We start from the raw sequence: 144,179 nt of genomic DNA on the forward strand, positions 1-144,179 counted from the left end.
GCCCGAACCCGCCACGGAGGGGCTGGCGGAAAAATGGGCCATCCAATGACCAAAAGAGTGTTGAACGTACAGCGTCTTCCCCATGGACGGTGCCAACTGTCGGTGTAGAAACTGACCAACTAGTAAATATTTGTAGTTTTGCTGTACGTTGTGATCGGAGGTGGCCTAGCACTCAATGACATAGGATTTATACTGGTTCAGGTAACGTGCCCTACGTCCAGTCGAGGTCGGTCGGCGACTTTATTCCTGAGTCTAGGTGCTCGAAGTCTGTAGTGGGGTTGCAATCGAGAAGGAGAAAGGAAGGGGTATACAAGATGTTCGGAAGGCTCCGACCGGAAGGGCTGCGGTCGGAACTCGGTGGTACTGTGGTTGTAAGGGGTTGGTGTCGATCTAGTGAGTCTGAGCTTGAAGAAGTTGATATCCTCTGGTTGGAGGGAGCGCATCCCCTTTTATAGATGAAGAGGATGGCTATTTACAGGTGAGAGGGAGAGAGTATAGATATTTCTAAGTCTTGCTGCCTATGGTGATGAAAACTGGATAATGGTTGAAGCCTCCCAATACTATCAATGTCGTTGTAGGATGTCAGATGTGCACGGGGGGTCAAGATATCTTCTTCAAGAAGGATGGACGTCGGTACCTACAAATACTTCTTGATGCCTAGTGGCATGTGAGGAGCTGCACTATGTTCACTCGGTATGGCAAATCCTGGAGCCCATGCTGCGATCGATGTCCAGAGACACGTGGGGGGCTTACCGTATGTGAGTTTCTAGCGGCCCCTACAATACTTTGTGTCAGGGTGCCGCAGAGCATTGTTTTGCGTAGGGTATGGTCCCTAGTACAGTGGTTTTGACTTGTGAGCCATGCCTTGCCTTTCTCCACACGTCTTCTGGTTCCTTCCGAACGGGGAGCCCCCGGTCGGATGGCTCCAGTTGGCCCTTAGTGCGCCGGTCAGAGAAGAGCGGTGGGCAGGCTTCCCGCGAGCCCCGATCGCGGGGTCGAAGTCGCGGGGTCAGAGCAGGAAGCAGCGTTTTGGGCCAAGCCTTCCGATTGGAGAGACTGCTTGGAGACGGCTGGTGCCTGAAGTGAGTGCTCCGGTCGGAGAGGTGGGCCGAAGAAGCTGACGAGCGGGCGCCTGTTCTTACGGGTAGACCTTCCGGTCGACGACTGGACTACCCTTCTGGCCTACTGTGTTTTAGTTTTTTGGGCCGTCCCATGGAATATATGTTATTTTCCTAGGCCGAGCCCGGGCGTGGAAGCCGGTCCTCGAGGGACCCCGGGTTTATGAACCCGACACAAGGTATCATTATATGTCACTCAATAATACCTCAGATCTCTACTTGGGGATTTATTTATTGCCCGTATGCTGAATACATCTTTGAGGAAGATTCCAGACATTAGGGGGAGATACTTACCACACATAGAATGCCAGGAATCAGAAAGAGAGTATCACTGTTGATATTTGATCCTCATATCCACGTACCAAAGAATCTGAACCAACAGTTTAGAAATATCTTATATTTGCAACACATTGCAAATAGTCTGCCAAATGCATTTACTTATCATAAAGTTGTCTCCAAATTCGATTCCCGTTGAATGTGCCAGAAAGAGTGGAGGTACCTGACAAAACCACCCAACGCCTAAATCTCAAAAATAAGGGGAGAAGTATGGCCACATGGGGATATAGCTTCCTGCAAGTATTCTCGGATTAGGAGGAGAGAATTCTCCAAGACAGTACATGCATATCAACATCAAGTTGATAGACACTATGGATATTTGCTATCCAAAGCCTATGGATGTTTAACATCCAAAACCCCAGCACAACTTGTGTACAAATTTAGGCGTTGTATCATTGAAATGCCCTAACTCTGTTATTATGGGAAATGACATAGAGTTCAAGGGGTACAAAATTTCCACATGCTTAATTGGTTCCATTGAATCAATCATACAAAAGACTATAAATTATCGACATACTCCTCAAAATTGCCATACACCTTTTCTGGATCCAGACCAAAAGTCCTAGGCAGAGTGTTCAAACACTCATACTGGCTCAATCAAAGGTGGCAATTAAGGAGAATTGCTTTCACTCATTAGTGAGAAGTCGTTACCTCTTAAATGACTTCTCCTCACATTGCTTTACCTATGAAAGCATTATGGATTTTTCAAATCCATAAGGTGATGAAACAGTGAGAGCTTATAGCACATGGTTTCATGCAAAGACCTAGCATAACATACCCATTGGTGTGTGTGGAAATTATGTTCCTATATCGATAACTAGCAGATCAAATTTGATTTGGATAGATTCGAATTTTAAGTCCTAAATGAACTTTGTATTCTGAATCAAACGCAAACCATAACATACATTTGTGTACAAATCAAGTCACTCTATGACTTGAGATAGTCAAGTTGATTGTGGTACAACTGACTAGGTGAGTTCCTTCCACTCCACAGAAGGATGGCTCCCATCTGGATGATTTCACCTGTGTGATCATAATAAAATCCCAATTGAATTTTATACATCTCATAGGACACATATAAAAATAGGTACTCATCATATAAGATGGAATTTGAGATGTTATATTTGGGTAAAACCAAATTACGCTTAAGTCTATAGCTTAAGCATGTACATCAGTCATCCAATATTCAATTGATATTGTCTACCAATATCCAAATAATATTGGATAATTGTACTTCCAACACTATTGGCATTCAATCCCTAAATATGGATCAATATACATTCAGACCCTGGGATGATAACCTTAGTGCCATCAAAGTGCTTATGTATCTTGCATATCACAACAGGCCTGATATTGCACCTGTAGATACTTGCTATAGCTTGAAATAGCGCAACTTCTATAACACCGAAATGTGGGAGTCAAAGAGGATATCCACAGATATCTATATGGCACAAAAGGATCTTGATTTATTGTTATATGAATTAAGATATGATCATAGTTGGGTATAGAGGTACTGGCTATCTAATCCCCATAATGCTCGACCATATACTGATGTTATAGTGGTAAAGTTCTCATGGGAGTCATCAAACTTGACTCTAGTGGCTACTTCCACTCCTCATTTTGAAGTATTACATTAACATGTATGACTTCATTGAATGGTCGTTTTTTATTTCATCGAATCACTAGCTATTATGTTCAAAGATAATGCAGCTTGTATTGTTTGGATGTAAACATGTTATATATGAGCAATATCACTATATTGCCTTATATAAAAATGTGTTACTCTCACGAAAGTGAGGAGATAAACACCTTGCAAACTAAATCAAGTGAGAACTTCACGAGATTTATTCACAAAGTCTCTGCCAATTTTCACATTTCACAATGTATTATTGAGATTGGTATGCGATGACTTTGAGAGTTGCAAGGTTCAGGGGGAGACTCCTCTTGAAACTATAACCTGTTCAAAACATCATATTATACTCTTTTCCTCTATGAGTTTTTCCTCACACAGGTTTTTCATAGAAGGTTTTTAATGAGGCAATATCAATACAAGTTTATATGGCATATCTCTTATTTTCCTCACCGGGGTTTTTATATGGAGGTATCTTAGACATGTACATGCCATATCTTTTGTTTTCCCCCACAGGGATTTTTGAGAAGGTATCAAAGACATATAATTACAATTATGATTCTCAGATCATATTTATTGTTCTCTAAATTTGGTTATGCGTTTTTTCTTTCGAGGTTTCCCATATAAGTTTACAATGAGACAATAATAACATATGCCATATCATTTTCTTCTTATTTTTTTCACTGGATTTTAAGGAGTTTTAATGGCATGTCCACACATATTTCTCCGTATTTTTCCCACAGGATTTTTGGAGAAATTATCCAATACATTGATCTAAGTGATGGATGACGCTATTGATCAAGGGGGAGTGTTATGAATCACTTTACTAGTGATCAACCGCTCTTTTAGAAGACACCCCTTCAGAAGTTGTCCCTTCACACACACAGATACATACATACATACATACATACATACATACATACATACACACACACATATATATGGAGAGTATATTTAGTAGCCAGCTACAAAATAAGTTATTCTGTAGCCACCTCCATTTACGATAATTTTATATACTAATTTACGATAATGTCAATACATATTTACTATAGTTGGGTTACTATAACAAATGGGATATTTACCATAATGTTATAGTAAACCACTTAGTAAGGAGTTACTATAATCTCGTAAATTAATATAGTATTTATCGTAACTTAAAGTGGCTACAGAATAAGTTATTTTGTAGCCAACTACCGGTAGTAGTTATATATATATAATCATGGATCAATGAATAGACCAGAGTTTTCACTCTCATTTATCTCGAGTCTCTTGCTTTACATCAAAGACACCACGCTAAACATCAATGAATGCTCTGCACATCGCTGGGCACCTCCGCGTCGTACTTGTACACCATGAATCTTGGTGGCTTCATTAGCACCACGCGTCGTGCTTGGTGCGTCGTGGGCGGCGTGGCCGGTGCCGCGTTGGATACGTCGCCCGCAGCGACGGGCCAGGAGTGACCCGTGAGTTATCGCTTGTTTGCAGCGATCCTCTGCTTGACGCTTCAATTCGGATGCACCGGCCTGTTGTTGGGTAAATTAAAATCAACAAGGCAACAGGGTATTTAGTGGTGGTTACCCTCATTCTCAGCACAGACATGAGACATGGCCCATTGTTCTCACATTTCTGTGGGAGATAAAGATTCATTCACAACGGACCACTCAACATGAACTGCGCGAGGAAGATTTCAGCCACAGCGGCTGCGCCGCAGCGCTGAAAAGTTCAAGCGGTTCTTCTTCTGAACGATACATACATGTTGCCACGTCTCTAATCAAACATCTGAAAACTGGCATGCTGCAGTACTGACTTTCTTTTGGATGTTGCAATATCTTGAATGGGTGTTTCTATCTTGTGATGATTTAGGGGGTGACAAACTGTCAAACTCGATTGACGGAGAGTTTACACGTCAATGGACGCCGCCCATATAAAAAATCAATAATACCAGCAGCTATTCATTTACTTGTACTATTATAGTGGAATGCCGGTTTGCCACAAGCAAATTCACATAAGAGTCGTTAGGTTAATAAGTAATCGTGGGCGGTCGGCGGCTGGGCCAGGACGGTGGTTTTATTTTAACGGTAGCGTCCGAACGTTCGGATGACCGATCGCGTCTAGACGTATGCGGCTGCAGTCGGTTTCCCCTCCGTTTCGTGCGTCCATGCGTGGGCCCACATCGCCGAAACTAGTCGTCCATGTGGGGACCGCTCGTGCCCCTTCTTGCTTTCCATACATAATCCATGTGCAGCACCCGATCTACTTTTGAAACATCCGGATGTAAAACTTGCAATAAATAAAAAAGGACAGATAAAATACTTGAAACATTCATCTAAAACACTTGCAAAAATAATTGAAAACCATTGCAAATATACACAAACATCTAGATAAAACACTTGCAACATATGTGTGAAACATATACAACATCCAGATAAACGCAATTGCAACGTACATCTGAAAAATTAGATGAAACATTGGAGATATACGCTTGCAACGTATGGGTACAACCGTTGCAACATATGTTTTTGCAACATCCGTGTGAAACAACCGAAACGTACCTCTAAAGCATTTGAAACATTTCAAATATACACTTGCAACATGCATCGTATCCTGGTGCGGCCTTCTCCGCCGTCAACATCGGGGAACCGTAGCTGTAGCAAGAGGCGAGGCCGCAGGGTTTCTGTGCCAAGGCCCAGCGCTTCTCCTTGAGCCAGCGGCATCGTCGGGCGGTCCGGGCAGCAGAGGAGGAGCAACGACACGAGCAGCAGGGCACGCGCGCGGAGCATCTGCCGGAACAGCGGTAGGAGGAGCGGAGCAGGCGCGCTCAGCGTTATCTAACAGGAACAGTGTAGGAGGAGCGGAGCGTGCAGCAGAGTGAATGGACAGGTGATGATAAATTAACTGGATATTAATATATAAACGTTGTGTCACATGGCCCTACACCCCGTGTCTGTTCGACACTCGAGTAAAGCTCGGACGAATGGATCAAAAATTACCGTTTATTTTACTGCCTGTGTTGTTTTACTGGTGTGTGTGGTCGCCCACTCGGACTTCGAATTTGAAAAGAGAGCGCCGAGTACCACGCAATTTGGAATTTTAAATACACGAGCTACGACTTTTTAAAATAGTACCCCGCGGGCCGCGGCCTAGCGGGAAACGGCTATAAAACGAAGGCCGAACTGCTCGGTCGTCTCGTCACAGACACCAACGATAGTAGGCTTAAGTTCAAACGCTGCATTGCCGCCCAGAAAAGAAAAACTTTCTAGTTTCTACGATCAGGCACCCGGCCCCTGTCTCCCCTGTGACTGTGAGCATCGCATGGATCGGCGCTATTCTGGGCTGACCAAGGTAGGCTTCAGTGTCCTAGCGTGCAACTCGGCGCTCGCCGTCTGCAAATCCTGGGGCGACGCAGGCGCCGTCGCGTTCGTGCTCGTCGCGGACGCGGCCCTCGTCCTCCTCTTCGTCTGCCTCCGTGAGTTCGAGCGTCGCCGCGGCAGGGCAGGGAGCGGCAGGGTCAAGGCCGCGGTGTGGGCGCTCACCGCGCTGCTGACGGCGATGTTCGCGTCCAGGGTGGCTCCGCTCATGCCGCCGCCGGTGGACGCCCTGGTCTGGGGCATGGCCGTGGCCACGGCCGTCGGCGGGCTGTGGGCCTTGTTCTTCAACTAGCTAGTACCTAAGTTGCAGTCGTGCATGATCTGTATTTGCCTGTCGTCGCTTTACAGAATCCTATTCCTTCCTTCGTCACCTCGGTTTCTTCTTCTTGAGCTGGATTCCACATCATTACGTTCGTAGCTCGACAAATAAAAGTCGAACGCCGTCTTGAATCTTGATAGTCGCTGTAGTTCAATGAGCGTCGGCTTGATGGAGAGAGCCGCGACGGAAGGGGCAAGGCGCCGACTGCCGAGGCAACACTGCACTGCTCTACGGAACTCAGATTTTTTTTTTTTATTCTGAGGCTCGCAAATGATGCGGTGGCCACCGTTTACAATAATTTCCCTCTTTCCTTTTGGTGGGAATTTGGTTATCAAGCAGCATCATAGGTACCGTCTGTACCGGATTGTTGAAATCTAGGACACCGATTTTAGGAACACATCCTACATTCCAATAGAATATGTGGATACTGAAGTTTTAGAATTCATGTCGGGCGTGGCTAGCGACCAGACGTCCGGACGAATGCGCGCGTCCTGGATGCCTGCGCAGTCCGCTTCCGTCCGCCTTCGCCCTGACCCCGTTCGTCTTCGTCACCCCCCACGCACGCACTTCGCCACGCCTTTGTCCGCTGGTCGCCCTTGACCCGCTCCTCTCCCTCCTTGCGAGCAGCACTCAGGAGCCGGGATGAGCAGCTGAGAACGAGCACGCCCCCAACGCGCTACGACCGCAACACCACCATCCACCGCCCCCAGCGGCACCGTCCACCGAAAACCACAACCCCTCCCCCTCCCGCGTGCGCGCGCACGCCACGCCCAACCCGCTCGAACCCGGCCCTAGATGAAATATTTGAATGCAACATACGTCTGAAAAGTGGATGAAACATTTAGAACACACACTTACAACATGGGTGTAAAACACACGAAACATCCAGATTTGCAACTCACAACATGAAACCATTTGTTGCAACATAAGACTGAAACAACTGAAATATTTGGAACATACTGTTGCAACATATGTGTGAAACATATGCAACATCCTGATAAAAAAGATTGCAACAGACGTCCGGAAACAGATGGAACATTTTCAATAAACGCTTGTAACATGCCTCTGAAAAACTTGCAACATATATAATGCGACATCTCCCGATCTACTTTTGCAACATCAAGATAAAATAATTACAGCATACATCTGAAACGCCTGAAACATTTGAATCATACATATGCAACATAGGGGAGGAAAGGCCGGGCCAGTCGATTCCGGCCATCGAGGTGGGAGCCGGCGGCGAGCCATAGTCCGCGAGCACCACCAGCACCGAACATGCTCGTGGGTGCCCTTGGCTCGGCCGGGTAAGACCTTAGGCGCCACAACACGTGTGCCCCAGTGGCCATGGCAGGGTCAGCGGCACGCCCAACAACGATGGGCAACGGACAAACGGCGAGGGAGCGAGCGACGCAGGGAGCGGGGGGCGCGCGGTACGGCCGGTGATGGGGGGAGGGCCACAGTGCGGCAGCCCGACAAGCACGCGCTGGGAAGACGGTGGACGGATGAGAAGCCACGCCGAGCGACGCAGGTGGCTACCACACAGGTGAGCGCGTAGGGAGCAAGGGTGTGCAGCGCGGCTGGCAACGGAGAAAGGAAATGGCGCGACAACCCAACGAGCACGTGCTGGAGAATGGGGTAGACGGATGAGTAGCCACGCTGCTTTGGGGCCAGGCAAATACGCAAGGAGGATTGAGGTATGGGCTCAGGAGAGACAGGTGGATAAACACAGAAGAATAGAGATTTGTTTCTGTTTAGGACCCACCCTAGCGAGCCGTGGTCGGACGCAAAGTTACAGACGGACGGCATACAGGAAGTATTGCAATCCGAACGATACCCCAGCAGGCATGTAATTTGATGCATTGCATTGATCAGTGAAGGTGGACCACATGTGCGTGGCTAAATACGTATCAGTAAACTATGTCGGTCGGCTTTGCCGGCATGGTCCGCACCGCCTCTAGTAGTCGTTGGACGGCGTGGTCGGTGCCGTGTCTGGTACGTGGCAATTTTTTATTTTTCAGCTTTTTAAAAAAAATATTTACAAATACATCTATGGTGGTTTGATTTTTATTTATGGACTCTGATCGCGGCGCCATAGCTTTTGGCGCGCAGCAAATACGTCTTGGCGCCATGGTCAATAGCGCCGAGGTCTTGGCGAGGCGTCGGACGTGGCGGTGACCTGGCGCTAACGTGGACAAGGTTTTGGCGCCGAGCTGTTACCCTATAGATCTTGACGTTTGAAATGAAACAAGTATAATTGTTTCGAGTAACATGCAACAATGCCATTGCGGTTCAGCTAGTTAGGACGCACGTAACTTAGCTTAAAGGTCTAGGTTCGAACCCAGCGCTAAATCTTTTTTTTTTGCTATACTTTTATAAGCAATAGAACAACTTTTATAAGCAATAGAACAAGAAAAATTATTTCGAGAAACATTCAATAATCCCATTGTGGTCCAGTTGGTTTGGACGCACGGGTCTCAGCCCATAGACCTGGGCTCGAACTCAAGCAGCAAATATTTTTTATTTTTTTTATTTTTATAAGCAATTACAACAAGAAATATTATTCCTTTATTATTAGCATCCTGAGTTTCACCGCACACTGTATATTATTGTTCCACCATACACTGTATATTTAATTTATTTTTTATTTGATTTTGAAAGGTTATGTACCTTGATCAAGTTGAGTTGAGCGATGTGTTTATATATATCTTGTTGCTTGGCCGTCCTTTTACTTACATGCATATAGCTTTTGTCATCATATATAAGTTGAAGGCTTGACAAGAGTAAATAAATAAAAGATATTATTTTACATCAAGTAAGTGTAATTTTCTTTGCATCTCTATTTCAGTGTTGAGCTCTTTAATTTGCATACCTCCCTATTTTACGTGAAATAGAATTAACAAGAAGAATGGGCTTAATGTATTAACTAAGAACTCCATATTATCATCATTTTGGACTGTTCAACTATGTTTAATGAGGAACGGAGGAGGATCTCCCCATCGTAAGAAAAACACTACTACCGAGGTATCTAAACTAATAAATAAATAAATACATCCATGATTATGATAATATAAGGAGGATTTGGATTTAGATAATATATAAATAAATACACCTTGAGATGTATCCTTCATCCAAAACAAATTACAAATTAGTGAATAGTGTTCTCTAATGTTAATAATAACAAAGTTTGGTGGAACCCAGGATGTTAGTAATAACTAAGTAAGCAAAAAAATAATTAATAAATGCAGCAAACAAAATTTACCGGCTAGATTTGAACCTAGGTCTCATGTTAGAGCAAGCATCCTAACCAACTAGCACTAGTAGAGAAACGACCTTTGATCCAGCTCGAAATTTGGCTTTAGTCCCGGTATTTTTCGCGCCCGAGACTAGAGAGACCTTTAGTCCCGATTTGTAGCTTCAACCGGGACTAAAGGTCCCTGCCCAATGGCTACTGCGGGAGGCTTTTGCTGCAGGAGACCTTTAGTCCCGGTTGGAGCTACCAACCGGGACTAAAGGTTAACTTTTACTCTCGATTGATCACTCCAACCGGGAGTAAAAGTCTACTCCCGGCTGGAGGCTCCGTTTGGGACTAGAATGGGATTTTTAGTCCCGGTTTCTGTCTCTAACTGGGACTAAAGGTCCCCTCCTATATAGCCATTCTTCCTCTCCGAGCCCGAGCCACTTCGAGCTCAGTGTTCTTGCTTCATCGCCGACCTCTCTTCTTTCTCATCGCCGGTAATCATAAGATTTCTTCAATTTCTCCATCGATTCTTCGGTTCTAAAGGTAACCAACTTTATACTCTCATGTTTCATCAGTAGCATATCTCATTTTATGGACTAGATATATGTAGTTTTTTATGGTGGATTTTTTTATTTGTAAGCCATTTAAGCTCAAAATCACTTTAAAGTTTGCATATTTGGATGAAGGAAGGTTAAAGTAGTTATTCAAAACTAGTATTCAGCTTTCATTTCTAGCATGCATAGCACACTTCATGGTTTAGAGATATAGAGAATTTTAGAGTTTTTTTAATTTTATTTGTTTATAAAATGAGAAATTTATATTATATTAAAAATGAGTATAGAGAGTAGATGTCAACTGCTTCCGGGTCCTCGGCCTCTCATTGGGTTCCAAAGCGACTGAGGCCGGACCTCCCTCTCATTGCATACGACAAGTGTGAGGAGAAGATTGTGATGGAGTATCGGGTGAGGAAGGAGTGTCCCAACAAGGGCCGTATCTTCTACAAGTGTCCGGATCACAATGTGAGTTATTTTGTCGCATTTGATGATTATGGTTAATTTATACTTATTTTCATGATGATTATGATTAAAGTTCTAATTTTTTGTTTTAATTTCAGTGGGATGGCACTGCATGTTCGGGCTGGTATTGGGAGGAAGAGTACGTTGAACACGTGCAAAACTCTCTTGCACAGGCGGCTACGACGGCTGATGACCTGCGGAAGAAGCCCATAGATATTGAACAAACGCATGATCTGTCTGTTTTAGTTGGGATTGGTCGCAAAATCCTTATGCTGCTGAAGTGCATTTTAGCTTTAGTTTTTTTAGTGGTAGTTGGGATTGTCTACATTATAGCGAGACTTTCATAAATTAATACCTTGTGTGGTGGCATGCATGTCGTATAATTAACTAATTATGTTCTAGATTTTAATATGGTATGTATGTCATATAATGCAGATGAGCCGGCATTGGATATACAATGCTGATCGCCGCTACCAAGAGTTCATTGAGGGCGTGCATTCTTTCTTACGTGTGGCCGAGGCAAACAAACGCGATGGTTTCATGTGCTGCCCATGTGCCATATGTAAGAATTTGAAGGAATATGCTAGCTCAAGGAGTCTTCATTCACACTTGTTGAAGTCGGGTTTTATGCCAAACTATATTTGTTGGACGAAGCATGGAGAAACCGGGGTTGTAATGGAAGAAGGTGAAGAAGAACAATAGGACGATGATGACATTATTGCTGAATATGGTGCCTTCAATGAGACTGCAATGGGGGAAGCTAAAGAAGAGGTAGTGGCAGAAGATGAGCTCGCTGATGATCTTGGTCAGGCCATTCGTGGTGCACAAAGAGAATGCGAAAGTGAAAAGGAGAAGATCAAGTTCGAGCGTATGCTAGAGGATCACAAGAAATTGCTATACCCAACTTGTGATGCGGGACAGAAAAAGTTAGGTACCACACTAGAATTGCTGCAATGGAAGGCAAAGAATGGTGTATCTGACAAGGGATTTGAGGAGTTACTGAAAATCCAAAAGAAGATGCTTCCGAAGGATAACGAATTGCCCGTCACTACGTACGAAGCAAAACAGGTAGTCTGCCCTTTGGGATAAGAAATCCAGAAGATACATGCATGTCCTAATGACTGCATCCTCTACCGTGGCGAGGAGTACAAGAAGTTAGATGCATACCCGGTATGTCATGCATCGCGGTATAAGATCAGGCGAGATGACCATGGTGATGTTGATGGCGAACGTCCCACAAAGAAAATCCCTGCCAAGATTATGTGGTATGCTCCTAAAATACCATGCTTAAAACATCTATTCAGAAACAAAGACCATGCAAAGTTATTGCGATGGCACAAAGAAGACCGCAAGGTAGACAATATGTTGAGACACCCTGCTGATGGGTCCCAATGGAGAGCAATCGATAGAGAATTCTTGGAGTTTGCAAATGACGCAAGAAACTTAAGGTTTGCTTTAAGTACGGATGGTATGAATCCTTTCGAGGAGCAGAGCAGTAGTCATAGCACTTGGCCTGTTACTCTATGTATCTACAACCTTCCTCCCTAGTTATGCATGAAGCGTAAGTTTATTATGATGCCAGTGCTCATCCAAGGCCCAAGACAACCTGACAACGACATCGATGTGTACCTGAGGCCACTAGTTGAAGAACTTCTACTTTTGTGGAATAGACCAGGTGTACGTGTGTGGGATGAGCACAAACAGGAGCACTTTGACCTACGAGCATTATTGTTCGTAACAATCAATGATTGGCCTGCTCTAAGTAATCTTTCAGGACAATCAAACAAGGGATATAATGCATGCACGCACTGTTTCATTGATATTAAAGGTATATTCTTGAAAAAATATTGAAAGGTCGTGTACCTTGGCCATCGTCGATTTCTTCCTGCGAATCACCCCCTAAGAAAGAAAGGCAAGCATTTTAAAGGTAAGGCAGACCACCAGACCAAGCCGGGCAACCGAACTGGTGAGGATGTACTCAATATGGTCAAGAATGTGAAAGTAGTATTTGGAAAGGCACATGGCAGCGAACCTGTTCCGAACGACGCCGACGCTCACGCACCCATGTGGAAGAAGAAGTCCATATTTTGGGAGCTACCCTATTGGCAAGTCCTAGAGGTCCGTAGCGCGATCGACATGATGCACCTGATGAAGAATCTTTGTGTGAACCTGCTAGGCTTCATGGGTGTGTATGGGAAGCCTAAGGACACACTTGAAGCACGACATGACCTACGATGTTTGAAAGAATGAGACAACCTACATCCAGAGAAGACAGATGATGAACGCTATTACTTAAGTCCTGCTAGCTACACTCTTAGCAAAGAAGAGAAGGAAAGCATGTTTGAATGCCTAGCAAGCATCAAGGTACCATCTGGATTCTCCTCGAATATAAAGGGTATAATAAATGTGCCAGAGAAGAAATTCCTAAACTTAAAGTCCCATGACTGCCACATGCTCATGACGCAATTGCTTCCAGTTGCATTAAGAGGAATTCTACCTCCAAATGTACGTCTAGCCACCGTGAAGCTATGTGCATTCCTCAATGCAATTTCTCAGAAGGCAATCGATCCAATGGATCTAGCTAAACTACAGAATGATGTGGTTCAATGCCTTGTCAGCTTTGAGTTGGTGTTCCCTCCTTCCTTCTTTAATATCATGACACACCTCCTAGTTCACCTGGTCAAGAAGATTAGCATTCTCGGTCCTGTGTTCCTGCACAACATGTTCTCCTTTGAGAGGTTCATGGGAGTCCTAAAGAAATATGTTCACAACCATGCTCGACCAGAAGGAAGCATCGCCAAGGGCTATGGAACAGAGGAGGTCATTGAGTTTTGTGTTGACTTTATTCCTGACCTTGACCCGATTGGTGTTCCTGAATCGCGACACGAGGAGAGACTAAGTGGAAAGGGGACACTAGGGAAGAAAACATATATTGGTACGTAGGACAATTATTTTAATAAAGCACACTACACAGTTCTGTAAAACTCCTCCTTGGTGGATCCGTGTATCGAGACACATAAAGAGTTGCTCCGATCCGAGTTTCCAGGGAAGTCTGAAGCTTGGATTACATGTCAGCACATGGAAACTTTCAGCGACTGGTTGCGAAAAGAATGTCAGGATGATGAGAGTATTGATGAGCAACTGTATTTGTTGGCTAGGCAGCCATCGTGGCATATCCTTACATACAAAGGGTACGAGATAAATGGGAATACATTTTACACAGTAGCCCAAGATAAAAGGAGCACCAACCAAAACAGTGGTGTCCGCATAGATGCCACCGACCCTAATGGAAATAAGCAAATATATTATGGCCGCATAGAGGAGATATGGGAACTAAACTATGCACCTACTTTTAAGGTACCTTTGTTCAAGTGCCAATGGGTAAAGGCGACTGGAGGCGAGGTAGCAGTCGACAACCAGTATGGAATGACAACCGTGGACCTCAACAATATTGGGTACAAAGACAAACCGTTCATCCTTGCCGAGGATGTGAATCAGGTGTTCTATGTCAAGGACATGTCTACAAAACCGAAGAGAGGGAAAAACAACAACGACCCAATCAATGAGCCAAAACGCCACATAGTTCTTTCAGGGAAAAGAAACATCGTCAGAATTGAAGACAAGTCAGACATATCAGAAGATTATGAAAAGGATGACCGAATTCCACTCTTCACAGTGAACAAAGACCCAAGCATCCAGCTAAATGATGAGGACACTCCATGGTTACGGCGTGATCATAACCAAGGGATATACATTAAGAAGAAGTTCACTACTGTGCCCGCTTGATATATATAATGTATTCATATTTCTGTCGTGTATTCATATTTTCTACCATTTAAATGAATTTTCTGCTTGACGATGGATTTCCTGTGGAGAATGTGTGATGAAAAAACAAATGATCAACGTCAATAAGATGTGAAAACTAATTTCCTGTCGAAAAGCAATAGTTTTAATGATTTTAATTAAGTAGTACATTTTTGCATGGTGAAAATTATGATTATTATTTACACTATGTTAAATATTTATACGGTAAAACAAAAGAGTTCAGGTTACAGATTTTTCTTATGTACAATAATGCAAAACCAGGTCCCGAAATTCTTTTTGTATTTTTTTTGCTAATATTTTATTTACTAGGCAATTAACAACTCTCTTCATATTTATATAAAAGAAATATATAAAAAAGGAGAAACTTCTACAAACCGGCGGAAAGCCAAACTGCAACCCACCTTTACTCCCGGGTGGACCAACCACCCAGGACTAAAGGTCAGACCTTTAGTCCCGGTTCTAACTATCACCCGGGACTAAAGAACCTTTAGTCCCGGTTCTAACCATCACCCGGGACTGCTAAAGATGGGCTACGTTTTCGCGGCCCGCCAAAATCCCCTTTACTTCTGGGCCGTGGCTACACCTAGGACTAAAGGTCAGACCTTTAGTCCCGGTTATAACCATCACCCGGGACTAAAGAACCTTTAGTCCCGGTTCTAACAATCACCCGGGACTACAGGTCCCCCTTTATAAACCACGCCCTTCTCCCTTAGTTCTCTTCCTCTCTGTCTCTACCGCCTTCTTCTCCAACCGGATCCAGTAGCCGAAGCCTTCTTCTCCGTCGCCTCATCTTCTCCAACCGGATCCAACAGCAGCGCCGCCCCCACCGACCCCACGCGCACATGCGCTTCTTCTCCGGCCGGCCAGCGCACGCCTCACGTCGTCCTCGTCCCCGGCCCACCTCGCCCCCAAGCAGTTCAAGGTTCTTCGAGGTGTTTGTCTCCTCCAATTCATCCCCTTCTTCATCCTCCTCTCCGTGCTATGTTTGAAAAATCATGCTTGCAACTGTATGGCACTAGATACGTTACAACCGCCGCCTGCGCCGATTGTCTGTTGGTGGATTCGCTTTCATTGGAGTTGACACGTCGTGGCGTGGTGTGGTCCACTGCCCACGCGCACCGCCACCGGGAGTCGGAGAAGGTAGGCGCCCGCCGGTGCAGGCTGCCTAGGGCGGCTGGCGTCAAGTCGTGCTATGGCCACGGGCCTCCGCTGCGTCCTTCGCTACACGCTACACGTGACTGCATTCTGTTGGGATTCTATACGCCGTCATCTAGGCTCCATCTTGTGTTTGTTGCATTTTTCATTTCGACTTCACCACTCAACAGTCGCTAGTAACCGGTGTCGGCTCAACAATAACGCGATCATTCCACACGGATGTTGTACCGTGTGCCTGACACAATTCCCATCACCGTTGGATCACAAGTCCAAAGAGAGCAGCAGGGTTTTGCACATTTGAGAGAGGATGACAGTCCAAGCTCTTCATCTCAGATGGTTTCTATAGCACTAAATATTCTATCATGTAAATAAAAAATCTATTAGAGCAACTCCAACAGCTTGGCTAAAATTAGTTGACAAATTCCATTATTTAGCCTTTTATAAAATAGAAAACTTCTAAAAAAAGAAGAGAGCTACAACAGCTTTGTTTGATTATATATGGCCATCGAAAATAAAGGAATAGCCAACTTCCTATTTTACAAAATTTGATAGCACATCTGTCGGATCTTGGACCCCACGACCAATGACACCGTCGCCGTGCTGCGGAGCTCCTCCAACTCGTCCGCCGTCTTCTGGCAGAGCTTCGACTACCCGATTAACCCGTTGATTTACCTTTTCTGCTATACACTGAACAAACATTAAATTCTAAACTAGCCCAAATCTATGGTGGTGACAATAACATGTAATATTAGTTGTAATGGTGGCAAGCATGATAGTCTTGATAGATTCAAGTACAATGCATGAAGCATAGTTATATATACATAATATTACATGTCACAGCGATGGTTACCTTGTTTGCTACATGGCAAGTCTCAGTGCCAATATAAAAGCATTACAGAGTGCTAGCCTGCTAGGTAGTAATATTATACGATTAGTAGGATGTGGAGTCTAGGCTCTGTGAGATGCAGTGTACAAATGGATCGGCAGCCATATTTACCATTGGCCTGTAATGAAACAGATTATTACTGTTTTTAGTAAAGTCTAAGTCTCTAACATGTTTTTTGGCTGCAGGAGCTGGACCTCGCGTTTGACACCTTGGATGTGAGCCACCGCCGCCACCATATATAATATGTTTATGATGGATTAATCATTCCAACCTTTGGTAATCGGATGGATGCGTGTGCCGAGCCCTCGTGCCGGCAATCTTGTAATGCAATTTTGCGCTGAGCCATCGAGCTCAGTGGAGCACGAGCGCGGCCTGGTGTCTCGTCGTTTCCTCCTTTTTGCGCGGTAGCTTATGACGACGTCGGCCCCCAGATCCGAGATGTTCGACGGCATCCATGACGTTGTAGTAGCAGGGCAAGTAGTTCTCATACTCGGGCAGGCATACCTCCGCCTCCTTGGCGCGGACTAGTTAGAAAATTGTAGAAAATCTGTACTAGTTGAACTTGCGGACCGTGTTCATCTCGGCTAGCATGTTCTCTACCGAGCGGTAACGGACGTCAAGGAGGAGCTTTGATTCTACGAGGGAGAGCGGCAACGGTCGTGGAAGACCGTGTTCCCTTCCTCGTAGAATTAGAGCTCTTCCATGGCCAAGTACGGTGCCGTCCGGTGGAGAAATGCCTGCCGAGATGATCACATAAGCAAGGTCAACTAGTACGGAAGCTTACGTGATCTTAGAAGATGTGTGAGGTCATGAGAGCGTGTGTTTTTTCTCAATTTTGTTGAGCAGGTCACTTAGAATTAATTTTTCCATGAAACGCCCGCGAGCTCGCCGATGTCGAGCAGGTCACTTAGAATTAATTTTTCCATGAAATGAAATACTTAGAAATCATGCCTTTTATTTTTTAGAATTAATTTTTCCATGAAATGAAAAACTTAGAAAATAGTTAGAAAATTATAGAAAATCCGTACTAGTTGATCACGTAGGCAGACCGTGTTCATCTCGGCTAGCATGTTCTCTGCCGAGCGGTAATGGACGTCAAGGAGGATCTTTGATTCTACGAGGGAAAGCGGCAACGGTCGTGGAAGACCGTGTTCCCTTCCTCGTAGAATCAGAGCTCTTCCGTGGCCAAGTACGGTGTCGTCCGGTGAAGAAATGCTCGCCGAGATGATCATGTAAGCAAGGTCAACTAGTACGGACGGTTATTTATTTAAATATGTTATTGAGCTAGAATTTGATGGATATTTGATAGATATAGTTTTTATTTTTTATAGATATATCAAGTGGTGTAAAAGCTAGATGGCTGCCCCGAGAGACAACATGGATGAAGAAATGATGGATATTATCAACACCGGCACTCAATTGGTCGATGGTGACCAGCAGGATGTAGATGACGTGAGTCAATACCTGGCTCTTGAAGATAACCAAGAAAATATTGTGCAAGAAAACACTGGCGAGGTATATATATTTATATATATATTTGAATATTATATATATATATATATTTGAATATCTATCATCTATTATGTGTACACATGATATTTATTTATTCTTTTTTATACGTAGCCCTCTGGATCGACGACCACAACGGCGAAAAACAAAAATATTTGAGGCCCGAAAAAGCCATTGGAGGGGCGCTACATAATATCGGAATTCAATATCGAGACAGGCGAACCACTTGGTCCACATGCAAGGAAATTCGTGCAACACTGTGGGTGCCTTGTAAGAGACAGACTTTTGATCTGTGCCCGTGAATGGAAGCAAAAGATCAATGAGCCTCATGTTAGTTTTGTCTCTGATCTTGATAAGAATTTAATTTGGGATGATATCCTTCAACATTTCACGTTGCAAGCGGATGATTATGATGCTATCAACGATGATGAATTGAAGGAACTAGTTCGAAAGTGGGCTATGAAGAAGATGGCCACACAATTTCAGACTTGGAAGAAATCCCTATACACGAAATACGTCAAGAAGAACCTAACGCCCAATTTCTATACTAGTGGCCCGCTCGCGAAGTTGAGGCCCTACTAGAATGATTTTGTACAGTACAAGACATCGGAAGAGGGTGAGGAACGGGTGAGAAGGAACCAAGAGAATGCCCGACAGAAGGTATACCACCATGGCATGGGATCAGGTGGCTACGCGGCTACCATTCCCAAGTGGGAAAAAATGGAAGCGGACATTCTTGCCAAGGGTATCACACCATAATCACTCAATTGGCCCAAACGCGCGAAGAATTGATTTTTCGCTCATGGGGGAAGACTGGACCAAGAGACCGGAAAACTGGTTCATGGCCCAAAACTCGAAAGAGCAACACAAAGATTTTCTTATGCTCTACAAGCTAAAGCTATTGGTGCGTTCAGGCCCAATAGAGAGAAGGATGAACTGACGTATGCCATCGGGACTGTTGAACATAGTGGCCGAACGAGAGGTTTAGGATGGAACATTTCTCGGGAGCATGGTTTCCCTAACGATAGAGATACCTACAGAAGCCGACAAAGAAGAAAGGATGAGGAAGCAGCGCGGATCAGCAGGTTGGAGGAATATGTTCATGAGTCACGGGAGGCATTGCTTCAAGCACAGGAGCGCGAAAAGACATGCAAGCTAGAATGCAGGACGAAATCATAAAGCAAGTGCAAATAGCAATGAGTGCCCAAAGGCAGGCATCAGATCCAGGAATCAACATTAATATTAGCCCCCCTGATTAGTTGAAAAGCAGCTGCACTTCCACAGAGTTGCCAAATCAAGATGACGCAATGCTACGTTTTCCCGTGGATGACATCACTGCACCGTTTATCTCATGTGAGCTACATATTCCAAAAGGGAATGCCACAATCATGGTGTCTCTCGGTGTTTTTTCTCCTCCAGATCCTACCAAGACACCAAGAATCCATGGGGCAATAATACCACCTGGATATGTTAGCGTCTCAGTGGATAGAGTTAACCAAGGTTTTAGTGATCTGGCTCTTGACATTTCAGGAGGTGATGGGGAGAAGACTCTAGGAGAAGCAGAGAAGACATTCATACTATGGCGCAAGCGCTACATCATTATTCCTGGGGTCTCTTGTCCACCGCCGCTTCCTCAACTGCCAGACAATAGGTGCGGACAAAAGTGAACAAAACAAATTTTCACTAATTTTCTATTGATATGCATGATTAATAATAACAATTTCTTATACCTAATTATTCTTTTTTGTACTCACACGACAGGGCCTCCGCCAACCTAAGTCTAATTATTCGATCTCTAGATCATCATAGTGCTCTGGGCAATGATTATGCAACGCCGCCACCGTCGCCACCTCCAAGGAGGTCTCCAACGCCTCCAATGAGGTCTCCAACGGCTGCCCCGCCTCCCTTCATGACCAAGAAGCAGCCAGCTCCTAAGAGGTCCGCCCTGCAAACGAAGCCGTTGGCCCACCAGCCGGCAAAGAAGAAAGCCTTCTCTAATCTAGTTATTCTCCAAAAACTGGCTTACGAGAAAAGTGAAAAGGAATTAAATGTTGCAGTATAAAAAGATGTGAGCAGTTTCTTCAAAAAAGTAAGAAAGCAACGAGAAGCGAGGGAGAACCCAGAGAAACCGTACTTCTACCTACCTCCAGATCTTCTAAGAAAGAAGGTGGACCAGAAAACGCGGGAATCTCAAAAGACCCTGCCAAAATCGGACTACGACCGCTCTCTCACCAAGTCATTTGAGGCGAAGCAGAAAAAGACTAGAGCAGGGAAAGGTGTTGCACAACTCGGACAACAATCGCAACAATCAGTCCCCCCTCTTGTCATTCGTAATGAATATGGTTCAAACTTAGACGTACTGGACGTCGATTTTGAGGACCTGGCTTGGTTTTACGAGGATACCGGTTTGGACCTTGCCCAAGTGCTCGCTGAAGGACCATCTGCTCCGAAAGTGGATCCTTGAAAGAAATTTGAACATGGAAAGAGTCTATACAACCCTAAGGCCTTAGGTGAACTGGGTACGCAAATGTACCTACTAAACAAGTGGTACATGGCGGCGTGTGAACGGAGAGAGACCTTTATTTCTGTCAGAGTTAGAAACCAACATTACTTCCGTGGCGATGATATTATATATGTCGAGTTTTCAGAATTACACCAACTATGCTACCTGGACTCTCTCGACAAAAGTCTCATTAGCTGCTATTGTCTGTAAGTGTGATTATTTTCTACTATTAAAATGTATATATAATGCTACATGTATATATATAAATTATATATCCTCACACTATATTTTTATATATGCAGATATGAGATGACAGAACTCAGAAAGAGAAAGGATAATGATGTTGGTTTCGTTGATCCAAATGTCGTATTCAAATACCCTAATCCCCCGCCTCAATGGAAAACTGAACTCGAGAAAAATCTCATGAGGTTCTTAGTGAACCAACAAAACAAGGACATACTCTTCCCCTACAACTTCAAGTGAGTGTTAAATAATTAATATCGATCATATGGACATTTGTTTAGTTATTTGCTTACTAGCTAAGCTATCTCCCATATATATATATATATGTTGACTCTAGTTAATGTCGATCATATTTGTGTATAAAAACATATGCAGCAATCACTGGATATTGATGGTCATCGATATGGCCAATAGTCGGTTGAACACCTTAGACTCATTAAGAAAAGAGCAAACAGAGTACCAAGACATGATAGATATTATCCAAGGGTAATTTGGTCTCTCTAGCAACTATATATACCCTGATCTCTTAGCTGCAACAATTATTAAATGCCAAATTAATTTTTTATTTTATTGGGCGCAGTGTTTGGAAAAGTTTCATTGAGGAACACCACATGAAACATTGCAAAGCGCCACTGGATGTAATCGCACACAAAGTAAGTACTAGCTATATATATATATATATAATTCAATTAACACCATGCATGCTTTCAATTCACCGAATCTTTTTTCTCGTAAAAGTGGGTTCTGAGGCAAGAACCGGGGAACAACAACTGCGGATACTATGTTTGCGAGTTCATCATGGCGTACTCAAAAAGAACTCCTGAAGAGAACCTCAAAGTACGTTATATAAATATATTCATATATTCATAATTCCTTTTATTGCTCATATATATAAGTAATCACGTGACCAACACATATATACATATATTAATACTTTTCCTTTAACTTTTATTGAAGACTCTATGGTTGAAGGAAAAAATCATACGACGTGACCAACTGAAAGCAATTCAAGAGACCATAGCAGGATTTCTTAATGACCAGGTCCTAAACCCCGTCGGCGAGTTCTACAACGACGTGAACGAAACATGGAAGCCAAACCAGATAGAGTGAATTTGTTATGCCAAGAATATGATAGAATATACAATGCAAGCTTTATTTGTAATATATATATATATATATATATATATATAATATGTATATAAAATAACATACAATATATATATATATATGCATGTAATATATACATTAGTTTCATACTTTAGTTTGTACAAAATGTTCGAACATTATAAACGTGTAGAATACGTATATTATTAGCAGCGTAGAATGCGTATTCGAAAACCTATTCAAAAACCAAAACGAATCATCAATTGAAAATAGAAACAAAAAAATGAAAAAAAAGAAAACATTTAGTTCCAGTTGGTAATACCAACCGGGACTAAAGGGTCGGCCCACGTGGCCAGGCCGGGAGGCTTCTTTAGTCCTGATTGGTAATACCAACCGGAAGTCCCGGGCGCGAAATTGGGACTAAAGAAGGGGCCCTTTAGTCCCGGATTTGTGGTCCCGGTTCCAAAACCGGGACTGAAGGGGGTTGAGAACCGGGAGTACAGCCTGTTTCTCTACTAGTGTAGACTACATCTGAGATATAGCATGTTTATCGAAATAAGTTTTCTTGTTCTATTGCTTATAAAAATATAGCAAAAAAAGATTCAGCGCTGGGGTTCGAACCCAGACTTTCGAGCTAAGTTGAGCGCGTCCTAACCAGTTGAACCGCACTGGTGTTGTTGCATGTTCCTCGGAACAATTGTACTTGTTTCATTTCAAACGCCAAGATCTACGGCGCCGAGTCCTTGTCCACGTCGGCGCCAGGTGACCGCCACATCCGAAGCCTCGCCAAGACCTCGGCACCATTGGCCATGGCGCCGAGACGTGTTTCCTCGGCGCCAAAAGCCATGGCGCCGAGGTCAGGATCCATAAACGAAAATCAAACCAATAGGAGTCTATTTGTGAATATTTTTCAAAAAAGGCTAAAAAATAAAAAATTCGGTGCGTCCGTGCGTGGCACAGGCCCACAGCACTACACACGTGGCGGCGGTGTCATCATCGTTATCCCCGTCGTGGCCCATACCGAGAAAAGAGATGAACTGGTGGTCCAGTGCAAGCCCAACATCGTTTTCAACGTGGGTCGTCATCCTTTGAGATGTTGTATAGATACGTGGCCCATAAGCTACCTTCTGGTGGCCAAGGCCCACTATGGGCGCACCACTCCATACGTGTGTACTACGAGTACCATTGCCATCCTTCGTCGTTGGGAAGGGGCGATGCAGGAGGGTCGGCGGCTAGTGGGACCCGAGACTAGTGGGGAGCCAGAGGAAATGAACTAATCGACTAGGAGCCACCCTCAACCCTAAAGATAGGCTCAATGGGGATTTTTTTTATTTTTAACACTTTTTGTAAACTAATTTTAAATCTAACCCTATTTTTTTTTCAAAATTAACACTTTTGGCCGTGTCTATTTTCCTGGCGCGGTGAAACACCTGTGTCGCTCCATGCATGATGGCGCGGCGAGGGGATGACGTGACGACGACCGGGGTGCTAACTGGTGACGTGGCAGGTATGCCACGCCACCATGCATGGCGCGGCACGGACGCGCCAAGGCCCATGGCACGGCAGGACCTTGACACAAACAAAAGCCGACTAGCCTCAATTGCAATTGAACAGGAGCTGAACAACTACATGTGCCGCGACGCATTAAAACGAATATGAAGCAAATAAATGAAGTCCGTGCGCAAGTTGACAAGTTGCCATATATTATTTTCATTGGTTCAACATAAGTTCGACATAACCAACTAAGTCTGTAAGTTTCGGACGACAATATTCGTTCGACATAAGTTCAACATAACTTACTAAGTCCCAGGAGTGTAAGGATCCCTCGGACGCCTCTGTCTCTTCAGATTTGTAGGCAACAAATTGGGAGTGTAGCCAACGTCGGTGTGGTCGCGTTGTCGGTGCGTACGGCTCGTACCCTGCAAGTATATGATATGCACGATTACTTATAATCTTTATGATCGTTAGTTCATGGAGCCTACGTATTGAAAAAAACTACCTTTGTTACTACCTGTGAGGCTCCTTGGGTACCAAGCGGGGCACCACCTAGTTGAGACATTCCGATCTCGTTCTGCTGCCAAGGGTCCCACTAGTGATGCTGTATGCGGAAGCCTGGGGGTCGTCGTCGTCATCATCGTTGTCCTCGTCGTCCTCGTTTGCAGGGTCCTTCCCAGCGCTATAATGTGGTGGTGTACGCACAGCGGAAGCAGCACCTATCACCGGCTGAGAAGAGTTGGCTGGTGTCCACAAAGAGCCAGAAGACGTGCCACCCGACCACGCCGGGTAATCGGGTTCCACCCAAGGAGTGTCCATGTCGCTCAACTTCTGAGCTAGCTTCCTACAGCTCCGCTTCACCTTCTGCATAAATAGATGTTAAAGTTAGTACATTTCCCAAACGCATATACACTAAAGAAACATTTTTGAAACGGACAAGTTTATGTTTACCTCCACAAAAGCCTCAAGAATGCCTGGCCCCTGCCCTCTAGACTCGTGAAGCCGAAACGCTGCTTCGTTGGACAGCCTTGACAATTGTGTCGCCTGGGTATAGAAACACGGTTGAACAGTTTTAGTACACATACTTAATACCAAATAGATAACAAATTGTACCATTCGAGTATCTTACCATGTATCTTTAAAGTGGGGCTCTCTGTAGTTGTGTGTCGTCCCTAGTGGCAACGTCATACACATCTTCGATCACATCTTCCTTGTCATCCTCGTCAATCGCCTTCTCAGTGTACGGGGGCTTGATATGTGTCCTCGTAGACCTGCGAAGCCACCGTAGGTACTCAATAAAGGTGTGCTGGTCGTGTGGGGACCCGCATCGACTGGCTGCTGGTCCCTGGTCTGCCACAACTGGATGTACGCGTTGTGTGTCACGCGTGGATCTTTGGTCTTGTACCTCTTCCTGCAGTCATACCTACAACAAAATGATTGTTAGTTGTACCATACACACCTCTAAATTGTAGCTTTGTTATTAATCGATAACGCACCCGTGTAATTCTTGGTTGGTGGAGTAAAGCGGTGGTGGGTAGCCTGTCATTCTTCCAAACTGCCGACAAACCCTAATGGGCAAGTGAATCTCGACCACATGGAAGAAAATAAGAGGGTCGTTGCAGCGATACTCGTCTGACTCATCTCCAGTGACAGGACTCATATAGTCCTAGAGCTCCGGATCATCCCAAGGACGCCAATGCACCTGAACATTTCGTAATTGAGTTAGGTTGTGATATAGTGTGCATCAAACAAGACACAAATATGATAGAAAAGAGAGCGTAACCTGGCGTTGTGTCCGGACGTCGAGACAGTCCGTGTACTCCCTGTACTTGCATCTCGCATTTCCTCTAACTAACCCTGCTAGCGTCCATATATACTGAGCTATAGGCAGTGTATCCTGCCCGTTCCAATACTGCATTGAACACGATAATGAATTAGCCATTAATAATTTCATCATATGTAACTGCCTCGAAGAATATAGTGAACCGAAGTACTTACAGGGAAACCAGTAACAAGGGGCCTCCCAACGGGCCATCGTTCCCAACATCAAACCTGGAGTAGGTAGGAGCAACCCCCAAGGTTCGCATACCCTGAGGTGCGACGGTAGGCAACGCATAGATGTCGATACGTCCATTTTAGGACTACGCTGCCCCAGCTGTACGCCGCTATGTTATCCCATGGCTAGCGTAGTATGTCAAGAAAGATCTAACTGATGGTGTTGCCCGAGGCGTCTGGGAATAGAAAAGCACCAATAAAGTGCCAGAGCCACACTCTAGCGAACCTGTCGATCTGAACCTCATTAGCCTGTGGGTCCAAGTAATCAAAGTGCTCTGTGATCCACGACGACGAAACACCAGAACTTTTTTTTTTCTGAAATTCACCAAAGAAAATGAGACCCGATGACTACAGGAAAGCAATGCAAGTATTAAATAGGCTTGAATTGCTCACTTATTTTTCTTGAAAACCTCGTCGTCCGGTGGAAGAAAGCCAGTGAACTGAGCTACCAACTTCGTCCAGTGATCGTTGTCAACTATACCTGTTACTGGAAGTCCCCCCAACTGAAGGTCAAAGATAGCCTTCACGTCCTGCATGGTCAAGGTCATCTCGTCGTAAGGTTGGTGGAACATGTGGGTCTTAGGCCTCCACCTGTTATAAGAATAGAACGACTGTTAGTTACCTCAAATTTATTATAAGAATGTTTACGTACAATGAAGGCACTCGCACATGTCTACAGCTGCAGTAAGTAGTGTTCGGTCATGGGGCGGAAGACCGTAGTCGACAACACGGACAAGCTCGAGGAAGCCGGCACATCGTATGTACGGCGCGTAACGCTCATCCCACTAGTGCGCCCTGGTGTGCGTGCGAGGCCTTAAAGGAGGCAAGGGCACCTCTACGTCGGTGTCAGTCAAGAAGTGCTCTCGGTGTGGGTCGTCGTACTCCACCTCAAGAAGGGGGTATAACTAGTGTTGCGTGGGAAGGGTCATCCTATTACAAATTGATAAACAAAGGGTTAGAGTATTCAAATTAACATTAACAATATTCAAATTAACATTAACAATATTCAAATTAACATTATGTGGCATTGCAAAATTTGAACTACTTGTTATGCAATACGAACACAATATGAAAGCACATGTATATATTCAAAGTAACATTAACAGACATATTAAACAACTTCACTAGGAAAATAAGCAACTTCTATGTATAGTTGTTCAGACATAAGACAACTCGAAGGTGCCATAACTGCATTTGCTATATAGCTTTCCTTTCTTTTTCATTGCACTGTTGATTTACAGTATATAATTTACACAATCTATAATTGGGGAGATGCCATAACTGCATTTGCTATATAGCTTTCCTTTCTTTCCTCTCATGATAGCATGTTTCTATCCACCAGAAGTGACGGCCTTTCCCCACTCGCTCCCCCACATTTAAGCATTTACGCCTAACTTGAAAAGACAAATTAAAGCCACGGCTTCACGCTAGCGAGTACGCTAAAAGCTTCTTTGCCAACTTTAGAATGAAAACGAATACGGATAATACGGGAAGCTATTCACGGCACCGCGCTAATGAGTATGCTAGAGGTTCCGTTGCTAACTGCTATACGAAAACGAATGAATGTATCTATGGGCGGGTGAACGTATCTATGGACAATTTAGGAAAACAAAACCATAGTTTCGTGCCGCTGAGTATGCTAAAAGCTTCTTTGCTAATTTTAAAATAAAAATAGATACAGATAATATAGAAAGATAACCATAGCCCCACGATAATAATATATATAATAGAAGCTTCTATGCCAACTCTAAAACGAAAGGTGATGAATATATTTTACAAAAGAAATTTAACGAAACATACACGTAGAATTTATTGCACACGAGACTGTTGATATCCCTAACAAATACCTATATGAATTTTACAAAAGCTAGCTGAATTTTACAAATACCTATGTGTGTGGCCAGAGGGCGCGACGGGCGGCCGGAGGGGGTGGCGCGCCGGCGTGGGGGCGCGGCGGGCGCAGCGGGCGGCCGACGGCCGTGGCGCGCCGACGTTCGTGGCGCGGCCGGCACCGTGGGCGCGTGCGGGCGCGGCGGGAGTGGCGCGCCGGCGGGCAGGCGGGCGTGCGGCCAAGGCTGGCAGCAGGCGCAACGGGCGGCCAGCGGGCAGGCGCAGCGGCGGGCAGGGAGACAGAGGGAGGGCGGTTCGCGAGCGATATTTATCTGGTACTGCCGCGCCGTGAGGGATGGCGCGGCACTGCCTCACCAAGATCGATGGCGTGGCAGAACCTGCCACGTCACCGGTCAGCGCCCCGGTCGACGCCACGTCATCCCTCTCGCCGCGCCACCATGCATGGCGCGGCACAGGTGTTTCGCCGCGCCAGGGAAATAGGCGCGACCAAAAGTGTTAGTTTTGGAAAAAAAATAAAACAGTGTTAGATTTAAAATTAGTTTATAAAAAGTGTTAAAAAATCTCAATGGGGGGAGAGAGAGAGGAGAGAGAGAATGCGGCGGGTAAGAAGAGAGATGTGTTTTTGGGCGGAGTGGAGAGATGATGAAGAAAAGAATAAAACAAACACAATGATAGGTGTAGTCTAGATCTATTGATGATCTACAAAATTATCTCCTTCAATAATCTGAAAAGGGTATTGGGACAACCATATTGCCAATCTGTTGTGGAGTTGTAACTGGATCTACTGGAGATGCTCTTATCAATTACTTCCTCTGTCTAAGAAAGAATGCAAGTACGGGTTGCGTGCGGACAAAAAAGTTTGACCAAATTTCTAGTGAATATTATTTATATTTATGAAAATACATTTCATAATTAATCTAATGATATTTATTTGATATTGATAAATATTAATGTCTTTTAATCAATAATTAGTTAAATTTAAGATAAAAAAACGTGATACTATGCTAGAATTGCATTCCTCTCGGATAGAGGGAGTATTCGGTTACCGAGCGGCGGAGCATATCCCAATACTAAGAGGGGCCTGGATTGCTCATTCCAACATGAAACCATCGTGACATATCATGGGGGCCATTAAACTTCTGTCAACCAAGTTGGTAGTTTGGCCTCCACTGTCCTCCGTCCCTGTGTGCACCCAAAGCCACCTGCACAAACTGCGTGTAATTGGTTGAGTATTGGTTCAACAAGTGTATCCCGTGCCCATCTGATTTCGATGGCCTTAGGTCAGATAGTGTTTTCAATCAGCTTTATTAGGCAACGGCCACCGACCAAACAGCCGATCGAAACTATTCTATGGTACTATCGGCACGATTCTCGGATGACTCTTAAAACATCAATTCATTGTTTTGCATTTCTTTGTCTTATTCACCACTGAAGCTACTATACTTGCATGTTGTGGGTGTACTGTTGTTTGTAAGCTGTAGCTGTCTTTTGGCATTGAACTGCAACAACCAAAATAACAAAGCCTTTTAGTCCAAAACAAGTTGTCACTACTGCAACCGCAAAGATGTATCAGGCTTTGAAGTTCTCTACAATTACTATTTCTATTAGATCTCCCAATATTTACATAGGTTACCCTAACATGCTTGGGATTAAAAGGCTTTGTTATCATCGTCGTTGCTAAGTTCCAATATTTTGTTGAATGTTTTCTGCCTTCCCTGCTAGCAGATAATACATGTGGATGTTTATTATTTTTATATGTTTTGAGCCTTCTGTTTTTGCTGCTAACCCTTATTCTCTATCCTGTCTATTCTGCAATAGGTGGCAGCAAACATCCTATGCCATTTACAGAACTGGAGAACTGGAATTGTGCAATCAGTTATTGGTGTTGGCTCAACTAGCCCGCTCAGCCCTTCATTCATTTTCTCCCTGGAACTTGCCAGAAGTACACAGGTTTGCTTTATAATTGTACATATTTTTCAATAAGAAAGCTTCAGATAGCTTATTAGTTTGCAACTGCTATGATCTTTTAACAAGAGTATAAACTATTTGCTGCCTCTGATGGAGTGAGGAATTTTTTGTGCATGGATTACGATATGTAATTTGCAAAGTAGCTATATACTCATGTTCGTGATTTATCTAAGAACATCATGGATGCATAAGAAAATGTAATGTTTCGCTTTTTATTGGCGTATTGTATGCGCTTTGAGTCTTAGTTTACACACAATAACGTATGAGCTTTACAAGTTGCTGCTTGATCTCATTTGTAATTTAAAGAACTCAATTATAATCACATCGAAACATGCAATGAACAATGAGGTGGATGGATATGCTTTCTTTTATTCTTTTGTGTGGGGTTCAAATGGTCAACTGTTCTTTTAGAAACTATTAGTTACTTATGGGCTAAACATCAGAAATTACAACACTGACATAAGTCAAGCAGTTGCCAATGGTGCTAGCTACAGAATTTCTTTATCTAAATAATGCTGGCTACCTCGAATTGAATTTTTCCCCTTAACGTGCAGCTAACCGCATCATTCTATCAGCACCTGGTTATTCAAAGAAGGGTATGGGCAGTTCTTTCATTTCATATTTGCAAATAGTCCTTGTCCTTTCTTACTAATTACAGTTGAGATTCAGGTTATATCTGCTGCTGTGTCATTTTTTGGGCGAGAATCCTACCTGACTTAAATCTAACTTCCATATGGTGCCATGAATATCTGGGGATGCGGCAAAGCCTGAATTTTGTGGCTGTTTAATTATTATATTGTTATTATTCAATTTGGACATAAATTATGAAGTAAAGCTCTTTTTTGCATTTTCAGATAGCCCATTTGACACTATATGAATTTTCTGGATTTCTTTAGGAAACCATGTTTTTTTGTTCATCTTCCAACAAGCTCTAATATATTTTGTAGGGGTCTAGTGTGCCGTTGGTTGTCAAATGGGCCGATACAGAAAAGGAAAGGCAGGCTCGGAAAGCACAAAAAGCTCAGTTACAGCTATCTAATATGCCCAATGCAAGTCCAATGCAGCAGTCTTCGGTATTTGGAGGTTTACAGATGGGATATATGCCTCAATACAATGGATTTGGCTATCAGGTGTCTTCTGCTGTTCTTTTAGCCTTCTTTACATTTTACAGCCATATCATAGAAAATGCTCAGTAGTTATACCAAGGGCAGCACTCTTCTAATGGTATTCTGCTTTCAAGGTTTTTTTCCTTCACAAATTCTCTCCACCAATCCTTGTTCAGAACATATGATTTATTAACTTCTGTTCTTCTCACTCATAACATATCATCTGCAGTATTTGAATTCCTTCCTGCTTGTTCTTTGGTAAACATATGTTGTAAACGGAAAAGATCTATTCCATTCAATTTTTCGAAACTCTTAGCTTTACTCCCTTGACATTATATTATATTGATTCTTAAATAATACATGTTATATGTGGAAACTCCAAACACCGAAATCTTTGCCGTAAGTGATGATCAGCATCAAATTTAATGTAGTGTGTTTTATTTCCTGTGCAGCCACCAGGAACATACGGGCTTATGCAGTACCCTCTATCTCTGCAGAATCAAGGCCCCTTCCAGAATATGGTTCAACCTCTTAATCAAGGGAACTCAATAAGAGGAGTCAATCCTGAACTGTCTCCCAGTTCAGTTCAAAAGTCATTTAATGCAATGCAGTTAGGCAGCCCTTATCCTGCTATCCCTGGTATGCAGTATCCTGGATCATATCCTGGTGGTCCCATGAACAATCGTCCTTTTGGCAATTCTCACAATTCAATTTCGATTAAAGTTCCAAATTCGAATGCCAATTCCGCCATTTCTTCTAGTCCCAGCAGCAATGCTGGTGGGCAGGTTGAAGGTTAGCCACATTCGATACTCTATTCTATGCAAAGGGAGAAAGACTATTCGCTAGAGAGTTCATGTGGTCATTAGCATGTACTTTTTGTCTCTCAAGTCTCAACGTTAAGTTCCCTAGCAAAAATGTACAGTGTAGAGTGTTCGGCTGGCTGGCTGGCCGATTGTCGGCTGGCCAGCCACCTCACAAAATCACTATTCAGCTCCTACCAGAACAGTATTTTTCTCTCACAACAATCAGCTGGAACAGTATTTTTCAGTCCTGCCGAACAGGTCCTGTAGCATGATGTGCACGACCCTTTGTTTCACAAAAATGTACATCAGTACCTAGGACAAAAATGATTGGTAGCCCTTATTATAATAGCTGTGCTATCAAAATCCATAAGGACCATAACCCATTATACAATCAATTAATCTGCCTATCTACCGATACCATATTGTGTTTTAAAACCTATATAACCTAATTATCTAATTATCATGTTACAGGTCCTCCTGGAGCCAATCTATTTATTTATCATATCCCACAAGACTATGGTGACCAAGATCTTTCCAGTGCCTTTCAGAGTTTTGGTAGAGTACTAAGTGCTAAGGTGTTTGTAGATAAAGCAACGGGCGTCAGCAAATGCTTTGGTAAAATCTCCCACCCTCTCTATCTTTCGGCGCACAGCCTGCTAACTTTGCTAACCGACGCATATAACCTGGATGCAGGTTTTGTGAGCTACGATTCTCCTGCTTCTGCACAGGCAGCAATCAATAGGATGAACGAGTACCAATTAGGCGGTAAAAAACTCAAAGTACAACTCAAGAGAGAAAACAACAACAAGCACAGTAAACCTTATTGACAAAAGGCCAGCAGCTGTTATGACCATACCACGTGATCATGGTTCTCAGAGAAAGACGTACTTATGGTGTAGTTTTTGCTCTTTCCACCTATACTATAATCCTAGTCAATGTTGTGCTTTGAATCTAAGTGTGTTGGTTGCCTGAGTCCAACTCCATCAAAAACTTCTTTCCACTAACATGTCATTGATTTGCTGGTTAGAATAGGCATCATGTAATGACAGTCAACCTCTATGTTGGTTTACCATATTGTAATGAAAAAAGCCTCGTTACATTTTCTTCCCATATTTTTTCCATTTAATGTACAAAATAGACCAACCTTTCGTAGCAACGTGATGATAAAACATATTAGACATATGAGCCATTTTTTTCAAGATTTTTTCTATACCAAGCACATCATCCGCAGCGAAGCCCGGGCAGCAATGGCCAGCGATGCTTGAAAGTTTACCGTGTGACAACGGTGGTGGGATGCACATGAGTCATGTATAATTTCACATAAATAAAATTATTTGCTAAGGCTCTCCGTGTTTCAAGGTTTATTATTGATTAATTCAAGGGAAGTCTTTTCATCCCTCTCTCTAACCGTCCAGATGAGCTTTGTATATATATATATATGTACAACCATTTGCATCGATCGCTCTCCTACGTTCTCTATTTTCTAACAACTTTATCCTATACGCGACTTAGGTTGTGTTTAGTTCGCGAAATGAAAATTTTTGGATGTCATATAGGATGTTTCGGGAATATCGGAAGGGGTTTTCGGATACTAATAAAAAAAACTAATTACATAGCTCGTCTGGAAACTGCGAGACGAATTTATTAAGCCTAATTAATCTATCATTAGCACATGTTAGTACTGTAGCACTTATGACTAATCATGGACTAATTAGTCTTAAAATATTCGTCTCGTGATTTTCAATCAAACTATGCAATTAATTTTTTTTTTTTGTCTATATTTAATACTCTATATATGTGCGTAAGATTCGATATGATAATTTAGAGTGAAAATTTTTAGGAACGCCTTATCCAGAACACGGGACGTACATCCCGGGGAGGAAAAAGAAAAGAAGAAAAAGAAAAGAAACGACGTGCTCTGATGCTTGGCTTGTCCTCTCAGAAAGCGATCGACCCACAGGAAAGTAACGGACGATGGGCACATGGAAGCTTATCCAGCGGTCAGTCAAGCACACTGCTGCAAAGCATATCCCGAGATCTTGACCAGCGACAATGTAGGCGAAATTGACAACGTATACTCCCTACGTCGCAGAGAAGGAAAACGTTACGAGATAGGTAGCGGTGAAATTTTATCAACTTTAACTAGATTTATATAAAATATATGTAATATTTATATTCTCAAATAAGTTTATTATAAAAATATATTCAATGATTTATCTAACAACACTAATTATGTATTATAAATATTAATATTCTTTTATATATAATTAATTTAAAAAAAACCTCGAGAAACCGGAATGATTCTATTTCAGAACAGATTTATGAATTGCATTGTATGCACAGTGCTCAGTGCAATTGAGGCTGTGTTTAGTTTACGAATTTTGGGAATTTGGCTACTGTAGTACTTTTGTTTTTATTTGGCAATTAGTGTTCAATCATAGACCAATTAGGCTCAAAACGTTCGTCTCGCAATTTTTAACCAAACTGTATAATTAGTTTTTTTCGTCTATATTTAATACTCTATACACGTATCGCAAAATTCGATCTGTATTACTGACAACCAGACCAGAGCTTTCAATGTACGATATACGTCACCCTCCGCGATTTCCATGAAACTCGCCTGACGACGTGACGTGGTCGGGAGTCCTATCCAGAACATGTACTACGCCGCCTATAAACAAGTCTGTGAGCAGCTGGGGTGGGCGCAGCGGCTTTGCTACACCTACACGTACTAGCCAATCTCCTCCAATCGACACGTCAGTCTTAACGACATTTCATATTGTCCGTCTTACACTACTCCTCTATAAAAACTCCTGGTTCATGTTCGAACGGGCGAGACTAGCTTGTCTTATAGTCATTCCACTGCTCGAGTCAAACACTCAAGCACGTACTCCGCAAGCTCTCTGGTATACCTGGCTGCCGAATTCAGGCTTGAGCACACACTGCCACTGCCGGGGACTGCCCATGGCGGACAACAACAACCGGGGGCAGACCTTGATCGCCGGCGCGGGCCTCGGCGTGCTCACCGTCAACTCGGGCCTCGCCATCTACCGCGCCAGGGGCGACGTGGCGTCCACCCTCTTCGTCGCGTCCTCGTACCTGCTCCTGCTGCTCCTCTTCGCCTGCCTCCGCGCGTACGAGCGCGCGGCGCCAGGATCCCCCGCCAGGGAGCGGGCCAGGCGCGCCGCGTGGCCCGTCACCGCGCTGCTCACCCTGGCCTTTGCGTGGAAGGTGGCCGCGGTCATGCCGTCGCATGTCGCGGCCAGCGTCGTCTGGGGTCTGGCCGTCGCCACCACCGCCGGTGGCTTCTTCGCGCTCTTCCTGCAGGCCTGAAGAGTGAAGACATGACATGGGTGTGTGCAGTGTGCCTACCGAGTACCTCTGCCTGCTCGACCCGTGTAGTAAGGTTTGGAGTACGTACCCCAGCGCTAGCTAGCTTATATGTGTATATAGCTGATGACTTTTGTAATACAGAGTGGCTTATGTGGCAGCCAGGTGGCCGTAGCCGCGCCTAGAGACAGCTCTAACGGTGTAAAAAGAGCTAGGTTATAGTGAACAGGGCCTAAGAAAGAATAAGAAGTTAACTCTTTATTAGAAGCTAAGCTTACATACTTTTCTACGATTTATATGTCTATGTTTACATGTTTTTTAGACTAATATATGGGTTTACTCTGTTTCTTTCTCTCTTTTTTAAAAGTGCGTGTTTAGTTGGGGAAAGTTGAAATTTGGCTACTGTAGCACTTTCGTTTTTATTTGGTAATTAGTATTCAATCATGGACTAATTAGGCTCAAAACGTTCGTCTCGCGATTTCCAACCAAATTGTGCAATTAGTTTTTTTTCATCTACATTTAATGGCTACTGTAGTACTTTTTGGAAAGTTTTTTTTTGAACTAAACACGGGCAAAGTTCATATGTTAACAAGTTGACTTTACAGTTTAGAGTGTCCAAAGGTCGACAAACGTTGCAACAAAACTCTGCAACTTTGATGTGGACTACAATTGAATAAACCTAAAAGTGACCGTGGACTTTTGCTAGTACGTAGTATTGGTGTTTGGAATGAATCAAAGCAGACGTTGATTTGTGGATTTTGCTGGTTACGGGCGGCTTCCGTCGTTAGGAGCTCTTTTGTCGCAAATTGTCCAAGTCTCATAAGACTAGAGCCGTTTTGTGTAGCTTGGGAACTTGTTCTTGGGGCCGGTGTTTGTTTTGATAAGCCATGGTTTACTGTAATGTGTTTTATTTTAACCTTTTAATGAAATACGTGACGTGCCAAGGCACAATTGTAAAAAAAAAAAAACTATGGTCCCGTTCGTTGGTCTGAATCTTGACTGAAACTGACTGAAAATATTGTTCTGACTGAATTGTTGTGAGAGAAAAACACTGTTCCGGCTGAAAAAAATAAGCCAAACAAGCTGAATATGAGGTAAGCCAAACAGGGCCTATATCGCTCTAAAGTTTTCCCTTTTTCTTGTTCTCCCCTCAACGCTATCGAGGCATCCGACATTTCGACATTTGAAGTGTTGCCTTCGCACTTTTGTTTCTTTGAAAGGGGTCATTTGGCGTAACTTCAATCAATACTATTGGTCACTGATTCATGCCAGCACAATTTCACTGTAACAATACTGTAGTGCAGAGCCCGTGGAGGTTGCCATTGTGGTTCTGCCGGCTCCTCTTTTTGTCAGTTTATTTTTCGTCTTGAAAAAGATAACGGCTCCACGCTACAGGCAAACAGTGCTATTATAATATTTTTTTCAAGGGGCAGAACGCTAAGGAGCTATACGGAACAAGGACTAATTAAGGTCTCCATTCTCACGTGCAGCAGCTACCTATTTAGCCCATTCATCGTTGAAATTTAGCTTAAGCTGATGCTTACGCTGATTTGTTGTGAGAGGAAAAAACACTGTTCGTTGAAGTAGTGCTAAAGAACAAGTGACCCCAAATACACCTATTTTCTCGGATGGAACAATTCTCTCTTGCATCTGTACGGGTAAGGAAGAATAATAAAAGCATCAGAATGAAAATGTTCCAGACCCATTTTCTAGTTGCAAAGAAAATATGTTCCACATATAAAAGGAAAACGGCGAAATGCTCCATCACAAGAGAAAGAAAGTTCATAAGTGCGGTGTGGCAGAACCGCTCGAAATAACACGCTTTCGGAGGCGCTAGTCTTTTACTAGACACTAAGCACCTCGAAAGTGAGCTATATCGGACAGTTCCGTCGAGCACATCCCAAGGGAGAACTCAAAACAATCCACGTTTTACCTCCAGAATCTAATAATGAGTTCGAGCTTACAAAATATTAGTCCATTTCATACAACAAGAGTTTTGGAAAATTATTTATTACAATACCAGAGTTCACAGTGACATAATCAAATAGCGGAACAAAAATAAACATCTAGTGGAAACGATACAAGGATCTGTCTGTGCCCACCAGAAGAATCCTCCACACAAGAGCTACTCCTCAAACTGCACCTGCAACAGGGGTAAAATAAACCCTGAGTACACAATGTACTCGCAAGACTTACTCGACTAGTAGGAATAGTTTTCCGACTCCCAGGGATATGATAGGCAATATGGGCTTGCAGTTTTCTTTTTTTTTTTACGAAAAGCATTACTAGAGATATGTCCTTAAGATCAAGTTTAATTAGCAGTCATAATTACTTCATTAGCTAACCATTCTAGGTAAGCACATGTTCTACTTTCAAGCAAGGGTTAAGCAATCAGAACCATTTCACCATCTTTCATTTTTCAGTTCTTACTACGGTCCAGGTGCTAGACCATTGCCAAGTCGTACTGTCTGACGGAAATGACGATTCGCGAACCAATGTATCCTAACTGGATACTCCGAAACACACGCCCCGTTTGTACCCCAGGCACAAATAAGACCAATCCATTTCACTCATGTCAAGGGGTCTAGGACCCTGTCCAAACTTGGACTCCAAGCCCCCACACTTGAGACCCAGTCTCAACATGGTGCTTAGACCTCTACCTTTCCCCACCTCCAATCAGTCGGTCCAGAAAGAGTCAGAACCTACGACACGAGCGTAACGAGCCTTTCCACTGTCATAAGCAAGTATGTGCTTAGGATAATAAGTCTGTGACCTGACTACCATCCACAGCAACGGACGGTCCTTAATCGACACAAGCAGGGAAAACAGTGTAACCAAGCTAAGCCTCGTTGGCCGCGGGACACAACCTGTTACACCCACCAATATCCATACAATATCCCTGTCCGGTCTCTATTTTCTTTTCATTATTTTATTATGAGAGTAATAATAATAACCACCTATTGTGAGTAACGACAGGTTACTCACGCTACCGAAAACATAAGCACAACATCTACTCGAACCTGCACTAGTAAGACTCATAGGATAGATATATCTATGCATGTGGTTTTCATAAAATTCCTGTAACGTAAATGCACATCACATATATATATTCAGTGATTATAAAAAATAAGGGTTATGCACCGTGGCTTGCCTTGGGCAGGCGCGGTGTCAACTGAGTCAGTCCGTGGCGACTCCGGGACCTCCTCCTACACGAGAATTTCCTCCTCGTACTCCTCGAGGATCTCCTCGAACTTGTGGTCGCCGATGGTCACGATCGTCGCCGATGGTCACGATCGCCGCCAACTCATTCTCTACATGCATATGATGATGATGCAACACTTAGCATTTAGGCAACAGCAACTCTTAAACTAAGAATACGCATACTAAGCCACTAAGCTGGCTCTAATGACTAAGGTACTAAGCTAACTATCATCTTTATGAAGCAAAGTGTTGGGTTCAACTAGCAAACACCTAGCTTTACAAATGAAGGATATATCTTTATTTCTACTAATGATTTAATGTATATTTGAAACAAAGAGCCTTTATCTACCCTAATGCTTAGTCTATTCTTAGGCTACAAAAATTACAGTGAGCATATAATAATATAATGAAGCTATCATAAAAATTTTAGGACTAAAGCTACCACCAATTTACCACAAAAATTCCTACAATATTTAACCTAATAATATTGAGCCCTCCCAAATGATTTAATAGCTCTTGGTATCAACATGTATATATATGAACTAAATACACTTATAGATAGAGCACAATTTTAGGAACCTAACAAAATTTATTTCACAATTTATGGACACCTACACGATTTTATATTAATTGCCAAAGATCAACTCAAAAATTAAATTAGAAAACTATTTCTAATTCCTTATGAAAAAGAAAAATGAATTCTCCCACGCAGCCCACATGCGCGGCCCATGCGACACAGCGCGCGCGCAGCGGCCCGTACCCGTGGCCCACACGAAAATGGCCCTCACCGGGAAAAGCCCGCGCACGCTGGCGATTTAGCAAAAGAGACCTTGAACTTCTTTCGAATTATAACTCAGTGCTAACACTATTTTACCCTCTCTCAAACCTTCTCACTTAACCCGCTGGCTTTCCTGGAATTCTCCCGCACACACCCCCGGTGACCCAGCGCACGACGACGCACTGCCGCCCTAGCCAAAATAGGTAACATGATCTAAAATTTGGTTGGCTGTTTTGACTAGGTGAGATGATGTAGATCTGTGATTTTGAGCATCTGGTTCAACAGTTGACTAACTGTCATAAAATCTCTCTTAATAGTACGGCTTTCCATAAACTCAAATTCAAAACACAAAAGAATTTAAACCTCTTTTGAGCTGGGTCTAGCCACCTTTCTTAATTAGGACACCTGTAACCTGTACATCATCCTCATTCTTTGATTCCCTGCTTGTCATCTCGATAAACCTCATTAGTCCTCTAATTTAGTGGTCATCAATGCCAAAACCCACAATAGGACTTGATTGCACTTACAGAGGGCTGCCCTCATCCATGGCCAGACACGGCCCAATCGGCACGACGGTGGGGAAACTTCAAAATTGGAGCTTGGTAGTGCCTTCTTCACGTCTAGGTGGGGTCGGGCAGCGAGAAGACAGGAGGGCGAATGTGTTGACGGGTGGAATTGAGTAGAGGTGACCGCTCTCTGGCTCACACGTGGGCACGGCTCGACAACGGTAGAGAGATGAGAACAGAGAGAGAGCGGTGGGGTACGACCGGTGGCTCGGCATGTGCGCGCCTTGGCTAGATGTGGTTGGCGCAACCGTGGAGACCCACATCAGGCGCTAGCAGATAGGCGCGCTCGTTCACGACAGGCGTGGCCCGCACGCCGCAGTGCCATCAATGACAAGGCGACGGCGAGCCCGACCACGTGCGCGCGGCAGAGGCGGCATCGCACTGGGCCGGCAACGGCGTAGAGATACAGAGGGAGACACGGACATGATGGCGAGGCGACGGCACCGGCAACGGCTGCGTCACGGCGCAGGACGGGTCGGTAGTGCGGCAGCGCGGCGGGGCCGGCGACAGCACCGCCTGGCTGCGCAAGCAGCAGCAGCGGCTCCGCACGCCAGGAGCCAGCGGCGGCCAGGCCAGAGCAGCCATGGTCGGCCACGCGCGGCAGCGCGTGTGCGCGCGGGACATCCAGCATGGCAACGCCGAGTGCCCGAGCGTGGTGACCACGCCCACGCGGCCAACCAGTCCGAGACCGTATCGTGCACGAATTTTAAAGCGACTATAAAAACTAAACAATTACTTCTGGACCTTAACCATCTTCACCATGCTTAAGATAGCATATGAGGGTACCAAACCGAGCTAACACATGATACCTTTTCTTAACCCGATTTGGCAAAATAAATTGCCAAACATGGCATTGTCTAACTGTCAACATACTTGAAATTATTCTAAGTCTTTTGTGCTGAACTTGATTCCAATTTGTATTTCTAGGCTATTAGAAATGTTGGCTAGCACTGTTATTTTTCTACAGCAAGTATTTTATTGTCATCTACAAAGTTCATATTCCAATCTTTATTTAAACGTCACATGCATGTTCTATAGCATTTTTGTTCAATAAAAATTAGTTTTAATCCCTACTCGATATACATGAGCTATTGAATCGACTTTCATTTAATATTTTTATTAGTCATTTTAGGTTACAAGAAATTGATCTAAATACTTTATCACATACACTAACACATAAACATGATGCTCATGACATGTTTTAGTAAATGATTTAGGGTGTAACATCGAGGGTGTTACATGTGAACTGCGTCCGATTTGCTAAAATACGGTATGATATTCCACGCTACTACAGGAAACTTAATTGAGGCGGGCGAAATGGCTTAACTAAGGCGGACAAGCCAACCGCCTCGGTCCAAAGATCACGGTTAATCATGAACTTAACCGAGACGGTTGTAACACCCGTGTTTTTGCATCATTAAAATTCACTAAAAATTAAACTTTTTAAAACTTACAAACGAAACCTTGACTAATTATCTCCCGCAAAGCGGCTTTTTAAAATAAAAGGTTTTCCGAAAACCCTGCATCAAAATCCACCATATGCATTTGTGTCACGTAGGATTTAGTTGTAGCAATAAAAATAATTTTCTAGGATTAGAAAGATTGCTTCGCATTTAAATTCCATTGCCTGCATTTTGTTTGCTTGAGTGTATGTTTGAATGCTTGCGTGATTGCTTGAATGATTGCTTGCATGCCTGATTGTCTTTCTGGAATTTATTTGCGGCACCAAAATAACCTCTCCTTCTAATTCCATTCTTAATTATTTAAAACCTTTTCTTTATATTATAGAGGTAGATAATACACCATAGATGTAAGCGATATTTTATTCTTTAGAAATCATAATAGGCATCGCGTTGATAACACACCCACACAGGTGGACTAGATCGGAATGTAACATGTTACCGCGGTATGTCGTGTCACCGGCTCCATCAGTTTTTTTTTTTAGTTTTGGGTGAAATGCAAGTGGCGATCACTGCCGTGCACGTCTGCACGATGGGTCAATCATTCAAGGCCAGAAGGCAGCTCCCAGTGAGCAAGCAACGAGTCCGACACGCGCCATCAATACCACCGCACACCGGGACCGGGCAAATAAACTTTTACCACGAAACCTGCGAGCTGTGCGATGGGATTGGCGCATATGACTGCGACCTTCGCCGAAGGAGAGAGAGAAAAAATGAAAGAGACAATCATCATACGGTGAAAAGACCAAATTACCTAAGTGATGGTCGAATTAGGGCTTTAAATATTTACTTCACCCTATTAGCGTTCCTAGCCTTAGAACTAAAAAGATTACACTAAAGGCTCTGTTTGGCAGGATTTATTGTGGCTATGGCTGATTTGCAGGGCTGATTTATCACGAGAGAAAAACATTGTTTTATGTTTAAAAAGTAGAGCTGATTCTGGCTGATAAGCTCAGACGAACGAAGTGAAAATCAAATCCTTGGGGAAATCATACTAAGCCAGGTCGACCTTAGTCATAGTCACATTGACAATATTGTACTTAAGAGCAAAAGTAAAACATATCATCTATGAACACACTACCATGAAAAGATACTATGTCACTCAAATGTTACTTGCACACAAAAACATATGGGAAGCACTAAATAAGATGAGGACACTATGAAAATGCAAAACAAAAGACACAACAAGAAACAACTTAGATTTCTTTTCTGTTGTATCAAAGTGTTGTGACATCCCTAAGTACACGTTCTTGACCCAGAGTTTTACAGCCTTGGCCCTTGAGTCACCAACACCCAATATCTACTAAGATTATCCCCTCTCCTAAACCTAGGCATTTCTCAGAACGAGCCAAAAAAAAACTAGACTTTTTCAAGCTAAAAACTCTTGCTCATTAGCATCAAATAGGCCGCTCGGACCAGGCCTAGACCTGAGTGGGCCATCCGCTGGTTTTTTTTAATATGTAAATAATTAGGTGGTCTGAGCATACATGTACAGCATCAAGTTTTCAAATTTCAACTAACTGAGCTCGGAATACACATAAACGTAGATAGTACTATAATAATGTGTGGCTCTTTAAAGATCGTGTCTGCAAACACAAAAGGGCCATATAGGCCCGTTCGGCTTACCCCATATTCGATTTGTTTGGCTTATTTTTTTTCAGTGGGAACAGTATTTTTCTCTCACAACAATTCAGCCAGAACATTGTTTTTCAGTCAGTTTTAGCTAAAATTCAGTGTGCACAAATGGGACCTACTTTATATTTCGACAAAAAGCTAAATGTGCTTTAATACGAACAACCTCGTGTGTCCTTATCATTAGCACAACCCTCATAGTATGTTGTAGTATTTTAAAGAGCTTTACACATAACACTTAAGATTAAACACTACCAGCCAATAATATAGTGTTGAGCCACTTTTCTTAACTTTTTTTTCATCCAAGAGTTTACTTGGATACGAGGGCTAATTGCTAGCCAGTTAGTACACATCCAAATAAAAGGGCCAGTTTTTATTAACTAAGTCTTTAACTATTTATGAGCCAACTAACTAGTCCATTATAACTCATTTGGATTAATTTCTAGCCTCAACTAGTAACTAGTTGTGTGTATTAAAGAGACCCTTAATTAGACAACCATATGGTTTTTGTTTCCCTACAAGGGCCAGTAGTCAATCCTGTACTTTTATAAAGCAAAACTCCACTAGCAATTTTTCTTGACATGTAAGATGTCCACATCAGCAGTCCATTATCACTTGAATTAAAGTTCACTAACACAAACAATTATGATATACACGTTAGCGAGACACATCATCCACTAACATACATTTAGTCGTCCACATGTGCGTGCCACGCTATCCACTAACATTAGTTTATAATAGATAATCTCTTCCTAAGAATTATACAAATAGTTAAATTTTATTCTAATTCAGTAGTTCCCGAGGCCAAGCGTGGGTGTTCTTCTGGTTATAACTAATTTACATGGGTCGCGCGGCAAAATTTTCTTGTTAAAATTAGATGGCTGAAAACTTTTTCCTAAAAAAAAGATGGCTGAAAACTTATATTTTAGGGAAAATTGGATCCGTACCATCAAAAGAACACATCTTTATATATATACCATCAAAAGAATCAGTTTTAGATATTTACCATCAAAACATGATTCACGTTAGAAGCTGACCAGTTCTGTTAACTCTAAGTTATCTCTGACCATTTTGCCCTTGCATATTAGGCCCCATTCTAGCGCTGTGTAACTGTACTCTAGGAGAGCATGTGTAAATAAAAATTTAGTAGGATACAAACACAACACCTCAGCAACGTATAAACACAACAATTCTAGATCCTCATCCACTAATTTTATTCCCTTTGCAAAGCGCTATGTCATCTCCCCACTGTACTAGCAAACTAGATGCTAATAGCTACAAATTTTAGAGTTTTGAAAGGAGAGAAAAAGATTGTTACCCTTCTATAACCTCAGAAGGATACATACGGCTCAATTTACAGGTCGATTTTTCAGCACTAGGAGAGGGGGAAAACTTAGGGTTAAGAACAACAACAAAAAAGAGAGTAGGAAGAAGAAGAGCTAGGGTGTGAGGAGGCAGTGGGCACTAGGGTGCGCTGCCGGGGAGTGCACTGCCGGGGCAGCAAGGCGGCGGCGGCAAGGAGATGTGCCGCTCCTTCTCTGCGCACGAGACTTCTTTTTTCTCCGCGTGAGACGCCCTTTCTCTGTGCGCTACTTTTTTTTCTCCGTGTGAGACTTAGAAGCAGCAGCGTTCATTTAGTCTCATGGGCAAAATTGGAACATGGTAAAATATGGACCGGCCAAAAAATCTGAAACCAACACTAACAGAAGTAGAGAAAATGGTAAATAGCTGTAACGTTGTTACCTTTTGATGATAAATATCTAAAATTAATTCTTTTGATGGTATATATCTAAAGATGTGTTCTTTCGATGGTAAGGATCCAATATTCCCTACTCCCTCTGTCCAGTAAATTTTGCAATCGTAGGACTGGAGGGAGGTAGCAATGCACATGACAAATGATCAAAATACCCTTGTATTTGCTCTGACGTATTGACCCAAAGTTCAGTTTTTTATTTTCTTTAGCGTTCTAGAGACATCCGTGGACTGTGAGGGAGAGCAGATCACCAACAGCACAGGTCTAATGTGGGTCCCCTTGATGTGATAGCCTAGCATGATAGACCCTATGAATTCTACGATTGTAAAATTTGTTGGATAAATTTGAACTCTTAAATTGCAAAATTTACTGGACGGAGAGAGTACATTTTATCAAAAAGATCCTGGCCACAAGGCCACGAGACTTGCTGTCCACACGTTCCCCTTCATATAGAGCAGTGTGAGCCTTGACCCTTCCTAGACGTCAAGAACTCAAGACTCAAGTCAAGAGTCAAGACACACCACACAATAAAGCTGTCAACGTCAGCATCCCTAGCTCCACACACCTCTGCTCTGCCATGGCCAACCTCGCGCCGACCTGGGTCACCAAAGCCGGCCTGGGCGTGCTCACCCTCAACTCCGGCCTGGCCATCTACCGCGCCAGGGACGACCCCGCCTCCATCCTCTTCGTCTCAGGTGCGTACACCACCCTGCTCCTCCTCTTCTGCTGCCTCCGGGACTACGAGCGGGCGGCCCCCGGTTCGCCGGCCAGGGAGCGGGCGAGGCGCTTGGTGTGGCCGCTCACCACGCTGCTCACCGTGGCCTTCGCGTGGAAGGTCGCGGCGGTCATGCCTTCGGCCGTCGCGGCCGCCGTCTTCTGGGCGCTCGCCGTCGCCACCACCGCCGGTGGCTTCTTTGCTCTGTTCGTTCCCGGATGATGAAGCCGCCAGGATGGATCGGTCGTCAGATCAGTCAGATGCATGCTTCAGGCCGGCTCCGGCCGCCTCCGGGTGTGTGCGCGCGTTACTGCTGTCTGTAGTGAAGACAGCCGGAGATGATGTGTAATTACGTCGTGTACGGACTACGAAGGAGACTGCAGGACCCCTGTTCATCCTGCTCGGAAGTGATTGCTGCAGCAGTTACTGTTCAGAACCTGAAGGAAACTAGCAGCGGCTGGTGGAGTAGCACAGTCGAGCAAGAGCAAGAGCTTGTATTTTTGTAAATGTTTGCAACATCAGCCATGGTTTAAATTTGTATGCATTATTACGAAGGATGAGCGAAGCTGCTTGTAAGAAAAAGATGAGGTCACCGGTGAGGTGGTCACTCTCCCCACTTGTCAGAAGTATCGTGGCCACTACTGAGCATCAATAATCCATCAGTGCTCCGCGGAATCAAACGAGAGAGTTGGAAGTTGGGAACCGGACAACTCTTATCTCTCGGCGGCCACAGAACAATCCATTAGAATTTCGGTGCTCGTTCGTCTAAAAAATGTAAATTTTGTAGTCCTCATTCGCCCATTTTTTCAGTAGCCAGCGCCAATCGTCCTGAGCCCTTTGTGCCGTCCAATGGCCGCCTGCTGCAGCGGTGTTGGCGAACTGCTCCACCATCACACCGCATCATCCTGCTACTATCATAGCACCGTCGCCATATGAGCAGAGGGAGCTAGTTCAAATTTGTACTACGGAGTATGGACTATCGAAGGATCACCGAAGCACCTTGTGTGTAAGAAAAAGATGAGGACTGAAGCACTGACCAGCGATGAATAGAAGTCACCGATGAGGTGGTCGTGCGCTGTGATTTTTTTTTATTTCTAACACTTTTTTTAAACTATTTTCAAATTTGACACTGATTTTTTTTTCAAATCTAACACTTTTTGCCGCGTCTATTGTCACGGCGCAGCCAAACAACGCTGACGCGCCATGCATGGCGGCGCGGCAGCAGCGATGACGTGGCACTTCCCCGGGCCCACGACGCGGCGAAACCGCGTCTAAGCGATGCGTCCTGGCTCCCTCCCTCCCTCTGTCTGTCACTGCGTCGAGGCCGGACGCCCGCGTCCCGCGCCCTCACCCTTCGCTAGCGTCGTCCCATGCTCCCAGGCGGCCTCCCAGAGGTCGCACCGTGGCCGTTCCCCCCCCCCCCTTGGGCGGCCGCAGCCCGCCCTCACTGGCTGCCTACCTCCCTCCGTCCCCCAAGCTTCTCCTCAGCCTCCATCAAGGTATTCATGCTCTTATTTGTTGTTTGAACTGTGGATTCAAATATTACGATTGGTAGCTAGGGTTTAGAGGAATAGTAGGATTGGTAATGGAGGATTCCTACTTAGGGTTTGGAGGAAAATAATAGTTAATTTTCTCTATGTGAAGGCTAATTAGTTAGTTACAACTATTAGTTAGAACTATCGGTGCGTAAGTGTAGGTTATATTTTCTTTGTTTTAATGCAACCGTTTCACCTTTACATTGCTTCAGTACATTTTTTTGTTTTACATTAATTTGTGATATTTTGAATGATGTTAAATTGCAACCGTTTTCTTAGATGGAAGACATGTATCGGAAGCAGTTGTGGCGAAAATGGGGTCGTCTTAGAGAATTATACCCCGATGCGTCTAGCAAAGATGCCCCCATCCCTCCTAACCTCCCTGTCCCTAACTGTGACTATGGTCGTCCAGCCGACGTGTTTCAATCGAGACATCGAGACACAGTTGCTTGTTGCTTCTACACATGCAGTCGTTTTAATGTAAGTGATTCTTTTCGTACCTTTTTTTTCTTTATTTGAGTTACTAGGTTACTAATATTTTATTGAAATCTTGTTGTGTAGGCCCATGAGAGGTGTTTTTTCTTTCAGTGGATCGACGGTCCGAACAAGTTTGACCAAGGTACCTCATTTTCGACGATTGGTGGAGAGAGAGACATCTACGTGAGCATTTCGAGTGGTGGGTTCCACCTCCCCCTAACCCCCGCCAATGACGGCTAAGGAGAAGCACTTAGCCGCAGTTAGACGACTCGAGGAACCTCCTCTATGCGATTGCGAAGATCGAGCTGTGATAAACCCTGAGAATACGTTGGAGTTTGTGTGTCCAAACAAGCATGAAGTAAGTGGACCCTGTATCTGTTGAAATGTTGAGCTATAGGTGTTCATGTACTAATGTCACCTCTTTTAGGTGTTTGCATTTGTGAAGTGTCGTTTCAAGGAGTAGCTCTATGGTCATAAGAATCAATGGCCGGAGCCGCCAAAGGAAAAGGAAAAGGAAAAGAAGAAAGAAAGGGTAATTTTTAAAGCATGGCCTAGTCCCTTCGGAGCTTGGAATAGGCCATTATTGCGGCCATATGGTTGACTATAATGAGGTTGGTTATTGTTGTGGAAAACCTGAAATTGTAATTTTTTTTCTTTTGCTAAGACTTATGATCTAATTTTTCGTTTGAACATAGCACTAGGGAATCCAAGTGAGAATCTTATGATGGTCAAGCTAAGTTCTTGGATGAGTTGAAGGGGATTCAAGTAATTGCACAGAAGAGGGGATATGGACCTGACTACGTCGACTTGTTCGTTAAACAGCGGAAGAAGGATATGCGTGAGTTTGCTAGACAGAGCGGTATTCGTAACCCGATCGCTGTTAGGCTTGACAAATGGGGGTTGGAGAGACGGAGGGCGTTAGAGGAGGAGAGGGTAAGGAAGGCTGCAATGGAGGAGGAAAGAGTATAGATGCAGGTCTTGAATGACCATGTTGCTGCATTGTGTGCAAGTGAGTCATTGTAAGCCTTGTTATTTTCGTTGCCTGCTTTTAAATGTAATATAATCGCGTTGCTAACTTATAGCATTTTATACATGAAGGAATTGGATGCAGTGGGGAGCATGCTACAGAGGTGGCCCATGCAAGGTCTGTGGAAAAGAAGTTACATGAGCACAGAACGCGAGTTGGTCATAGCGTTCTATCTCCGATTGTGTTGGACAATAAGGGGGACGAGGATGAGGACGACACTGCCAGGTTGAGCGATCTCATCGCTCTAGCGGAGGTGGGCTTACAGGTGGAGAAGGATGAGGATGACACTGACAGACTAAGCGAGCTCATTGCTTTAGCAGAGGCGGGCTTGCAGGCAGAGATGGATGAGGACGCGTTCTTCTCTCAAGCCGTAGAGACCGTAGATGAAGCGAAGGCTGCTTACTACAGGCGATAGGCAAATCAGGGCAATGAAGGTGAGCCTAGCCACATGAACGAGGTGGAGGAGAACGCGTTCTTGTCTCAGGCCACAGATAAAGTAGGGGCCGCTTATTACAGGCAATAGGCAGATCAGGGAAATGCAGGTGAGCATAGCCATAGCAATGAGGTTGTGGTAGAGGATTGGTACTCGGATGATGAGTTGCTTACTCAGTATGTTTCTGATTGAGTATTTGTGATTGCGCCGTGTGGTAGTTCCATGCTTTAGATTTGTTAGTTCCATGCTTTATTAATGAACAATGTTGTTATGTACTAGAACTTTCATTGTGTTGTCTTGTGTTACATTTGAACTATTGATGTATTTGAACTTTCAATGCGTAGCCTAAGTGCTTTCGAAGTGGTCAAGAAGAAGAGTCTTTCATTTAAACTATTGATGTATTGTACCCATGTATCGAACATTGTTTCTTTGTACTCGGAATACCCATGTTCGATCATAAGGAAGTATCTTCATCCCGTTCGTTTGTCACCCTCCAATCCATCTAACTATAACCCAAGTTTTTTTTAATAATAACGTATATGAGTACCTTAGATGTGGGTTGGAGAGGTTATTTAATTTTTATTTCCATAACGGCACAAAACTTATCTAATCCAATATTGCTGGCAAGACGTGTGAGAAACTCACTTGGATCGTCACCATATAAGCCATTTCCTGCGCTTAGTCTACCTAGCTTTTGTCGCGCCACCACCAGAGGCGCGGCAAGCTTGACGCGCTAGGGGCAATGGCGTGGCAGCCTGACGAGCTAGGGGCAATGGCGTGGTGGCCCGACGCGCTAGGGGCAATGGCGTGGCAAGCCCTAGACGCTGTTTCGAGCAGAACAAAGCCGAGAAGTAGCCTCCATGGCGCGTCAATACCACCACTGATGCAGGCTGGACGCACAAGATATATGAAAGTGCAATCAAGCCCTAATTGTGGGGTTTGGTGATAATGACCACGCAATTAGAGAACTAATGAGATTTATCGAGATGACAAGCAGGGAATTCATGTTCGAGGATGCTATACGAAACGGAGGAGTCCCCAATTACAAATGTAGATGGCTTCAAACTCAAAGGAGGTTTAAATTCTTTTATATTTTGAATTTGAGTATAGAAAAACCATACTATAAAGGGGGGACATAATGCTTAAGCTAATATGTGCTATCAAGTGCTCAAACATACACATGTATCCTCAGATTCACAGCCAAGACAGTCTACACTTCACTCTTACACTTTTTGTCTTGCGTGGTGTGGCACTACCACCCTTGAAGAGAGGCACTATCGCAGTGTGGCACTGCCACACTTGAACCGCAGCACTGCCGTGACTTAAGTGACCGTTGAGAGCTGGGGGGTATTTATACCCTTCCCCTTCCTTCCCAACGGTACTCTGCCTCTTCTTCCTTACTTCAGCACACCCAAAACAGAGCAGGAGCTCTCTCTCTCCCCCTCCATTGTTGACCTCAAGCCCCCAAGCAAATCCATTGATTTTCCCATCAATCCTTGAGGGAAAAGGGCCCAAAACTCGATTAGAGAGCAGCTCCATTGATTCTCCAACTCTAAAGAGCACTTGGTTTAGGTTTTGGCCTGACGGTTATATTTGTTACTCTTGGAGCTTAGCTCCTATCCAGCTAGAGCATCGCCCGTGGAGCTTGCCAACTTGTGTGGTAGCCCCGGGAGGTTTGTAACCATCTCTTGAAGCTAGTAAACTCACCCCTCATCTTAAGAGTTAAGTCTCTTGACTTGAGAATGAGGAAGGGTTGGAAAGCACTAAGCCTTAGTGGCTAACCTCAACAACGTGGAGGTAGGCAAGCCTTGGTGACGAGCCAAACCATGGGATAAATCATTGTGTCACTTGTGCTTGATTTACATTACTTGCATGACATATTGTGGTTGAGGTGATTTCTAGGGTTTCTAGTCAATCTACTTGTATGTGGTGTTCCTACTACTTTTAGCTCTTGATCTGTGATTGTCATACCTGCAGTAAGCTAGGAAATTTCTCCGATCTAAGTTTTCATTCACGGATTTTAAACCGTGACTCAAAGTTGTCTGCAGGTGCGGCAGTGCCGCCCTCCAGAGCGGGAGTGCCGCAGGGTGAACTTGATAAAAGTTTGAGTGTTTGTTTTGATAGGCCTATTCATTCCTCCTCTAGGCCAACCAGAAATCCTACAAGTGGTATCAGAGCCAGTTACCTCATATACTCTTCACCGCGTGAAGTATGGAGCCTGGAGGAGGAACTAGTGGCGTGAAGCGGGTGGATGTCAACACAGACAGCAGCGAGCTGAGCGCGTCAACAGCAAGCAACACCACGCTACCACATCTTGAGGCTAGCAATGCCGAAGGAGCTCTCCATGAGAATGAGAGAAGAAAAAGGAAAAAAGAAAGAAAGCTAAAAAGAGAAGCAAGAGAGAAGAAGAAAGAAGAGCAGCGGTTAGAGGAGAAGAAGCAAAGGAAAGAAGAAAGAAGGCTTAAGAGAGAAGCAAGAAGAAAAAGAAGAGAAGCTAGGAAGAAGAAGGAAGAAGAAGAGAAGGCAACAAGTGCATCATCAAGCATATCAAGTAGTTCCGAAGATGGAGATGATGATGAGTCATACCAAGTGTCGGAGGGAAACAAGAAGGAGAGGAAAGGAAAGGGCAAGGCCAATAACAACAAATATGCCGCCGTATCCTTTAACTACTCTTCTATTCCTATGACTAACCATGATCGGAGGTCTTTCATCAATGTGCCCGTGGGCAAGTTACCTCATTTTAATGGGACTAACTTTGCCAAGTGGAAGCACTTGATGAGAGCTTATCTTATAGGTCTTCACCCCCAGCATTTGAGAGATTGTTTGCAATGGATTTGAGCCACCGATTGATCCCAAGAACCCAACACTAGAAGAGATGAGAATCATTCACCTCAATGGTCAAGCCACAAGTGTGTTGCTTAGTGCCTTGGATGGTGATGAGTACAAAAGAGTGATTGGAGTTTGAAGGGACCGTGACGCCTAAGAGGGGGGTGAATTAGGCAACTTAAAAATTCTAACTCTAAACTATGGCCTCTTTTTCTAACCTTAGCAAAACCTATGCAAAAGATAAACTATCTAAATGTGCAGCTACGGTTTTACTAGTGTGTTGCTATCTCTACCGCAAACGTAGTAAAGTAATCAATGTAAATACGGAAGCTAAAGAGCAAGGTAGAGATATGCAAACTCCCGTCGATGACTCCGGTATTTTTACCGAAGTATCGAGAAGCGCGCAAGCTTCCCCCTAGTCCTCATTGGAGCCCCTCGCAAGGAATCCCTCACAAGGGCCAAGCTCCCAGTCGGGTACCTCCATGGATAGCCTTGGGCCTTCCCCATGTGCAAGTGGGTCTCTGATGTGCCTCTCGGCAAGCCTCTCTCGGATGCTCCCCGCCGTCTTCACTATCAAGCTTCCGGCCGAAACGCCGCGGGCCTTGTTCCCTCCGGTACATGGTGGCGGCCACATCACAAACGCGGTTGGTGTGGTCTCGCAAGACTTCAAGCCCCTTTGATGTACAACACTTGTGCTCGCAAGCACGGGGTGGCAAGAGGTATGCAAACCTCACTAAACACTAGGCATAAACCTAGAGCAAGCGCATAAGCGGTGGTCTAATCAACCTAAGCACTTCGCAAAGCACTTATGCTAATCACCTAATAAAACACTAAGCACTATGCTTGTGGAGATCACCAAAATGGTGTATCAACACCCTTGGTATGTTTCCTCAGCTCCACACGCACCAAATGGCCGGTTGGGGGTCCATTTATAATACCCACTGAGAAAGTAGCCGTTGGGGACGAAATCCCGCTTTTCTGCTAGTGACCAGACTCTGACCAGCGTCTTGTCAGTACTGACCGGACGCGTCCGGTCATGAAAACGGCTCTCTGGAACCTTACTGATGTTGACGGGACTCTGGCACTCAGCGTCATGTGCAGCGTCCTGTGCAGCGTCCTGTGCATCGGAGCGTCCGGTGCAGCGTCCTGTGCAGCGTCCGATCGCTGCTGTTGACTCTGCTGTTGCTTGATCGGAGCGTCCTGTGCAGCATTCGGTGCAGCGTCCTGTGCATCGGAGCGTCCTGTGCAGCATCATGTGCAGCATCCTGTGTAGCGTCCTGTGCATCGGAGCGTCCGGTGCAGCGTCCTGTGTAGCGTCCGGTCGCTGCTGTTGACTCGGCTGTTGCTTGATTGGAGCGTCCTGTGCAGCGTCCTGTGCAGCGTCCGGTGCATCGGAGCGTCCTGTGCAGCGTCCTGTGCAGCGTCTGGTGCAGCGTCCTATGCATCGGAGCGTCCTGTGCAGCGTCCTGTGTAGCGTCCTATGCCCTCTGTGAGCTCGTTTCTTCGCGATCTTGCGTCCGACTTGGTTCCTATCTTCGTGCTTGGACTTTGCTTGATATCTTGTGTCTTTTCTTGTGCTCCTAAGGTCTTGCTTATGGTGTTGATCATCGGATCATCACGTTGCCTTTGTCCAAGTCACGTCTTGCACCCTATTGAACTACAAAACATAACACTTGCAAATTCATTAGTCCAATTTGATTATGTTAGTCATCAAACACCAAAATCCAAAGTAAATGAGCCTAGGGTCCATTTTCCTTACAATCTCCCCCTTTTTGGTGATTGATGACAACACGACCAAAGCAAGCAAATAATAAAATTTTTGAAATTGAAAAACTATCTACTTGCTAGGATGCAATGCAAGGGACAAGATTATGTGATGCTAAAAGATACTATATATAAGATACTATATGCAACCTTATCTTGCCTTTGCAAATGTCCCCATGTGATATTATGGATTAAAGCTTAGCTTTCTAAAAAAAATTCTCTCATTACTTAGACTAACCCATAATTCACTTTCCTCCCTTTCTCGGACCATTACTACTTGTAACTAAATGCTTGCCTTTGGTCCTTCAAATTCTCCCCCTTTGGCATCAAACACCCAAAAGGAATACATTAGTAGCATAAGGAAGGGTCAAACTTTGTGAACCAAATGAAGGATTTGATTAGCCTGGAATAGGTCACAAAACTTGACTATCACATTATATAGACTAAGCTCCCCCTAAATTTATGCATACATATGATAAAAAGCAAAGTATATGCATAATTAGCAATTCATTGCACAAGAGAGGTTAATCTATATAATGTATGGAGAAAGCAAATAAATATCAAAGTGAGATCAACATGGTGATATCGGTTTAGAAATACCATATATGAAAATCAATTTGATTTCTATCAATTGAAGTATAATGCTTTCCTCCGGGGACTCCATTTTCCTTGCAATGAGACTACTACACAAGATAAGCTTGAAAGGGTGTTAGTCTCAAAGCATCCAACTTATAGATTAAGCTCCCCCTAAATTTGTGCACACAAGTGTTGAATACTTGTAAAATTTGTGCACATTTTTGGAGAGATTATCTACAATTTGGACTTTGGCACATATTAGATAAATAATTGTAAAACAAGCTATGTACCGTGCTCCTAAACAATTTTAAACCATGTAGGTTTGCTCCAAGGGTTGATAATGAAACCGAGCAAGCCTACCATATGATATACCTATTGAATGCATGACAAAAGATTTAAGCATGTAAATGCAAACATAGGCATAAAAGATAACTAGATGCTTTAAGAGTATATCAATTGAAAAACAAAACCAATTGAAATGAATACTATTTGAAAGTAATGACATCTAGTTACCTAACATGGGAAGGGGAATTTGGGTCCATAGTATTCACTAACCAACTTGGCAATGACTTTGTCCATCATGATGCACCCTTGAAATACACCCAAACTTTGCCAAGTCTCCAAATTCCCCGAAGTCTGATGGACTTCTCACTTCCCTTTCGAGATCCAAACCTTCTTGGTGCTCTTCATGTTGGAAAATAATTTCCTTTGGCACCCAAAAGCGTTTGACCCCATTGTTGGCTTGCTTGTTCACCTTGATGGCCACCACCTTATCATTTTTCTTCTTCTTCAAGAGATAAGGTGTGGAGGCCTTCTTGTCCACCTTGTTGGTGTAGGTGTTGGAGAGCTTGCTTGTTTGCTTTTTCTCCTTCTTCTTTGCTCCTCCCCCATTCTTCACCTTGCACTCATAGGACTTGTGACCTTCCTTGTGGCACACGTAACAAACCACGATTTGTCCTTCATCAAGCTTCTTCACTCCCTTGACGGTGTTATCTTGATGAAGTTGGGTTTGCTTCGCCTTGCCTTTCACTTGAGTCAAGTCCTTGGTGAGGCGAGCTACTTCTTGCTTGAGTTGCTCATTCTCCTTTGCAACCTCTTGTGTGCATGTATCTACAATAACTTTCTCAACACAAACTTGGTTGCACAAAGGTGAGTCTAAACATAAATCATTACAAGAAGTAGAGGCATCCTTTTTAGACATGTTAAAGATAAAACTTTTCTTTTTAGATGCCCTGGTGGGGTTTGTGCTAACGGCTTCAAGATTAGCAGCTTTATTAGTTAGCTCATCACAATGTTTGCACATGATTTCCATTTTAGCAAGCAAACTATTATATACTTCTTGTGAGCTAGCTAACTTTTCTTTTAATTTTTCATTTTTCTTTAAAAGTTGCTCATCATTGATTGTGCATGCATTTGTTGTTGCACTAGTCTCAAGTCTCTCAATTTTAGTAGATAGTTCAACATTGAGATTAGCAAAGTTCTCATATTATTCAAGCAATGTTTTGTATGCTTTTTGTGAACTATCTAGCCTTTCTTTTAAACTTTTGAGCTTCTTTTATTGACTAGTGCAAGCTTTAGCATAATTAAGATTTTCTTGCACAAGTTTGTGATAAAAAGGCATATCATCATCACTATCACTGTCACTAGAGGAAGAGCTTTCGTTACCTCGTGCCATAAGGCACACACGAGAAGAGCTTGATGATGAGTGCTTGCGGCCTCGCCTCTTGTGATGGGGTTCTTCTTCACTTGAAGAATCATCCTATGATCTTATTGATGTGAGGGCTTGGTTCTTGCATGCCTTCTTCTTTGTCTTGGGTGTGGGCTTGTTTGGACAAACTTCCACAAAGTGCCCCAACTCGCCGCATCCATAGCATCCTTTCTTTCTTTGCTCTTTTCTTTGATTTGTGAAAATGAAATCTTTAATTTGGATGGGCACACCCTTGACATTGAGTCTTTGGATCATCTTCTCCACCTTGTTGATCACTTTGATTGATTCTTTATCAAGATCGGAGGTGGAGGAGGAAGATTGATCATCAGTTGAATCTTCTTCATCATCATCATCGTCCTCATCTTCTTCTTCATCTTCACTTGAGGACCTTGAGCTTGAGCTTGTCTCAACTTGCTTGCCCTTCATCTTCTTTTTCTCGCTACAAGCGAGAGCTTTGCCTTTGCTTGATGAAGAAGCTTCTTCTTGCCCCATCTTACGTGACATTTCAAATGCCACTAACTTGCTAATGGCTATGCCCGGGGTCATATTGCTCAAGTCCTCCATGTTGTGAAGGATGGTGATGATGCTTGCATATTTCTTTTGTGGTAGCATGGAGATGATCTTCCTCACGATGTCCGCATCATCTAGCTTTAATAATCCTATAGAATGGAGCTCATCGATAATTAGATTCAAACGAGAATACATATCACGAACAAGCTCATCATCATTTATAGTAAAGGAATCATAGTTTTGCTTTGCTAGATAATGTTTTTGCTCACGGACATTGCTTGTGCCGTCATGGAGCTCTTGGAGTTTTAACCAAATTTCATGTGCCGTATTTAAAGTGAATACTTGGTTAAAAACATTCATACTAAGTGATTCAAACAAGCAATTTTTAGCTCTAGCATTGAAGTGCATTTCTTTTTCATCACTCTTTGTGGGTTTTTCGGGATTCTTGATGGGTTTCATCCCGTCACGAGTGACTCTCCATACACCCAAATCAACCGCCTCAAGGTGGAAAGCCATTCTTACTTTATAGTATGGGAAGTTAGTGCCATCAAAGTGCGGAGGCCTAGCGGTATCCATCCCAACCACTCTAAATAGCGTCGGCTCAACGACGGTTAAGCCAAAAGTCCAAAATGAGCCAACCGGCTCTGATACTAATTGAAGGGACCGTGATGCCTAAGAGGGGGGGTGAATTAGGAAACTTAAAAATTCTAACTCTAAACTATGGCCTCTTTTTCTAACCTTAGCAAAACCTATGCAAAAGATAAACTATCTAAATGTGCAACTACGGTTTTGCTAGTGTGTTGCTATCTCTACCGCAAACGTAGTAAAATAATCAATGTAAATGCAGAAGCTAAAGAGCAAGGTAGAGATATGCAAACTCCCGTCGACGACGTCGGTATTTTTACCGAGGTATCGAGAAGCGCGCAAGCTTCCCCCTAGTCCTCGTTGGAGCTTCTCGCAAGGAATCCCTCACAAGGGCCAAGCTCCTGGTCGGGTACCTCTGTGGATAGCCTCGGGCCTTCCCCACGCGCAAGTGGGTCTCCGATGTGCCTCTCGGCAAGCCTCTCCCGGATGCTCCCCGCCGTCTTCACTATTAAGCTTCCAGCCAAAACGTCGCGGGCCTTATTCCCTCCGGTTCACGGTGGCGGCCACACCACAAATGCGGTTGGTGTGATCTCGCAAGGCTTCAAGCCCCTTCGATGTACAACACTTGTGCTCGGAAGCACGGGGTGGCAAGAGGTATGCAAACCTCACTAAACACTAGGCATAAACCTAGAGCAAGCGCATAAGCGGTGGTCTAATCAACCTAAGCACTTCGCAAAGCACTTATGCTAATCACCTAATAAAACACTAAGCACTATACATGTGGAGATCACTAAAATGGTGTATCAACACCCTTGGTATGTTTCCTCAGCTCCACACGCACCAAATGGCCGGTTGGGGGGGTCTATTTATAAGCCCCACTGAGAAAGTAGCCGTTGGGGACGAAATCCTGCTTTTCTGCTACTGACCGGACTCTGACCAGCGTCCTGTCAGTACTGACCGGACGCGTCCGTTCATGAAAACAGCTCTCTGGAACCTTACTGATGTTGACCGGACTCTGGCACTCAGCGTCCTGTGCAGCGTCCTGTGCATCGGAGCGTCCGGTATAGCGTCCTGTGCAGCGTCCGGTCGCTGCTGTTGACTCTGCTGTTGCTTGATCGGAGCGTCCTGTGCAGCGTCCTGTGCAGTGTCCGGTGCAGCGTCCTGTGCATCGGAGCGTCCTGTGCAGCGTCCTGTGCAGCGTCTGGTGTAGCGTCCTGTGCATCGGAGCGTCCTGTGCAGCGTCCTGTGCCGTATGTGAGCTCGTTTCTTCGTGATCTTGCGTCCGGCTTGGTTCCTATCTTCGTGCTTGGACCTTGTTTGATATCTTGTGTCTTTTCTTGTGCTCCTAAGGTCTTGCTTATGGTGTTGATCATCGGATCATCACGTCGCCTTTGTCCAAGTCACGTCTTGCACCCTATTGAACTACAAAACATAACACTTGCAAATTCATTAGTCCAATTTGGTTGTATTGGTCATCAAACACCAAAATCCAAAGTAAATGGGCCTAGGGTCCATTTTCCTTATAGAGTTGATGTTGCCAAGTAAATATGGGACACTTTGCACCTAGCACATGAAGGGGTTGACTAAGTAAGAAAGGCAAGAATTGACTTGTTGATGTCAAAGCTCAACCGATTTGTAATCTTGGATGGAGAGGGGCCACAAGAGATGTTTGATAGGTTGATGGCAATGATTGCAAAGATTAGAGGCTATGGTTGTGATGAGCTAGATGATCACAAAGTTGTCAAGATTATGTTGGAAGCTTATTCACCTAGAAATGAGACCGTAGTCACTCTAATTAGAGACAATTAAAAGTTTGAGTACTTCACACCAAATGATGTACTTGGGAGGATCTTGACCATTGACATGCAAAGAGAAGAAGCAAATTAGAGGAAGAAACTTGGATAATTGCAAGCAAAGCTAGAGGGCATCAAGATCAAAGATGTAGCTCTCAAAGCCAATAAATCAAGCAAGCATGGCTCTACAAGCAAATTCAAGATCAACCAACAAGCTTCAACTAGCAAGCCCAAAGCAAGCAAGCAAGTTCAAGAAAGAGTAGAGACCACATCATCTTCAAGTAAAAGTGAAAATGATGATGATGATCAATATGAGAAAGTTGATGATGTTGCTCTCTTTATGAAGAGGTATCATAAGGGGCTAAAGAAGCAATGCTACAAAGTAGTAAAGAGAAGCTTTTCAAACAAGAACAAGAGGACATGCTACAATTGTGGAAGCACCGATCACTTCATTGCCAAGTGTCCATATGAGATCAAGAACAACAAATACAAGAAGGACAATAAAGAGGAGAAGGCCGACCGTAGAAAGAGCAAGAAGTACATGGGAGAGCCTCACATTGGGCATGAATGGGACTCAACTAAATAGAGCATAAGTGAAGAGGATGAGAAGGTTGCAACTATTGCTATTCACAAGTCATCCCCTACACCAAGGCTCTTAAACGACATGTCCGATGATGACTACTACTCCCCTCATATTTGTCTTATGGCAAAGCGTGAGAAGGTAAAATCCAAATCAAAGGCCAAATCTCCTCCACCTCCTATTGATATCTCTAGCAGTGATATTAGTGATGGATCTAGTGATGATGAATCTATTGATGAAGAAATCAACATGATAGCTAAAAATTTGGATGGAAATACCAAATTATTAATCACTAAGCTAATGGAGGATCTAGAGAGTGTCCAAGCCAAGCTAGAATCTAGAGAAAGACTCTTATCCAACAAGAGGATCTCTACATTGCTAGCAAAGAAGCTCTTGCATTAGAGAGAAGTGAGGTGGAATCCTTGCGCAAGGCTTTGGCCAAAGAACAAGAGGACCATGCTATTACAAAGAAAGCAAATAAAGCTCTTAAGAAAAGAATAAAGAACTTGAGATGCAATATGGCATTCTTTGAGATAGCAACTCACATCTCCCTAAGGCAAAGGAAACCTCTACTCCCTCCACTAGTTAAGATTGTGGAAAATGTTTTAATCTTAATTTGAATGCCTATTCCAGTAACCTTGCAAACATGGAGGCTATGAGAAAGGAAATTGCTAGGCTCAATGAAGTCATTGGAAAAGGGTGGATAGGTAAGACCTAATCCAATGATAAGAAGAATGATGAATTAAAAGGGCCACAATTCAAGCAAGGAAGGCATCCATCAATCATGCATGGGCTTGGACACAAAAGGAGCCAAGACAAATGGAAGAAGGATAGTGAATAGCTATGAGTGTGTGCAGTTTGAAAGGAAGGGCAAAATTGGTACAGATCAGCCTGCACAAACCATGGTAGTGTCGCGTCCCGCAAAAATGGGAAGGCTACCAATTCTGCTCCCGATCAAACTAAGCCCAAGAAGAAGGTGTACCAGGAGAAATATGTTTTCCAGAAGCCTAAGGAATCAGTATGGGCCACAAAAAATAAGTATGCCTATCAACCGAAGACTTATGCACCTCGATAAAGTTTGATATTATGCTTTGTTTTAAGGAACAACAGCAGTGGGAAAGTGGTTGCAAAAATATATTGGAAAGGAAACCAACATATATAAGGATACTTCTATTTTGGTTCCTAAGATTCTTGTGACTAACATGCAAGGCCCCAACTCAAATTGGGGACGTAAATCTAGCAACTAAACTTGTTTTGTACGCATACTCCTCCGATGGATCAAGTTAGGTGCTTGATAGTAGATGTACAAATCATATGACCGGAGAAAGGAGTATGTTCTCATCATATTCCCCGATGACATACTCAAATGAAAATATTGTCTTTGGAGATAGTTCAAAGGAGATGTGATTGGTCTCGGTAAAGTTGCCATAAACCTTAAGCATTCAATTACAAATGTATTACATGTTGATTCGTTGAATTACAATTTGTTGTCCGTTTCTCAATTGTGTGAGATGGGCTACAATTATCTCTTTTCGAATAAGGGTGTGGAAGTCTTTAGAAGGGAGGATTCCTCTATTGTCTTTACGGATCAATTAAAGAACACGCTTTACTTAGTTGATTTTAACAAAAGTAAAGCTAAGCTTGAGACTTATTTAGTGGTAAAATCTAGCATGGGTTGGCTTATAGTCTTGCGATATCACACCAAACGCGTGTGTGGTGTGGCGGCCACCGTGTACCGAAGGGAATAAGGCCCGCGACGGTTCGGCCGGAAGCTTGATAGTGAAGACGACAGGGAGTTGTCTGGGAGAAGCTTGCCGGAAGGCACACCGGAGACCCACTTGCACGTGGGGAAGACCCGGAGCTATCCACGGAATTACCCGACCAGGAGCTTGACCCTTGCGAGGGATTCCTTGCGAGGGGCTCCAACAAAAACTAAAAAAGAAACTTGTATGCAACTCGATACCTCGGACGTGTCACATGGCCCTACACCCTGTGTCTGTTCGACACTCGAGTAAAGCTCGGACGAATGGACCAAGAATTACCGTTTATTTTACTGCCTGTGTTGTTTTACTGGTGTGTGTGGTCGCCCACTCGGACATGGTTGTGGTGCAGGCTAGCGGGCACGAAAATTTGAATTTGAAAAGGGAGCGCCGAAAGTACCACGCAATTTGGAATTTTAAATACACGAGCTACGACTTTTTAAAATAGTGCCCCGCCGGCCGCGGCCTAGCGGGAAACGGCTATAAAACGAAGGCCGAACTGCTCGGTCGTCTCGTCACCGACACCAACGATAGTAGGCTTAAGTTCAAACGCTGCATTGCCGCCCAGGGAAAAGAAAAACTTTCTAGTTTCTACGATCAGGCACCCGGTCCCTGTCTCCCCTGTGACTGTGAGCATCGCATGGATCGGCGCTATTCTAGGCTAACCAAGGTAGGCTTCAGTATCCTAGCGTGCAACTCGGCGCTCGCCGTCTGCAAATCCTGGGGCGACGCAGGCGCCGTCGCGTTCGTGCTCGTCGCGGACGCGGCCCTCGTCCTCCTCTTCGTCTGCCTCCGTGAGTTCGAGCGTCGCCGCGGCAGGGCAGGGAGCGGCAGGGTCAAGGCCGCGGTGTGGGCGCTCACCGGGCTGCTGACGGCGATGTTCGCGTCCAGGGTGGCTCCGCTCATGCCGCCGCCGGTGGACGCCCTGGTCTGGGGCATGGCCGTGGCCACGGCCGCCGGCGGGCTGTGGGCCTTGTTCTTCAACTAGCTAGTACCTAAGTTGCAGTCGTGCATGATTTGTATTTGCCTGTCGTCGCTTTACAGAATCCTATTCCTTCCTTCGTCACCTCGGTTTCTTCTTCTGGAACTGGATTCCACATCATTATGTTCGTAGCTCGACAAATAAAAGTCGAACGTCGTCTTGAATCTTGATAGTCGCTGTAGTTCAATGAGCGTCGGCTTGATGGAGAGAGAGGGCCGCGTCGGAAGGGGTAAGGTGCCGACTGCCGAGGCAACACTGCAGTGCTCTACGGAACTCAGATTTTTTTTTTTTATTCTGAGGCTCGCAAATGATGCGGTGGCGCACCGTTTACAATAATTTCCCTCTTTCCTTTTTGGTGGAAATTTTGGTTATCAAGCAGCATCATAGGTACCGTCTGTACTGGATTGTTGAAATCTAGGAAATAAAATCTAGGACACCGATTTTAGGAACACATCACATTCCAATAGAATATGTGGATACCGAAGTTTTAGAATTCACGTCGGGTGTGGCTAGCGCCCTGACAGATGCGCGCATCTTGGATGCCCGCGCAGCCTGCTCCCGTCCGCCTTCGCCCCGACCCCGTCTCTCTTCGTCACGCCCCACGCACGCACTTTGCCCCGCCTCTGCCCGCTGGTCGCCCTTGACCCCCTCGTCTCCCTCCTTGCAGGCAGCACTCAAGAGCCAGGATGAGCACCTGAGAACGAGCACGCCCCCAACGTGCTACGACCACAACACCACCATCCGGTGGCCCCCAGCGGCACCGTCCACCGACCCCCCCCCCACCCCCCTGCGCGCCCGCCACGCCCAACACGCTTGAACCCCGCCATAGATGAAACATTTGAATGCAACATACGTCTGAAAAAGTGGATGAAACATTTAGAACACACACTTGCAACATGGGTGTAAAACACACGAAACAGCAACTCGCAACATGAAACCATTTGCTGCAACATAAGACTGAAACAACTGAAATATTTGGAACATACTATTGCAACATATGTGTGAAACATATGCAACATCCAGATAAAAAAAGATTGCAACAGATGTCTGAAAACAGATGGAACATTTTGAATAAACGCTTGTAATATGTCTCTGAAAAACTTGCAACATATACAATGCAACATCTCTCGATCTACTTTTGCAACATCAAGATGAAATAATTACAACATACATCTGAAATGCCTAAAACATTTGAATCATACATATGCAGCATAGGGGAGGGAAGGCCGGGCCAGTCGATTCCGGCCGTCGGGGTGGGAGCCGACGGCGAGCCATAGTCCGCGAGCACCACCAGCATCGGACATGCTCGTGGGTGCTCTTGGCTCGACCGGGGAAGACCTAAGGCGCCACGGCACGTGTGCCCAGCGGCCATGGTGGGGTCAGCGGCACGCCCAACGACGATGGGCAACGGACGAACGGCGGGGGAGCGAGCGACGCAGGGAGCGGGGGGCGGTGCGGCGCGGCCGGTGATGGGGGGTAGGCCACGGTGCGGCAGCCCGATGAGCGCGCGCTGGGAAGACGGCGGACGGATGAGAAGCCACGTCGAGCGACGCAGGTGGCTACCACGTAGGTGAGCGCGTAGGGAGCAATGGTGTGCAGCGCGGCTGGCAACGGAGAAAGGAAACGGCGCGACAGCCCAATGATCACGCGCTAGAGAAGAGGGTGGACAGATGCTTTGGAGCCGGACAGATACGCAACGAGGATTGAGGTATGGGCTTGGGAGAGACGGGTGGATAAACACAAAAGAATAGAGATTTGTTTCTGTTTAGGACCCACCCCTAGGAGCTGTGTTCGGACGCGAAGTTACATACGGACGGCACACAGGAAGTATTGCAATCCGAACGATACCCCAGCAGACATGTAATTTGATGCATTGCATTGATCAGTGAAGGTGGACCACATGTGCGTGGCTAAGTACGTATCAGTAAACTATGCCGTTCGGCTTTGCCGGCATGGTCCGCACGGCCTCTAGTAGTCTGTTGGACGGCGTGGTCGGTGCCGCGTCTGGTACGTCCGTACGTGGCACAGGCCCACAGCACTACACACGTGGCTGCGGTGTCATCATCGTTATCCCCGTCGCGGCCCATAAGCCCAACATCGTTTTCAGCGTGGGTCATCATCCTTTTGAGATGTTGTATAGCCACGCGGCCCATAAGCTACCTTCTGTAGTACGAGTACCATTGCCATCCTTCGTCGTTGGGAAGGGGGGATGCAGGAGGGTCGGCGGCTAGTGGGCCCGAGAGGAGTGGGGAGCCCAGAGGAAATGAACTAATCGAGTAGGAGCCACCCTTGACCCTGAAGATAAGCTCAACGGGGGGGGGGGGGGGGGGGGGGGGGGGGGGGGGGGGGGGGGGGGGGGGGGGGGGGGGGGGGTGGGGGGAGAGAGAGGATAGAGGAGAGAGGAGAGAGAGAATGCGGCGGGTAAGAAGAGAGATGTGTTTTTGGGCGGAGTGGAGAGACAATGAAGAAAAGAATAAAAAAAACACAATGATAGGTGTAGTCTAGATTTATTGATGATCTACAAAATTATCTCCTTCAATAATCTGAAAAGAGTATTGGGACAACCATATTACCAATATGTTGTGGAGTAGTAACTAGATCTACTGGAGATGCTCTTATCAATTACTTCCTCCGTCTAAGAAAGAAAGCAAGTACGAGTTGCGTGCCGACAAAAATAGTTCACGTTTGACCAAATTTCTAGTGAATACTATTTTCATTTATGACTGCAAATTAATATATTGTGAAAATGCATTTCATAATTAATCTAATGATATTTATTTGATATTGATAAATATTAATGCCTTTTAATCTTTAATTAGTCAAATTTAAGATAAAAAAATATGATACTATGCTAGAATTGCATTCCTCGTGGATAGAGGGAGTATTCGGTTAGGCCATCCACGTAGTCGTGCACCGAGCGGCAGAGCATATCCCAATACCAAGAGGGGCCTGGATTGCTCTATAGCCCTTGTTTAGTTTCACCCCAACTTCCAAAAAGTTGCTACAGTACCTGTCACATCGAATGTTTGCGGTCCGTGCATGGAGCATTAAATGTAGACGAAAAGAAAAACTAATTGCACAGTTTGGTGGGAAATTACGAGACGAACGTTTTGAGCCTAATTAGTCCATGTTTGAACACTATTTGCCAAATAAAAACGAACGTGCTACAGTAGTCCCAAAATCCAAATTCCTACAACTAAACACAGCCGTAGAATTCAACTTGCTACATATCTTGGGGGCCATTAAACTTCTGTCAACAAAGTTGGTAGTTTGGCCTCCACTATCCTCCGTCCCAGTGTGCACCCAAAGCCACCTGCTCAAACTGCGTGTAATTGGTTGGGTATTGGTTCAACAAGTGTATCCCGAGCCCATCTGATTTCGATGGCCTTAGGTCAGATAGTGTTTTCAATCAGCTTTATTAGGCAACGGCCACCCACCAAACAGCCGATCGAAACTATTCTATGTTACTATCTGGACGATTCTCGGATGCTTGACATTTTTTTTTTCAATTTTGAGGATGACTCTTGAGCTCTTGCTTTACTTTTGGCAGATACACATGATGCTTGAAAGTTTACCGTGTGACGACGGTGGTGGGATGCACATGAGTCATGTATAATTTCACATAAATAAAATTATTTGCTAAGTCTCTCCGTGTTTCAAGGTTTATTATTTAATGCTCAATTAGAGATTAATCTAAGGCGTGTCTTTTTATCCCTCTCTAACCGTCCACATAAGCTCTATATATATGTACACATTATTCATTGAAAATAGAACGGAGAACCATTTGCATCAATCGCGCTCCCTCGTTCTCTATTTTCAAACAACTTTATCCTATACGCGACTTATCAAGAACACGGGGCGTACATCCCGGGGAGGGGAAAAAAAGAAGAAAAAGAAAAGAAACGACGTGCTCTATGCTTGGCTTCTCCTCTCCTGATTCCTGAAAGCGTTCGACCCACAGGAAAGTAACGGACGATGGGCACATGGAAGCTTATCCAGCGGTCAGTCAAGCACACTGCTGCAAAGCATATCCCGAGATCTTGACCAGCGACAATGTAAATGGCGAAATTGACAACGTATACACGTTACGAGATACGTATTGGTTAAATTTTCTCAACTTTAACTAGATTTATATAAAATGTGTGCAACATTTATATCCCCAAATAAATTTATTATGAAAATATATTTAATGATCTATCCTACGATACTAATTATATATTATAAATATTAATATTCTTTTATATATAATTAGTCAAAGTAAAAAAAATTTTGACTTCTCGAGAAGCCAGAATGACTTCTATTTTATATCTGAGGGTACCTTGAAGGGGTAAAGACTGTCTCCAACGGCGTCACCCAAACGCAAAATGCGTCCGGCACAGTGGTTTGGGTAGCCAAAACCATCCTCCAACGGAAGACCGAAACCACCGACGCATTCTGGGTACTCGACGATACGGTAGGCATTTCTGCGTCTTCCAAGAGAGACGACGCAAACGTGGTGGGCCCGTTGGAGCTACAGTGGCGCAGCGCCCTGCCCCGCGCTGCGGCCCACCTCCCCGCCGGCGCGCGCGGCAAGCTTGCCCCGGCGCGCGGCCCGCCTCCACCTCGACCACGCCATCCTCCTCACCTCCACCATCTCCCTCCTCCGCGCGGGATCGAGCGCGGGCGTGTTGACCTGCTCCGGGCGGCAGCCCTGCCCCGGCACAGCGGTCCACCACCACCTCCGCGTGTTGCCCTGCTCCGGTGCGACGAGGAGGAGGCAGGGGTGCGCGGATCTGGGCCCCGCCGCCGCTCACCCTGGCCGGCGAGGCGAGCTGGCCCCAGAGCGCCCGCCCAGCCCTGGCACGCCGAGCCCGCCCCGGCGTGGCGTCCTGCCTCCCCGCCACCGCGAGCCTCCCCGGCGCGACAGGGAGGCGCGGGATCTGCGGCCGGCGAGGAGCGAGGAAGAGAGAGAGAGGGCAAGGGGAGATCGGGAGGAAGAGGGGGGGAGGGGAAGAGAAGTGACGAGGGGAGAGAGAGAGGATTGGAGAGGAGCGCGGTCGGCGCGACCGCGCCGAGGAGCCGCCGATGCTCCGAGCATGCGGCCGCGCGGCCCAGATCCGAGTGGCGCACTCGCGCTCCATGTTGAGGAGGCTGGGGCGCGCGTAGAGGGAGGAGGATGGGGCGCGACGGCGCTGGCCGGGGGGAGCGCCGGTCGGCTTGGGGCGGCGCGGAGGCAGAGGAGGAGGCGCGGAAGCCGAGGGGCGGGGAGGAGCGGCGCCGTGGGGTTGTCGCCTTGGGGAGAGAAGAGAGGGATCGAGCGGAGAGAGAGGAGAGGGAGCAGGGGAGGATTTTTTTTGCGTAGGCTGTTGGAGATCGAGCGGTATGGGTTTGGGACTCATTTACTGTGCGTGACCTAAATCCGGGAATGAGTTTCTGGTTTGGGTATGCACCGTTGGAGATAGCCTAACAGGTTTATGAATTGCATTGTATGCACAGTGCTCAGTGCAATTGACAGCCAGAGCAGAGCTTTCAATGTACGATATACGCCACCCTCCGCGATTTCCATGAAACTCGCTTGACGACGTCACGTGGTCGGGGGTCCTATCCAGAACATATACTACGCCGCCTATAAACAAGTCTGTGAGCAGCTGGGGTGGGCGCAGCGGCTTTGCTACACCTACACGTACTAGCTAATCTCCTCCAATCGACACGTCAGTCTTAACGACATTTCATATGGTCCATCTTACACTACTACTCTATAAAAAGTCCTGGTTCATGTTCGAACGGGCGAGACTAGCTTGTCTTATAGTCATTCCACTGCTCGAGTCAAACACTCAAGCACGTACTCCGCAAGCTCTCTGGTACTCCGTATACCTGGCTGCCGAATTCAGGCTTGAGCACACACTGGCACTGCTACACTATTGGCACCGGCCACTGCCGGACTGCCCATGGCGGACAACAACAACCGGGGGCAGACCTTGATCGCCGGCGCGGGCCTCGGCGTGCTCACCGTCAACTCGGGCCTCGCCATCTACCGCGCCAGGGGCGACGTGGCGTCCACCCTCTTCGTCGCGTCCTCGTACCTGCTCCTGCTGCTCCTCTTCGCCTGCCTCCGCGCGTACGAGCGCGCGGCGCCAGGGTCCCCCGCCAGGGAGCGGGCCAGGCGCGCCGCGTGGCCCGTCACCGCGCTGCTCACCCTGGCCTTTGCGTGGAAGGTGGCCGCGGTCATGCCGTCGCATGTCGCGGCCGGCGTCGTCTGGGGTCTGGCCGTCGCCACCACCGCCGGTGGCTTCTTCGCGCTCTTCCTGCAGGCCTGAAGAGTGAAGACATGACATGGGTGGTTCGTCAGGGCCAGGCTGCCAGCGGGAGGAATTCTTCTTCTGTGCTGTAGATAGTGTTCATATGTGTGTGCAGTGTGCCTACCGAGTACCTCTGCCTGCTCGACCCGTGTAGTAAGGTATGGAGTACGTACCCCAGTGCTAGTGCTAGCTAGCTTATATGTGTATATAGCTGATGACTTTTGTAATACAAAGTGGCTTATGTGGCAGCCAGGTGGCCGTAGCCGCGCCTAGAGACAGCTCTAACGGTGTAAAAAGAGCTAGGTCTCCGTGTGACATCTCGCAGTATCTACGGTCGCAGCTTTCCTCTACCATCATGGAGCCGATCTTGGTCGAACCTCCACGTCTCCGTGTTCCTAGGAGGCGTCGTGCGGTTGAATGCACATCCTCACCGCCACGTCGTAGCGGGAGGCTTGCGGCCAAGAGCAGATGCAGAGCCTCCAACCCGACCGTGCAAGCCCAGAACGTGCTGATGGCAAAATGGGGACTCCACCAGCAGGATCAGGCGTCGCAGGCCGATGCGGAGGGCGATTTCGATAAGTACATGGCCGTTTTCGACGAGCCTCTCTCGGAGTCCAAGCGCGAGGCAATTAGGATGCTCTTCCCGGCTGGCTGCGCGATTGACGGCATCCAGCTGGTGGAGGGGGTTGAACTCGAGGTTTAGCCTACCTCTGGGTACCCGCTCTAGGTCGTCCAATCGTTGCCCATGGCCTAGTTTACTAGCTCGCTGTAGCTTAGCCCGTTGTTGCTTTTAGTCCCTCTTGTGGTACTAGCCGGGCTTCGTCGTAGTTTTCTTTAGTTTTTTCGCTTCTGTTTTTCTTCTTTCTCCTCGCCTGGGAAACCTTTGGTTACCTAGTGTTGAGCCGTTTGTTGTTTGGTTCGGTGTTGTCTACTTCCTCTTAATGAAATACGTGCTACACGGCACGTTCGAGAAAAAAAAAAGAGCTAGGTTATAGTGAACAGGGACTAAGAAAGAATAAGAAGTTAAGTCTTTATTAGAAGCTAAGCTTACATACTTTTCTACGATTTATATGTCTATGTTTACATGCTTTTTAGACTAATATATGGGTTTACTCTGTTTCTTTCTCTTTTTTCAAAGTTCATATGTTAACAAGTTGACTTTACAGTTTAGAGTGTCCAAAGGTCGACAAACGTTGCAACAAAACTCTGCAACTTTGATGTGGACTACAATTGAATAAACCTCAAAGTGACCGTGGACTTTTGCTAGTACGTAGTATTGGTGTTTGGAATGAATCAAAGCAGAGGTTGATTTGTGGATTTTGCTGGTTACGGGCGGCTTCCGTCGTTAGGAGCTCTTTTGTCGCAAATTGTCCAAGTCTCATAAGACTAGAGCCGTTTTGTGTAGCTTGGGAACTTGTTCTTGGGGCCGGTGTTTGTTTTGATAAGCCATGGCTTACTTGCTGTAATGTGTTTTATTTTAACCTTTTAATGAAATACGTGACGTGCCAAGGCACAGTTGTAAAAAAATCTATATCGCTCTAAAGTTTTCCTTTTTTCTTGTTCTCCCCTCAACGCTATCGAGGCATCCGACATTTGAAGTGTTGCCTTCGCACTTTTGTTTCTTTGCAAGGGGCCATTTGGCGTAACTTCAATCAATACTGTTGATCACTGATTCATCGTAGCACTATTTCACTGTAACAATACTGTAGCGCAGAGCCCGTGGAGGTTGCCATTGTGGTTCCGCCGGCTCCTCTTTTTGTCAGTTTATTTTTCGCCTTGAAAAAGATAACGGCTCAACGCTATAGGCAAACAGTGCTATTATATATATTTTTTCAAGGGGCAGAACGCTAAGGAGCTATACGGAACAAGGACTAATTAAGGTCTCCATTCTCACATGAAGCAGCTACCTATTTAGCCCATTCATCGCTGAAATTTAGCTTAAGCTGATGCCTATACTGATTTGTTGTGAGAGGAAAAAACAATATTCGTTCGCTGAAAAGTACCGTTGAAGTAGTGCTAAAGAACAAGTGACCCCAAATACACCTATTTTCTCGGATGGAACAATTCTCTCTTGCATCTGTACCTGGAACAATTTTCTTCGCACGTTTCATCGAGAAACATTTTGTTCCACGGGTAAGGAAGAATAATAAAAGCATCAGAATGAAAATGTTCCAGACCCATGTTCTAGTTGCAAAGAAAATATGTTCCACATATAAAAGGAAAACGGCGAAATGCTCCATCACAAGAGAAAGAAAGTTCACACGTGTGGTGTGGCAGAACCGTCCGAAATAATACGCTTTCAGGGGCGCTAATCTTTCACTAGACACTAAGCACCTCGAAGGTGAGCTACATCGAACAGTTCCGTCGAGCATACCTCAAGGGAGAACTCAAAACAACCCACGTTTTACCTTCAGAATCTAATAATGAGTACGAGCTTACAAAATATTAGTCCATTTCATACAACAAGAGTTTTGAAAAATTATTTATTACAATACCAGAGTTCAGAGTGAGATAATCAAATAGCGGAACAAAAATAAACATCAAGTGGAAACGATACAAGGATCCGTCTGTGCCCACCAGAAGAATCCTCCACACAAGAGCTACTCCTCAAGCTGCACCTGCAACAGGGGTAAAATAAACCCTGAGTAGACAATGTACTCGCAAGACTTACTCGAATAGTGGGAATAGTTTTCCGACTCTCAGGGATATGATAGGCAATATGGTTTTGCTGTTTTCTTTTTTTTTACGAAAAGCATTACTAGAGGTACGTCCTTAAGATCAAGTTTAATTAGCAGTCATAATTACTTCATTAGCTAACCATTCTAGGTATGCACCTGTTCTACTTTCAAGCAAGGGTTAAGCAATCAGAACCATTTCATCATCTTTTATTTTTCAGTTCTTACTACGGTCCAGGTGCCAGACCATTGCCAAGTCGTACTGTCTGACGGAAACAGCGATTCGCGAACCAATGTATCTTAACTGGGTACTCCGAAACACACGCCCCGTTTATACCCCCGGCACAAATAAGACCAATCCATTCACTCATGTCAAGGGGTCTAGGTCCCCGTCCAAACTTAAACTCCAAACCCCCACACTTGAGACCCGGTCTCAACATGGTGCTTAGACCTCCACCTTTCTCCACCTCCAATCAGTCGGTCCGGAAAGAGTCAGAACCTACGACACGAGCGTAACGAGCCTTTCCGCTGCCATAAGCAAGTATGTGCTCAGGATAATAAGTCTGTGACCTGACTACCATCCACAGCAACGGACGATCCTTAATCGACACGAACAGGGAAAACAATGTAACCAAGCTAAGCCCCGTTGGCTGCGGGACACAACCTGTTACACCCACCAATATCCATACCATATCCCTGTCCGGTCTCCATTTTCTTTTTATTGTTTTATTATGAGAGTAATAATAATAACCATCTATTGTGAGTAACAGCAGGTTATTCATGCTACCGAAAACCTAAGCATAGCATCTACTCGAACATGTACTAGTAAGACTCATAGGATAGATATATTTATGCATGTGGTTTTCATAAAATTCCTGTAACGTAAATGCACATCACATATATATATTCAGTGATTATCAAAAATAAGGGTTATGCACCGGGGCTTGCCTTGGGCAGGCGTGGTGTCAGCTAAGTCAGTCAGTGGCGGCTCCGGGACCTCCTCCTGCACGAGAATCTCCTCCTCGTACAACTCGATGATCTCCTCGAACTCATGATCGCCGGTGGTCACGATCGCCGGCGACTCGTTCTCTACATGCATGAGATGATGATGCAACACTTAGCATTTAGGCAACAACAACTCTTAAACTAAGAATACGCATACTAAGTTACTAAGCTAGCTCTAATGACTAAGGTACTAAGCTAATTATCATCTTTACGAAGCAAAGTGTTGGGTTTAACTAACAAACACCTAGCTTTATAAATGAATGATATATCTTTATTTCTACTAATGATTTAATGTATATTTGAAACAAAGAGCATTTAACTACCCTAATACTTAGTTTATTATTAGGCTACAAAAACTACAGTGAGCACATAATAATATAATGAAGCTACCATAAAAATTTTAGGACTAAAGCTACCACCAATTTACCACAAAAATCCCTACAATATTTAACCTAATAATATTGAGCCCTCTCAAATGATTTAATAGCTCCTGATATCAACATGTATATATATATGAACTAAATACACTTACAGATAGGGCACAATTTTAGGAACCTAACAAAATTTATTTCACAATTTATGAACACCTACACGATTTTACATTAATTGCCAAAGATCAACTCAGAAATTAAATTAGAAAACTATTTCTAATTCCTTACGAAAAAGAAAAATAAATTCTCCCACGCAGCCCACACGCGTGGCCCATGCGACACAGCGCGCGCGCAGCGGCCCGCAGGCGTGGCCCACGGGAGGCCAGCCCATGCGAAGATGGCCCTCGCCGGGAAAAGCCCGTGCACGCTGGTGATTTAGCAAAAGAGACCTTGAACTTCTGTTGAATTATAACTCATTGCTAACACTATTTTCCCCTCTCTCTCAAACCTTCTCACTTAACCCGCTGGTTTTCCTGGAATTCCCCTACACACACCCCCGGCGACCCAGCGCACGATGGCGCGGCGGTCGGTGACACAGCGCGGCTACGCCGGCCACCAGGGACCTACGACAGACCACCTAACGGGCCGGTCACCATCTCTGACTTGAGTGGCTACGCTAAGCGGTGGTACGGGGTGACACGACTAGTTGGGGAAGGCTGCAGCAGCGCGCGGCCATCCGTGACGGCGGCGCCATTGTTCCAGTGAGCTGGGGTAACTACTGGCCTAATTGGTTAGCGCATGAGCATCAGGAGGCTACCATAGACCAGGCTGAGGTGACGGTTGGGGCGAAGGATGACGGAGGACGGCTGGCCATGCGCAGCCGAGCCGTGCGGCGGCACGGTCGCGTCAGCAACGACGGGGAGGCGGTAGCAGTTCTGTTGACGTGCATAAGGTGGAAAGGGAGGCAAGACGAAGCTAGTGGTACAAGTGAATTGGCTCAGGAGGGACGGTAGGAGGGCTGCCCTCATCCACGGCCGGACACGGCCCTATCGGCACGGCAGCGGGGAAACTTCAAAATTGGAGCTTGGCAGTGCCTTCTTCATGTCTAGGTGGGGTCGGGCAGCGAGAAGACAGGAGGGCGAATGTGTCGACGGGTGGAATTGAATAGAGGTGACCGGTCTATGGCTCGCACGTGGGCGCGGCTCGACAACGGTAGAGAGATGAGAACAGAGAGAGAGCGGTGGGGTACAGCCGGTGGCTCGGCATGTGCGCGCCTTGGCTGGATGTGGTTGGCACGACCGTGGAGACCCACATCAGGCGCTAGCAGATAGGCGCGCGCGTTCGCGACAGGCGTGGCCCGCGTGCCACAGTGCCATCAATGACAAGGCGACGGCGAGCCCGACCACGTGCGCGCGGTAGAGGTGGCATCGCACTGGGCCGACAGCGGCGTAGAGATACAGAGGAAGGCACGAACATGATGGCGAGGTGACGACAGCGGCTGCGTCACGGCGCGGGGCGGGTCGGCAGCGCGGCGGGGCCGGCGACAGCACCGCCTGGCTGCGCAAGCAGCAGCAGCGGCTCCGCACGCTAGGAGCCAGCGGCGGCCAGGCCAGAGCAGCCGTGGCCGGCCACGCGCGGCAGCGCATGTGCGCGCGGGACATCCAGCGTGGCAACACCGAGTGCCCGAGCGTGGTGACCACGCCCACGCGGCCAACCAGCCCGAGACCATGTCGTGCACGAATTTTAAAGCCCCTATAAAAACTAAACAGTTGCTTCTGGACCTTAACCATCTTCACCATGCTCAAGATAGCATATGAGGGTACCAAACCGAGCTAACACATGACATATTTTCTTAACCCGATTTGACAAAATAAATTGCCAAATATGACATTGTCTAACTGTCAACATACTTGAAATTATTCTAAGTCTTTTGAGCTGAACTTAATTCCAATTTGTATTTCTAGGCTATTAGAAATGTTGGCTAGCACTGTTATTTTTCTACAACAAGTATTTTATTGTTATCTACAAAGTTCATATTCCAATCTTTATTTAAACGTCACATACATGTTCTATAGCATTTTTGTTCAATAAAAATTAGTTTTAAATCCTACTCGATATACATGAGCTATTGAATCGACTTTCATTTAACATTTTTATTAGTCATTTTAGGTTATAAGAAATTGATCTACACACTTTATCACATACACTAACACATAAACGTGATGCTCATGACATATTTTAGTAAATGATTTAGGGTGTAACATCGAGGGTGTTACATGTGGACTGCGTCCGATTCGCTAAAATATGGTATGATATTCCACACTACTACAGGAAACTTAATCGAGACGGGCGAAATGGCTTAACTGCGGCGGACAAGCCAACCGCCTCGGTCCAAAGGTTACGGTTAATCATGAACTTAACCGAGACGGCTGTAACACTCGTGTTTTTGCATCATTAAAATTCACTAAAAATTAAACTTTTTAAAACTTACAAAGGAAACCTTGACTAATTATCTCCCACAAAACCGCTTTTTAAAATAAAAGGTTTTCTGAAAACCCTGCATCAAAATCCACCATATGCATTTGTGTCGCGTAGGATTTAGTTGTAGCAATAAAAATAATTTTCTAGGATTAGAAAGATTGCTTCGCATTTAAATTCCATTGCCTGCACTTTGTTTGCTAGTGTATGTTTGAATGCTTGCGTGATTGCTTGAATGATTGCTTGCATGCCTGATTGTCTTTCTGGAATTTATTTGCGGCACCAAAATAACCTCTCCTTCCGATTCCATTCTTAATTATTTAAAACATTTTCTTTATATTATAGAGGTAGATAATACACCATAGATGTAAGCGATATTTTATTCTTTAGAAATCATAATAGGCATCGCGTTGATAACACACCCACACAGGTGGAGTAGCAACCTGTTCGGCTGGAGCGGCTGACTGGCTGGCGGGCGCTGGCTAGCCCTCTCATATGCGAACTGTTCATATAAACAGTGTTTTCAATTAGAAATAATATTTTTCTCTCACACAAATTAGTTAACAGTACTTTCTCGTGAACCAGCCATGAACAACCCAACATTTCCGATCGGAATGGAACATGTTACCGCGGTATGTCGTGTCACCGGCTCCATCAGTTTTTTTTATTTAGTTTTGGGTGAAATGCATGTGGCGATCACTGCCGTGCACGTCTGCACGATGGGTCAATCATTCAAGGCCAGAAGGCAGCTCCCAGTGAGCAAGCAACGAGTCCGACACGCCGCACGCGCCATCAATACCACCGCACACCGGGACCGGGCAAATAAACTTTACCACGAAACCTGCGAGCTATGCGACCTTCGCCGAAGGAGAGAGAAATAAAATGAAAGAGACAATCATCATACAGTGAAAAGACCAAATTACCCTAAGCAATGGTCGGACTAGGGCTTTAAATATTTACTTCGCCCTATTAGCGTTCCTAGCCTTAGAACTAAAAAGATTACACTGCTCTGTTTGGCAAGACTTATTGTGGCTACGACTGATTTGCAGGGCTGATTTATCGTGAGAGAAAAATATTATTTCATGTTTAAAAAGTAGAGCTGATTCTGGCTGATAAGCTCAGACGAACGAAGTGAAAATCAAATCCTTGGGAAAATCATACTAAGCCAGGTCGACCTTAGTCATAGTCACATTGACAATATTGTACTTAAGAGCAAAAGTAAAACATATCATCTATGAACACACTACCATGAAAAGATCCTATGTCACTCAAATGTTACTTGCACACAAAAACATATGGGAAGCACTAAATAAGATGAGGACACTATGAAAATGCAAAACAAAAGACACAACAAGAAACAACTTAGATTTCTTTTCTGTTGTATCAAAGTGTTGTGACATCCCTAAGTACACGTTCTTGACCCAGAGTTTTAGAGCCTTGGCCCTTGAGTCACCAACACCCAATATCTACTAAGATTATCCCCTCTCCTAAACCTAGGCATTTCTCAGAACGAGCCAAAAAAAAAACTAGACTTTTTCAAGCTAAAAACTCTTGCTCATTAGCATCAAATAGGCCGCTCGGACCAGGCCTAGACCTGAGTGGGCCATCCGCTGGTTTTTTTTAATATGTAAATAATTAGGTGGTCTGAGCATACATGTACATCATCAAGTTTTCAAATTTCAACTAACTGAGCTCGGAATACACATAAACGTAGATAATACTATAATAATGTGTGGCTCTTTAAAGATCGTGTCTGCAAACACAAAAGGGTCGTATAGGTCCCGTTCGGCTTACCTCACATTCGACTTGTTCGGTTTATTTTTTCAATTGGAATAGTGTTTTTCTCTCACAACAATTTAGGCAGAACAATATTTTCCAGCCAGTTTCAGCCAAGATTTAGTGTGCACAAATGGGTCCTACTTCATATTTCGACAAAAAGCTAAATGTGCTTTAATTCGAACAACCTCGTGTGTCCTTATCATTAGCACAACCCTCATAGTATGTTGTAGTATTTTAAAGAGCTTTACACATAACACTTAAGATTAAACACTACCAGCCAATAATATAGTGTTGAGCCACTTTTCTTAACTTTTTTTTTATTCAAGAGTTTACTTGGATACGAGGGCTAATTGCTAGCTAGTTAGTACGCCATCCAAATAAAAGGGCCAGTTTTTTTAACTAAGTCTTTAACTATTTATGAGCCAACTAACTAGTCCATTATAACTCATTTGGATTAATTTCTAGCCTCAACTAGTAACTAGTTGTGTGTATTAAAGAGACCCTTAATTAGACAACCATACGGTTTTTGTTTCCCTACATGGGCCAGTAGTCAATCCTGTATTTTTATAAAGCAAAACTCCACTAGCAATTTTTCTTGACATGCAAGATGTCCACCTTAGCAGTCCATTATCAATTGAATTAAAGTTCACTAGCACAAACAATTATGATATCCACGTCAGCGAGACACATCATCCACTAACATATATTTAGTCGTCTACATGTGTGTGCCACGCTATTGTCGGGTACCATAAAACGGGGTACCCCGAACGTTTACCGAAAGAATCACTTAAGCCCTATCAAAGACAAAGCCAAAAGGTGAACCATCGGTTGACCTCCGGCATTGTCCGAGCCCACCGGCTCTCCGCCTCGCACGAGGCCTCGCACGGGAGGCCTCGACGAGGAACCAATTCTCCGTCTCGCCCGAGGCCCCGCGTGTAAAGCTTCGAAACGAGACAGTGATTCTTCGTATCGCTCGAGGCCGGCTCGGCAATAACCCGTCGCTTCTGCCTCGACCAGTCTTCCCGACAGCGCGTCGCGTCCCATTAATGCGCCAACCACTCCCGCGATATCAGCCGGACGACGGCTCGACACTGCGGAGCGGCCGACGAGACGGGAAGTCACGTCAACGCCATACCGTCCTGGACAGGGCGCGGCGGGGATTACCAGCCACTGTGCTCTGGTGTTGTGCCCACGATCAGCGCCTGCACTACACTGTGCCACCTAACCCCCGCCCCAGAGACAACGCGGCATGGGGAGTCAAGTCCGGGTCACCATAGCCTCGGAATCAACGTATGAGACCAACTACTCCCTCCAAGCCTCGGCGATCTACTTCAGGGTCTCGGCAACCCCGGGATTCACGTCTGCCGAGCCTCCCACGATGGCTCGGCCTCGGCACCAACTAAGCCTTGGCTTCTCGCGCAGTCAACACACAGTGACCAGCACGTCGACCGCCACGCCCGCTTCGAGATAACACTGGAGCTCCCACGACGCACAGGATCGGATGTGACCGGCGCGTCGCCCCAGTACTTCAAGGACGAGACCACTCCGTCGCCCACGCCGCCACAGTAATAGGCTACAGGGCTCGGACATGCCGCCTCCGTCCGCATGACGCCGTGTAGCTAGCGAATGTATCACCCTTGTCCCCCCTTCAACTATAAAAGGGAGGAACCTGGGCTGTTTCTAGGATCGCACACTCACGATTAGGCCTATGCCCACGCGACGAACTCACGCATAAACGCACGGACGAACACACGAGTTTCCCGGCTGCTTGAGGCCCTGTTTGGTTGAGCTGTGGCTGTGGAAAAAAGCTGCTGTGGGCTGTGAGCTGTGGAAAAGCTGCTGTGGGCTGTGAGCTGTAGAAAAGCTGAAAGCTGTTTGGTTAAACAAGTATAAAATATACATTTTATCTTTATCTCTCTTGAAACAACTATGGAAGAGCTTTTTATTCCACCAATTTCGAAAAGCAGAAAGCCAAAAGCCAAAAGCAGGGTCAAACCAGCTTTCAAAAATGAACTATGGAAAAACAGCTGCTTCTGAAAAAGCACCCTCCAAAAGCAGCCCCTTTGGTTGGGCTTTTGGCTTTTGGGGCCAAAAGCCAAAGCCAAAAGCCCAACCAAACAGGGCCTGAGATCAACATTTCAAGCAATCCACGCCGCTCCACGCAGAGACCTGGGACTACCTCTCTCTCTCGCCCTGCTTGTAACCCCCTACTACGAGCATTTCGGTGCAAGGAATACAAGATCGATCTCTCAAACTGGACATAGGGTACTCATTACCCGAACCAGTATAAACCTTGTGTCTCTTTGCATCACCATCCGGGATTGGGAACACGCAGTACAAATTTACTAGTCGGTTGAGGGCCCGCCGGTCCAAAACACCGACAGTTGGCGCGCCAGGTAGGGGCCTCTGCATGTCAGCTTCGTCATCCCAACAAGTTCCGGATGGCAGACCCCGTACGACCACTGCGTCTCGGCACGGTGATCTGGTTTGGGAGCCTAGAGTTCATGTCTCTAGGGCATGAGTACGACATGGTACTCCTCACACCCTGAGCTCCACCGACCTACGATGACATCACGCACCCGCAGCCCAGGCGTAGGTGGCGCCCGGGCGGCCGCTCTCGTCGCGCTCGCCAGGCACGACACGAGCGGGGCCACCCCAACACCACGCGAACTCAGGGCGACACGCCGCTCTCCACCGGTATCCCACGCCTAGCTGTTGGCACAAGGCCCCTGGCTGGGGACCTGTCTAGCCTGAGCCTAGACCAGGGAAAGACGCCGGTGGCGTACGACGACACCTCGGCATCAAGCTCTGCCCCGCCACGTCCTGAGGAGCCAACTTCGGTGGAGTGGAACCCGGCGATGGCACCATCCCCATACCCCTTCGGGTTGAGAAATGCTGCCGCCTCCTACGCTTCCGCTCACGCGGATCCCTCAGGACGCCGCCAGCGCTTCGCCCTCGACTTCGACATCACGGCTTTGACCCACACCCACGCTGACTCCTCGGAGGAGGACGAGGCATGGGCCGGAGCGGATTTCTCTAGGCTTCGCGACCCTGAAGCCATGCGCTGCTTCCTGGCCGTGAGTGACTATTGCTTTGGCTACTCCGACTCTGATGGCGAAGGCACTTACGATCCCACTCGTGAGTGCTTCCACGTTGAACTCAGGATGCCAAGCACGGGCGATGAGGACATGGGGGCAGGCAACCGTACCCTGCTTCGCCAGGGAACGGGTGATGCCACGCCCTCATGCATTGTCCCACCAGCAGTGCAGAACGGGAACCTCGCCCCCGCATAGCCTCAATGCCCGGACCTGGAACAGCTCCGTGAGCTCCAGGCCAAGGTTGAGCAAGATCGACTCCTCCTACAGCAGCTTCGAGACACTCTCGAGTAGGAGCAGCGAGGTCGCAGCGATGGCGGAGGGGCCCGACGAAGGGCCCGCGACGTCCACCACCGCATTCACGATGACGAAGGGAGTGAACAACCCCCAATCTTCAATCGCGCTAGCTAGAACATCGTGGCTGCGGCACTGCTTGTCCGCACGATGCCCGAGCCCTCTACCACGGAGGGGCGACGGGTCCGCGGTGAGCTCCGGGACCTCCTCGAGACCGCCGCGGTGCAGCAAGCCGAGAGTTCCACCTCCCGATGGCGCGGGGGCGCCTCGGACCTTCCCATGGCACCGCCTCGGCAGGATAGGGAGGCCTCGGTTCGTCCCGAGCCCGCTCGGGCACCGATAGCCCATAGGGTCCCCTTGTTGCTCGACCGCCTCGACAACCAACGCGAGGTGCGGGGTGACCACGAGGTGGTCAGCAGGCGACGACGCCACGACAATGAGGGGCCCGCCCGGGGCTACCATCCGCACTGAGGTGGTCGTTATGATAGTGAGGAGGACCGCAGTCCTTCTCCTGAACTGCCTGGCCCTCGAGTCTTCAGCCGGGCCATCCGCGCTGCTCATTTCCCGGCCCGGTTTCGGCAACCGGCCAACCTCATGAAGTATAGCAGCGAGACCAATCCCGAACTTTGGCTTGCCGATTACCGCCTGGCGTGTCAGCTAGGTGGCGTGGACGATGACCTGCTCATCATCCGCAACCTCCCCTTGCTCTTATCAGACTCGACACGAGCCTGGCTCGAACACCTTCCTCCCTCACAGATCCACGACTGGCGCGACTTGGTTAGGATCTTCGTCAGGAATTTCCAGGGCACATACGTGCGCCCTAGAAACTCCTGGGACCTTAAGAGCTGTCGCCAGAAACCGGACGAGTCTCTCCAAGACTTCATCCGGCGCTTCTCCAAACAGTGCACCGAGTTGCCCAGCGTCGACGACTCAGAAATTGTCCAAGCTTTCCTCTCCGGCACCGCCTGCCGAGATATGGTCCGAGAGTTAGGCCAGAACGTGCCATGCTCGGCTTCCGCGATCCTCGACATCGCCACCAACTTCGCCTCGAGCGAAGAGGCAGTTGGGGCCATCTTCCCCGACAACGACGCCAAGGGGAAGCGGAGGGACGAGGCCAATGAGGCCTCGGCTCCCCGCCTCCCCAGGAAAAAGAAAAAGGGTCGCCAGGGGAAGCTGGAGATCCTCGAGGCTGATCTAGTTGCGGCCACGGAGCGTAAGAATCCCCGAGGCCCCAGGGGCCCCGAGCTCTTTGACGACATGCTGAAGAAGCCCTGCCCTTATCACCAGGGCCCGGTGAGGCACGCCCTCGAGGATTGCACCATGCTCCGGCGTTATTACGCCAAGCTCAAGCTCCCCGACGACGATGCCAAGAAGAGGGGCGCCGGCGACTGGGACGACGACAAGGACGAAGGGTTCCTCGAGGTGCATAACACCTTCATGATCTTTGGCGGACCCTCGGCGTGCCTTACGACGCGCCAGCGAAAGAGGGAACGCCGAGAGGTCTTCTCGGTTAAGGTGGCCACTCCCCGATACCTCGACTGGTCTCGGGAAGCGATCACCTTTGATCGGGATGACCACCCCGACCATGTCCCGAATCCCGGGCAGTACCCACTCGTTGTCGATCCGATCATCGGCAACACCCGACTCACCAAGGTGTTGATGGACGGAGGCAGCGGCCTCAACATCCTCTACGCCAACACCCTGGAGCTCCTGGAGATCGACCGATCACGGCTCCAGGGTGACGCCACGCCTTTCCACGGCATCGTGCCGGGGAAACGCACGCGACCCCTCGGGCGCATCGACCTTCCCATTTGCTTCGGCACCCCCTCCAACTACCGCAAGGAGGTCCTTACCTTCGAGGTGGTTGGGTTCAAAGGAACCTACCACACCGTCCTAGGGTGGCCTTGCTACGCCAAGTTCATGGTGGTCCCCAACTACACCTACCTCAAGCTCAAGATGCCGGGTCCCAACGGCGTCATCACGATTGAGTCCACGTACGAGCATGCATACGACTGCGACGTTGAGTGCATCGAGTACGCCGAGGCCCTCATGGAGGCTGAGACCCTCATTGTCGACCTCAACCGACTCGGCAGCTAGCTGTCCGAGCCCAAGCGTCGAGTTGGGACTTTCGAGCCCGCGGAGGCCGTCAAACTCGTCCCAGTCGACCCCGCCTGCCCCGACGACCGGGCGCTGAGGATCAGCGCCACCCTCAACATCAAATAGGAAGCCGTGCTCATCGACTTTCTCCGTGCGAATGCCGACATGTTCGCATGGAGTCCCTCGGACATGCCGGGCATACCAAGGGAGGTCGCCGAGCACGCCTTGGACATCCGGGCCAGCTCCAGGCCGGTGAAGCAGCGCCTGCGTCGATTCGACAAGGAAAAGCGCAGGACCATTGGCGAGGAAGTGCAGAAACTTCTGGCGGTCGGATTCATCAAGGAAGTATCCCATCCCGAGTGGTTAGCTAACCCTGTTCTAGTCAAGAAGAAAAATGGGAAGTGGAGGATGTGTGTAGATTACATCGGTTTGAATAAAGCCTGTCCGAAAGTCCCCTTCCCATTACCTCGAATCGATAAAATCATTGACTCCACCGCGGGATGCGAGACCCTGTCTTTCCTTGATGCGTATTCCGGTTACCATCAAATCAAGATGAAAGAGTCCGACCAGCTCGCAACTTCTTTCATAACCCCATTTGGCATGTACTGCTTTGTGACTATGCCTTTCGGCCTCAGAAACGCAGGGGCCACATACCAGTAGTGCATGACCTAGGTCTTTGGCGAGCACATCGGGCGTACCATCGAGGCCTATGTGGACGACATCGTGGTCAAGTCCAGAAGGGCCGGGGATCTCGTCGACGGCCTGGAGATAGCCTTCAAATGCCTTAGAGAGAAGGGCATCAAGCTCAACCCCGAGAAATGTGTGTTCGGGGTCCCCCGAGGCATGCTCTTGGGATTCATAGTCTTGGAACGCGGCATCGAGGCCAACCCAGAGAAGGTCTCGACCGTGACCAGCATGGGACCGATCTAGGACCTCAAGGGAGTGCAGAGGGTCATGGGATGCCTTGCGGCCCTGAGCCGCTTCATCTCACGCCTTGGCGAAAAAGGCTTGCCTCTTTATCGTCTCTTGAGGAAATCCGAACGCTTTTCTTGGACCCCGAGGCCGAAGAAGCCCTCGCCAAGCTCAAAGCAATGCTCACCAATCCTCCCATCCTGGTACCACTGGCCTGGGACGAGGCCCTCTTACTCTATGTCGCCGCAACGACCCAAGTGGTCAGCGCGGCCATGGTAGTAGAGAGGTAGGAAGAGGGGCACGCTTTACCCGTCCAATGACCTGTCTACTTCATCAGTGAAGTGCTCTTCGAGACCAAAACGCGCTACCCCCACATCTAGAAATTGATCTATGCCGTAGTCTTGGCTCGGCGCAAGCTGCGTCACTACTTTGAGTCCCACCCGGTAACCGTGGTGTCGTCTTTCCCCTTGGGAGAGATAATCCATAACCAGGAGGCCTCGGGTAGGATAGCCAAGTGGGCCGTCGAACTGATGGGGGAAGCCCTGACCTTTGCACCTCGGAAAGCAATAAAGTCTCAGGTCCTGGCCGATTTTGTGGCTGAATGGACCGACACCCAACTGCCACCTGCTCAAATTCAGACGGAGTGCTGGACCATGTACTTCGACGGGTCCCTGATGAAGACCAAGGCAGGCGTGGGTCTGCTCTTCATCTCGCCCCTCGGAGTACACATGCGCTACATGGTTTGGCTCCACTTCGCCGCCTCCAACAACGCAGCCGAGTACGAAGCCCTCGTCAACGGCTTGCTGATCGTCATCGACATCCGGGGCGACTCGCGGCTCGTCGTCGATCAAGTCATGAAGGAGTCAAACTGCCTTGACCCCAAAATGGAGGCATACTGCAAGTTGGTATGTCGCCTAGAAGACAAGTTTGACGGTCTCGAACTCAACCACATCGCACAGAAATACAACGAGGACGCGGATGAACTGGCAAAGATGGCGTCGGCACGGGCTGCGGTCCCCCCAAACGTCTTTCCCAGAGACCTCCACAAGCCTTCCATCGACTACGCCTCGGCAGCGGAAGAGGGTCCACCGGCCGAACCCACCGCAGGGCTCGACGCCCTCTCTGCCGCCGAGACTCCTTCGGCCGAGCCCGAGGTCATGGAAGTTGACACGGAGCCTCCCCAGACCGACCAGGACATGGACTGGCGAGCCCTATTCCTAGATTGGCTCACTCGGGGAGAGCTTCCTAGTGATAGGACCAAAGCTCGACGGCTTGCGCGACTAGCCAAAACTTACGTCATCTGCAATGGCGAGTTATACCGGCGAAGTCCATCTGGCGTCCTCCAACGATGCATCACCACCGAGGCAGGCCAGGCCCTAGTTTGGGACTTGCACACGGGGGCTTGCGGGCACCATGGGGTGCCTCGGACGCTCGTTGGAAACGCCTTCCGCCAAGGGTTCTACTGGCCGACGGCGGTTGCTGACGCCACCAAGTTAGTACGCTCCTGCGAAGGATGCCAGTACTACGCGAGGCAGACGCACCTCTCGGCCCAGGCCCTCCAAACCATCCCCATTACATGGCCATTTGCCGTGTGGGGGCTCAACATGGTTGGGACTCTACAGAAGGCCCCCGGGGGCTACACCCATCTGCTGGTAGCAATCGATAAGTTTTCCAAATTGATCGAGGCTCGCCCGATCAATCAAATCAAATCCGAGCAAGCGGTGTTGTTCTTCACGGACATCATCCACAGGTTCGGGGTTCCAAACACCATCATCACCGACAACGGGACACAATTCACCGGCCAAAAATTCCTAACATTCTGCTACGACCACCACATCCGTGTGGCCTGGTCGGCTGTAGGACACCCAAGGACAAATGGCCAAGTAGAATGTGCCAACGGCATGATCCTACAAGGCCTCAAGCCAAGAATTTACAACTGGTTGAAGAAGTTTGGCAAGAAATGGCTTGCTGAACTCCCGTCGGTCATCTGGAGCCTGAGGAACACTCCAAGCCGAGCCACGGGGTTCACACCTTTCTTCCTGGTCTATGGAGCCGAGGCTGTCCTCCCCACTGACTTGGAATATGGTTCCCCGAGGCTACAGGCCTACAACGAGCAAAGCAACCGCACCACCCGCGAAGATGCCCTCGACCAACTGGAAGAAGCCCGAGATGTGGCGCTACTGCATTCGGCCAAGTACCAGCAAGCCCTATGGCGCTATCAGGCTCGGTGCATTCAAAGCTGAGACCTAAAGGTAGGCGACCTAGTGTTGAGGCTAAGGCAGAGCAACAAGGGCCGCCACAAGCTGACCTCGCCGTGGGAAGGACCATACATCGTCGTCCAAGTGCTGAAGCCCGGGACCTACAAGCTAGCCAACGAGAAGGGCAAAATTCTCAACAACGCTTGGAACATAGAACAGCTACGTCGCTTTTACCCTTAAATTTCCAAGCATTGTATACATTATTTCTCGAAATACAATTAAGAAGCGTTCTTCAGTTGTTCTAATTCTTCAAGAAACCCCGCGAGCCCATCAAAGGCCTCGGCATTACGATAACGTCACAAGGGAGACATGACTCTGCTTCTGCAGAACCAAGCCTCCCTCGGGGGCTAGATGGGGGATTCCCGCCTAAGTCCCACGCACCATTTTTTAGTCATTTTTTGAAAAATTTCCTACGCCAAAACTCTCTAGCACGCTCTGACGAAACGGTTGCGAAAAACCCAAGGACCGAAAGTCTGTCTCAGGGCCAGAAGGCCGGTAGAGTTGCGAGACAGCCTACGCCTCTGGGCTACGGCACTCCCTCACCACCTTTCGCCCAAGGGGCGGCTTAGGTTCCAAGGGGGCTTTTTTTGCAAAAGACATCTGATCAGAGACAACAGAGGGCAGAGGCTCGGAAATACAAGAAAAACGATTAAGAAGCACGAGTACTTTAAAAAAAGGCCTCGACGGCCACAAGCGTTATGAAACAAAGTTAATGCCTATTCTATTTACATGGCCTCTCGGGCCCAGGTCAAGGCTTAGGGCCACCAGCATCGGCGGACGGCAGGAAAGGGACCACCTCCTCTTCGAACAGCTTGGCCAGCGCTGTACCGGGGCCCTCCGCCGCCTCTATCAGCTTCGCGACCACCTCGTTGGCCTCCTAGTCATCATCGGGCAGGATGTAGCCATCGCTGATGGCCTGGAGGTCAACGCCGATGTAGTGCGAGGCGATGACGGCCAGCGCGCGCTTGACACCCGTGTGCAGTGCTCCTCGGAGTCGCTCACGCACTTGGCCACTCAACGCAATCAGGCGGCTCCCGAGAGAGCTTCCTAACTGGACCCCCTCAACTTCCAGGGCCTCGTAGGCGGTACGGGCGGCGCTCTTCAGCGCATCATGCTCCCCGATCTCGGTTTCAAGCACCGCCTGCACTACGGCGGAGGCCTCGGCTGCCTGGGTGACCTCCTTCTCCAGCTCTGCGCCAAACGCAACGGAATGAGGTTGAGCGCAAAGGAATACAAGCCAGAACAGGGGCGGAAGTCTACGGGACTCACCCTCGGCCTTCTGCCCCTAGCGTCGGGCCTCGACCTGAGAGGCCTTGGCTTTCTCCTTCCAACGCTGGGCCTCGACCCGAGACGCCTCGGCCTTCCCCTTCAGGTGCTGGGCCTCGACCCGAGAAGCCTTGGCCGCCCTGGAAGCGTCTCTCCCTAGCTCTGCATTACACCAGGGAGTTAGGGAGCGAACACAAGAAAAGCGAACGAAACGAGGGGAATAGGACTCACCCTCGGCCTTTCCCCTCCAAACCACAGCCTCGGTTCGGGAGGCCTTAGCCACCGTAAGGGCCTCATCCAAGGTGCCTTTCATCAGCTGGTGCGCACTCTGCTCCGCCCCTAGCTACCTAGCAAGGACCTTGCCCGAGGCCGTGGCTTCTCTAGCCCGAGACCTGAAGGCGTCCCGATCACCGGCCACGCGGGTCAGCTCCTCCTCCAACTCCTTGACCCACGCCGCTAGAGGGGCGACCTTAGGCCGTGGCCGCCTCGACCTTTGCATCGGCACAATGAAGGTGGAGGTCCTCCACCTCCGCGCTCCGCGCCGCCAGAAGTTCGTTGGCGCCGGCAAGCAGGCCCTTCTGCCGCTGGAGCTGGTCCCAGACGTCCCTCTCCCACCGGAGAAAGATCGACTTCTCGAGGGACCGGGTCTCAAGCTCCTGGGTAAGCAGAACAGGGGGCATTCACTACAAGAAAACTCGGAAAAAGACGACACCGCATGAGAAAAGAAAGCGCGAACCTAGGCGACTCTGGGCAGATCGTCGGCCACCACGGACAGCGCCGTCCGCAGTGACCGCTCTGCCAGCTAGCGGTATTGCTCGAAGGTGTCCCAGCGCCCGCCCTCGGCCGTGTCCTCGAGGGCGAATAGAGGCTCCCCCTCAGGGTCATCCTGGCTCTGCCATAGGACACGCGGGTGATCCCACCCACGGGGCTCGGGTCGTACCCGCACAAGGGTTGAGCTTCCCTCGCCCAGGGTCGGAACCGGCTGTTCCACGGCGCTAGCCACCTCAGCGTCGACCACCTCCTGTGCCCGGGAAGTATCGTCGAAGGAGATCGGATGGACCTCCGCCTCCCGGGCGCTCTCCCGCAACGACGGCGGGCCGTGAACCAAGGATGCCACCGAGACCTCCACCGCCTTCATCTCCACTTCTTGGGCCAACAGCCTCGCCGCAATCACATCGGCCTCGGTGGTCCTGGGGGCTCCGGCCTCCGCCATCGTGGCCTCGGTGGTCGCGGGGGCCCCGGCCCCCGCCGCTGTGGCCTCGGCGGTCCTGGGCGCCCCGGCCTCCGTCGCCTCGGCCTCGAAGACCCTGGGGGGCTCGATCTTAGTGGCCTCAGCAACTGAGGGCACCTCGGCCCATCCGACTCACGAGCCTCACCCTCGTGGGGTGGAGGCGCTCCCTCCCCCGTCTACATCGGGGTTGCCTTGGCAGCCCTCCTTGGGTGGCCGGCTCCCTCGGATCGGCCCTCGCCGACACCGCGCCACGTTGTATGGCGGCTTGCGCCTCCGCCACCTAGTGGGCGGTGGAGCCGAGGTTCACCTTGAGCGCCTTAAGGGGCGCCAAGTTAGGCACCTCCGCAGGTCGCTTCCGGCTAAGGACAAAACACTTACATGGTCAGCATGAGACCGAAGAACGAACGGAAAACACTGCGGCTCCGCCAAAAATACACTTACCTCGAGCAGGGCTGCAGCCGCTTCGGCACGACGACCCTCGTCTGCAAAGGCGGTGGCGACAGCAGAGGCACGGCCTCTGTATCCGCCGATGCCGGCCGGTCCTCGACGGACCTCGGCGCCCCCTCGGTCCTCTGCGGGGGTAGTTGCGTCGCCCCCGCCGCCACCTATTCCACCACTTCCGTCGAGCCCACCGGGCTAACGGCATGCTTTCCCAGCACCTGCGCCTCGGGCGTGTCGGCCTCGCCCCCGAGGCGGGTGATTGCCGACCCCGGGGCAGCTCCTCCTCCTCCCCCTAGGAGCGTCGGGCTGCTTACCGACGCCCCGGGCACTGTCTCCCCGATGTCAGGGAGATGGTCCAGGGGACCCCGCCCCATCTCGCCCTCGTCATCTCCGTTTAAGGCGTCTGTCGATAGCGACGGCGACGGGGACGCCTCCAACGGGAGACTGTCCTTCCTTTGTTGCCGGCAGCGCTTCTCCAGTTCCTCGCGCGCAAGGATCTTCTTCGTGCGCTTCACCACCTTGGCGTCCTTCTGCCTTTTCTACGCCTCGGCGTGCACCCGGTTGACCGCCCGCCGCCTTGCGTCCTCAAGAACGGGCGGCGGGGAGGCTCGCACGTCCCTCATCCCCTGCAGGAACGACGAACATGGATAAGGAAACAAGAAACAATGAGAAACGGGGAGGCCTCGGGGGCTGCAGCGGCACGTGACTTACCAGCGAGAGGAACCCCCGCGACGGGCGCATCGCGAAGGGGGTCAGGCCACTGCTCCTCAGCTTCGCCTCCACCGTCTCCCTCACCCGGTGAAGAATTTCCTCATCAGAAAGGGCAGAGGCAGACATCCGGATGCCCTCGATCGGCTCATCCGGCCTCATCTCGAATAGGCGGCGCCGCCGAGCCATCAGCGGCAGCACCCTCCGGTGGTGGAAGGCAGCCACGACCACAACCGCAGTAAGGCCATGGTCCCGCAGCCTCTCCAGTCCCTCCAGGAGCGGCTGCAGCTTGGGCTGATCCTCCCTCGGGATGCCATACTTCCACCTCTCTGGGCAGCTCCCCACGATCCGCCCAGTGTAGGAGGGAAGTCCACCATCGTCGTTGTGAAGATAGAGCTAGCTCGTGTACCATCGGCGATTGGTTGATGCGAGCTGGGCCGGGATGTAGAGGTGCTAACGGTCCTGGCGCACTTGGAGAGTGCAGCCGCCGGCCCTCACCGCCTTCCTCATGCCCGACGTACCCGTCGGTTTGGTGGTATGCCCCGCCCGGAAGAGGTGGAGCCACAACTCCCAATGGGGAGCAATCCCCAGATACCCCTCGCAGACAGTGACGAAGATGGCCGCCTGCGCAATGGAATTGGGGTTGAAGTTGTGGAGCTCCACGCCGTAGTAGTGCGGGAGCGCCCGCATGAACCGGTCCGCCGGAAGGCCGAGGCCACGCTCGTGAAAAGACACAAAGCTCATGACGTAACCGTCGTGAGGCCTCGGCTCCGGCTCGCCCGACGGAGCGATCCACTCCGGCCTGTTGGGGTCAGTAACCAGACGAAGAAGTCCGCCGTCGACGAGCGATTGAAGCATCTCCATGGTGACATCGGATGGACCCCAAGGGTCTGCCTCGATGACAACAATGACGCCGGCCATGAGTGCGATGGAGGGTTCGACTACGGCGGTGAGTCTCTCTCTCCCTCTCCCTCTCTCCGCCTCGCCTCTCTCCCTTCTTCCTCCCGGGGCTCTCTGCTCTAGCGACGGCTCAAAGGCGGCAAAGCTAATGCAGGCAAGGTAAGGAGGGGAGGGGCGAGGCTCATTGCGTATTTATGCAGGATGAAGGCGAAACGGACGGGCGACGAAATCAGGGAAGTTAATCCCGATCTGATTTTACCACCCACGTGCCCACCTTTTCCTCATTAATCGTGGGAACAGTTACGTCCCATCCGCTGACACCACGTCGCGTCCGACCGCTGCAGCGGCAGGCGTCGTTCTGCCTCCCCGAGAAAATCGCCTCAAAAGGCATGCCAGCCGTTGTCGAGCCAACGGGGGAGATATCCCCCCACCCTATTCCTTTTAGACGAAGGAACTAGGCGCCGAGCCCATTACGGTCCAGGGGTTCGATGGCAGGGCCCCTAAGGGTTTCGACAGCCGCCCTAGGGCAACAGAGTTAAGGACGACCATGGGCGAGCCCACACGGGGCCGAGGCCCAAGCAAGCGAAACGCTTGGGATGCCCTAAGTCGTGTCCAAGACCAGCAGGGAGGTCTCCGAATGGGATCCCACCGTAGGGAGACACCGAGCCACCGGGGCCCAGCGAACGGCCCCGGCACCCACTAGAGAAACCCTCTGGTACTCTTGGAGTGCGTCTCTGGACCGCTAGCCGACCCCCAGCGAATGGGGCACGGGCCTCCACTCGGACTCACCCGATAATAGCTCACCGAAAGTGCCACCGCTCGCGCCCATCGAGGGTAGCTTAGCATATTCCACCCCTCCTTCCAAACGAAAAGGAAGCGCGAGGGTCGTACGAAAAGCCAGGGGAACCCCTGACGGCCCTCTTGCTCCGTACAGAGGCTAAGGGGCTCTTCCTTCAACCTTGCCGAGACCCAGCGACCTAGGCTCGCATTCGAGGGGGCTCGGCAAAACAACCCCTCCTTCCGAGCGAAAAGGACGCGCGAGGGTCGTTCAAAAAGCCAGGGAAATTCCTGATGGCCCTCTCGCTCCGTGCAGAGGCTAGGGAGCTCTTCCTGCAGATGTGCCGAGACCCCGCAACCCAGGCTCGCACCCGAGGGCGCTCGACAAACAAACCCTCACGCGCGAGGGGCATACAAAAAAGCCACGGGAACTCCTGATCGCCCTCTCGCTCTGTGCAGAGGCTCGGGGGCTCTTCCTGTAGCTTTGCCGAGACCCAGCGACCCCGGCTCGCACACGAGTGGGCTCGATAAACAACCCCTCTGTCTGAATGAAAATGATGTGCGAGGGTCGAATAAAAAGTCAGGGGGACCCCTGACCGCCCTCTCGCTCCGTGCGAAGGATCGGGGGCTTCTCCTGCACCCAAGACAAAGACAAGCGACCCAAGCCCGCACTTGAAGACTCGAAAAAACGTGATAAAGGGCATCGAGCCCGTTACGGTCCAGGGGTTCGAAGGCTGGGCTCCTAAGGGTTTCGACAGCCGCCCCAGGGCAATAGAGTTAGGTACGACTATGGGCGAGCCCGTACGGGGCCGAGGCCTAAGCAAGCGAAACGCTTGGGACATCCTAAGTCATGTCCGAGACCGGCAGGGAGGTCTCTGAATGGGATCCCACCGTAGGGAGGCACCGAGCCACCGGGGCCCAGCGAACGGCCCCGGCACCCACTAGAGAAACCCTCAGGTACTCTTGGAGTGCGTCTCTAGACCGCTAGCCGACCCCCAGCGAACGGGGCACGAGCCTCCACTCGGACTTACCCGATAACAACTCACCGAAAGTGTCACCGCTCGCGCCCACCGAGGGTAGCCTGGCATATTCCACCCCTCCTTCTGAGCGAAAAGGGAGCGCGAGGGTCGCACAAAAAGTCAGGAGAACTCCTGATCGCCCTCTCGCTCCGTGCAGAGGCTCGAGGGTTCTCCATGTGATCTTGCCGAGACCCCGCGACCCAAACTCGCACTTGTGGGCTCGGCAAATACAATAACATCCCTCGGTCAACGTGAGAAAAAGACACTGGAGGAATGAATCCACTCCCCCAGGGCCTCGGGGGCTACACCCGGTGGGTGCGCTCGCGCGCACCGACCGAGGCCTCGAAGTACGAAACACTATTCCGCCAGGAGCTACCGCAAGTCAAGCCTCGTCAAAACCTCAAGAAGAGCGCTCACTCTCTCCCTGAGGCTCGGGGGCTATTGTCGGGTACCATAAAACGGGGTACCCCGAACGTTTACCGAAAGAATCACTTAAGCCCTATCAAAGACAAAGCCAAAAGGTGAACCATTGGTTGACCTCCGGCATTGTCCGAGCCCACCGGCTCTCCGCCTCGCACGAGGCCTCGCATGGGAGGCCTCGACGGCCTGCCAAATCTCTGCCTCGCGCGAGGTGTCGCACGGGAGGCCTCGACGAGGAACCAATTCTTCGTCTCGTCCGAGGCCCCGCGTGTAAAGCTTCGAAACGAGACAGCGATTCTCCATATCGCTCGAGGCCGGCTCGGCAATAACCCGTCGCTTCTGCCTCGACCAGTCTTATCGACAGCGCGTCGTGTCTCATTAATGCGCCAACCACTCCCGTGATATCAGCCGGACGACGGCTCGACACTACGGAGCGGCCGACGAGACGGGAAGTCACGTCAACGCCATACCGTCCTGGACAGGGCGCGGCGGGGATTACCGGCCACTGTGCTCTGGTGTTGTGCCCACGATCAGCGCCTGCACTACACTGTGCCACCTAACCCCCGCCCCAGAGACAACGTGGCATGGGGAGTCAAGTCCGGGTCACCATAGCCTCGGAATCAGCGTATGAGACCAACTACTCCCTCCAAGCCTCGACAATCTACTTCAGGGTCTCGGCAACCCCGGGATTCACGTCTGCCGAGCCTCCCACGATAGCTCGGCCTCGGCACCAACTAAGCCTCGGCTTCTCGCGCAGTCAACACACAGTGACCAGCACGCCGACCGCCACGCCCGCTTCAAGATAACACTGGAGCTCCCACGACGCACAGGATCGGATGTGACCGGCGCGTCGCCCCAGTACTTCAAGGACGAGACCACTCCGTCGCCCACGCCGCCACAGTAATAGGCTACAGGGCTCGGACATGCCGCCTCCGTCCGCACGACGCCGTGTAGCTAGCGAATGTATCACCCTTGTCCCCCCTTCAACTATAAAAGGGAGGAACCTGAGCCGTTTCTAGGATCGGACACTCACGATTAGGCCTATGCCCACGCGACGAACTCACGTATAAACGCACGGACGAACACACGAGTTTCCCGGCTGCTTGAGATCAACATTTCAAGCAATCCACGCCGCTCCACACAGAGACCTGGGACTACCTCCCTCTCTCGCCCTGCTTGTAACCCCCTACTACGAGCATTTCAGTGCAAGGAATACAAGATCGATCTCTCAAACTGGACGTAGGGTACTCATTACCCGAACCAGTATAAAACTTGTGTCTCTTTGCATCACCATCCAGGATTGGGAACACACGGTACAAATTTACTAGTCGGTTGAGAGCCCGCCGGTCCGAAACATCGACAGCTATCCACTAACATTAGTTTATAATAAATAATCTCTTCCTAAGAATTATACAAATAGTTAAATTTTATTCCAATTCAGTAGTTCCCGAGGCCAAGCGTGGGTGTTCTTGTGGTTATAACTAATTTACATGGGTCGCGCGGCAAAATTTTCTTGTTAAAATTAGATGTCTGAAACTTTTTCCTAAAAAAAAAGATGGCTGAAAACTTATATTTTATCAAAAAGATCCTGGCCACAAGGCCACGAGACTTGCTGTCCACACGTTCCCCTTCATATAGAGCAGTGTGAACCTTGACCCTTCCTAGACGTCAAGAACTCAAGACTCAAGAGTCTAAGACACACCACACAATAAAGCTGTCAACGTCAGCATCCCTAGCTCCACACACCTCTGCTCTGCCATGGCCAACCTCGCGCCGACCTGGGTCACCAAAGCCGGCCTGGGCGTGCTCACCCTCAACTCCGGCCTGGCCATCTACCGCGCCAGGGACGACCCCGCCTCCATCCTCTTCGTCTCAGGTGCGTACACCACCCTGCTCCTCCTCTTCTGCTGCCTCCGGGACTACGAGCAGGCGGCCCCCGGTTCGCCGGCCAGGGAGCGGGCGAGGCGCTTGGTGTGGCCGCTCACCACGCTGCTCACCGTGGCCTTCGCGTGGAAGGTCGCGGCAGTCATGCCTTCGGCCGTCGCGGCCGCCGTCGTCTGGGCGCTCGCCGTCGCCACCACCGCCGGTGGCTTCTTTGCTCTGTTCGTTCCCGGATGATGAAGCCGCCAGGATGGATCGGTCGTCAGATCAGTCAGATGCATGCTTCAGGCCGGCTCCGGCCGCCTCCGGGGGTGTGTGCGCGTTACTGATGTCTGCAGTGCAGACAGCCGGAGATGATGTGTAATTACGTCGTGTACGGACTACGAAGGAGACTGCAGGACCCCTGTTTATCCTGCTCGCTTGGGCTCGGGCTCGGAGTGTTCGGCTGTACTGATTTTTTTACTACTGTTTAGGTTGGAAACTACTGTTTATATTAAAATATCGTGAGAAAAAAACAATGCTCTAATTAAAAAAAATAAGTCAAACAAACCAGCTTTCAGTCCAAAGGCTGGTGGAGTAGCACAGTCGAGCGAGAGCTTGTATTTTTGTACTGGTTATCTACAAATGTAGATATATACAGTACGCGATGCTTTTTGTTCTACTGTACTGTATTTGCTAGTCTGTAAGTGTAGTACCCTCTGTTTGTACTAAATGTTTGCAACATCAGCCATGGTTTAAATTTGTATGCATTATTACGAAGGATGAGCGAAGCTGCTTGTAAGAAAAAGATGAGGTCACCGGTGAGGTGGTCACTCTCCCCACTTGTCAGAAGTATCGTGGCCACTACTGAGCATCAATAAGTGAGCATCCATCAGTGCTCCGCGGAATCGAACGAGAGAGTTGGAAGTTGGGAACCGGACAACTCTTATCTCTCGGCGGCCACAGAACAATCCATTAGAATTTCGGTGCTCGTTCGTCTAAAAAATGTAAATTTTGTAGTCCTCATTCGCCCATTTTTTCAGTAGCCAGCGCCAATCGTCCTGAGCCCCTTGTGCCGTCCAATGGCCGCCTGCTGCAGCGGTGTTGGCGCACTGCTCCACCATCACACCGCATCATCCTGCTACTATCATAGCACCGTCGCCATATGAGCAGAGGGAGCTAGTTCAAATTTGTACTATGGAGTATGGACTATCGAAGGATCACCGAAGCAGATGAATAGAAGTCACCGATGAGGTGGTCGTGCGCTGTGATTTTTTTTTATTTCTAACACTTTTTTTAAACTATTTCCAAATTTGACACTGATTTTTTTCAAATCTAACACTTTTTTGCCGCGTCTATTGCCACGGCACAGCCAAACAACGCTGACGCGCCATACATGGCGGCGCGGCAGCGGCGATGACGTGGCACTTCCCTGGGCCCACGGCGCGGCGAAACCGCGTCTAAGCGATGCGTCCTGGCTCCGTCCCTCCCTCTGTCTGTCACTGCGTCGAGGCCGGACGCCCGCGTCCCGCGCCCTCACCCTTCGCCAGCGCTATCCCTTGCTCCTAGGCGGCCTCCCAGAGGTTGCGCCGTGGCCGTTCGCCCCCCCCCCCCCCCTAGGCGGTCGCAGCCCGCCCTCCCTGGCTGCCTACCTCCCTCCGTCCCCCAAGCTTCTCCTCAGCCTCCATCAAAGTATTCATGCTCTTATTTGTTGTTTGAACTGTGGATTCAAAGATTACGATTGGTAGCTAGGGTTTAGAGGAATAGTAGGATTGGTAATGGAGGATTCCTACTTAGGGTTTGGAGGAAAATAATAGTTAATTTTCTCTACGTGAAGGCTAATTAGTTAGTTACAACTATTAGTTAGAACTATCGGTGCGTAAGTGTAGGTTATATTTTCTTTGTTTTAATGCAACCGTTTCACCTTTACATTGCTTTAGTACATTTTTTTGTTTTACATTAATTTGTGATATTTTGAATGATGTTAAATTGCAACCGTTTTCTTAGATGGAAGACATGTATCGGAAACGGTTGTGGTGAAAATGGGGTCGTCTTAGAGAATTATACCCCGATGCATCTAGCAAAGATGCCCTCATCCCTCCTGACCTCCCTGTCCCTAACTGTGACTATGGTCGTCCGGCCGACGTGTTTCAATCGAGACATCGAGATACAGTTGCTTGTTGCTTCTACACATGCAGTCGTTTTAATGTAAGTGATTCTTTTCGTACCTTTTTTTCTTTATTTGAGTTACTAGGTTACTAATATTTTGTTGAAATCTTGTTGTGTAGGCCCATGACAGGTGCTTTTTCTTTCGGTGGATCGACAGTCCGAACAAGTTTGACCCAAGATACCTCATTTTCGACGATTGGTGGAGAGAGAGACATCTACGTGAGCATTTCAAGCGGTGGGTTCCATCCCCCCTAACCCCCGCCAATGACGACTAAGGAGAAGCACTTAGCCGCAGTTAGACGACCCGAGGAACCTCCTTTATGCGATTGCGAAGATCGAGCTGTGATAAACCCTGAGAATACGTTGGAGTTTGTGTGTCCAAACAAGCATGAAGTAAGTGGACCCTGTATCTGTTGAAATGTTGAGCTATAGGTGTTCATGTACTAATGTCACCTCTTTTAGGTGTTTGCATTTGCGAAGTGTCATTTCAAGGAGTAGCTCTATGGTCATAAGAATCAATGGCCGGAGCCGCCAAAGGAAAAGGAAAAGGAAAAGGAAAAGAAGAAAGAAAGGGTAATTTTTAAAGCACCACCTGTCATGTTCGAATGTTGTGTTAAATCCAACTATGGCCTAGTCCCTTTGGAGCTTGGAATATGCCATTATTGCGGCCATATGGTTGACTATAATGAGGTTGGTTATTGTTGTGGAAAACCTAAAATTGTAATTTTTTTTCTTTTGCTAAGACTTATGATCTAATTTTTTGTTTGAACAGAGCACTAGGGAATCCAAGTGGGTATCTTATGATGGTCAAGCTAGGTTCTTGGATGAGTTGAAGGGGATTCAAGTAATTGCACAGAAGAGGAGATATGGACCTGACTACATCGACCTGTTCATTAAATAGCGGAAGAAGGATATGCGTGAGTTTGCTAGACAGAGCGGTATTCGTAACCCGATCGGTGTTAGGCTTGACAAATGGGGGTTAGATATATGGAGGGCGTTAGAGGAGGAGAGGGTAAGGAAGACTGCAATGGAGGAGGAAAGAGTACAGATGCAGGTCTTGAATGACCATGTTGCTGCAATGTGTGCAAGTGAGTCATTGTAAGCCTTGTTATTTTCGTTGCCTGCTTTTAAATGTAATATAATCGCGTTGCTAACTTATATCATTTTATACATGAAGGAATTGGATGCAGTGGGGAGCATGCTACAGAGGTGGCCCATGCAAGGTCTGTGAAAAATAAGTTACATGAGCATAGAACGTGAGCTGGTCATAGCGTTCTATCTCCGATTGTGTAGGACAATAAGAGGGACGAGGATGAGGACGACACTGCTAGGTTGAGCGATCTCATCGCTCTAGCGGAGGTGGGCTTACAGGTGGAGAAGGATGAGGATGGCACTGATAGACTAAGCGAGCTCATTGCTTTAGCAGAGGCGGGCTTGCAGGCAGAGATGGATGAGGACGCGTTCTTCTCTCAAGCCATAGAGACCGTAGATGAAGCGAAGGCTGCTTACTACAGGCGATAGGCAAATCATGGCAATGAAGGTGAGCCTAGCCATATGAACAAGGTGGAGGAGAACGCGTTCTTGTCTCAGGCCACAGATAAAGTGGAGGCCGCTTATTACAGGCGATAGGCAGATCAGGGCAATGCAGGTGAGCCTAGCCATAGTAATGAGGTTGTGGTAGAGGATTGGTACTCGGATGATGAGTTGCTTACTCAGTATGTTTCTGATTGAGTATTTGTGATTGCGCCGTGTGGTAGTTCCATGCTTTAGATTTGTTAGTTCCATGCTTTATTAATGAACAATGTTGTTATATACTAGAACTTTCATTATGTTGTCTTGTGTTACATTTGAACTATTGATGTATTTGAACTTTCAATGCATAGCCTAAGTGCTTTCGAAGTGGTCAAGAAGAAGAGTCTTTCATTTAAACTATTGATGTATTGTACCCATGTATCGAACATTGTTTCTTTGTACTCGGAGTACCCATGTTCGATCATAAGGAAGTATCTTCATCCTGTTCGTTTGTCACCCTCCAATCCATCTAACTATAACCCAAGTTTTTTAATAATAACGTATATGAGTACCTTAGATGTGGGTTGGAGAGGTTATTTGATTTTTATTTCTATAACGGCACAAAACTTATCTAATCCAATATTGCTGGCAAGACGTGTGAGAAACTCACTTGGATCGTCACCATATAAGCCATTTCCTACGCTTAGTCTGCCTAGCTTCTATCACACCACCACCAGAGGCGCGGCAAGCCTGACGTGCCAGGGGTAATGGCGTGGCAGCCTGACGAGCTAGGGGCAATGGCGTGGTGGCTCGACGTGCTAGGGGCAATGGCGTGGCAAGCCCTAGACGCTATTTCGAGCAGAACAAAGCCGAGAAGTAGCCTCCACAGCGCGTTAATACCACCACTGATGCAGGTTGGACGCACAAGATATCTGAAAGTGCAATCAAGCCCTAATTGTGGGTTTTGGTGATAATGACCATGTAATTAGAGAACTAATGAGATTTATCGAGATGACAAGCAGGGAATTCATGTTCGAGGATGCTACACGAAATGGAGGAGCCCCCAATTACAAATGTAGATGGCTTCAAACTCAAAGGAGGTTTAAATTCTTTTATATTTTAAATTTGAGTATAGAAAAACCATACTATAAAGGGGGACACAATGCTTAAGTTAATATGTGCTACCAAGTGCTCAAACATACACATGCATCCTCAGATTCATAGCCAAGACAGTCTACACTTCACTCTTACACTTTTTATCTTGCGTGGTGTGGCACTACCACCCTTGAAGAGAGGCACTGTCGTGGCACTGCCACACTTGAACCGCAGCACTGCCATGACTTAAGTGACCGTTGAGGGCTGGGGGTATTTATACCCTTCCTCTTCCTTCCCGACAGTACTCTGCCTCTTCTTCCTTACTTCAGCATGCCCAAAACAGAGCAGGAGCTCTCTCTCTCCCCCCCTCCATTGTTGACCTCAAGCCTCCAAGCAAATCCATTGATTTTCCCATCATTCCTTGAGGGAAAAGGGTCCAAAACTCGACTAGAGAGCAGCTCCATTGATTCTCTAACTCTAAAGGGCACTTGGTTCAGGTTTTGGCCCAATGGTTATGTTTGTTACTCTTGGAGCTTGGCTCCTAGGCAGCTAGAGCATCGCCTGTGGAGCTTGCCAACTTGTGTGGTAGCCCTAGGAGGTTTGTAACCATCTCTTAAAGCTAGTAAACTCACCCCTCATCTCAAGAGTTAAGTCTCTTGACTTGAGAATGAGGAAGGGTTGGAAAGCACTAAGCCTTAGTGGCTAACCTCAACAGCGTGGAGGTAGGCAAGCCTTGGTGACGAGCCAAACCATGGGATAAATCATTGTGTCACTTGTGCTTGATTTACATTACTTGCATGGCATATTGTGGTTGAGGTGATTTCTAGGGTTTCTAGTCAATCTACTTGTGTGTGATGTTCCTACTACTTTTAGCTCTTGATCTATGATTGTCATACCTGTAGTAAGCTAGGAAATTTCTCTGATCTAAGTTTTCATTCATGGATTTTAAACCGTGACTTAAAGTTGTCTGCAGGTGCGGCAGTGCCGCCCTCTAGAGCGGTAGTGCCGCAGGCTGAACTTGATAAAAGTTTGAGTGTTTGTTTTGATAGGCCTATTTATTTCTCCTCTAGGCCAACCAGAGATCCTACAAGTGGTATCAGAGCCGGTTACCTCATATACTCTTCACCGCGTGAGGTATGGAGCCTAGAGGAGGAACTAGTGGCGCGAAGCGGGTGGATGTCGACACAGACAGTAGTGAGCTAAGTGTGTCAACAGCAAGCAACACCATGCTACCACATCTTGAGGCTAGCAATGCCGAAGGAGCTCTCCATAAGAATGAGAGAAGAAAAAGGAAAAAAGAAAGAAATCTAAAAAGAGAAGCAAGAGAGAAGAAAGAGGAGCAGCGGTTAGAGGAGAAGAAGCAAAGGAAAGAAGAAAGAAGGCTTAAGAGAGAAGCAAGAAGAAAAAGAAGAGAAGCTAGGAAGAAGGAGAAAGAAGAGAAGGCAGCAAGTGCATCATCAAGCATATCAAGTAGTTCTGAAGATGGAGATGATGATGAGTCATACCAAGTGTCGGAGGAAAACAAGAAGGAGAGGAAAGGAAAGGGCAAGGCCAATAACAACAAATATACCGCCGTATCCTTTAACTACTCTTCTATTCCTATGACTAACCATGATCGGAGGTATTTCATCAATGTGCCCGTGGGCAAGTTACCTCATTTTAATGGAACTAACTTTGCCAAGTGGAAGCACTTGATGAGAGCTTATCTTATAGGTCTTCACCCTAGCATTTGAGAGATTGTTTGTAATGGATTTGAGCCACCAATTGATCCCAAGAACCCAACACTAGAAGAGATGAGAATCATTCACCTCAATGGTCAAGCCACAAGTGTGTTGCTTAGTGCCTTGGATGGTGATGAGTACAATAGAGTGATTGGAGTTGATGTTGCCAAGTAAATATGGGACACTTTGCACCTAGCACATGAAGGTGTTGACAAAGTAAGAAAGGCAAGAATTGACTTGTTGATGTCAAAGCTCAACCAGTTTGTAATCTTGGATGGAGAGGGGCCACAAGAGATGTTTGATAGGTTGATGACAATGATTGCAAAGATTAGAGGCTATGGTTGTGATGAGCTAGATGATCACAAAGTTGTCAAGATTATGTTGGAAGCTTGTTCACCTAGAAATGAGACCATAGTCACTCTAATTAGAGACAAGAAAAAGTTTGAGTACTTCACACCAAATGATGTACTTAGGAGGATCTTGACCTTTGACATGCAAAGAGAAAAAACAAATGAGAGGAAGAAACTTGGATAATTGCAAGCAAAGCTAGAGGGCATCAAGATCAAAGATGTAGCTCTCAAAGCCAATAAATCAAGCAAGTATGGCTCTACAAGCAAATTCAAGATCAACCAACAAGCTTTAACTAGCAAGCCCAAAGTAAGCAAGCAAGTTCAAGAAAGAGTAGAGACCACATCATCTTCAAGTGAAAGTGAAAATGATGATGATCAATATGAGAAAGTTGATGATGTTGCTCTCTTTATGAAGATGTATCATAAGGGGCTAAAGAAGCAATGCTACAAAGTAGTAAAGAGAAGCTTTTCAAACAAGAAAAAAAGGACATGCTACAATTGTGTAAGCACCGATCACTTTATTGCCAAGTGTCCATATGAGATCAATAACAACAAATACAAGAAGGACAATAAAGAGGAGAAGGCCGACCGTAGAAAGAGCAAGAAGTACATGGGAGAGGCTCACATTGGGCATGAATGGGACTCAACTAAAGAGAGCATAAGTGAAGAGGATGAGAAGGTTGTAACTATTGCTATTCACAAGTCATCCCCTACACCAAGGCTCTTAAAGGACATGTCCGATGATGACTACTACTCCCCTCACATTTGTCTTATGGCAAAGCGTGAGAAGGTAAAATCCAAATCAAAGGCCAAATCTCCTCCACCTCCTATTGATATCTCTAGCAGTGATATTAGTGATGGATCTAGTGATGATGAATCTATTGATGAAGAAATCAACATGATAACTAAAAATTTGGATGGAAAGACTAAATTATTAATCACTAAGCTAATAGAGGATCTAGAGAGTGTCCAAGCCGAGCTAGAATCTAGAGAAAAGGCTCTTATTCAACAAGAGGATCTCTAAATTGCTAGCAAAGAAGCTCTTGCATTAGAGAGAAGTGTTGTAACACGGCCTCTGAGAGTGGCGGAGACCTACGTGGCCAGCAGTTCACAGAGACATCTCCAACCAACTACCTAAGCAAAGGCCCAGCTACCACGCCTCTAGACCCAGAAAGATGACGGTTTCTCAGACTGCTTGTAGGATGCTGCTGGTGACCCTGGTGCAGCCTCCGCCCAATTAGCTCGCAGGCGTCTTCGGGTGGAGGGGGCAGAGGCTGCCCCGCTGCAAGGCTAATCAAGTGCCAATGTTACCTACGTGTGTGTGCAGGTAACCAGAGGAAGGCGCTCATGGATGACGCGGGCGCGCTGGTTTGGCCTTCGCTCGTAGGGGCAGAGACCCAAGCAGGAGGATGGCAATACTGGGCATCGGGGGTCTGCGGCCCCGGTGTCCCAGGGGTAGAAACCGACGGCGGAGGCCCAAAGGCCCTTCACCAAATCCTGAGGCCTGATGGGGGTGGAGACCGACGGTGGAGACCCAAGGGCCCTTCGCTGAATCCTGAGGCCTAATGGGGCGGAGACCGACGACGGAGGCCCAAAGGCCCATCGCCGAATCCTGAGGCCTGATGGGCTGGCTGATCGCGTAGGCCCAGTACCTGAGGGCGACATGACAAGATTACCCCCGAGAGGAAAGGCGAGTAGTGGAATATTCCAAGAATGTACTATAGCTATTGAAGGATACTATTGTAAACTCTGTAAAAGTGGTAGTTGAGCCCTATAAATAGGGAACACTTATAACAGTACGGGAGGTTGGAGGATGAATTAATGAAACCCTAGTTTTACGTGCCATTTCCCTACACACCCACTTGTCGTGCCTGTTTCCTGAGCCTCCGCCTGAGGGCAACGCTTGACGGGCGGAGGCCTCTACCTCCTCCACACTGTCTGAGACCGCTAGTCTCAACATTGGCACCCACCGTGGTTTGGCCAAGACAAACCAACGATGATAGGGAAAAGAAAAACCACCACCAGAGCAGCAACAACCACGGGTTAGAGAGGAAGGCCTAGGCGCACCACCCATAGCACCTACGCAACCTCGCCAGTGGAGGATGACACCAGAGCAGATGCCTAGGGTCAACCACTAGAACCCCAAGATCCAGAGATTCAAGATCCGGAGGCCCAACCAAACTCAGCCACAACACTCGAGCAAGAACTGCAACAGCTGCAAGCACAGTTGCAAAGAGCACAACAAGAGAGAGACAGAATGGCAGCTGCATTTGTAGCTAATCAGCAAGCTATTCAAGCATCAGCACAAGCAGTAGAAATAATGCAGCAATTGGTAGTCCTACATGCTGAGATGCTAAGTATGCAGCATGCAGTACCAGCGTCAACCTCCGCATTCCTAGCCTCCGCAGCAACACCAACTGCAACCATATCTCTGCCAGTGATCAGCCCGACCACGATGCCATCTCAGGTGATGCGGAGGCCTCTCGATCCCAAGTCCCCACTCTCTGAAGGCATACAACAATCGCCATAGCCAACGACGTACAAGCCAATCACACTACCAAAGTTCAACAGAAAGACAGACCCCCATCAGTTCATTATGAGTTACGAGGCAGCAGTAGCCTCCATCGGCGGAGATGACGCCGTCCTGGCAAAGTCATTTGTTATTGCTACCGAAGGTGACGCCTTGGCTTGGTATTCCATGCTCAAACCAAGCATGGTCCATTCTTGGGAAAACCTTCGGGATAAGATATTGGCAAATTTCAAGGGGCTAATAGCACAGTCACTGACATCCACAGATCTGTTCTAGTGCAAGCAAATGTAGGGAGAGACACTACACGACTACTTCTAGAAATTTGTGCAACTAAAGGCAAAGGCACCAGACGTCCCAGACGAGATTGCCATTGAAGCAGCGATCAACGGCCTCTGAATCGGGCCATTCACAGCACGCCTAGCAAGAAAGAAACCAACTTCCATATAGAAGTTGTATGACGAGTATGAGAAATACTGCAGATCAGACAATGACCTCCGGAAAAGGCTGGAGGAGCAGGGTCAAAACAGATAGCAAAACAGCAGCAAAAACTCCCAGAAGACCTATATGAATCAGAATGCATCAAATCAAAAACCAGGCCAGGGGCAAGTGCTCAGCATCGAGGGTCAACCTTACCCCGAGCAAGGGCAACTGGCAGCGCCAGCATGGCTCGAGACCTAGACCAGGAACCAAGGTCGACAAGGTTACCAAGGCAAAAACTAGAACAAAAAGCACAACCAGAAGCAACGCAGGTCGTATTGTGTTTTTCATGGCGAAAGCACAGGGCACAGCACCAAAGATTGTCCGGAGACAAAAGAGACACAGGAAAGGTTGAAGAACAAGCAGACTGCCCAACCTCCGACACACCAGAGCGCAAGAGAGCTCAGCACCACCTACACAACTGGCCACCAGCAGTACTGCCTAATGTACCCAGCGCTAAACGCAAACCAAATACATCCCTTCACACTGGCCTCTGCCTATTACCCAAACTTCCTACCAGCATGGCGGTCAACGCCTTCACAGCAGCCTCCAGTAGGAAACTATAGGTCAGAGGCAAGCCTGACCTACATAAACCAACCAAATACATCCCTCCACACTGGCCTCTACCTATTACCCAAACTTCCTACCAGCATGGCGGTCAACGCCTTCACAGCAGCCTCCAGCGGGAAACTACAGGTCAGAGGTACATAAACCCAAAATCTCCCCACATAACCTACCTCGAAACAAACCCACTACCACAAAACCAAAGCAGGTTCGAGCCTCCACCGCAACAGCAGCACATGCAGCACTGCCTCAGCCGCCACCTCACAACCAACCACCAACACCAAAAAAATGAGCCAAACCCAGAAAACCAAGTCAACCCCCACGGACCGCTACCCACAATAGGCATGATACTACCAATCGCCAGAGGATCATCAATGGAGTTTCAAACGAAAAAGCAGAAAAAGGATCACTTCACCTGGTAAACAACGTAGCAGTCCAAGGCCTAGCAAAATACACAGATTGGTCCAGAGTCCCAATCACCTTCACAGAAGAAGGTCTCTAGCTAGAAAGCTACCCTCACGTAGACGCAATGGTAATCAAGACCAACATAGCAGCATGGGAGATAAGCAGAGTACTGATTGACATTGGTAGTTCAGCAGATATCATCTTCGCAAATACCTTCGACCAAATGAAGCTCAGCAGAAATCAACTACAGCCCTCCGAATCCCCTTTGATAGGATTTGGAGGCAAGCAGATACAAGCATTAGGAAAAATCTCACTCCCAGTGTCCTTTGGAACCCAAGCAAATGCTAGAACCGAGTACATAACCTTCAACATCGTCGATCTGTATTACCCATACAATGCCATCTTGGGCAGAGGATTCATGACCAAATTCAGCACTCCATGGTATTATCACAGTCCGAGGCAGCCAGAAAGAAGCAAAAAACATAGAAATAGCAATCTTCAGAGCCCAAAGAAACATCAATACAGTCGAGTCGGCAGACATAGAACTAGAGCCTCCGGATATGCCTAGAGGAAAAACAGATATGGCAGGTGAAGCGACCTGATTTCCGCGAAGGGAAATCCACAGAGTCGAAGTGTAATAAGACCATTGTAGATCATATTACCCAATTTCCAGTCGAATACTACATCCATACAACGATAATATCAGAGTATAAATAGTGCAGAATTACATAATTTATTACATCGCCGCATTGGCGGAATCAAAAGTAGCATTCATTCAAAATAGCTTGATGATAAGATCGCCGAACTCGAGCGTAGGCATGAACCCCTCAACCATCAAACTCCTCGGAGCTATACTTCTCAGCAGAACCTGTGTGGCATAATTTATCAGTACGATTTGTACTGGCCACTCCCACCCTATGAGCATTGCTTTGTGGAAATTGGATGCAAGTTGGATATAATCAAAAGGAACCTATATGGCTAGGGTTTTCTATGTATTTAGCATATCAAGTATATAATAGTATAGTCAAGTTTTAACACCATACCCACACACATTCCACCCCATTCCCTTTCCCGAGCTAGGTTTCGATCCTAGGATCAATACACCGCCATCTCCACATCATCGCCACATCATCACCATACCATCACTCAGTCGACAGGCCGACTCCCTCTCAGCTCTGCCTCAAGGTTCGTAGCCCCTGGCTACGACCGACACTCTCTCATGGGGGAAGAAGAGAAGGACTCATCTCACTATCTAGTTTAAGCGAAACCTAGGAAAGGTCCATAGCCGACAAGTCGGCATATGTATCGATCGATCAACCATACACTCTGCAGAGGTTTTACATAACCACAAGATCCACCTTCCTCGCTGACCGTCGTCAACTGGGCTAATTCCGGCCGCTTGCTAGCCTAGGATAATGCCACTCTACCATTCAGCTCTAGTACACCCCAAGTCTAGTCTAGGGCGGTTGAAACTATGAGTCATGAGCCAAATCCACAAGGTCTCCATGAAGTCTTAGAAGGGTGTGGGGGAAATCCTCCACGCCCCTTACCTCCTTACACTGTCTACTATCAACCTAGCAGTAGTGGCAATATCCTACCAAGTAGTCCGGCTGTCCTGCGCCATATAGGGCGAGTGGTATGTAAGGCTTCCTGGTGAATCTGAGTACTAGTAAGTCCTTAGGGATGACCAAGCCAGAATGTCTCCATCAGGGTTTCCATTTACTATGCCACCACAGCACCTCCATCTTGGGCTCCTCCCATCACAGGTTCACACCCAGGACCACCTCATATACCATTTACCCACCATAGGTATCCATTCCAGGGGTGCCCCAGGTAGCACCACATAGCATGACTTGCCCTAGGCTCATCATATACTCTAACTTGGTCGACACAACCCTCACCCTCCACACACCCAAGTCACACACGCAGCACTCTCCCCATAGTCCAGATAACATCAGCTTCCACCACGCGTCAAGGTAGTATAAGCGTAGTAGAAATATGAGCAATAAAATATAGCAGCAAGCGTGTGTCTAGCCTATTAGCAGGGTATGCAGGGGTAAGGTTGCATCAAGGTAAAGGCCACCAAGTAAGCATACTACCATGCAAGTCCTATCATAGTATGATTATAACAGTAAAGTAAAGCAATAGCAGTTCTATTATAGCCATACGTAATAGGTGCTACGAGATTGGGTGGGATGTGGCACCTTCAATGTAGTCATCTTCATACTCCTCATGGTACTCACGGTCCTCGTCCATCTGGTTCTCCTTCGAGTCTGCAACAATCGTATTATAGTCACGTTAGCGACGTCTATAGAATAGCACAAAGAAGCAATGAAAATTCAAAAGAGCCAAATGCACTCAAACATGGGTTCATTGCGTAAAGCTCAATTTTAGATGAATTTTGGTCCTAGTTTCATATTTTTCTGAGGTCATATGAATTAGTTATGAATTTCCGAAGTTTAAATCATTTCTGAAAATGGAAAAAGGCTGAATTAATCATGGGCTGACACGTGTCACGCTGTGGCTGGTCCACATGGCATGCTGATGTCAGCATGACGTCATCATCTCGGTTCCGAGCTGACAGGTGGGGTCCAGCTGATGTCAGCATGACGTCAGCAACGTCATCAGTTCCGACAGGTGGGTCCAGGGACTGTTGGGTCACTGACATGTGGGTCCGGTCAAAGTCAACGTTAGTCAACGGACGAGTCAACGGTCAACGATCAATGGTCAGGGTCACTGACGTGTGGGGCCAGGGCTGCTGACGTCAGCAGCTGATGTCATCGTGACGTCACCCCGGCTGTGTTGGCTTCTGACGTGTGGGTCCCGTGTGACGTCAGCATGACGTTAGCATCTGACATGTGGGTCTAGAGTGTCTGTGCCACTGACATGTGGGGCCATGTCAATGATCAACGTTGATCGATCAATGGTCAATATGGGCCGGGTCCAAACTGGATCGGTTGGGCCTGGATACAGGCTGGGCTTTGGCCCGCCACATGGCATGCTGTGGCGCTGCCACATCACGTCCTTGGACCTCTACTGGGCTCCATCCACCGCTCGGCCCACACCGTGTGGCTCACGGTGGACCAGCGTTCATGGTCCATGGACCGTAGGCTGGGTCCTCGGTGGACCAAGTCCACCCTTCATCACCTCCGTTGCGGTCTTCGTGAACCGGGTGTACGCGCGTGTGTGACCGGCGAGGAAGAATCCTCTATTTCCTCCCCGGCGTGCTCCCGCCGGTGATGTGCTCTCTGGCAAGCTTCCACAATGGCTCAGGCGTCCAATTGAGGTGGGGAAAAGCCTTCCCGTGCTATGGCGACTGCAACGGTGAGGTCGGGGCGACGGATAGGGCTTCCAAGGTCATTGGCCATGGCGAATGGCGGCTCGAGCACAACCGGCATGCGGGGGTGGCGCAGGTGCAGCGGCATAGGCTGATTCTATGGTGCGTGTGAGCGTCACGATGCTCCAGCGGGCATGTCGGGTAGGTCGAAGGGTCTTTTGGAGCCCCTAGTGGCTTTGGCCACGGTGGCGGCTTGATTCGGCCATGGCGGAGGTCTGGTGGTGGTCTGGTGCTCGTGGCCAAGGCACTGCGGCTGGCTATCGACGACTCAGTCTACGTGGCTATTCTCCAGATGTCACGGCAGTGCTACGACTATGTCCTAGTCCGACGAGGCGGCTAGGTGCGTGAGTGGTGGTGCATGGCATGACGGTGGCATCATGAGCGCAGCGTGCACGTGCTCTGCTACGACGTCTAAGGGCTTAGAGGTGGTCGTGGGTGTGCGCGTGAGTGTGCTGTGCTTGTGTACCTAGAGGCCAGAGATGGCCTTGGCCTACGCGCTCACGGTATGGAGCGCCATGGCCGGAGTAGCAAAGTCCGGCGACAAGCAGGGGAGAGTCAGGCGCTCACCGTAGGTGCCGATGGCGAATGGATGGCGGTGCAATGGCGGGTCGTGGCCGTGTAGCTCTGGAAGCAGTGCAGTGCAGTGCAGTGCCAAACCACGTCAGTGATGAAGACGACGGCGTCATCTTCGGCTCTAATGACTCCGGCAGCACGTGGGTGGCTTCGATCCTCCTCTTCCTTGCTCCTCACTCGTTCCCTCTTCTTCCTCTATCCTCTCTGGCTCGGGTGTGCGGTGGATGGCCACAAGGTGGCGGCAGGGCGATGGAAGGGCGCTAGGGAAACCGAGGCTGGGCTTTTATAGCCGAGCTCCAAGCTCCAATGGTGGACGGCATCGTGTGGTGGAAGGGCGTGGGATGCATCCGACGGTGGCGCGAGGTTGCGTGAGCACGGTGCAAGGGGAACAAGGCCATGTCTCGGGCGTGACCCCCTAGCCCACTCCTGCCAGCGCTGTCGGCCTCCAGTCGCGCGACAGTTGAGGCATGGGCATGGAGAAGATGAACAGGAAAGCTGACAGGTGGGGCCCGACGGCAGTGAGAGCAAGCGAACGAGGAGGCGCACGGGCGTGAGCAGCGCGCTGGCTGGCTTGCTAGGCCTACGCAAGCTCGTGGGCTGGCCTGCTACGGCTGTGCATGGGCCAGCGAAGCCAGGAGGGCGAGTCTGGGCCGGTTGGTTGCTTGGGCTGGCTTAGACTTTTCCATTTTCTATTTTTCTTTTCTTCTTCCTTGTTTGAATTCAAATTTGGTTTGGAATTTGAATTCAAAATTTGGTGTACCTTATTCATTGGAGTTTTAGGTAAGAGGCCTACAACATTCTTTTATATATATTAGGAACTTTATTTAGCTATTTTGTATAACAAAAATAGGGGTAGTTTTGTTATACAAAAATAGGATTATTTTTCCCTTTAAGCAATTATTCTTTGGTTTGAGTGATAACTACTTTATGGTTTATTTCTTTAAAGGTGTTGTTAGACATTACATAAAACAATTGAAAATCCAAATCACTATTTGAGTTGACAATGTATGCTATGTTTCATTTATCAGTATTTAAATAAACATGATAACAAATGACATGCCATGCTCATGAAATTATCTGGTTGGGTTACTTCTAATGCAACACTAAGGGTTGGCTCCTACAATGTCACTCATCATCACATGGGAGTTTTTATGAAAAAATTTGTAGTTGGTATTTTTAGTGTATTAATTTTTGGGTTGTTACAGTCCTACCCCCTTAACAGAATCTCGTCCCCAAGATTAAAGCGTAACGTACTCTTCAAAGAGGTAAGGATATCGTAGCCGGAGGTCGGACTCTTTCTCCCACGTTGCTTCTCTCTCAGTGTGGTTACTCCATTGGATCTTGCACATAGGAATAGTTTTGCTTTGGGTCTCTTTGGTGTCTCTTCCTAGAATTCTGATAGGATGTTCTTTATACTCGAGAGTGTCTTGAATGTCAAGTGTATCAGTTGGAACTACTTCATCGGGCACTCTCAAACACTTGCGTAGCTGTGAGACATGGAATACGGGATGTACACCCATCAATTCCTCAGGTAGCTCTAGTTTGTAGGCGAGCTTCCCAATCCTCTTACAAATCTTGTATGGGCCAACAAATCTAGGGACAAGCTTTCCTTTCACATGGAATCTGACAATTCCACATAGCGGGGATACCTTGAGATAGACGAAATCTCCGACATTGAACTCAAGTTCTCTTCTCCTTTTGTCAGCATAGCTCTTGTATTGACTTTGAGCAATTCTCAAATTCTCCTTCACTTGCGCAACTCCTTCTTCTGCATTTTGAATCTTAGCGGAGTCAAAGAACGATCTTTCACCTGGTTGAGACCACATCAAAGGTGTCTTACAAGGTCTGCCATACAGAGCTTCAAACAGTGACATCTTGATACTGGCTTGATAGCTATTGTTGTAAGAGAACTCTGCATAGGGTAAGCATTTTTCCCAATCAGAGCCATAATTTAGTACACTAGCACGAAGCATGTCTTCTAAAATCTAATTTACTCATTCTATCTGTCCATCTGTCTGTGGGTGGTAAGCGATACTAAAATCAAGTTTGGTTCTAATGGACTTGTGCAAAGCTTCCTAGAATCAGGACACAAACTGGGGACCACGATCAGATACAATACTAGAGGGAGCTCCATGCAGTCTGAGAATATGCTCAACATATAGATCTGCTAATTTTTCGGCATTGGTCTTGGTCATAACTAGTGCAAAGTGAGCAATCTTGGTCAAACGATTAACAATCACCCAGATGGAATCATTGCCTTTCTGTGAATGGGGCAATCCAACTATGAAATCCATAGATATGCTCTCCCATTTGCACTCAGGAACATCAAGAGGCTTCTGCAATCCTGTAGGCCTTTGATGTTCAGCCTTGACTCTATTACAGGTGTCACACCGTGCCACATGTCCTGCAATGTCTGTCTTCATGCCCTTCCACCAGAAGTGTTTCTTCAAGTCTTGATACATCTTTCAACCTCCAGGGTGAATACAATACTTGGAATCATGAGCTTCTGACAGAATTTCCTCTCATAGCACTGGGTCAGATGGAACATAGATTCTGTTCTTGAACCAGATGGTTCCTTGTTCATCTTCTTGGTGGCTGGTCTTGTAGCCTAGTTTCATCAGACCATGGAGATATTTGATCTCTTCACAACTTTTCTAAGCTTGATGGATACGATCTATGAGTTCATTCAACAAGCCATGCGGTAGTATCTCAAGTTGGAAATCATCAATCTCTTCCTTGAGCTCAGGTTGTATGGATTCAGTGATCAAAGTGTGACAGTAACTCTTACGACTGAGAGCATCTGCGACTACATTAGCTTTTCCCGAATGATAGTGAATTTCTAGGTCATAGTCCTTGATCAATTCTAGCCATCGGCGTTGCCTCATATTTAGATCTTCCTGAGTGAAAAAGTACTTCAAGCTCTTGTGATCCGTATAGATATCACACTTGTTGCCTATCAAGTAGTGTCTCCAGATCTTCAAGGCATGCACAACTGCTGCTAACTCAAGATCATGGGTTAGGTAACGGTTCTCGTGTTCTTTCAACTGTTGAGACACATATGCTATCACTCTCCCATCTTGCATCAGTACACAACCAAGTCCTTGACGAGATGCATCACAATAGACCATGAAATCTTTGCTGATATTAGGCAATGCTAGCACAGGAGTTATGGTAAGCTTCTGTTTCAATTCCTAGAAGCTTTGTTCACACGCGGCGTCCATTCAAACTCCTTAGTCTTCTTCAGAAGGTTGGTCATTAGACGGGCTATCTTGGAGAAGTTCTCTATGAATCGGCGATAATATCCAGTCAATCCCAAGAAGCTTCTGACTTCTGTCACATTACAGGGTTGATCCCACTCTTTCATAGCTTCAATCTTGGCTGGGTCAACTGCGACACCTTCAGCTGATAGTACATGGCCTAAGAAGGCAACTTCCTATAGCCAAAATTCGCATTTACTGAACTTTGCGTAGAGCTGATGTTGGGCTAGTTTCTCAAGCACCGTTCTCAGATGATGTTCCTGTTCTTTAGCGGTGGATGAATAGACAAGGATGTCATCAATGAATACTACCACGAACTTATCCAGTGCATCCATGAAAACCTTATTCATCATGTTCATGAAGTATGCGGGAGCATTCATGAGTCCAAAGGACACCACGGTGAACTCAAACTGCCCATACCTAGTCACGAAAGCTGTCTTTGGGATGTCATTCTCTCAAATCTTCATCTGATGATAGCCGGATCTAAGATCAATCTTGGAGAAATACTTGGCACCTTGAAGCTGATCAAGCAGATCATCGATTCTTGGCAGAGGGTACTTGTTCTTGATGGTGACTGCGTTCAAGTTCCGGTAATCAATGCACATTCTCATCGAGCCATCCTTCTTCTTAACAAACAGAACAGGGGATCCCTAGGGTGAAGCACTGGGTCTAATATATCCCTTCGAGATGAGCTCATCAAGCTGCTTCTTGAGCTTGGCCAGTTCATCAACTGACATGCGATAGGGTCTCTTGGCAATGGGTCCTGTTCCCAGCAAAAGATCAATGATGAACTCTACATCACGGTCCGGTGGCATACCCAGTAATTCTTCAGGGAATACATCGGGATAGTCCCTAACCACAGGCACATCATGAACTATCTTCTCCTCTTTCTGCGATTCTGAACTCGCTTTAAGGGCACACAAGATAGAGGTGGACTTTCTAGACTAGGGTTCACATCTAATGACTTGGCCTGATGGGTGGGTCACTTGGACGTATCTAGGTGAACATGATATGATACCTCGGTGAATGGTTAGCCAATCCATGCCTAAGATGACATCTAGGTTTGTGGAAGGTAATAGGGTTAGGTTGGCTTTAAAGATAAGACACTCAATGGTAAGACTCACTCCCTTGCAGATGTGGGTGCATTTTAGGTCTCCTAAAGGTGAGCTGGTGATGATAGGCTTTTTACGTGGGGTTATAGGTAGGTTATGTTCTCGTACAAACTTGGATGATATGTAAGAACAAGTTGCTTCAGAGTCAAATAGAATTGATGCAGTATTGCCATTAACTAAAAACATACCATACACCATGTCAGGGGCAGCCTATGCTTCCTCGGCGTCCAGATGGTTGAGACATCCTTGGGTAGCAGATCCCTTGAACTGAGACTTCTGAGCAGCTGAGTTCTGTGGGCACTCAGTGGCTTTGTGACCTGGCTGGCCACAAGCGAAGCAGGTGAAAGGCGTACCGCCTGTAGAGGTTGGCGCGGGTGCCTTCCAGTTTCCAGTGCTTGGTGCGGAGCGGTTCTATGCTGGGCATTCATTCGCTGAGCGGGGATGGTTGAAACGGTCCTGAGTGTTGCGGTCCTGAGCATAATAGTCCCGGGGGTAACGATCCTGAGCAGGGCGGGAGTATTTGGTGGTGTAGCCTCCACTACCCCTACTCAATCCAGGGTTGTCATCCCTGTTGTGGCGAGAGCGTTCCCTAGATGGTGCATCTCTGCGGAACCTCTTGCGATCACGGCCACGGAAGGACTCCTCAGGCTTATGCTTCCTCTCCCTGTACTCCTCTCTAGCTTCAGCATGATCCTTCTCAATCTAGATGCAGCGATCCACCAGAGCACGCAACGTGTTGCTCTCAATACCGCCAAACTTTAGCTTGATGTGTGGGTTAAGTCCCTTGCGGTAATAGTATAGCTTTTCCTTCTCAGAGTTCACAACATAGGGAGGTGCATAGCGAAGAAGATTGGTAAAACGAGTAGTGTACTCAGTCACCCTGTCCTTTCCCATCTTGATGTTGCGGAACTCCTCAGCTTTGGCCTCCATGATACCCTTGGGAATGTGATACTTAGTGAATGCTTCGGTGAACTCATCCCACGAGATGTTGGCAGGGTCTTCATGGGAATCACTAAAACTATCCCACCAGGCGCGTGCTGCACCTGTGAGCTAGTGTGTGGCAGCTCCAACATACTCATCGTCGGTGAAAGTGGTGAGGTCAAGCTTCTTCTCCATCTCCTTGAGCCAGTCATCGGCTACAAGCGGGTCAGGGTCGGTGCCATCATAGGTAGGTGACCTTAGCTTTAGAAATCCTTCCAGCTTCCTTTGGAAGTCATTCTACTGACCTCCCTAGCGACGGTTTGCTCCGTTAACCAGAGCTGCAAGACGTTGGGTCTGTTGTGCCATCACTTCTGCCAGGTTTGGTGGTGGTGGAGGTAGGTTCTCCTCAGGCGGTGGGGTATTCTCTAGGTGGAAGGGTATCCCTCTACGTCCACGCCCACGGCCACGACCACAGTTGTTGCCACCACGTCCCCCATTTGGTTCGACTGGTTCGGGGGTGGGCGCATGTCCACGGTTCATTAGGCGATTAGATCGGCGGTTCAGCATCTGCAACATGGATCATAGAGAATTTAGTGTTTGTGCCATAAGTGCTTATAATTCAATATGATTACATGATTTTGACGATTTAAAGAAAAACATTTATACTATCCAAAACTCATTTCAAAGAAGCAATAAGATCCATAAGATGCAATAAGATCCAAAACATTTATTACATGGGTTTTATTACATAGCATCATCTCTAGTAGTTACACTTGAAGACGTGCGAGAATCGTACTATGCATAATGTCTCATAATACATCTCATAAGGGGTACATCATGGGGTACAACTTACGGAAGCTACTAACATGACTCATGACCACGCAGGGTCATTCTACTCTAACTCGTACGCCGCAGCTAGGATGCGACTGTTCTCGATCTCTATCTCCTCGTCAAACTTGTGCAGTCGGGACATGTACTTCAAGGCCTCAGCGAGCTCCTCAGTAGGCTTGGCTCCAGGTAGAGTAGGGTAGGCGTCTAGGTTGAGGTGAGTTAGGGCTAGCTCAAACTCCTCTATCCTAGGCTTCGTCTTGCTATGAATCTCCTTGGGCAGCTGATCTCACATACCCTTCATCTCCCTGAGGCGCTTCCTATCAGACTTCTGCCAAGCCTACCATGTCCTCTCACACTTGTCCTGTAGGTACTCAGTCTGCCTGAGTGCCTCGATCAGGTGACCCTAGTTCTGAACGGCCTTCTTCCTAAACTCCTCTAGCTCTCGAGTCATGGTCTTGTTCCGAGATTGGATTTTCAGCATATCAATCCCCTTGGATCTCTCTCTATCTCCTCTACGGTTGAACTTGGCCTTCTTGTCATCCAACTCTCTCTGCAACTCCAAGACCTTGCTGTCGAGGTAGCAGTTCCTGTTGCCTAGGTCAGTGGCTTTGTCCTATAAGTCTGCGGCCTCGGTTCTGTGGACTTCTTCACAATGGTTGAGCTCGTCCTGTAGCTTGGCAACTGTCTCAAGTAGACTAGCTCGCTCCTATGCTCCCTGCGTGTCTCGCTCCTATCACTCCCACAGAAGGGCCTGGTCCTAATGTCTCCTCTGCTCCAGCTAGGTCACATACCTGTCTTGCTCTAGTAGGTGAATAGCTGAGACACGGAGGCATCTATCCTCCTCGGCAAAGATAACTCTGCTGGCTACGAAGCTCTGCTCACTAGGGGTAAGGCTGAGGTCGAGGGCCTGGGGAAGTAGACAGAACTCTGTCGTCTTCAGGTGCTCGTAGTGGTCCCTCATCACTCTACAAAGTGCCTTGTGTGAGATAGCTTGCAGTCCCTCCTCGACTGTGTCCTCTATAGTCAACTCGGTGAAAGCTAGAACAGAAGGTAAGGTAGTGCTAGCTAGGAACTCGACTGAGGTGACAATCGGTCCTTCGATTCCTCCTTCCAGAGCTAGCTTCCCGGTGTAGGTGACCTTGACAAGCTCGTCGGGGACACCTAACATAACGAGAACTCGGTAGAGGGTCTGTGCAAAACCCCCGAGCTCACATATGTTGAAGGTAAGCTTGGCGTGGTCCAGAGGTAGTGGTCCTAGAGGCGGCCAGTCGACGTTCATTGCCATCTGCATGTTTTAAGGAATAGGTGTTAGCAGGTCAATAATAGGTAAGCCTTGCATAAAAGTAAATGCAGGGTCGGTATATAACCGAAAGAAGGGTTGTTCACGTCCTATTCTATCGTCCATTTCTAAGGGTTTCGTCCTATGGTCAAGTATGGCTCTGATACTAACTGAAGCGACCTGATTTCCATGAAGGGAAATCCATAGAGTTGAAGTGTAATAAGACCGTTGTAGATTATATTACCCAATTTCCAGTCGAATACCACATCCATACAACGATAATATCAGAGTACAAATAGTGCAGAATTACATAATTTATTACATCGCCGCATTGGCGGAATCAAAAGTAGCATTCATTCAGAACAACTTGATGATAAGATCGCCGAACTCGAGCGTAGGCATGAACCCCTCAACCGTCAAACTCCTCGGAGCTATACTCCTCAGAAGAACCTGTGTGGCATAATTTATCAGTACGATTTGTACTGGCCACTCCCACCCTATGAGCATTGCTTTGTGGAAATTGGATGCAAGTTGGATATAATCAAAAGGAACCTATATGGCTGGGGTTTTCTATGTATTTAGCATATCAAGTATATAATAGTATAGTCAAGTTTTAACACCATACCCACACACATTCCACCCCATTCCCTTTCCCAAGCCAGGTTTCGATCCTAGGATCAATACATCGCCATCTCCACATCATCACCATACCATCGCTCAGTCGACAGGCCGACTCCCTCTCGGCTCTGCCTCAAGGTCTGTAGCCCCTGGCTACGACCGACACTCTCTCACGGGGGAAGAAGAGAAAGACTCATCTCACTATCTAGTTTAAGCGAAACCCAGGAAAGGTCCATAGCCGATAAGTCAGCACATGTATCGATCGATCAACCATACACTCTGCAGAGGTTTTACATAACCACAAGATCCGCCTTCCTTGCTGACCGTCGTCAACTGGGCTGATTCCGACCGCTTGCTAGCCTAGGATAATGCCACTCTACCATTCAGCTCTGGTACACCCCAAGTCTAGTCTAGGGCGATTGAAACTATGAGTCATGAGCTAGGTCCACAAGGTCTCCATGAAGTCTTAGAAGGGTGTGGGGGAAATCCTCCGTGCCCCTTACCTCCTTACACTGTCTGCTATTAACCTAGCAGTAGTGGCAATATCCTACCAAGTAGTCTGGCCGTCCCGCACCATATAGGGCGAGTGGTACGTAAGGCTTCCTGGTGAATCTGAGTACTAGTAAGTCCTTAGGGATGACCAAGCCAGAATGTCTCCATCAGGGTTTCCATTTACTATGCCACCACAGCACCTCCATCTTGGGCTCCTCCCATCACAGGTTCACACCCAGGACCACCTCATATACCATTTACCCACCACAGGTATCCATTCTAGGGGTGCCCTAGGTAGCACCACATGGCATGACTTGCCCCAGGCTCGTCGTATACTCTAACTTGGTCGACACAACCCTCACCCTCCACACACCCAAGTCACACACACATCACTCTCCCCATAGTCCAGATAACACCAGCTTCCACCACGCGTCAAGGTAGTATAAGCGTAGTAGAAATATGAGCAATAAAATATAGCAGCAAGCATGTGTCTAGCCTATTAGCAGGGTATGCAGGGGTAAGGTTGCGTCAAGGTAAAGGCCACCAAGTAAGCATACTATCATGCAAGTCCTATCATAGTATGATTATAACAGTAAAGTAAAGCAATAGCAGTTCTATTTTAGCCATGCGTAATAGGTGCTACGAGATTGGGTGGGATGTGGCACCTTCAGTGTAGTTGTCTCCGTACTCCTCACGGTACTCATGATCCTCGTCCGTCTGGTTCTCCTCCGAGTCTACAATGATCGTATTATAGTCGTGTTAGCGACGTCTATAGAATAGCACAAAGAAGCAATGAAAATTCAAAAGAGCCAAATGCACTCAAACATGGGTTCATTGCGTAAAGCTCAATTTTAGATGAATTTTGGTCCTAGTTTCGTATTTTTTCAAGGTCGTATGAATTAGTTATGAATTTCCAAAGTTTAAATCATTTCTGAAAATGGAAAAAGGCTGAATTAGTCCTGGGCTGACACGTGTCACGCTGTGGCTGGTCCACGTGGCATGCTGATGTTAGCATGACGTCATCATCTCGGTTCCGAGCTAACAGGTGGGGTCTAGCTAACGTCAGCATGACGTCAGCAACGTCATCAATTCTGATAGGTGGGTCGAGGGACTCTTGGGTCATAGACATGTGGGTCCGATCAAAGTCAACGTCAGTCAACGGGCGAGTCAACGGTCAATGGTCAACGATCAACGGTCAGGGTCACTGACGTGTGGGGCCTGGGTTGCTGACGTCAGCAGCTGTTGTCATCGTGACGTGAGCATGACGTCACCCTGGCTGTGTTGGCTTCTGACGTGTGGGTCTCGTGTGACATCAGCATCTGACATGTGGGTCCAGAGTGTCTGTGCCACTGACAAGTGGGGCTAGGTCAATGGTCAATGTTGACCGGTCAATGGTCAATACGGGCCGGGTCCAAACTGGGCCGATTGGGCCTAGATATGGGCTGGGCTGGCCCGCCATGTGGCATGCTATGGCACTGCCACATCACGTCCTTGGGCCTCTACTGGGCTCCGTCCATCGCTCGGCCCACACCGCGTGGCTCACGGTGGACCAGCGTTCATGGTCCATGGACCGTAGGCTGGGTCCTCGGTGGACCGAGTCCACCCTTCATCACCTCCGTTGCGGTCTTCGTGAATGGGGTGTATGCGTGTGTGTGACTGGTGAGGAAGAATCCTCTGTTTCCTCCCCGGCATGCTCCCGCCGGTGATGTGCTCTCCGGCGAGCTCCCGCAATGGCTCACGCGTCCAATTGAGGTGGGGAAAAGCCTTACCGTGCCATGGCGACTGCAACGGCGGGGTCAGGGCGACGAATAGGGCTTCCTAGGTCATTAGCCACGGTGAACGGCGGCTCGAGCACAACCGGCGTGTGGGGGTGGTGCGGGTGCAGCGGCATAGGCTGGGTCTATGGTGTGCGTGAGCGTCACGATGCTCCAGCGGGCATGTTGGGCAGGTCAAAGGGTCTTCTAGAGCCCCCAGTGGCTTTGGCCACGGTGGCGGCTTGATTCGGCCCTGGCGGAGGTCTGGTGGTGGTCTGGTGCTCGTGGCCAAGGCACTGCGGCCGGCTATCGATGACTCAGTCTACGTGGCTGTTCTCCAGACATCACGGCGATGCTATGACTACGTCCTAGTCTGGTGAGGCAGCCGGGTGCGCGAGTGGTGGTGCACAGCATGACGGCGGCATCGTGAGCACGGCGTGCACGCACTCTACTACGGCGTCCAAGGGCTCGGAGGTGGTCGTGGGTGTGCGCGTGAGTGTGCTGTGCTTGTGTACCTAGAGGCCGGAGATGGCCTTGGCCTACGCGCTCACGGTATGGAGCGCCATGGCCGGAGTAACAAAGTCCGGCGGCAAGCAGGGGAGAGCCGGGCGCTCACCATAGGTGCCGATGGCGAATGGATGGTGGTGCAGTGGCGGGTTGTGGCCGTGTAGCTCCAGAAGTAGTGCAGTGCCAAACCGCGTCTGTGATGAAGACGACGGCATCGTCTTCGGCTATGATGACTCCGGTAGCACGCGGGTGGCTCCGATCCTCCTCTTCCTTGCTCCTCACTCGTTCCCTCTTCTTCCTCTATCCTCTTTGGCTCGGGTGTGCGGTGGATGGCCACAAGGTGGCGGCGAGGTGATGGAAGGGCACTAGGGCAACCGAGGCCAGGCTTTTATAGCTGAGCTCCAAGCTCCAATGGCGGACGGCATCGTGTGGTGGAAGGGCGTGGGATGCATCCGACGGTGGTGCGAGGTTGCATGAGCGCGGCGCAAGGGGAACAAGGCCATGTCCCGAGCGTGACCCCCTAGCCCGTTTCTACCAGCGCTGTCGGCCTCCGGTCGCGCGGCAGTTGAGGCATGGCGTGGAGAAGATGAACAGGAAAGCTGATAGGTGGGGCCTGGTGGCAGTGAGAGCAAGCGAACGGGGAGGCGCGTGGGCGTGAGCAGCACGCTGGCTGGCTTGCTGGGCCTGCACGAGCTCGTGGGCCGGCCTGCTGCGGCTGTGCGTGGGCCAGCGAAGCTAGGAGGGCGAGTCTAGGCCGGTTGGTTGCTTAGGCTGGCTTAGACTTTTTCATTTTCTATTTTTCTTTTCTTCTCCGTTGTTTGAATTCAAATTTGGTTTGGAATTTGAATTCAAAATTTGGTATACCTTATTCATTGGAGTTTTAGGTAAGAGGCCCACAACATTCTTTTATATATATTAGGAACTTTATTTAGCTATTTTGTATAACAAAAATAGGGGTAGTTTTGTTATACAAAAATAGGATTATTTTTCCCTTTAAGCAATTATTCTTTGGTTTGAGTGATAACTACTTTATGGTTTATTTCTTTAAAGGTGTTGTTAGACATTACATAAAACAATTGAAAATCCAAATCACTATTTGAGTTGACAATGTATGCTATGTTTCATTTGTCAGTATTTAAATAAACATGATAACAAATGACATGCCATGCTCATGAAATTGTCTGGTTGGGTTACTTCTAATGCAACACTTAGGGTTGGCTCCTACAATGTCACTCATCGTCACATGGGAGTTTTTAAGAAAAATTTTGTAGTTGGTATTTTTAGTGTATGGATTTTTGGGTTGTTACAGCAGTTCAAGAAGAGACAAAGGTGACCCCTCTAGAAAAGGAGCTACTAGACAGAAAAGTAACAATCAGCTCAGAGTTGAGCAAAGTAGAGGAGGAAGAGCTCATGGAAACTCTAGTAAAAAATAAAGACATCTTCACCTGGTCAGCCTCCGACCTATAGGGATTCAGCAGGGACATCATACAGCATGAACTGGATATCAAAGAAAACATGAGGCCAGGAAAGCAGAAACAGAGAAAAATGTCGAAGGATAGGATCCTGGCAGCAAAGGCGGAGGTGCAAAGGTTGCTAAATGCAAAAGTCATCAGGGAAGTCAAGTATTCAGAATGGCTTACAAATGTAATACTAGTTTCAAAGAAGAATGGCAAGATGAGAATGTGCATAGATTTCACAGATCTGAACAAAGGTTGCAAAAAAGACCCTTTCCCATTGCCAAGAATAGATGCCTCCGTCGACAAGGTAGCCAGATGCCAAAGGTTTTCTCTCCTCGACTGTTTCTCTGGGTATCACCAAATCTGGATGAAAAAAGAAGACGAAGACAAGACAAGTTTCACCACTCCATTCAGGACATATTGCTACACCAGAATGCCGAAGGGCCTCAAAAATGCCGGAGCAACCTTTGCCAGAATGACAAAGAAAGTTTTGGGCTCACAACTAGATAGAAACATCATAGCCTACGTCGATGACATAGTGGTCGTGAGCAAGAACAAGGATGATCATGTCTTCGACTTATAGGAGACCTTCGCCAACCTCAGGACAGCTGGCCTCCGCCTCAACCCAGAAAAATGTATATTTGGAGTTACAAAAGGGAAGATGCTCGGATACATCATAAGCAGCGAAGGCATCAAAGCGAACCCAGACAAAACCAGAGCAATAATCACAATGGCAGAACCCAAAAACAAGAAAGAAGTGCAAAAGCTGACGGGAAGAATAGTAGCGCTCAACAGATTCATCTCAAAATCAGCAGAATGCAGCCTCCCCTTCTTCCAAGCCCTAAGGGGCAGAGACAACTATGAGTGGGGGTCCAAGCAGCCAGAGGCATTTCATAACCTAAAAGAGTATCTGGCAAACTCACTGGTGGTCTCCATCCCAGAATCAGACAGCCACCTATTGCTATATGCGGCGGCCTCCGACCATGCAGTCAGCGCAGTCTTAGTTCACGAGCTGGAAAAAGAATTAGGCAAAACTCAAAAGCCAGCTTATTTTATCTTAGAAGCACTGTCCAGAGCCAAGCAAAACTACACTGAGGTAGAAGAAGTTGCCTACGCAGTGCTGATGGCATCAAGAAAACTAAAGCATTATTTCCAAGCCCATGAAATCTCAGTTCCAACATCACTGCCACTACAAGACTTTGTCAGAAACAAAGAAGCCTCCGGTAGAATAGGCAAATGAGCTACAGGGCTATCATAGTTTGGTATCTCGTATGTCCCCAGAACAGCAATCAAATCACAAGGACTAGCCGATTTTGTAACAGATTGGACACCTCCGATAGAGCCCAAGGTACAACCAACCACTCAAGGCTAGATAGCATACATGGATGGAGCCTGGGGCCAAGCCAAAGCAGGAGCCTCCACCGTCCTAATGGCACCCTCCGGCGTCAGACTGAAATACGCAGTAAGGCTAGAGTTTAAATCAACAAACAACATAGCAGAATATGAAGGCCTGATCCTAGATCTCAGTAAAGCAAAGGCCCTAGGGGAAAAACATTGATAGTCAAAATAGATTCTCAAGTGGTTACTGGCCAAGTAGAGAAAGAATACACAGCAAGAGAGCTAAAACTCATTAAATACCTATCCGTTGTTAGAAATTTGGAGCGGAGATTCAAGGGCTTCACCCTGAAGCACATCCCAAGATCAGAAAATGCAGAGGTAGATGAACTGGCAAAAGCTACGGCAAACAACCTGCCACTGCCACCAAACACTTTTTACCAGATCTTGAAGTCTCCGGCAACTGCGGAGACATCTAAGGCACCTAAGCCCATACTACACCTGCAAAATGAAGATTGGAGAAAGGCGATAACAGAATTTCTAGAAGGCAAAACCACCGAAGAAGATGAAGCAAAAGCAGCAAAAATACAGGCCAAGGCAAGAAATTACACAATCATAGAAGGTGTACTATACAAGAAAGGAGTAGTCTAGCCTCTCCTCAAATGCATATCACAGAGCAAAGGCATAGAGTTGCTTCAAGAAATACACTCAGGAATTTGCGGGTCACACATTAGCTCTAGAGCATTATCAGCAAAGGCAATAAGGCAAGGCTTTTATTGGCCAACACACATACAAGACGCAGAGCAGACAGTCAGAACATGCAAAGCATGCCAAACATTTTCTCTCGGGCAGTCAAAACCATCGTCGGAGACCCAGCTTATACCTCCGACATGGCCGCTATAAAGATGGGGTATGGACCTGGTTGGCCCATTACCACCATCCCAAGGAGGAAATAGATTCACAGTAGTGGTAGTAGAATATTTTACAAGATGGATAGAAGCAAAGCCACTGGCGAAGATAACCTCAGAAACTGTTAGAAAATTCTTCTGGCAAAACATCATTTGTAGATTCGGTGTACCGAAGATTCTGACAGTAGACAATGGAAAATAATTCGACTCAGAGAACTTCAAAGAATTCTGCAAAAGCATTGGGACAAAACTAGCCTTCGCCTCAGTATACCACCCAGAGTCCAATGATGCTGTGGAAAGAGCAAATAGAATAGTGTTTTTAGCAATATCAAAAACATTGCTGGGCCTATGCAAAGGAAAATGGGTAGATGAATTACCCATAGTGATTTGGTCACACAATACATCTATCTCAAGAACAACAGGATTCACACCATTCAAACTGCTTTACGGAGAAGAGGCCATGATGCCAGAAGAAATCAAGCACGAAAGCCTCCGCACAACGAGACAGCTAATGTTGCAAGATGAAGAATATGCAAAAGAAACAATAGAAGCCATAAGACTGGAAGCAGTTGAAAACATTGCAAAATATTAGTCCCAAACCAAGAAGTGGAGAGACTCTCAGGTGGTAAGGAAAGACATAAAACATGGAGACCTCATACTCAGAAGAAAACCCAACGCACAACTTGTTGGCAAACTGCAACCAAAATGGGAAGGCCCATACACAACAACGGCAGCAGGCTGCCCTGGCTCTTTCCACTTGACCGACAACGAAGGTGTCACGACAACCCACACCTAAAATATTGATAGCCTCCGCAAATACTACATCTAGGCAATGTACCAAAGGGCAACCTCTGCAAATAATAAGCGGAGGCCCCTCCGTTCATTTACCTTTTAGCTCTTTTTTCTTCAACCCAAAAATGTAAAAGAGCCTATACTCTTTTCCTCACAGGGGAACTCCAAACGGAGGTGAGGTTTTTAACGAGGCAGGCTCAATGTAAAAATCCTCTACAAGTATAAAGAGGTAATTCCCCAAAAGAACGCTTGAAAAGTCCAAAACCGAAAGCGGCCAGCTCTGGCGCCGCAATATTCGGTGAACAAAAATAAGAACAGGTCCTTTCAAAGCGCCGGCCACAGGCATCGGCAATTTGAAACGACCTCTATGGCCAAATAGGCCTCTGACCTTGACAAAGACCTGTCCAAATTCAGGCATCAAGGCCGAAACCACCTTGGCCAAATAGGCCTCCAACCTTGACAATGACCAGTCTAGATTCAGGCATCAAGGCAAAAACAACCTTGGCCAAATAGGCCTCCGACCCTTGACGAAGACCTGTCCAGATTCAGGCATCAAGGCAAAAACAACCTTGGCCAAACAGGCCGCCGACCCTTGACGAAGACCTGACCAGAATCAGGCATCAAGGCAAAAACAACTTTGGCCAAATAGGCCTCCGACCTTGACAAAGACCTGAACAAATTCAGGCATCAAGGCAAAAACAACCTCGGCCAAAACAGGCCTCCGACATTAACAAAAAACCAACCCAAGCATCAGGGCAACACCTTTATGGCGCTCGAACCAGGAAGGTCTCCGCCATCGAAAACAGCAAAACAAGGAAAAGGTCTGACATAACCTTGTCTCTTAGGTAGGCCTATTTACTTCAAAAGATCTCAAAAGGCACGAATAATTCAACCAAGATACAGGCAATTAAAGCCAAGATACGTTCCAACAAACAACGTACCAAAAATTTAACAACCAAAAGCCACCACCCCGCTATAAAAACGGGTTCCCCCATGCCCTTAAAACCTTAGTCAGCATAAGGCGCAAGGGGGGGAAGAAGGCAGAGCACAAGCACAAGCCACAGCAACGGCCATGGAGGCAGGGGTCTCCTTAGATATCTAAGTTGGCCGTAGATATTGTACGAAAACTCGTAAAATCGGAGGCACTAGTAGACGGTCGGAGACAGTGGGAAAAGAGACAGGAACTACGACACGGTGATGAACAGCGTAGGCCTACGGAAGAAGGGGGATATCGCACGAAATCTCGTAACATCCCCTAGACGCCGGAGACCTAACCTGCCATCTCCACAAATGAAACATGTCCCACGGGTGTGCAGCATCGGAGGCCCATACCACTAGACAGCTAAAACACCCAGCTAGAGAAAAACCAAAAGTCTCCGCCATCTGCACAAGCTGCACCAAACCTCCTATCGGATCACACACTGATTCAGCAAGCATCGCCAGGCGGACTTCAAGTACGCCTCCGCCGGCCAAAAACCTGCCAACACTTTTACCCCGGCCATCAAGCAAGCACAGAGGAGAGAACATGGGGCAGAGGTCCTAGCCACCACCTCTGTATCGCGCACGTTCAACCAAGCAAAGGCCCACGGTGTGCAAGCTCGGGACTAGACGAGATATGTAAACTAGCACAGCAGACATAAGCCCCCGCACAAACAATCATGAAAGTTAACCTGTTTTGTATTCCATAAAACATCAAGTAGCATTCTTATAGGACACAAACTTACAATAAAATCCAAACTATTGGGGCGGAGGTCCGTGCCAAGCGAGCGCACAAGTAAACCCAGCACGCTCGTTGTCATGCCAAATTTAACTGACTCAAACACGTCACGCGCAACACCCCGGGGAAAGGCTGAATGCCAATACTCCCAAAGCTCTTCGCTCACATAAATACCATCATTGTAGAGAGTCAAAGGCACAACATCTTGCGCAGGCTCCTGATTCGGAACCTGCGCAAGATTAAAATTTTCCACAAAATTATTCAGAACAAAATAAACTTTATTTACAAGAGTCCAACTTGACTACAATATACAAGTTAAAATAGCTAAGTCCTACAAAGAGCCTAGACCTCCGGCGTCCTGGCCACAGTAGAAGTCCCTAGAATGGAGCCCGCATCAACTGTGGGTGGGGATAGCGCCAGCGGCCTCTAACCATCACCACCACCAATCGTAGCGCCCACCAGAGCGCCAGCGGTGGCGGAGGCGTCGCCCATGGTCGATGAGCGCGGAAATGGCGGAGGCCTACCCGCAAGACTCTTCTGCGCATCCTGTAGCACAGGTTAAAATATCAGTGGCACAGGCAATGAAAGCCTTCGCAGCTTCACAAAAAGCAAGGAGTGAAAAATAGCGGCTACAAAGACTAGAAATACCTTCGCCCTCTTTTCCTCCACCAGTTTCCAGGCAGCAGGTCTCCCAAACGGAGCCCAAAAGTTCCTAATGAAATTTCTCAAGGTTTTTCACAAACCAAGAGAAGTCTCACCAAGCTCCTCCGGACCCGGCAGCGCTCTCTCCGAAATACTTTCGGTATGCGTGCACCTACCACGCACCAAAAGCTTGGCGTAATTCACTACTCCCGCCAGCGCCCCGTAGTCCGTGTAGCCATTGATCAGACCAGGGAGCTTTGTAAGGTGACGCTTTAGCCAGGAGGCAAGGGCGTAGACGCTGTCTTCCTCTAGAGGAGTGGAGGTTTTGCCTCCGAACTTGGCAACGATGGCCCGGTAATGGCCAATGGTTGCAGCAAGAACCCCCTTGACCGAGTCCAAATGCCTCGTCGTCAAAGACAGCTGCTCCCCCACCATAGCCACGGATTCCTTCTCGGAGGCCAGCTCTCGCCGGACACCCTTGGCCAACTCGTTCGCCCTACGGGCCTACTCGATGGACAAAGCTTCTGCATCCCGGGCCTTGGCGAGATCGGCCCTCAAATCCTTCTTTTCTTGTTCCTTCTCCACTAGAGAAAGGCGAAGAGCTGCAAGGGAGTTAGACAAACCCCCTTTTTCACCTTCTAGGTGCTCGTTCTCCGCCTTGAGCGCTTCAATCGTAGTATCTCGGTCGGAGACCTCGTGAGTGCAGCGCTCTTCCATAACAACGGCCATGTGATACCCCTATGATTATAAAAGAAGAAGACCAAGGCGATCAGCAATAGAAACAAAAACAAGTCTAAAGGCGAACATACACCAAAAAAGGCAAACCGCCAAAAACGCACCAAGCTCTGGTGTTCTAGATGAACACGGAGAAGTTGGAAGAAATCCATGTCCCTCAGACGCAGTTTGAAGCGATCTGTTCAAAGAAGTGTTGATGCAAAAGTGGATCTGCAAACACAAAGGGCTAATACCCGAATCGATATCCAAAGCGTGCTAGTCGATTTGACCTGTTAATCGACAAGGATGAAGATACGAGTACTTTGGTCCTGACAACAGCGATACGCCTGGAAGTTATGGCCAAGAGGTACTCACGCGGAACTCGAGAATCGCCGAAGGTCATACTGAAGCGATGCAGCTCGCCGAATCAATGAGAACTCGTAAAAAGGAAAAATATGCTAATTGACGAAGTCACCGAAAAGTAAGTAGATGCAAATAGGAGTAAAAATTGGTTTTGATATTGATTGATATATATTACATTGCCCCTCACTCCATATTTATACCCTGATCTTAAAGAGACACAACCAAACACAACTAGGACACCAAGCCCATATCTAAGGAAACACGTGACTCTTTACATGAATCATACTCTAACAAATATAGAAAAGGAAACCAACTCTTATCTATTTCCCTGTCCACCTCAATTACGATGAAAACCTCACCGACCTCCTTTCCATCGGCATACCTCCTGTTTCATCGGCAGTAGTCTTCAAGCCTTCCTTCATCGGCATCGACAATTACATCTCCTACCTTATCGGCAACGCCCGAGTCTAAATCAACTTTTCCATCGACCACCACCATTCATCGGCAACCATCTTTACAAGCTAATCTTCATCGGCTGTCAGCGTATATAGTAACTTTCCTCCTGCCGATTAGTCCACTCTGATCATTTTGACACGTGCAAAAAACGGTGTCAACAAGAAGAACAAACAAACACAAGACCCTTGCCATTAATAACAAAGAACGTCGTCGGCAAGGTTTTGCTGCCGATGGTCAATTCAACGCATACTGCCCCTTTAGCCGGTGACACATTGCCTTCAAAATCCTTCAGCATCATATCGGTTTTGGTCAAGTCCTGATCTCCCTTTCCAAGCTTCCGATACATCACATAAGGCATAATATTAATCGCAGCCCCTCCGTCGATAAGTATCTTAGATACAGGCTGCCCATCAACTCTGCCTTTTACAAATAAAGCCTTAAGATGCTGTCTCTCGTCATCGGTAGGTTTCTCAAAAACAGCCATCATTGGATCTAGTGTCAACTGAGCTACTTGATCAGAGAGAACAACTTCTTCCTCATTATCAGATAGTGCCAAAAACTCCATCGGCAACATGAATACCATATTAACATCTGCCGATGGACCCTTATTTTTGTGTTTTACCTGCCACTGCTGATGACTGGACCTCTCATTGGAGGAATTTTCCTCTTGGTATAAATCCTCCTGACGCTCACGTTGCATCCTCCTTCTCTGTGTCTTTGTCAGACCCTCCGGGCACCATCGAGGAAACTTGGTTTTCCAAACCGGCTGATAACAGGTCCTAGTTGATTCTACACGGCGTATATTAGGGTCCTTGTAGAATATTTCCTCATCGGGAACTCTTGCGTTTGCCATTTCCTCAAGCTCCTCTTGATTCCTTGGAAAATACCCAGCGCATTTACCAAGCCTTTCATGTACACTAAGTCTGCCCCCCAGCCGATCATGCACTGATGCTCTGCCCCTGATCGGCTCATTGATAAATAAACCCTGATTGCCAGGTTGAAACCTCCTTTCTGACCGATTGACCCCATAATAACCATTGCACTCAGGGCAATTTTCAACAGTTGGCAATTTAATACCTTCTTCCCAGCAAAGGATGAAGAACGGACACCTCCAATGATCTTTATGCCGATTCCATTCTTCCTGACGTCTCACTTCTTGCTGTTGTCGATATCGGTCATTACGTTGACGCCAACCCTCCTGCTGCCTTCGATGAGTAATCACAATGCCAGGTCGAGGAGGATTTTTGGAACTACTGCTTTCTCCTAGCAAACCCTTACTTTTTGCATCATCGGTAGTTATCCGATGTTGGGGATCCACTGATGCGTTTTTCTCAGCAGCTTCTGATGTCAATACCTTGGTCTTTCCTTTGGTCTCCAACATATTTGCTGGAAAAGGGTGTTGATCAATTTTCATCGGCTTTTGGGCCTTGGAAGTACCAAACTTAATTCTCCCAGATTCAATAGCCGATTGTAACTGTTGCCTGAAAACCTTGCACTCATTTGTACTGTGTGAAGTTGCATTGTGCCATTTGCAGTACAAGATCTTCTTCAACTCTTCTGCCGATGGGATCACATGATTAGGTGACAGCTTAATTTGGCCCTCTTGAAGCAGAAGATCAAATATTTTGTCGGCCTTGGTAATATCAAAGGTAAACTTTTCTGGCTCTTTTTGGCCAAAGGGACAAGATATCGGCTTTTTATTCTTAACCCATTCAGCTAAATCGATAACTGGTTTTTCATCAGAATCAGAATCTCCTACTTCTTCAACAAATGATACTTTTTTACTCTAATTCTTTTTAGGTTCAAAAACCCTAGTGTCTTGATCAGAAATCCTTTGCACAAGATGACTGAGGCTTTCAAACTCCTGAGAAGCATATCTGTCTTTAAGATGTGGCAATAACCCTTGGAAAGCCAGATCGGCAAGCTGCCGATCATCCAGCACCAGGCTGTAGCACTTATTTTTTACATCTCGTAGCCTTTGCACAAAGCTTTCTACCGATTCATCATTACGCTGTCTCAACTTTACTAAATCGGTAAGCTTCTTTTCATGGATTCCAGCAAAGAAATACTTATGAAATTGTTTTTCTAGATCAGCCCAAGTAATAATAGAATTTGGTGGTAATGAAATGAACCATGTAAATGCCAATCTAGACAAAGATGATGAAAATAATCAAACTCTTAATTCATCTCTGCTAGCTGCCTCTCCACATTGAATAATGAAGCGATTGACATGTTCCATTATTGATGTATCATCTTGCCCAGAGAATTTAGTGAAATCTGGTACCTTGTACCGATTTGGGAGAGGAATTAAATCATATGCAGGAGGGTATGGGGTCCGATAAGAATAAGTATTGACCTTAGGCTTTATCCCAAACTGATCCCTCATAATTTCTGCTATCTTATCGGCCCACAAAGCATCAGCCTTCTGCTGACGAACTGGCTGAATTTCTACAGGAGGTGCCTGCTGATATCCCTCCACATATCTTTGTGGCCCATGATCTCCAACAATCGGCATATTTGCCGTTACTTGTGGTCCATTAACCTGCTGGAAAGGATTCATCGGCTGAGCTATCGATGCTTGATTCTGGAAACCAGCTTGCATATGACCTTGTTGAATACCTGCAACCTGCTGATTTTGTTGAACTATATGTTGAACAGGTAACTGTCCTGACCAACCATTATTAGAACTCATCGGTACAAAACTTACCGATGGCTGGTAATTTGCTAACATTGTTGGATAATTATAACCAGCTTGAGGCATGAACTGAACCCCAGTTTGACTCATAGCAGGGGCTTTCTGCTGCATCGGCAGTAAGCTTGCTGATGGACTTGAATTGGGTGTTTGAACCAAAGGCATCTGGAAACCTCCTAGAGTTGGTTGCACGGTAGTTGCTGTGGCATATTGAGGCACTTGAGCCATCGGCGAAACAGCCGATGGTATAGGAGCTTTTCCTACTGCATTAAACATTTGAGGTAACCCAGGATTGAAAGCAGATGACTCCGGAGGCATACCATATCCCCACCAATTAGTAGGAATCTGGCTATTCTGAGACACAGGGCCTGACATAGCTGATGCCGATAGATCTGTATTAAGCTAAACTCGTCCTCCTGATAGTACCGGATCTGATCGTATCGGCGTAGATTGAACATTAGGTAAGCCTGCTGATACTAGAGGAGAAGTAACTTCTGTACCCACAACGGCCGAGGGAGCCGATGGAGTATTGACAGATGCCGGCCCTGGTTGGTGATAGGCAGGCCCAACGTAATGCGGTGACGCTTGTCCTTCTTTGAGAGTTCAAACCACAGCATTATGAACAGTACTGGACAGCACATTGGAATGATTAATCAAAGCATGATTTACCGCAGAATTAACCATCTCTTGAAGTTTACCAGGATTAGAGTCAAAGGTAACCTGCCGAGGCAACGGCAAATCTTGCTTTTGGATGACTTGTCTACTCTTGTTCAAGCTAAACGATCTTAGACAAAGCTGCTTGTATTCTTCTACAGCCTTTTCCATAGCCTGCCTCTGTTCTTCCTTGAGATCTTCTTCTGATACCGTGATAATGTTCCCTGAATCGATCTCGGGATTGAACATATTGATCGGATTGATTGGTCCCACCGGGCGTGCCAAAAGATGTGTTGATACAAAAGTGGATCTGCAAACACAAAGGGCTAATACCCGAATCGATATCCAAAGCGTGCCAATCGATTTGACCTGTTAATCGACAAGGATGAAGATACGAGTACTTTGGTCCTGACAACAGTGATACGCCCAGAAGTCATGGCCAAGAGGTACTCACGCGGAACTCGAGAATCGCCGAAGGTCGCACTGAAGCGATGCAGCTCGCCGAATCAATGAGAACTCGTAAAAAGGAAAAATATGCTAATTGACGAAGTCGCCGAAAAGTAAGTAGATGCAAATAGGAGTAAAAATTGGTTTTGATATTGATTGATATATATTACATTGCCCCTCACTCCATATTTATACCCTGATCTTAAAGAGACACAACCAAACACAACTAGGACACCAAGCCTATATCTAAGGAAATACGTGACTCTTTACATGAATCATACTCTAACAAATATAGAAAAGGAAACCAACTCCTATCTATTTCCCTGTCCACCTCAATTACGATGAAAACCTCACCGACCTCCTTTCCATCGGCATACCTCCTGTTTCATCGGCAGTAGTCTTCAAGCCTTCCTTCATCGGCATCGACAATTACATCTCCAACCTTATCGGCAACGCCCGAGTCTAAATCAACTTTTCCATCGACCACCATCATTCATCGGCAACCATCTTTACAAGCTGATCTTCATCGGCTGTCAGCGTATATAGTAACTTTCCTCCTGCCAATTAGTCCACTCTGATCATTTTGACACGTGCAAAAAATGGTGTCAACAAGAAGAACAAACAAACACAAGACCATAAGGTGAGAAAAGCAAATCTCACAATACATACACCAACTGCCAGAGACCACCTCCGATGTCTCCAAGAACCCCAAGAATGCACTCTTCCCAACCTGAGATAGAAGTGTCGGAGGAGCCTACATAAAAAACAACAACAACAACAACAACTTAGGTCAGAGGGCCAATCAGAAATAGACAATAACAACAGGCCAAAAGGCGAGTAAGATAAAAACACTCTATATTCACTCGGACGTGGCGCCATCAGCCCCGGCTGCCTCGGACCAAACCTAACGCTGGCAACGACCGCTCGCTCCTCCAGTAAACACAAAAATGTGCGCTCAACAAACTTACTCATAAAAAGCCCAGGCTGGGCCGCCTGCCAAGCCCCCAAGGCAGAAGTCTCTGCCATATCATGTGGCGAAGGCCCAAAGGGTCAGCTCTCCTCAGCCAGTGGCCTAGCGGGCGAAGGGCTCGAAGAAGACTGAGCCGCCGGGGCCTGCTCAGCAAGCACGGCCTCCGGCGGCCCGATGTCGGCCGCTGGCGCGGGCGAAGGCACAACAACGGCGGGAGACGAAGGAGCGTGCTGCAAGATGGCCTTCGCGCCCTCTTCAGAACTTGAATACAGCCCGCTAAAACTTTCGGGCAAAGGATCGGTGGCGCTAGCCTCCGGCTATTCGGCGACACTTGTAGCACCGTGCAAGGTGCGCGCCGGAGCAGCGCTGGCCTCCAGACGCCCAGCACCGCTCACAGCGCCACTCACAGGGCACACCGGAGCTCCAGGAGAGCCGCGATCCTCGCCGCTCGTGACCCACACGTCCACTGACGGGACGGAGGCAACGCCCGCACTATCGGTCGAAGACGCAGCCGGCGTGATCACTAGAGCACCGCACTTCTTTATCTTTTTCACAGGCGCCCAAGCAACGGAGGCGCCCTTCCTCTTCTTGGACTTGGCCTCCACCGTAACATTCTTCGTGAAGGCCTTCTTCTTCTTGTCAATTGAAGCCAGGACCTCGGCGGGAACCTTGCGCTCCCGGTACATGATCTCGAGCTCCTCAAAAACTCGATTGAGCCGCGGCATGGTGTCTGCCATGGCTCTCCAAGACGTGTACTCATGCTTAGAAATTTTGCCAACCAACCCGACGGTGGCCTCCTCGACATTGGCAACGAAGTTGTCCTCCGTCACCCCCTCCCTTAAAGACCGGCCAAAGCAGGGGAAAGGAATCCCGGCCTCCGGCCCAAAAATGGGAACCTTCACCTTTTCTAGCTAAAAGGCTGGGTTGTCTTTGCCAGGGGCCAGTAGTTGGAGGCCATAATGTCCTCCACCAGGTCACGGCCCTCGGAGTAGCAGCACGCAGCCACAAATGCCCGGTCGCAAGCATTCCTCGCCGGAGACATCTCCTCCGGTGGATCCACGCGCGTATGCGACGCCATCTCCTCCATTCTTGAAGTCAATGGATACTCCGTGACCTCTGCACCATCCTCGGTAGAGCCACGGACCCCATAGGTCTTCACGTAGAACCACTGCTCAAGCCAGCCACGGTCCCACTTGCCCTTCTGGCAAAAAGAAATCTCTAGGCGATCTACGCCTTGGTTCTTCTTCGACATAAAGGTGCAACTACCATACTGGTAGGTCACCTCCACCTCCTTGCCCTCCTGCATCTCCTTCTTCTTCTTCGGCTACTTCTGCAGCTCGTAGTAAGCACAGAAGGTGTCCACATCTAGCTCGGCGCCATAAGAAACACACGCCCAGCAGAATTTGCTGAGCGTGAGAAAGGTAGTAGGAGTCAGATGATGGAGATGAACGTTGAAGGTCTCCAACACCCGGCGGAGGAAGGGGATGTAAGGAAGGCAGAGGCCATAGGTGAAGAAGTCCCGAAACACCACCGCATATCCCTCCTCCGGTTTCGGAACAGTCTAGCCAGGCGGAGGGATTTTTACCCTCGAAGAAGGAAAATACGATTCCGTCAACATCTCCACGACTGCCTCTTCAGTAATGGAGGAGGGGTCGAAATCCCATGACTTTATCGCCATGTCTCTAGAATCTACAGCGATCAGGTCTCCGACGGACGCGGAGACACTCCCCAAATCCTCCTCCACTAGCCTTTCAAATTCCAACACGGAGGCAGAGGCAAGCATGCACTCCTCAAAGCGCGCACTCTAGCCGGTGGCCCTAACACCGAGAAGGTGGCGATAGGGTCCGAAGAAGGCAGGCCGGCGAGTATGGACAGAGGCGGAAAAGAAAGCCATCGCGGCGGCAGACTAGGTGGAAGACGCAAGCGGAAAGACAGAACACGCGAAGGCAGCTCAGGCGAAAGTGAAGAGAGCAGAGAGCGATTTCTCAGAGGCAAGGAAAGCGAATGAGCAGTGTGGGGGGGGACCCCGCCACCAACCCTGCCCTTATATAGGCCATGGGTGGGCGGTTCGACTACCATCGTACAACGGTCATCTCCAGAGAATTCGCCTGCTGCCCAACGGTCATCTCCGAAGAAGTCGCAAGGTATACAACGGAAAGCAATATGGCGTAAACGGCCACAGCGTAGGACAACGGCTAGTTTTGCAGCCTAACGGCTACTATGACAAGACCAGCGGCCGCGCCAGAGCAGCCCAGGAGGGAACCTATGAGGATCGGTCGGAGACGTGACTACGCGCAGTCTCTGCCCCCGCGAACGTCCTTGCTTAGGACGTTTTGAGCTCACGACACGCTCAGGCGGACCGTGGTCTCAAAAGGGGGAACTGTTGTAACACGGCCGCCGAGAGTGGTGGAGACCTACGCGGCCAGCAGTTCGTAGAGACGTCTCCGACCAACTACCTAAGCAAAGGCCCAGCTACAATGCCCCCAGACCCAGAAAGATGACGGTTTCTCAGACTGCTTGCAGGACGCTGCCGGTGACCCTAGCGCAGCCTCCGCCCGGTTAGCTCGTAGGCATCTCCAGGCAAAGGGGGCGGAGGGCGCCCCGCTGCAAGGCTAATCAAGTGCCAACGTTACCTACATGTGTGTGCAGGTAACCAGAGGAAGGCGCTCGTGGACGGTGTGGGCGCGCTGGTTCGGCCACCGCTCGTAGGGGCAGAGACCCAAGTAGGAGGACGGCAATACTAGGCATCGGGGGTCTGCGGCCCTGGCGTCCTAGGGGCGGAGACCGATGGTGGAGCCCCAAAGGCCCTTTGCCGAATCCTAAGGCCTGATGGGGCGGAGACCGACGGTGGAGGCCGAAGGGCCCTTCGCCAAATCCTAAGGCCTGATGGGGCGGAGACCGACGGCAAAGGCCCAAAGGCCCATCGCTGAATCCTGAGGCCTGATGGGCTGGCTGATCACACAGACCCAGTACCTGAGGGCAGCATGACAAGATTACCTTGAGAGGAAAGGCGAGTAGTGGAATATTCCGAGAATGTACTGTAGCAGTTGAAGGGTACTATTGTAAACTCTGTAAAAGTGGTAGTCGAGCCCTACAAATAGGGAACACTTGTAACAGTACGGGAGGTTGGAGGATGAATTAATGAAACCCTAGTTTTACGTGCCATTTCCCTACACGCCCACTTGTCGTGCCTGTTTTCCAAGCCTCTACCTGAGGGCAACGCTTGATGGGCGGAGGCCTCTACCTCCTCCACACTGTCTAAGACCGCTAGTCTCAACAAGAAGTGAGGTGGAATCCTTGTGCAAGGCTTTGCCCAAAGAACAAGAGGACCATGCTATTACAAAGAAAGCAAATAAAGCTCTTAAGAAAAGAATAAAGAATTTGAGATGCAATATGACATTCTTTGAGATAGCAACTCACATCTCCCTAAGACAAAGGAAACATCTACTCCCTCCACTAGTTAAGATTGTGGAAAATATTTTAATCTTGATTTGAATGCCTATTCCACTAACCTTGCAAACATGGAGGCTATGAGAAAGGAAATTGCTAGGCTCAATGAAGTCATTGGAAAAGGGTGGATAGGTAAGACCTAATCCAATGATAAGAAGAATGATGAATCAAAAGGGCCACAATTCAAGCAAGAAAGACATCCATCAATCATGCATGGGCTTGGACACACAAAAGGAGCCAAGACAAATGGAAGAAGGATAGTGAATGGCTATGAGTGTGCAGTTTGAAAGGAAGGGCAAAATTGGTATAAATCAGCCTGCACAAACCGCGGCAGTGCCGCATCCCGCAAAAATGGGAAGGCTACCAATTCTGCTCCTGATCAAACTAAGCCCAAGAAGAAGGTGTACCAGGAGAAATATGTTTTCCAGAAGCCTAAGGAATCAGTGTGGGCCACAAAAAATAAGTATGCCTATCAATCGAAGACTTATGCACCTCAACAAAGTTTGACATCATGCTTTGTTTTAAGGAACAACAGCAGTGGGAAAGTGGTTGCAAAAATATATTGGAAAGGAAACCAACATATATAAGGATACTTCTATTTTGGTTCCTAAGATTCTTGTGACTAACATGCAAGGCCCCAAGTCAAATTGGGGACGTAAATCTAGCAACTAAACTTGTTTTGTAGGCATACTCCCCCGGTGGATCAAGTTAGGTGCTTGATAGTAGATGTACAAATCATATGACCGGAGAAAGGAGTATGTTCTCATCATATTCCCCGATGACATACTCAAATAAAAATATTGTCTTTGGAGATAGTTCAAAGGGGGATGTGATTGGTCTCGGTAAAGTTGCCATAAACCTTGAGCATTCAATTACAAATGCATTACATGTTGATTTGTTGAATTACAATTTGTTGTCCGTTTCTCAATTGTGTGAGATGGGCTACAATTATCTCTTTTCGGATAAGGGTGTGGAAGTCTTTAGAAGGGAGGATTCCTCTATTGTCTTTACGGGTCAATTAAAGAACAAGATTTACTTAGTTGATTTCAACAAAAGTAAATCTAAGCTTGAGACTTATTTAGTGGTAAAATCTAGCATGGGTTGGCTTATTGTCTTGCGAGATCACACCAACCGCGTTTGTGGTGTGGCGGCCACCATGTACTAAAGGGAACAAGGCCCGCGACGGTTCGGTCGGAAGCTTGATAGTGAAGACGACAGGGAGCTGTCTGGGAGAGGCTTGCTGGAAGGCATACCGGAGACCCACTTGCACGTGGGGAAGGCCCGGAGCTATCCACGGAGTTACCCGACTAGGACCTTAACCCTTGCGAGGGATTCCTTACGAGGGGCTCCAACAAGAACTAGAAAAAACTTGCATGCTTCTCGATACCTCGGACGGGGACATGTCACGTGGCCCTACACCCTTTGTTTGTTCGACACTCGAGTAAAGCTCGGACAAATGGACCAAGAATTAGAGCGTGTTTAGTTCCCACCCCAAAATCCAAAAAAGTGCTACAGTACCGTCACATCGAATCTTGCGATACATGTATGGAGCATTAAATGTAGACAAAAAAAACTAATTGCACAGTTTGGTTGGAAATTGCGAGACGAACGTTTTGAGCCTAATTAGTCCACGATTGAACACTATTTACCAAATAAAAATGAAAGTGCTACAGTAGCCCAAATTCCCAAATTTGGACAACTAAACACGCCCTTACCGTTTATTTTACTGCCTACGTTGTTTTACTGGTGTGTGTGGTCGCCCACTCGGACATGGTTGTGGTGCAGGCTAGCGGGCATGAAAATTTGAATTTGAAAAGGGAGCGCCGAAAGTACCACGCAAATTGGAATTTTTAAAATAGTGCCCCGCCGGTCGCGGCCTAGCGGGAAACGGCTATAAGGGTGTGTTTAGTTCCTCCCAAATTCTCAACTTTGACACTATACAAAAAGAAGATTCCCCATCACATCAAACTTGCGGTACATGCATGGAGTATTAAATGTTGACGAAATCAAAAACTAATTGCACAGTTTGGTTCTACTTTACGAGACGAACGTTTTGAGCCTAATTAATCAACGATTGGACAATTATTACCAAATAAAAACAAAATGTTACTGTAGCTACAGGGTGACTACAGTGTTCCTAGCGGCGCCGATTCTGCCGAACTAAACAAGGGCTAAAACAAAGGCCGAACTGCTCGGTCGTCTCGTCACCGACACCAACGATAGTAGGCTTAAGTTCAAACGCTGCATTGCCGCCCAGGGAAAAGAAAAACTTTCTAGGGCGCGTTTAGATGAAAAAAAAAATTTGGATTTTGCCTACTGTACCACTTTCATTTGTATTTGCCAATTAGTGTCTAATTATGGACTAATTAGGTTCGAAAGTTTCCTCTTGCAATTTATCACCTAACTGTGCAATTAGTTTTTTTCGTCTACATTTAGTAATCCATATATGTGCCGTAAGATTCGATGTGATGAGTACTATATAAACAATTTTTGGAACTAAACAGGCCCCCTAGTTCCTACGATCAGGCACCCGGTCCCTGTCTCCCCTGTGACTGTGAGCATCGCATGGATCGGCGCTATTCTGGGCTAACCAAGGTAGGCTTCAGTGTCCTAGCGTGCAATTCGGCGCTCGCCGTCTGCAAATCCTGGGGCGACGTAGGCGCCGTTGCGTTCGTGCTCATCGCGGACGCGACCCTCGTCCTCCTCTTCGTCTGCCTCCGTGAGTTCGAGCGTCGCCGCGGCAGGGCAGGGAGAGGCAGGGTCAAGGCCGTGGCGTGGGCGCTCACCATGCTGCTGACGGCGATGTTCGCGTCCAGGGTGGCTCCGCTCATGCCACCGCCGGTGGACGCCCTGGTCTAGGGCATGGCCGTGGCCACGGCCGCCGGCGGGCTGTGGACCTTGTTCTTCAACTAGCTAGTACCTAAGTTGCAGTCGTGCATGACCTGTATTTGACTGTCGTCGCTTTACAGAATCCTATTCCTTCCTTCGTCACCTCGGTTTCTTCTTCTGGAACTGGATTCCACATCATTACGTTCGTAGCTCGACAAATAAAAGTCCAGCGTCGTCTTGAATCTTGATAGTTGCTGTAGTCCAATGAGCGTCGGCTTGATGGAGAGAGAGCCGCGTCGAAAGCGGCAAGGTGCCGACTGCCGAGGCAACACTACGGTGCTCTACGGAACTCAGATTGTTTTGATTGTGAGGCTCGCAAATGATGCGGTGGCGCACCGTTTACAATAATTTCCCTCTTTCCTTTTAGTGGAAATTTGGTTATCAAGTAGCTTCATAGGTACCGTCTGTACCAGATTGTTGAAATCTAGGACACCGATTTTAGGAACACATCCTACATTCCAATAGAATATGTGGATAACGAAGTTTTAGAATTCCTGTCGGGCGTGGCTAGCGCCCAGACGGACGCGCGCGTCCCAGATGCCCGTGCAGCCCGCTCCCATCCGCCTTCGCCCCAACCCCGTCTGTCTTTGTCACCCCCACGCACGCACTTCGCCCCACCTCTGCCCGCTGGTCGCCCTTGACCCCCTCCTCTCCCTCCTTGCGGGCAGCACTCAGGAGCCGGTGGACTCACCGCGCTGCTGACGACGATGTTCGCGTCCAGGGTGGCTCCACTCTTGCCACCGCCGGTGGACTCCCTGGTCTGGGGCATGGCCGTGGCCACGGCCGGCGGCGGGCTGTGGGCCTTGTTCTTCAACTAGCGAGTACCTAAGTTGTAGTTGTGCATGATCTGTATTTGCCTGCCGTCGCTTTACAGAATCCTATTCCTTCCTTCGTCACCTCGGTTTCTTCTTCTGGACGGTAGCAAGCTCGCTCAAGCTTGCATGGCTAACGCCCGGATGTCCGCACTTGCTGGTCGCCCTTGACCCCCTCCTCTCCCTCCTTGCGGATAGCACTCAGCAGCGGAGAACGAGCACGCCCCCGACACGCTACGACCGCAACACCACCATCCGCCGAAAACCACCCCACCTTACCCCCCCCCCCCCCGGCGCGCACGCCACGCCCAACCCGCTCAAACCCGGCCATAGATGAAACATTTGAATGCAACATACGTCTGAAAAAGTGGATGAAACATTTAGAACACACACTTGCAACATGGGTGTAAAACACACGAAACATCCAGATTTGCAACTCGCAACATAAAATCATTTGCTGCAACATAAGACTGAAACAGCTGAAATATTTGGAACATACTATTTGTAACACCCTAAAAATTATTATAATTTAGTAATTAAATTGGAGCATTTAATTAATTTTTATGCATTTTAAACTAGGTTAAATAATAATTTTTGGCTAATTCAAATTTACTATAAGATTTAGCAACATGATTGCTGCATTCATGCCGAGGCATTTTGATTTTCTATCTGAGTGTAGGGTTAGAGTTGAGTGGCTTTGAATTCAAATCTAGTATAAATTTGGAGCAAGTTTGCAAAAAACAGAAAAAGAAAAAAAAAGTTTCTCTTTTCTATTTTTACCCACACCCCATTCCGGCCCTGGGCCATTGGCGGCCCAGCCCCGCGCCTTCCTTCCATCCTCGTGATTCGCGCACATGGCCCGACAGTGCGGCCTGCTCGGCGGCCCGCTCCAGCGCCTTCTCTTCACCGCACGTGCGCGCGCCCCGCGTCCTAGCTCGGCGCCCCGCTCGGCCCAATAGTGGCGTGCTCCGCACCCACAGCCTCGCCGTTTCCTCTCTCCCTCACTGCGTCGCGGGACCTGCACGTCAGCCGCTCCCTTCCCCTTCCTTCTTCGCCGTCCGGTGATGGCGCTCGCCATCCAAGGCCGCTCGCCCGCCGTGCCACCGAGCCAGCAAAGGCAGGTGTTCAAAACCAACGGTGATGCCGGGCGATTCACACCGCGCCTGTTTCCCCTTCTATCGTGCCCCCGCTCGCCTATAAACCCCGCTGCCAAGCCCCTTCCCCTTCTCTTTTCCCCATTCACTGTTGAACTCACGCCCCACCACCAAATTCGCCCGCTCCGATGCTCAATCGCCGTCGACGTCTCACCCAGGAGCTCCGCCGTGCCTCGCCGCATCTGTAGGTGCCTTCTTCTCCTCGTTTTGGTAACCAATTGCACGGATTCACGCTCACCGGCGGCTTTTCCTCTTCACAGTCCACCACCACACGTCGCCGATCATCTTGGAGCCAACCCGGACGTCGGCAACCTCCCCATCAGACTCGTGGTGAGCCACTCGACCTCCCTGTACTCTCCTTTCTGCAAATGTTGCTCTGGAGTACCGTATCGGTGAGCTCCAGACCACGCCGTTGATGGCGCCGCCGTAGGGCCGTCGTCCTGACATGTTTCCCCGCCTCCTTTTTGTACTCCATTGGATTTGCAAGGTCATCCGCTGCATTCTGGTGTGTTTGGTTGGGTCTGAGGCGGCCGAAATCGCCATACCAGTGATCCCAGCGAGCTCGGGCCATCGGCGTTCAGGGCGCCGCCGTGCTGGCACTGCACACCGGCGAGGGGAGTCCTCCGTTTCTTCTGTGCCGTTTGATCACGTGTGGACGGCTCTGATTAGGTACCCCTTCGGGATTATGTAATCGGTCCACCTTGGACCATGGACTCAGCGCACCGTGCCCCCATCAATGAGTCCACCGCACACCTGGTGCACCGAGCCAATCCGCGCGCACCGCGCGGCACCCAGTCAGTGGCAACACGGTCAAACCACGGACAGCCGAGCACATTTTGTGGTTTAGCCCCCCAATTTTCAAGGAATCAACCCACAGTCCAACCTTAGTTCAAAATCATTACTTTTCAGTCATGTTTTCTTCTAATTTAGCCCCTGTATTTCTAAGTAATAGTGCATGCCATCTAGAACACGTTGAAATTTAGATTTTATTCAAATTTGAGTTTAGTTTATTTACAGAAATACCATTGAAACCTTATTTCATGCATAACTTTTGCATTTTAAGTCCGATTAGAGTGATTTCTTTGCTCATGTGTTCGTAGCAGTACGTAGATTAGTTCTATAAGCTTTCTAGTCTTTGTTTCTACTGTTTAGTGTATTGTTCTAATAGAAGTATATTTGTATGCATGTGATGATTGGAATGGATGCTTGATTGGTGAATTGGAACACGTTTAGAGGGTGATCAGTTCGAGGTTGCTAAGGATCAGTCAGGTGACCTGCGGTACCAGGAGGGAGACTTTGAAGAAGGCAAGTGTAGCAAAGGCCCCTTGTACCTATGAACTCTACAATTCATATACATGCATGTGTTTAAATTTGAATTACCTTTACCTAGATTACTATTTGTACCACATATCCTTGATACCTATGGTTTGGGATGCATTTTGGATAGATGTTGCAGTGCTCAACATAAAATAATTGTTAAACATGACTAAATGTATTATGCAATATGTTAAAATAGAGCTTTTTAGTAACAATTAGGGGGCTAGAGTACTGGGTTGAGTGCTCTAGTGACTCTCCATAAGGACTTAATCCTGAAGCGGCCACCCAGGAGGTTTCATACAACCCCGAGTGTCAAATGGCTCTGACTTTAACATGTTAACTAGATTGTACTAGCTCGTCTGTAGCTTTTCGTAAGGGCAAGAGGGGGACACTAGTTGGTATGTTTCTTTTCCTACTAGGGTATGTACCGTGCCGCGACCATGAGTGCCACTCCTAGAGGAGGGTCATATACGGCTAGACAGCTAAAACCTTAGCAGCTAAGACCTATTAGTGCGACTAGCGAAGGGTTACATAGTGAAACTCTATCACACTTCCTAGGTAGAGGTGGTGTGGGCTTTGCAAACCCTGGCATTGGGAATCACGGCTCGGTGGGTAAAGTTGTACAATTTCTACAGAAATATTTAACCTGTTATAACAGTCGTGCTCACGGATACGAGCGATCTGGGTCCTTAATGATTAGTGGTTACTATGGATGGTTGGGAATTGATATAATCTTGATTATTTATTATTACCAATTAGGTTGTGTTTAATCATTAAAGTAGTGATTCAGGATGTTAAAATTTGATCAACTAAAATTGCTAACCGCAGTGAAACCGTGTCTAGCCTTTGAACCTCATAGATCCCTTTGTTATACTTGCTAAGAATGGTGCGCTTACACTTGTTTTACATTCAATGAAAATCCCGGATGGGTAACAAATAATGCATATGAAGAGTTTCTAGAGGATTTCTAGGATTATTAGGGTGATGTCCCCCAGTTGGAGTTCCTGTGGCATTTTGGGCTTAGTTCTCTACTCTATGTAATAATGTTGCCAATGAACAAGACTTGTGATAACTATGTGATGAGATATGCGATGTAATGAAGTACTTTACTTTAATATTATTGCAATTTGAGATTATATGTGTGTTTGGACATCCTGGGCGCACATATATGAGCACTTGGTTTGTTATGCAAAATTGGGCGCGACAAATTGGTATCAAAGCTATAACTGACTGTAGGACGATCAACCTAGTTAGAAATGGGCGTATTTAGGATCACATTATCTTTATTTTTCTACCTTTAATTTACTATAAATTTTTTTTGCTTATATTCTGTCTATTATCTGTTGCAAAAATTATCTTATTATAATACTCAACCTTTTCAATCTTATAGATGGTCCGCACCAAGTTGACAGCCCGCAAGCATACCATTGTGATGCCAACAAGGAGGACAAGGTTCACGCTTGGCAAGCGCGTCCCCCCACACCAAGTTGAGGCTTTAAGGAACATGGTGGAGGAGCCCCAAGAGGAACTGCCTGTGGAGGTACCCATAGAGGAACCTCTGGAGGACATGATGGAGGATGAACCTTGGGATGAGGAGACTGAAGTGGGGCCCATGTATGAGGAGCCCATGGACATAGAAGAATCTGATGCAGAGCCCATGGAGGAAGATGAACAGGGGGGTCAGGATGGGGCTGGTGATCCTAAAGATGGAGATACTTGTCGTGCCTGTTTCCCAAGCCTCCGCCTGAGGGCAACGCTTGATGGGCGGAGGCCTCTACCTCCTCCACACTGTCTGAGACCGCTAGTCTCAACAAGAAGTGAGGTGGAATCCTTGCGCAAGGCTTTGCCCAAAGAACAAGAGGACCATGCTATTACAAAGAAAGCAAATAAAGCTCTTAAGAAAAGAATAAAGAATTTAAGATGCAATATGACATTCTTTGAGATAGCAACTCACATCTCCCTAAGACAAAGGAAACCTCTACTCCCTCCACTAGTTAAGATTGTGGAAAATGTTTTAATCTTGATTTGAATGCCTATTCCACTAACCTTGCAAACATGGAGGCTATGAGAAAGGAAATTGCTAGGCTCAATGAAGTCATTGGAAAAGGGTGGATAGGTAAGACCTAATCCAATGATAAGAAGAATGATGAATCAAAAGGGCCACAATTTAAGCAAGAAAGGCATCCATCAATCATGCATGGGCTTTGTGGCAGAACCGCCTAATCTAATGCCTCATAGGAGTGCTTGTCTTCCATTAGACACTAAGCACTCAAGGGAGGACACTAAATTACTCGGTTCTATCGGGCACACCCCAGGGGAGAACCCAAAATCCACATTTTTGCCATCAGGATCACAAATGAGAGAACAAAGCTTACATCATTCTTAACCATTTCATACATCCCTTTTAGTACAACATCAGAGTATAATAGTTATTGTATAACAGCGGAATGTAATCATATTATCAGAGTTATAAATAATTTAATGTATAGCAGAATTTAAACATGTGATCAGAATTATAGCGGAA

At 47.6% G+C, this 144,179-nt stretch overlaps 7 protein-coding genes across 8 annotated transcripts; all 7 read left to right on the forward strand.

The window, feature by feature from the left end:
• Positions 1–6,289: 6,289 nt before the first annotated feature.
• LOC136529827 (uncharacterized) lies at positions 6,290–7,035 on the forward strand. The gene has a single exon (XM_066522887.1). It carries the CDS (start codon positions 6,397–6,399, stop codon positions 6,742–6,744), a length of 348 nt encoding a protein of 115 aa, XP_066378984.1. The 5' UTR covers positions 6,290–6,396; the 3' UTR covers positions 6,745–7,035.
• A 22,439-nt stretch (positions 7,036–29,474) lies between these two features.
• On the forward strand, positions 29,475–32,450 carry LOC136529073 (RNA-binding protein BRN1-like). Of its 2 annotated transcripts, XM_066522125.1 has the most exons (5): positions 29,475–29,600; positions 30,173–30,214; positions 30,566–30,748; positions 31,177–31,516; positions 31,999–32,450. In XM_066522125.1, exons 3-5 carry the CDS (start codon positions 30,659–30,661, stop codon positions 32,352–32,354), a joined length of 786 nt encoding a protein of 261 aa, XP_066378222.1. In that variant the 5' UTR covers positions 29,475–29,600; positions 30,173–30,214; positions 30,566–30,658; the 3' UTR covers positions 32,355–32,450. The 2 variants fall into 2 exon arrangements, with proteins under 2 accessions (XP_066378222.1, XP_066378221.1); XM_066522124.1 differs by lacking the exon at positions 30,173–30,214.
• A 1,936-nt stretch (positions 32,451–34,386) lies between these two features.
• On the forward strand, positions 34,387–35,140 carry LOC136525195 (uncharacterized). The gene has a single exon (XM_066518185.1). It carries the CDS (start codon positions 34,492–34,494, stop codon positions 34,858–34,860), a length of 369 nt encoding a protein of 122 aa, XP_066374282.1. The 5' UTR covers positions 34,387–34,491; the 3' UTR covers positions 34,861–35,140.
• A 9,575-nt stretch (positions 35,141–44,715) lies between these two features.
• Positions 44,716–45,512, forward strand: LOC136529336 (uncharacterized). Its single transcript, XM_066522414.1, has one exon. The coding sequence runs from the start codon at positions 44,825–44,827 to the stop codon at positions 45,182–45,184; it is 360 nt and encodes a 119-aa protein (XP_066378511.1). The 5' UTR covers positions 44,716–44,824; the 3' UTR covers positions 45,185–45,512.
• Positions 45,513–61,068: 15,556 nt separating this feature from the next.
• Positions 61,069–61,602, forward strand: LOC136525241 (uncharacterized). The gene has a single exon (XM_066518238.1). The coding sequence runs from the start codon at positions 61,177–61,179 to the stop codon at positions 61,522–61,524; it is 348 nt and encodes a 115-aa protein (XP_066374335.1). The 5' UTR covers positions 61,069–61,176; the 3' UTR covers positions 61,525–61,602.
• Positions 61,603–67,306: 5,704 nt separating this feature from the next.
• LOC136529620 (uncharacterized) lies at positions 67,307–69,009 on the forward strand. Its single transcript, XM_066522697.1, has 2 exons — positions 67,307–67,954; positions 68,046–69,009. Exon 1 carries the CDS (start codon positions 67,446–67,448, stop codon positions 67,812–67,814), a length of 369 nt encoding a protein of 122 aa, XP_066378794.1. The 5' UTR covers positions 67,307–67,445; the 3' UTR covers positions 67,815–67,954; positions 68,046–69,009.
• Positions 69,010–93,171: 24,162 nt separating this feature from the next.
• Positions 93,172–94,162, forward strand: LOC136527489 (uncharacterized). Its single transcript, XM_066520241.1, has one exon. The coding sequence runs from the start codon at positions 93,281–93,283 to the stop codon at positions 93,638–93,640; it is 360 nt and encodes a 119-aa protein (XP_066376338.1). The 5' UTR covers positions 93,172–93,280; the 3' UTR covers positions 93,641–94,162.
• Positions 94,163–144,179: the final 50,017 nt, after the last annotated feature.

The sequence above is a fragment of the Miscanthus floridulus genome, chromosome 19, assembly GCF_019320115.1.
Source record: "Miscanthus floridulus cultivar M001 chromosome 19, ASM1932011v1, whole genome shotgun sequence".
NCBI lineage: Eukaryota > Viridiplantae > Streptophyta > Magnoliopsida > Poales > Poaceae > Miscanthus > Miscanthus floridulus.

Bases quoted from the DNA above. Each gene is read 5' to 3' on its own strand.
- LOC136525195 (XM_066518185.1), top strand. From the start codon at position 34,492: ATGGCGGACAACAACAACCGGGGGCAGACCTTGATCGCCGGCGCGGGC.
- LOC136529827 (XM_066522887.1), top strand. From the start codon at position 6,397: ATGGATCGGCGCTATTCTGGGCTGACCAAGGTAGGCTTCAGTGTCCTA.
- LOC136529073 (XM_066522125.1), top strand. From the start codon at position 30,659: ATGCCCAATGCAAGTCCAATGCAGCAGTCTTCGGTATTTGGAGGTTTA. The intron at 30,749-31,176 runs GTGTCTTCTGCT...TTTCCTGTGCAG, and splicing joins ACAATGGATTTGGCTATCAG to CCACCAGGAACATACGGGCT. The intron at 31,517-31,998 runs GTTAGCCACATT...ATCATGTTACAG, and splicing joins TGCTGGTGGGCAGGTTGAAG to GTCCTCCTGGAGCCAATCTA.
- LOC136527489 (XM_066520241.1), top strand. From the start codon at position 93,281: ATGGCCAACCTCGCGCCGACCTGGGTCACCAAAGCCGGCCTGGGCGTG.
- LOC136529620 (XM_066522697.1), top strand. From the start codon at position 67,446: ATGGCGGACAACAACAACCGGGGGCAGACCTTGATCGCCGGCGCGGGC.
- LOC136529336 (XM_066522414.1), top strand. From the start codon at position 44,825: ATGGCCAACCTCGCGCCGACCTGGGTCACCAAAGCCGGCCTGGGCGTG.
- LOC136525241 (XM_066518238.1), top strand. From the start codon at position 61,177: ATGGATCGGCGCTATTCTAGGCTAACCAAGGTAGGCTTCAGTATCCTA.